The sequence below is a fragment of the Tyto alba genome, unplaced genomic scaffold (assembly GCF_018691265.1).
Source record: "Tyto alba isolate M040663 unplaced genomic scaffold, T.alba_DEE_v4.0 Super-Scaffold_45, whole genome shotgun sequence".
Classification (NCBI taxonomy): Eukaryota; Metazoa; Chordata; class Aves; order Strigiformes; family Tytonidae; genus Tyto; species Tyto alba.
In genome coordinates, this window is record NW_024881321.1 from 4,543,310 (window position 1) to 4,687,488 (window position 144,179).

The 144,179-nt window shown below is 42.2% G+C and overlaps 1 protein-coding gene and 1 long non-coding RNA gene across 7 annotated transcripts; both read left to right on the forward strand.

Moving 5' to 3' along the window:
- The first annotated feature begins 15,502 nt into the window (after nt 1-15,502).
- On the forward strand, nt 15,503-113,936 carry TSC22D1 (TSC22 domain family member 1). Of its 6 annotated transcripts, XM_042805853.1 has the most exons (4): nt 15,503-16,033; nt 16,757-19,620; nt 111,156-111,207; nt 112,459-113,936. In XM_042805853.1, exons 2-4 carry the CDS (start codon nt 16,790-16,792, stop codon nt 112,714-112,716), a joined length of 3,141 nt encoding a protein of 1,046 aa, XP_042661787.1. In that variant the 5' UTR covers nt 15,503-16,033; nt 16,757-16,789; the 3' UTR covers nt 112,717-113,936. The 6 variants fall into 6 exon arrangements, with proteins under 6 accessions (XP_042661787.1, XP_042661786.1, XP_032862528.2 ...); XM_042805852.1 differs by lacking the exon at nt 15,503-16,033 and having other exon boundaries at nt 16,748-19,620; XM_033006637.2 differs by lacking the exons at nt 15,503-16,033; nt 16,757-19,620 and adding an exon at nt 96,648-97,158.
- On the forward strand, nt 48,720-59,646 carry LOC122154720. Its single transcript, XR_006166765.1, has 3 exons — nt 48,720-48,820; nt 56,323-56,514; nt 57,491-59,646. It is a non-coding gene; the product is annotated as an uncharacterized LOC122154720 (long non-coding RNA).
- Nucleotides 113,937-144,179: the final 30,243 nt, after the last annotated feature.

The window sequence follows — 144,179 nt, forward strand, 5'->3', positions numbered from 1 at the left end:
GTGGGGCTTGGCGTGTCTCCTCCCCACCTGCCTTACGTCAGCATGATAAAGTCATCATCACATATGCTGTTGTATTAGGAATGGATATACCACCCCCCCTCCACAGCTGCCGCAGCGCAGGGTCGCAAGCTGGCCCGCGGCAGGAGTAGGAGAGCCTGGTTCCCTGAGGCTGTGTGCCTGTGAAATTTGGGAGAGCTATGACTATAGGGGTTTTATGCAACACCCTGTCGTGGTTTAGGCCTGGTTGGCAGCCAACCACAAGGCAGCAGCTCTCTCTCCCTTCCCCTCCGGCAATGAGAAGGGACAGAGAGCCAGGCTTGGGGTTCAAGATAGGACTGGGATGGGGGAAAATCCCCCTTTTATGATCACGAGCAAAAGGCAGACTCGTTAGGGGAAGGAAAAAAGAACATACATTTATTACAGACACTAACAACACATAACAGAGTAGGACAGTGAGAAGCACTGTCACATCTTGAGAACACCTTCCCCCCACCCCTCCCTCCTTCCCGGGCTCAGCTCTGCTCCCGATATCTCTACCTCCTCCCCCAGTGGCGCAGGGGCAGGGAATGGGGGGTGCAGTCAGTGCTGCCACTTCCTTCATCTTCGGTGAGGGGAGTGTCCAAAACTTGTTACCCCCTGCTCCATCGTGGTCCCCCTCTCACAGGAGACAGTCCTCCACAAACTTTCTCCGACATGAGTCCCTCCCACGGGCCGCAGCATTCCCCACACTGCTCCGTCATGGGTCACCAACTTCCTCCGACTGGATTCCCTCCCACGGCTGCAGCCCTTCCCGAGCTGCTCCGGCGTGGGACTCCCCCGCATGCTGCAATCCTCCCAGCACTGAATTACAGCAGCGGGGCTGCCTTTTCCCATGAGACCCCGGCCTTCTTCGGGCACAGAACCTTGATCAGCTGAGCAGGAACAACAGGCCACAAATCAATGTCTGCTCCACCGTAGCTTCTCTTTCTCTTACACTCTTCTCTCCATCCTCATGTCATAACAGGAGTGAAAGTTGCACTGTAACCTTTCTCCTCTGCTTGCACTGGGCTTGTACTAACTAAACGCGTTTGGGACCTCTCTCTTTTTGTCAAATATGCTAAAAAACACATATTGTTCAGAAATATATGTAATTGCTGGGGTTCATGAGAAAACAATGGGAAAAATACTCACCCACAGAAGTTTCAAATCTTTTGGAAACTAGGTTAAAAATGTAATACATTAGATGTAGGGCTTTCACTTTCTACCATGCTGCTGAACAAAAGGAGTAAAATGGTCATGGCACTTTATTTATAGACACAGTGCTAAGAGAGTGCTGCTGGGCACCTTGCTGGCAGGGGCACTTCTGCTCGGTAGAAAAAGCCTTTTATCAGTAGGAAGCTGATCTTCATCGCTTCCCTACAGTAACATTTCCAGTTACTGGGCACACTGGAAACAAGAGGCATGGGATTAAATGCTGTCTGTGGTACGTTGCCACCAAAATTTGGGTAGAGTCATAGCCACCTTATTAAATCCCTGAAGGAATTCAGGTGTCTTTCTGAAAGATGGGGTTTTGCGCAAGACAGAACGGAGTTCTGCTGGGACGTGGTTTCTTTAGATCAGCTGAGGAAGAGGCTCTAAGGTGTCTGGTATTCGCACAAAACTGAAAATCCTGGGATTTGTTGCCCACACCCTTTGTTTATGCTGTCTTTTCTACTAACTTCTCAGGTGAGAGCAGGTAGTCTGCATAGAGTCTGCTGCCTTTGAACAAGCAGAATCCCTCTCACAGCACAGGACAGGGACTGTCGTTGGTTGGGTTTTTTTGCTAAATATGCACTTATTCTGCCCACCAGCAATTTAACAACTGATTATGTGGCTTTCTAACAAATCGCTGGCTTAGAGAATATAGAAAGAAATCACAACACAGGAGAGAGACTGTAAGTCCTGTAAGACTCTTGTGGAGATCTCTGCCAAAGTAGGTCAATGCGTTTGCACATCAGTTTTAGCAGAACTGCTGGAAGATCCTGAGAGAGGTAAAAATCTGAAATTGCTTTATGTGTTGCTGCCTTTGCAATCTTCTTGGACTTATTTAAAGAAGTGGTTAAAAATATACTGAAGCAATTATTATGGCAACTGAGACAATAGCAGTCATGTTGAGAAGAGAAGCAACATGTTCGTATCATTATGCAAGGCTCTAAATGATTCCTTCACTAGGCTGCAAATGTTTCTGATTTAATCCCAGACGTTTCTCATACTTATTATAATTTTTAGCCTTAAGAATTAACAAATTATGAGAACTTTCAGAAGCCCACAGCAACATTCATCATCTTAGAAAAAGTTAGTTTACCTGATATTTCCTTAAACAGCAGGAGAACAAATAGAAAATTTCTGGGAAGTTTAGTGAAAGATGTGCCAATCCAAATCCTGGTCTGTAGCTAGGAGCCATAGCATTTTCTGCATCCTAAATATGCATATGACTGGATGTACAGGTTTTGATAAAAAATTATTATATGTATACTAACACACCATGCAAATTCTTTGGTGCCCTAGTCTCTTTCCCTCAAACCAATATGTTTTCTGCAAAGATTCCCAAATTTACTTCTCCTTTCCCAGTCTCCTGTAGCTAAATTTAATTCCTGTTTTTTCAGCTTTGCTGAACAGCTACAACTGATAGCCAATTATAATTTTTGAGCTGCGTTTTCAGCCAAAGAGCTGGATTTAGGGCTCTGGAATGTAAAAACTCAACCAGGCCATTTGTATCACATGCAATTGCAAGCCCTTCCTATAAATAGCTGGGGCAGGAGAGCACCTGTGCTTTTTCCTCCCAGCATTTTGATGGATAGCTTTGTTGGCATCTGCAATAGACACTACACTAAATTCAAAAAAGAGGCTGAGTCAGTCCTAAGTAATGGAAAGCATCCAATTTCTCCTTGGCTTTGATTCTAACAGAGAAAGACATCATTTTCTTGTCTCCTTCCAGATTAAACTCCATTCCATTTTCTGCTGCCCTCGATGCGCACTCCTGAAAATCCCACAGATGCATTAACATTCAGTCAATGAGATATTTCTAGCAGCTAGACTACTATAATGTTTAGGTTCTTCTGTAGTTGCAAGGCCTTGATTTTAGGCTGCCCTTACAATGCATAAATTGTCTTTAATTTTGACAGCCCCGAACAATACCATCTTGACAGCCTGTAATGTCTTGTACCCTTGCTAGCTGCACCATCCTATCTTTAAGGCTGCTACTTTAATCTTCTGTTGTTTCCTGATAGAGAGAAAAAAATCATAATCACCATTCAAATCATGAAGAACCTGGATTTTCATAAGCCTTTGTGGAAATTCATACGGAATTTTTTCCTCTTCAGCTCAGATTATTTGGAAATTGCTCAGAATGCAGGTGAAAAACCAATGTTCATGTGTTCTTTCTTCTCCTTGTGCAGGATAAAAAAACCACCCCCAGCTGGTAGCGTATCAACAATTCCATGTTCGGGCATTGGGGGAGCAGGATGAAGGGAGGGATAGTATATCAAGGGAAGCATGAGAAATAGATTCGGGCTGTGAACATAAACTATACCTACTGAAGAGACCAGATGTGAACCAGCTAACATCGTCGACCTTTTAAACCTTCCCCTTGAAGATTTCATGCTACGGAAAGTACTAGCTATTTTCTTGCCACTTGCAACCATTGGTTCAGTTGCCTGCAGACTCAGGAAGATTTGCTGCCCAAGATTACAGCGGACCATACTTTCAAGATTTTCTTTGCAACTTCAAAGGGCAGGAGCGTACTTCAGGCTGGAGATGGACAGCAATCACAGCACAAGCTTCAGGCTGTGCAGAGTGCTGGGACTGTTCAGGTGCAGGCATATTGCAATATCCTTGACCTAGCCTTGTATGAGCCACCTTGCATATGCTAACGTATGCATTAGCTCAGAACAATCTCACCAACCAGGAATTTACCCCTTCATTCAAATGGCTTCTACTATCTCTGTCAAGCTTCAGATTACTACACTGCTGAAAGTCCCCAGGCTGGTTTAATGGTAGCTCATGTACATCTGGGCACACCTACAGTCGTAGATTGCTTGCTACACAATGTAGTCAAAATGTGTTCAAAAAGCATGTGTTAAGTCTCAGTGGCCTTTTTTCTGCTTAAAATTCAGTTCAACTGAAGTAATTCAAGGGGCCTGAGCAAATGTAGAGCTCCAAAGGGCTCAAGTTCCCTGAGAAATTACAACTCACCTGACTTAAACCCCGTCAAAACAGTCAAGATGATTGGTTACAGAGCATGCTCCACCTGATTTGACCAGTTTGTGTTTGTCCACCACATTTCTAGCCTGATTTCCTTAGGAAAGGTTTGTGATTGCAGCCGTTATGCAAGCACACGTACATGCACAAATGCATGTGTACATTTGTGCATGAATTCACCTTCCCATCACTGCCCATCGCCTACTAACTTTGAAGCTCTCAGCCACTTCCAGCCAAATCCGACAGCAAAGCAGAGATTTCTGAGATGCTTATTTCCTATGGGTCTATATAAATAGGCAGTTAGTTAATGGATAAAAGCTCTATCAATGTACCAGTAGTCCTGAGGAAAATGTCTAAATCCTATTAGATAGCAGAGACTATGTCTACACTACCACATTAAATTTTCCAGGACTGTTTTCTGCCATTAAGGGCAGCAGGCAGTGAACAGCCCATGCCGTGTACTACTAAATGCTCTTGCCCTCCAAAACAGGGTGGCCAAACACAAGCTATCTGCTGAAAAGGGCCTTAGCCAAAGCTCACCCCCAAACTGTGCTCAGGAGCCATTTGAGAGACTGCTATGGGCACAGGCCAGCACCGTGCCAAGCACCATTTGGTCAATTTGACAGTACAGAGGATTGAATTCAGGTGGCCAGAAATGTTCCATGGGACAGTTTGATTTAGTACAGCCACTGGCAGAGAAACTTCCCAGGAGATGGGTTAGGAGTGCCCCATCCACAAGTAAAGCCTGGATCAAGGTCCCTACCATATCAGACAACGGAGAATCCAAGTACGAAGTGCAAACCCCCAGGAAATAGGCCTCATTAAATCTGTTGCTGACAGAATGACTTGTTTAGCTGATGGCACCTTATTTAGAATTCACTCCCACCAGCAACTCATTTCAGATATGATATAGCAGCTCTCAGTCCTGGATGCCAGATGCACGAGTTGGTTTTTTTAGCATTCATTTAGCTGCTCATATTTTGTTCTGTAGTTTGTTTGTATTAGCTGCCGCTGTGATTGTTTTTTTGAGACACTCTAATTATGTGCACATTTACCTCTTAACAGGTGAATCAGATTATTTACCTTATTTGTTATTAGTGGTCATGACTGAGAAGTCAGACCATGGTCTCCAGATCTAAAACATGAAGATGTTAAAATCTCAGAGCATGAAGTCTGTTAACCAGCAGCTGCGAAGTCTCATCTTCCACAGCACAAAGAGTGATAGAGGACAAATATTGAGTATCTGGATACCGGATATCTGGAGACCAGCTTCCTGCAAGAATAAACAGCTGACAATTGTAGCAATGCTGAGAAGATTAAGACTCTGAGGAGCTGGAAACTTGAATGCTCAGGACTCTGAAAATTGCAAGCTGTAGGATCCATCTCTTGGGTACCAAAGAACAAAGTCTAACATTCCTGCTGCAATATTATTAACATCTCCTGTTTATATTTCAGTGGCACCTAGTGACCCAAATCCAGGAATGAGCCACCCAGCTGAAAAATTAATACATGCGAACTGTGAGTCTATGATGTGCATCCATTCTTTCCATGAAGAGAAAGATTCCTGTGAAGGAAACTCTTTTTGCACGCTTTCTTCTTTGTCACAAAATACACTTGTTCCACAAACAACAGCAATAACGAAACTCGGTTGCCTACAGACTTCTGTCCCCCATACAGAGCAAGCCTCCTTCCTTCCTTTATCCAGGCTTTTCTCCTCACCAGAACATCCCCCCGATTCAAGCTCTTTGCCCCCCGGGAGGGATGCATGGGGGCAGGCTGGACTCCGATGCCACCCCAAATGGCCATGGGGATGCCTGCTGTCCCCCGGGATCGGTGCGTTAGGGCTTTGTCCTCTCCCAAGCTGTAGAAACGCGTGAACTTCAGGGCCAGCATACCTTTGGCATCTCTATCCCAGGCCTGAAATTAACCAACAGGTTCAAAGTTATTAAAGGGAGGCTGACAGACAAGCAGACGGACGGACGGACAGACAGGCAGAATAGTTGTGAAAGCTTTGTTTCCTTAGGAAAGCAGGCTAAAAAAAGAAACCAAATGCAGTATTCACTCATCATTGTCTACAAAAACACTGAAATCAGCTATTTAACACTTTGTAACGAGCGTAATGGCTCAGCGGAGTTATTTATTCTGCTTGAAAAACCTGTTTCTAGGCCTCAGAGGATTAACTAAGAAGCAGCATAACCTCTCTGTGACCCTACTCGAGTAGAAGCTGGTCTAACTGGAAGTCTGAAAGCAGTATTTTGAAAGTGGTGGCAGCTATGCATAGATGTGCTAGAACTGATTTAAGCTAAGGGGAAGTTTTACGAGAAAGAAAATAATCTAAGCATCAGAAAGGAGAAAGAGTTAAAGAAAAGGAGAAGTGAAAAGTAGGATAGAAGACAAATGAAGAAAAAACTCCAGAATCAGCACAGCAGCAAACGCATTTCAGTGTGCTGAAGGAACATGGTATAAAATTTAAACTGCAGGCTAAAGGTATGTTAGGGCAGTCAACAGAAGCTGAACAATGAACAAATTTGAAGAATACAGACTTGGTCATCTTAAACACTTTTTAAATCAGCATGAAGCACCACTGCCTCCAAATGCAGCATATGCCAGAGCAAAGAAGAGCGGGCAACGTCTGCAACATGAAGCCAGGGCTGAACTGACAAATCTGTTTTCATCTACCTGCCAGCCTTTGTTTTGGGCAGTCATGTTTATGTGGACTGTAGCGAGATGTCCAGTTTTGTGAGAATGAAGACAAGAATCATGGGAAGGGGCTCTCGGCTGCCCAGGCTACCCAGCTCAGAGCACCCTCAGCTAATGGTGTCTGACAGCAGGGGGATGCAGAAGTGTCAATTAGCAGACACTGAAAGCATCACCAAGCTTCCGTTAGGAAAAAAAAAAAAAAAAAAATTATTTATATAAGTAAGACAATATATATAGTCACATATAAAACCACACATATAAATATTTTTATATAAATGTATATGTTTACATACATATATTTATGTGTGCATATGTCCCCAGCATAATGTTGAGGAAAAAAAATCACATTTTTCCTGCATTGGATAATCACTTGTCACTTTAATCCTGATATCAGGTAAGAGCCTTAAATTATAGATTATTGTCCTTTGCCAGATAGATAAGAGTATTGTATATATTAATGGTAGGAATAATTTTACAGAATATATGAGCCCTCTTTTGATCAGCACAGGACTACTCCATACAGGCAATTCCTTGGTATTTTATCCTGGCTAAATTTCAGTATCCCTGTAATTGATTTTCTATCACTTTCTCACAGGCTGCATTTCACTGTTAGTGTTCAATGTATCTTCAAAACTGCTTGTTCTGATGTTCGGTCCAAATATTCTTCATTTTATGCCGTTGGCTCACATACCTCCCACTTTACGCTAGGTCCCTACTGAGATACACACATTAGACACCTAATTATGTGCACTCTCTTATCAGTCAACGGAGAAAAATGAGCAGCTCCTGAGGATGCAGATGAAGGTTCCTGTTCTCCATGAGAAATTTCTGGTACCTCACTGGGGGGTGAGCTGAATCTGGGTCTGAAATATCACCACTCTCCTCTGAATAGTCAGAAGTTATCTTGTGATTTAATGCCTCAACCTGCAGACACTTGCAAAACAAACACACATTATGACTGAAACTACAGCTTTTTCCGACGTTGCTTTTGTTGCATTTCTCTGGACTATTTCCAGTTCTCCAATATACTTCCAATACCCCAGTGTCCTTAAATCATTACAATTCCTAGGGTGTATCAGAAACAGCATCTTTACAAATGTCACCAAACACTAAAAATGTTATTTTGCATCCATTTTATACTTCAAAATCATATCTAATTTTGTCTTTACTAAGTGTGTGAACCAAGCAAATGTACTTTTTCTGGAAATATTAAGTCCGCACGCTATTTCCTGGACCTGTCCGCTTTCCACACCACCTCTCAATTTTGTGTCTGTGAATTTAATTTGTATCCTATTAACTTCTTCCTCTACGCACGAAGTAAAAAAGTACCATCTCCTGCAGCCCACACCAACAGGGAGTTGCTAGAAGTCCTCTCACCAAGGATTCCCTTTTGACCACCCTCGTTAGCGGCTGAGAAGACACTTGCCAGTTCAAGAGCAAGTGCTCTGGATGTTTCTGAGCTAGATTTTGAAGGCGTGTTGACCGTCATTTGTCCCTTGCTTCCTACAGATGATTTAAAAGAGGCAACTGAGTCACCGGGGAGACACCGGGCAGGGGCTGTTAGCTGCAGGAAGCAATTCCTTCGCTTACGGCGTCACTGAATTTTGTCTCACGGGACAGGCACGCTGACATACTGCCCTTTATTCAAGTACGACGGGCTACTTGATCAGCACAGTCTGAGGCGTGTTTTGACCCTATTTTTGCCTTTCCTCGTTTATTATCTAAGAGTTCACTCAGCAGTGAGATGCGGCAAGTAAGCCCGATGGGTTTTCAACTCTCATTAGTGCTTCCATGCCGAACTACTAATAAAGGTATTAAGACTGAACAGAAATAGGGCACTTTCTAATCAATAGAAACATGCTTTTTTGTTTGGTGCTCTATTTAAAATAGGTGATTTTCAAGTCTCTTACAAACAACAGTTAAAATGTCTTAATGAGTGGTAAAACTGGAAATGAGGTAATGTAGCTTGATCCAAAAGCAGTAAAATGTTGCAGGGTTGGATTTTAACTTAAGACACAAAGCTCCTGTCAGACAAAAAGTTAGCATCTTTCAAAAAATATTGGAGAATACCTGGTCTGGCTGCATATAAAGTAGCTTCCTTCTTGATAAGGACTCAGCACTGTTACCAACTAAAGGTCAACATAATCCTAAAACCCCATGAGACCACACCTTAGCACATACCTCATTTTTTTGTCTCCTGAGCCCACAAATATTTACACATTTAATGTTAAGTTTTTAGGGGTTTAGTGACCAAAAGTTAATAGTCAAAAGGACTATTCACATGACTGAAGTTAAGCCTCTGACCACGTGTTTGAACTGTCAGGACTTTGCACATCTTTTGTTCTACTGAAATTGATAAAGGTCATTTTTTTTTCTGGTGCTTGCGTTGGAAATCCTAAACCTGTCTCCCATTGAATTTTGTCACAAGGACATATAATTTGACTTCAGGGCTTGTCAGTGTATGTGTGCAGAAGCAAAAGTGTCACATACAGTAATTTAAAATGCAGAGATTATCAAAGAGAAGATGCCTGAAAAATTATGAATTAGGGAAACAAACCAAAGACCTCACAGAAGTGGAGGAATTACATTTACAGTTACTGTGAATAAGTTTGTATGTCCTTTAGCAGAGAAATAATACAGCATAGATGATTTTTATTACAGGAGTTATGGAAAAACATACCAAGTGACTACTCATAAAAATTATGTTTACTTCTGCTGTGCTTATGACCGGTCTGTGCTTGCTTTCAATAAGCAGTTCAGTTACACTACGACTAATGCATATAAAAAACAAAGTTTAAGTTTGCTCTAGAAATTGGGTGGCTCCAATACAAAATTCTGGATTTGTACAAACAAATTCTTGCTTCCACAGAATGTTTTAGATAGGATGAAATACTGTTGACAAAGCTGAAAGGGAGATGAAAATTAGATACACATGGTTCAGACAATTAAATGAGTTGAAGAAGGTTTTCTCTGTACCCTTCACAACTAGGACGGTCTATCTGCCTCCAGTTACTCTATGATAATATAATGACAAAAAACTGTGTGGCTTTGCTAAATACTAACTAGCTACATATTCTGCTTTTCCAAATAATTCTGCATTGAACAAGTTTGTTGCTTCAGGGGAAAAAAGTATCCAAAAATCTCTTTATTTATTCCTTGCCTGAGATTTTAAAGATTTGTACCTCATCACGACATATCCACGCCTGATCATTCAAGAAAATTACACATACATTGCAGAACTTTTAGACATCACAGAAATCCCAGTGTAGTCAAGGGACACAAAACATGTTCTTAAACAAAGCATTTTCCTAAGTGCTTTCCTTTATCAGTGCTAGGATCACTCAAAAGAAAACAATTCCAAAAAATCTTTGTGACTGAGAACTACAAACAAAGAGATCACATTTCCAACACTATTAAACAGTCCTGTGCAAATATTTATGATCATTCCTAAAAACTAAAACTAATCTAAAAAACTGGTTGACTTGCAACTTTACTCATAGATTTTCCAGAGATAAAAAAGGGAGGGTGTATTTAACAACTGGACCATTTTTCAATGATTTGATCATCTATTTTATTTGATCTTCAGCTTAATTATATATACCACTTGGCTGACTAATCAAAGATCAAACAGTTAACAATCTAAGACCTGTACTCTACAAACACTTAATTAAATAAATGATCTCAGACTACAATGGAACTGCATCCATTACAGCTGTAGGTTGAGATATCCAAGAAATTCCTTCCAGAACTTGGCGCTTCTATAAGACACAATTTCATCAGTTGACTACAAATGCAAGTGGAAATGGAGAAGTAAAGGAGAGCAAGATGGTAACAGGGATAAAATCACGGTGGTCTTTTGCCTGGTAGTACACCAGTCACAGGCTGGTGGAGGATTTTGTTGTAACCCTTGCTCCTGCAATACAGTGCACATACGTCTATACACCTACAGTCTGTACAGTTTAAAAGTGATGATAAAGCTTCTAGAAGTGTTTCATAAAATCTGAATTTGGATGAAATCCCCATTAAAAAAAAAAAAAAAAAAAAAAAAAAAAGAAAAGACTACCTACTTGACCACATTCCCCAAGTGCAGGTATAATGAATATTTTAAAACAACTTTTCCAGATGATCTAGAAAGATATGATTTTGAGTATATTGGCATTGGAGTAGATCTGACTAGTTTAAAGGAAGCTGATTTTTTCAAAGATTTCTAGAATTGTCAATTTCTGCAAGCATTTATTTTATAAAAACTTGTGAGAAAACTTCCCTTTCCAAAAAGTTCAACATTATTTCATAAGAATTAAAATAAGGACTAAAAAATGTCTCAGTAGGCGTTTTGGAATCAGTCAGTAAACCCAATCAACCAACTAACCAGCCAACTGAAAACAAAACAAGAAAGGAAGATCAAGACTTGACTTGAACTTTCTAAGAAAATGCTGAAGCAGAACTACAACTTTTTCAGAGCTGGAAGGTGAGAATTCTCTTATGAGTACCTCTCTAAGAAGGAAGAAAAAAACTGCATACGCCTTTTCAACACAACTTAGAGACTACAGTCAGCAATATTAATGAATGCAGAAAAACCTTCTGTCTAAACTAACAATGGCAGCTTCATATCATAAAAAATTCTTTCCGTTAAATTTAAAAAAAATTATTTATGAAGCAGTCACAGAGGATTTAAAACACACATCAGACTGATTTGTCATGATTCTGACTGTCTTGAGTAAAAAAATCATAGTATTCCTGTTTGTTGGCTTTATAATTACTCTGTACAAAGAGATAAACTACTGCATATACTAAGATGAATGCATACAACTGTGTTACACAGTAAAGGAGCCAAAGAAAGAATATTAAAATACTGCTTCTTCTGGAGAAGCTCCTTGGAGAATCTGTGGTAGCAACAAGGCTTGTTGTTTCCTGTCTGAAAAAAAATATTACATGTATGGGAGACAGATCTTTAAATATTTACACTGTGAAGATCTTGTTCTCTTGCACTAACCTGAATGATAAGATTTTAAGGTTGAAATAAGAGTGCTTCCAGACACTGGCTCTCCCTGCCTGGCAGCAAGGGCTGCATCAAGCCCATCTGTGCATGCTCATTTGGGAAGCATGTACGTAGGAGATGCCACCCAAGGGGATTCCTCTATACTGGCAACCCTCCAGCAGTCTTCAGTCCCCAGATGAGGTAATGACAAGATTGCAGGACTGTCTGCCCTGTAGTCGTGAGCTGTGGCCACGGTGAACAAGGTGCTGGATCCATCCAGTGATGGCACAAGCACCTGTGGTTCCAGCTTGATTGATATAGTTCATTAGAAAAGCAGCAGGTGGACTTGTTTGGAATAACTATTGGGTAATTTCACTTACTGTCCATACATGAAAGTGTTCAATTGTGTTGGGGCTGAATTTTGAAATATTTGGTGTTTTGTAAATTAGGTATACAGTGAAATTTCTTTTCCCACTTTGAACATCTCAGTAACATAATTCATAACAATTAAATCATCAATTTCAATGGCCTAATTTAAATTTCATAAACCTTAGTGGATGTGAAAAGGAATTAAAATCTTTGAGAATCTCCTTTTCATGCTTAGACTAAGGCTTGCAAAAAATGAAAGTGTAAGCATATACCTGATGAAAATGGTTAAGCAAAGAAAAAAAGGTGTAACATGAAAATGTTCATATTTATGAACAGTGTTAAAAAATTAATTTCAACCATGCTACTTCAGATGTGCTTTGTCTAGTCTAGACCACTATTTGGATTGTTAACTGACGAGTGCCCACATTATACACGTAAGTTAACACCATTATCTAACTTTAATTTTTTCTTCAGTTTCTCTTGTATAAGAAGAGAACTATAGGGACCCAATTTAAGGTACTGTTTCACATGCTGTAGTAAGAAGTTTCTAGCCCGAAAGACTACCAACTATTCAAAATGAATGTAAGTTAGTGTGGGCAAAAGCAAACATTTAACCAATGACAATACTGCTTTTTTTAATTATTTTTCAGGCTTATTGATGTGTATCGGGTGCATACAAACTTTAGAGCTCAATCCTCTTCCAGCTACTTTTGCACATATTTTTAAGGTTAGAAACAGATTCATCCGTATTCATAGCCCATGTGCTTTAAAAGTGGTTGGACTTTGTTCAAACATTCAAAAAATCATCTTTGTGCTGTGACTAATCATAGAAGACTTAATTCCTCAAGGAAATTGTTCTGGGAAAGTTATAAGCAGACAGAAGAAGAATTTATAGTGGCAGTTGGCTTGCAACCTCGGGCTCTCATCTCAAAAACGTTTACACATGTGAGTATCTCATTAAAGACAAATAGAAGGCCTCAGTGTTGCATCAAGAGGTAGACAGATTGTGGGCACCTTTGTGATGCTTTCCTGAAATCTATGAGGGTTACACTAAGGATCCTTCCTGTTGGGAGCTCACATCCAGGTAGTATGGTCTTCAAGCTGTTCTACCTGATTATCAGTTTTTAAAAATACTGTCTTTCTCTCAGAAAAGGCAGAAGCTTATTTAATTATATGTCAATCGTTTCACAGTGTCTGTATACAGGTGGTGTCCTAGAGCCACGGAAGGAGCAAGGGCTGCATCTACCTTTCAGGTATCTGGAGACCTGAGCTGAATGGCTGCATTCCAGACATAAAAGGATTTACACTGCAAAAGGCAGGATTTTCTTAAAGCCACCCCTGTCCCCACACCGAGTGAGAGCTAGATAAGCTAGGTTAACAGGGAGACGCAAGATGGAAGGGTGAAATTCAGGAACAGGCAGCAAAGGCTCCCACTGTGTGTGTGACCTTGAATCCTCACCCTTTTCACAAAATGGAGCTTTTTTAGTACCTCGGTGATTAAACGCCACACACTGAACATGGGAGACTCAAATCTCCTCTCTGCCTGAAGGAGCTAACATTTACATCTCCCACAAGAACTCTCTAATGACTCAGCTATATGATATAATACCTTGGACTCTCACAACTTTACTGCTGTTAAAGCTCTACTACTCTTCATGATGTGCTTAAATATTCACTGCAGCAAACACCAAGCCCTGTTTCCCCACCCCCCCGTGCCCTGTTGACTGTCCTAACCAGCGGGCTTCATAGTCAGATTACAGAATTAGCCTGAGCCAGCCAAGTCCTATGAACATTTTATTATTCAATGCAAACTGGACCAATTTCAAAGCAGCGATTTGGGACACCTCCACCAGGTCATGGATGCCTGTGTTTGGAGACAGGGACGTGCTGCCAGGAGGCGTGAACGTGAGCAGCGTTCCGGGCGCTGGTGTACACCCTACTGCCATGCTGCTGGAAAAATGGGGGAGAGGGTGTGAATCCATTCCCCCTCTCCACAGGAAAGCCGAATGCCCAATTTATCACACTCCGAAAGCGCTCCTCGAGAGGGTCCTGCTGATGGGAGAGGTGGAGCAACGCTGATGGCGCCAATCCCTTGGGCTTGTGTGGCTGTGAGGTACCTTGCTACCTGCTGGGCAGCTCTGTGCGTGCTGACAGCGGCAAGGGTGTGAAGGAAAACGTCCTGGGGGACACAAATCCATCGAGAGTCTTCAGAGATTGTTCCTCCACAATGAGGAGAAGCTCACTTCGGGATGGCGGAGAGCCGGAGCAGCCCTGCCATGACGGGTGCGTCGCGCTTTGCCGCCTGGCTCTGAGGACGGCCACGCGGTCTTTCTTACCCTGAGGGCTGCTGGCGCCCAAACAGCGAGAGGGGGTCGGTGGATTTCACCTCAATCCCGTTCAGTAACTTAAAAATACCATTGAACAGCATCTTTATTTTTTTTTTTTGTTGTTGGAGGGGATCCGTTTCACCTCACCCGGCCGCCCCCGGGAGGTCGTTCCTCCTCGCCACCTCCCGCCTTGACAACGGCGGGTGCGGCGGTGGCAGCACCCGGTGCCACCGTCCACCCGCCCGAGGGGCCCTTCCCGCCGAGCGGGGAAGAACGCCTGGATGAGGTGTGTGTGTGTGGGGGTGTGTGTGTATCCACGCGCGGCCATTTCGGGGCGTGAGGGGAGTCACCCGCGGCGACCCCCCCCCGCTGGGTGGGTGTGTGTGGGGAAGGGCAGGGGGCACAAAAGGGGAAGGCGGCCGCCGAGCGACGCGCCTCCGCCTCCCCCGTGCGCGGGGGTGGTGGGGAAGGAACGGGCAGGAACATTCTGGACCGAGGGAGGTGGGGAAAGGAGAAGGTGATGAATAACTTGAATAAATCTGCAACGGAGCCGAGGAGAGGGGGAGGGAGGCGGCGGGTCATGTGAGGCGCAGTCATGCTGCGGGCCCGACGGAGAAGCAGAGAGGGGCACCGCGGGGTGGTGCTGAGGGAGGGAGGGAGGGAAGGGACGGGGCACGATGCGGCGGGGAAGGGGCGGCTGCCCGCCCCGGCGCGGCGCCCCCTCCCCACGCAGGAGCGCCGCCACGCGGGGACACCCCCCGCCCCCGCTCCTCCCCTCGCCCGGGCTCGGGCGCCGCTCGGCAATTTCCGCCGCGCGAGCCGAGCCGATTTCCGCCGGCCGCGGCCAGACGGGCTTTATGCCTGCCGGCGGGGCCGCGCATGCGCGGCGGCCGCCATCTTGCGTTGTCTCTCGCCTGCCCGCCCGCCCTCCCTCCCCTTTGGCGAGCTTTACCCCTCCCCCCTGCAGCCCGGCGCTGCGCCCTCCTCCAGCGCCCCGGGAGGAGACGGGGCCGGGCGGCGGGGAGACCCGGGCGGCGGCGGGGAAGCCGGGAGAGAGACCCGGAGGGAAGAAAGGACGGGGCGACGGCGCACGCGGGAGGAGGACGGGTCCCGGGCGCGGTGCTGCGGCGGAGGAAGAGCGGGTGCCGCCTGTTATAAAGGGGGGAGGAGGCGGAGGGGGGAAGGAAGAGCGTGCGGAGCGGAGCCTCCTCCAGAGACAGCCAGACAGAGGGAGGAGAGAGAGAGAGAGAGAGGCTGCCTGGCTGGCTCCCCCCTCCCTCCCTCCCTCCTTTTCATGGACTCTCGTGTCGGGCTGCTGCTTTTCTTCCCCCCTCATTCCGTCTCTTTAATACCCAAAATGATTCAGCTCCATGGCTGCCACTGACGGGGATGTGCCTGCCCGGCTCAGCCTGCCGCTGCCGCCCTGCTGTGCGCCAGTCCTGTACGTATCTGCCCTCTCCTCCTCCTCCTCACTACAGCGGTGATGGCGAGGGGCGGCCGGCCGCCTCGCCGGGGTGTGTGTGTGTGTGGGGGGGGGGGCCCCCACCGGCTGCCCTCGCCCCGCCGAGGAGGCGGCGGCGGCCCTCGGCGGCGCCCGCCGCGGGGAGGGCGGTTCTGCCGGCGAGCCGCGGCGCCCCGGGGGGGGGGAGCCGCGGGAAGGAAGAGGGGCTCGCCCCCGGGGCCGGCCGGCTACCGCGGGCATTGCCTCCGCCTGCTGCCCACCCCCCTGGGAGAGGCGCAGTCGGGGTGGGGGGGGGTAGGGGGAAAAGGGGGGGGGCGGCCGAGGAAGGCGGGGGGGTGTGGAAATCAAAAAGGGTTTGGGGGGGGGGGGGGGGAGAAAGAAAGTGAATGGCGGAGGATTGAAAGTGTCACATTTAGAGGCGGCGGAGGACCGGTGCTCGCCCCCTCCCTGTCTCGGAGGGGAGGGGGAGGAGGAGGAGGAGGAGGAGGAGGAGGGGAGGGGGGGGTGGGTAGCGGCGGTGCCGAGTCGCCTCAGCCCGGGCTCTGCGGGAGCCGTGGGGTTGGGGGGGGGGGGGGGGGGCTGGTTGTGCGTGGTGTCTCTCTGCCCCTGCCGTGAGCGCAAAGCTAACTGTGTGCGTGTGTGTCTGTCTCTCTCCATACCGGGGGATTGCACTCTTAAAATACACCCGATACAATGCACCAGCCTGACTCAGCCGCAGACATTAGTGCTAGGAAGATGGCGCACCCGGCAATGTTTCCTAGAAGGGGCAGCAGCAGTAGCAGCGGCAGCAGCTGCGTTACTGCTCCCACTGCACCAGGTACCGGCGTCGGGAGCGCTGCCCTCTCTGCCGAGGATTATCAGCCGCCTTTGCTGGTCCAGCCGCCGCCTCCGTCTCCTGCAGCATCTTCATCAGCGGGTCCACAGCCGACACCCCCTCCTCCACAAAGCCTGAACCTCCTCTCGCAGTCTCAGCTCCAGCCACAGCCTCTCGCGCAGACTGGAGCTCAAATGAAAAAGAAAAGTGGCTTCCAAATTACCAGTGTGACCCCTGCTCAAATATCGGCTAGTATGAGCTCTAACAACAGCATAGCTGAGGATACAGAAAGCTACGATGACCTGGATGAGTCTCACACTGAAGACCTGTCATCTTCAGAAATCTTGGATGTTTCTTTATCCAGGGCCACTGACTTGGGAGAACCTGAGAGGAGCTCCTCCGAAGAGACTTTAAATAACTTCCAAGAGGCAGAGACTCCTGGGGCTGTTTCTCCAAACCAGCCTCATCTTCCTCAGCAGCATGCCCCTCTGCCTCATCACCCACAGCAGAGCGTTGTGATCAATGGAAGTGTTCACCCCCATCATGTTCACCACCACCACCATCTTCACCACCACCATCATGGACACCATCATCCATCGCATCCTGGGGTGGGCAGTGCCCCAATTTCGGGAGGACCACCGCCCAGTCCGTCATTTAGAAAACTGTCAACAACTGGAAGCTCTGACAATGTTATATCAACTGCACCAGTTTCTGCTGCATCATCCACTGGTTCCCCGGCATCTGTTGTGTCTAATATCCGCACTACAAGTACTCCTGGCAATTTAGGTGTAAGTCCTGCTACTGGAACAAGTACCTTAAATAATATGGGTGGTGGTAGTTCTAGCGTGGCAAGCAACGTGCTTGGTACTATAAATTTAAGCAACATCACGAGTACTGGTAATGTAAATGCTTTGTCTGGAACTAGCAGCAATGTTAATGTGAATATCTTGAGTGGTGTTGGCAATGGTACGAGTGCTTCCTCTAGTGTCATTAACAATGTTACTAATCCAACTGCAGGAATGGCAGTGGGATCAAGCCAGCAGCAGCCTGCATCTGGCACCTCAAGGTTTAGGGTTGTAAAACTAGATTCTAGTTCTGAACCTTTCAAAAAAGGTAGATGGACATGCACTGAGTTCTATGATAAAGAAAACACTGTTGCAGTTTCAGAAGGAGTAGCAGTAAACAAAGCAGTAGAGACGATAAAACAAAACCCACTTGAAGTGACTTCTGAAAGGGAGAGCACCAGTGGGAGTTCTGTTAGCAGCAATGTAAGCACACTGAGTCACTATACAGAAAGTGTGGGAAGTGGAGAAATGGGAGCACCTACTGTGGTACAGCAGCAAGCGTTTCAAGGTGTGGGTCCGCAGCAGATGGATTTTAGCAGCGCTGCTCCTCCGGCAATTCCAGCATCTAGTATACCACAGAGTGTTTCTCAATCACAGCTTGCACAAGTCCAGCTGCATTCTCAAGAAGTAAACTATCCGCAGCAGAAGCCAGGGGTCCAACCTCCTGCACAGGCCAGTCTAACCACTGTTACTGGGGTTCAGCCAGCCCCAGTTAATATACTAGGTGTATCCCCATCTCTGGGCCACCAGCAACCTGCCATTCAAAGTATGGCTCAACAGCAGCTGCCGTATTCTCAGCCGGCGCAGCCTGTGCAGACTTTGCCAGTTGTACAGCAGCAGCAGTTGCAGTATGGACAGCAGCAACAACAGCAGCAACAGCCAGTTCCTACGCAGATGGCTGCGGGTCACGTTAAGCCGGTGAACCAAAACTCCGTTACAGGGGCTATGCCAGACTACATTCAGCATCAGCAGATCCTTCAGACTCCAAGCCCGGCCATGCAGCCTAGTTCTGCAGGAGTAGGAGCAGGGCAACCGGTTCCCGTTGCCCAGGCCCAGGGCATGCAGCCTTCAGTACAAGCACACCCAGCCGCTGCCCCAGCTCAGCCTGTTGCACATGCTCCAGCAGCGATACCAGGTGTGGGTACCGGTGGTCAAATGCTGAACGTTGGGCAGCAGGGAAGCGTAGCCGCTGTGGTGCAACCACCATCTGCCGCAAACCAAATTCCACCTCCAGTTATGCCGTCAACGGCTGCTCCTCCATCTTCACAAGTAGTGCAGCCTGTGCAGACAGGAATAATGCAGCAGGGATTACAGGCTAGCGCTTCGGGCCTTCCTCAGCAAATGGTCATTGCTCAGCAAAACACCTTGTTACCTGTACAGCCGCAGGCACAAGGAGTGGAATCTGTAGTCCAAGGGATGACTGGCCAGCAGCTGCCCGCGGTTAGCCCCATACCTTCTGCTAGTACTGTTCCTGCACCAAGTCAAGCTGGTTCAGCTGTGCCTCCTGGCATACCTTCTGCTTCTATAGGTTTGGGACAGCCACAGAATATAGCACAAGCTTCGGCTGTGCAAAACGGGAATCTGGCTCAAAGCGTTAGTCAGCCTCCCTTGATAGCAACAAGTATAGGTATGCCAGTGGCACAGAGTGTGCCACAGCAGATACCGCTAAGCTCTACCCAGTTCCCCGCACAATCACTAGCTCAGTCAATTGTAAGCCAAATTGAAGATGGCAGACGCCCTACAGAACCTCCCTTAGTGGGTTTACCTCAAGCTGCCAGTGGCGAGAGCGGTGTTGGAGCACCGGGCGTTTCAGATGGCGGTAGCAGCAGCGTGCCATCCTCCGCTTCCCTCTTTCCGCTGAAGGTGCTGCCGTTGACAACGCCTCTCGTAGATGGTGAGGATGAGAGGTAAGGCTGCCCGTAACCTTATTAAAAGATAGATTGTCTGATAGCTTGATTTGCGCTAACTTGCAGGTCTCGTTTACAGCTGCTCTGTGAAATGAAATGGTGTGATGCTTTTGTCTAATTAGAAATACTGTTTCTCAGGTCCCAGCACATGTAGGTATTATATTAAAATACTTGCTATTTTTTTCTTGAGGGGGTGGGTTGTATTGATTATGCTCTGAAACTGCTGCGTGGGTAAATTGTGTTTAACAATCTGTGACAGTGTGTATATTCCCATTGTATAGAGGAAGACAAAAGAATACTGTGGAATGTGGGTATGCTAGTGGTGATTGTAGTTTAGATTATTTATTATATTGAAATAATTAATATTTATTCTTAGGTAGATTTTTTTTTTTTTTTTCCACAAGCCTAGACTTCATCCTGCCTCAGCTTCTCTTTTTCAAGTATTGACTTTACTCAGGTTGAACCAGTTGTGAGCCTGTGGTGTATGTTGAAGCCTTCTCTTTGACAGCCAAGAGACGCTTTAGGCAAATGAGTATGGTGGGAAAAGGGAGGTTCAGCAACACCGTTGTGGCTCTTTAAATTGAAATTGGGGCATTTTTGGTCTTGGTGGTTTTGCTTCAAAGCATTAGTCCATTGTGAGAGCCGCTCAGGCCTGCAGAGGGGTGGTGAGCCTTTGAATCTGGCGCACTGGTTCTGTGCGGAGTAAGAAACTGCACATGTTCTCCCACCTTCACCTTTTCAAATAAATGACCGCTGGCTGGTCTTAGTAGTGTGTGCGTGTGAATAGTCTAATATCTTTGACAGTGTGTGCAGAGAAGCTGTATCAGTTGTGGAGGGCCCTTGCGTGAGCAGGCTGAAGTGATCTGAGCAACAGTTTTAAAGTGCAATTGTTTGATATTAATTATGGGTGGAAATTCCTCACTGTATTGAGGACCTCTTGCGATACGAATTTACAAATGGACAGGAAGACTGTGGTGATTCTCCCAAAGAACTTCTTGTCTAAGAAGTAGCTACATTAATGGAAAGAGTAACTAAGATAGATAACCTGCCTTGAGAATGTGGGAGAGGACAGAAAAGAACACTAGAAAAGAAGAACTGAGACTCAGGTGAGGAGATAAAATCAAGCACTCAAGTACAAGGCAGGGAAAATGCCATGGCAATGGGAGGTGAAGTATTTCTTGAATATCTACTTGATGCCATAACTTAAATCAGGAGTAGTATCAGTGGCCAAACTTTATTAAAAAACAAAACAAAAAAAATTAATAAAATGGGTTCCTGGGAGAGGCTGGATCCTTTTCTTAATATTGAAGATACTAACTCTATCAGCAGTCCCTGATTATGTTGATCATGAGGTGTTGACTGCCTTAGTGGCTTTCATCACATCTTTCTAAGATGCCAGAGAGGTATAATGAGTAGCAGCTTGTCTTCCAGGAGTGCTAGAAGACAAGTTCCAACACCGTTTCATTCTGATTGTGTTTTTTAGTCAATAAGTATGTGAAGGTGGTAGAAGACAGATAGAGGTGTTAAAGCCCGCAGTTCTACCATTATGCCACATAGCAGTCAGTTTTCTCAGAAATGCTTTTTGTTTTTCCTTCCATTGATCTTGCTAAACCAGGACACTAATACACTAATCCTTCTCTTAATGGGTCCCACTTGTGTTTGGTGGTGTGTATTTCTTTTTTTTTTTTTTTTTTTTTTTTTTTTTTTTTTTGGTTAACCAACCAAAAAAGCCCCCTAAGCTCTCAGGGGATCCTGGCTGAGTAAGAGAATCATAAACTCATCGATACTCAGTGTTTTGGAAAATGACATCTAGCAAGTGACTGTACCCTGATTTTAAGAGCATATGTTAGCTATTTGTCTTGATGGGTAGTTTTTCCAGAATGTTTAAATCCCTCAGGGTAACAATAGCCAGAAATACCTTCTTCCTCTGTTACTTGGCTAGCCAAAGATCATATCCTTTCTTCTCTCATGCACGTTGCGTCTTTGTTCAATCTCTCATCTCCAGGTAGACTACACTTTTGTTCAGCTGCAGTTGGAAAATCATTTAGATTCTTTACACAGAGCAGGATATGACTGTTAAATGGAGACCAAAAATAATTGTTTTGCATGACAGTAGTGGTCAGGTCACTTTTATTTAGAATTAGATAATTTGCAGCAGCACTCCTCCCCGTATATCTGTCTGTAACATTCAAAACTTAGTGAGATTGCTGTTGTTTCTGCTTTCAGGGGATCTCAGGGCAAGGTATTATTTGTCATCTTGACTGGAATTTCTTTTGGTCTGGAGTTTAGACCTCATCACAGGTAGTGCAAAGATACGCTGTTACTTCGGTTGGCTTCTCACTTCTCTGTCCATCAGATGCCTAAGAGTTCTTTTGAGAGGTTTTTGTATGTTGGATTATTCCCTCTTCTACAAGAGGTAAAGGATAGTATATTCTATAAGTACATAAACATTTAAGAAGCACGTATACTGTAAATACGTGTGTATAAAATCCTCATTTCTCTCTCTGTTTCATGTGCACACATATATCACTGAAGATTGATATCAATACATTCCGAGTGATTCTAAACCTGGCAAAGGAAAAGGTAGGAGAAAGAAGTGGTGACATAATTGGGCCAGTGAAGAAACTGTAAAACTCCATTTAGTGTGCCTTTGAAAAAACATCTGACCCATGTAATACCTTGTTTAGATTAACACGCAGCTTTCCTTAAACCTGTGTATAATTGCGTTTAAAGACGTGCCAGTATCTTTAAGTCTTTAGCCCTGTTCAGTTTTTAGAACACCATTTGCAGCTCTTTCTATGCCTCTTATCAGGGCATGGCCTTTTAAATATAGAGTGGAATGTATCCGCTTTGAAAACTGTAACCTTGATTTCACCAGTATATATATATATATTTTTTTTTTTAAATCTTCACTATGACTGGAAAGAAGAGGTATTAAAAATGAACTGCTTGGCAGAATGCTATATGGAAAATTAATTTGCAAACTTTATTAAAGAGAGGATACAAATAATACCGTTACAGTTTCTGTATTTAAACAGAAAACACCAACAAAAACCCCTAAAACTCACCCCCTACCCCTAGTTCTTCTGACTAGTCTTTCTTCAGCCTGTTGGGTATGCCATAGATGTTTGTGTGTTGGTAGGTTCATCATCTCTTCTAATATTTAAATCATATAAATGCAGGCCAGTTTTTTGGATGTTAAGTATCATTTTTTCTTACCTTGAATTATGGTATGGACTCGTTTTAGTGTGTGATCCTCATAGTTTCTTGGATTCGGAGTAGTTACCTCAATTTATTCAGTTCATCTAAATCCTGTCAATTTTAGACATAATCTTTTGGCTCAGTATTTCATTTCTAGAACTGTAGAAGATGATTTCTTTTTGTGCTTTTGAAACTTAAGTATGGAAAAATACATGTGTATATTGCAGTGAAGTCTTTTGTATATTTATACTTAGTGTTGCAAAATCAGTTTTACGTCTTTCTAGACAATGCTTTTATTATGTTATATAAGCTTGCAGTAAGATTTTTGTGTACAGTCTTGTATAATTTTTAAATTCTCTGTAAAGTGAAAACTTGAAAAAATCAGTGTATTTTACAACCTTTATAAAGGCTGCTGTGAGTGAATTTAAAAACAGCTTAGTCTGAAACATTGTTTACCATTACTCAAAAGCAGTTTTTGTGAATGAAGGATAAGGGAACTAATAACTGTCTCCCTGTCCTTGACAGCATTTCCTGTGGAGTTGCTTTCATTCTTTAGCCTGATGCAAGTTGTTTTCACCTGCTTGTGCATTTCATCGAACAGTGAAGCAAAAGAGAAAGGAGGAAAAGATGATGAACACATAAAAGTGACATAGAGATTTGAAGTATTATTTGACAATCTCTCATAATTTTCTTGTTGAAGATAAATGTTTATTAAAAGATCCCTTTATAGCTGTACAGAGGAAAAAAAAAAAAAACTGGAGGAAATGTTTTCTGCATAGGATGTATGTTTTGGCTTCTCATTAAGTCTGTGGAGAGGCTGGAAGATTGGATTGAAGCTGTAAGTGAGAACTGAAAGACTTGTGAACAGCCTTTTGAAAATCTCCAGTAGCCGTAACCAGTGCTATCAACTAGTGCTAGCTTGTAAAGCAAGAGTAGTCAGGAAATTGGATGAATTTTCATCAAGTATGCAGGTGTGTAGTGGGAAGGTTGGTTAGGTACAAATGAGATTTTTACAAATGTAAATGTTGGAGATGTTAGCAGTAGTGAGTGAACATATTAAAGTATAACTGAAAGTTTTAGTTAAATGTTATTTTTGATGTGGTAATTGTTTTGCATACTTATTTTTATTTTGTAAGCTATTTTAGAGTGTATATGGGCTTTTTTATTTGCTGTAAGTTTTGCTTCTGTGTATTAGATGAAAAAGGGAGAAGATACTTTTAGAAGATACTTCACAACAGAGGATTTATTGTGGCTTAGCATAGATATATGGTAGTTTGTTTTTTTTTTTTTTGGGTTGCATCCTAGGGGCAGTGTTATTTTCCATTTTTCAGATTTTAAACTTGCTTCAGAGTCTTGCCACCAATTTGGAAATTGCATAACTTGAGTTCTAGGAGATTGACTTTTAAAAAATTCTCTTCATCTTTTCAATTTGGCTATTTATGGAAAATGAAAAAAATAGTTACCCTCAGTAATGGCAAGTCACATGAGGAAAAAGAGAGCACTTTGGTGAAGAAAAAGTGGCTGCTGTTGTGTCATGCTGACCAGTCCAGCTTCTCATTTCATCTGATGAAATAAAATACCTGCTGTTGGCCGAACTGACTTTGTTAGCTCACTGCTCTAAGTAAACAACAGTGAGGAATTTAGGGTCTGCACCTTGTATGTCTGCTGGCCAGCTGTAGGTGGCAATACCTGTTTGGATGGACCCTTTTCTGGTGTCTTTTATAGGTGCATTTTCCGCATGCCATGTTATGCTTTGAACTAAGGATTGCTGCAGTGCTTGGTATTTCATTGCCTTTAAAGACAGGAAGAACTAACAGATTTCAGGGGTTGTAAAAGCAGTAATTTAGCACTTAAGATAAGGCTGATTGTTGGAGATGCTGAGAAATGCATCTCTTCAACTGATAACCCAGTTTCCAGAAAACATTCCATAGCACTAGAGTTTTGGCTGCTCTTTGGAAATAGTGTATTAGCAGACTAAATTGTCCATGTATACGTATGTAAAAACAATCAAACAGAAGTTTTAAAAATATTTAATGTTGAAAAGCAATCTTTGTTGCTGTCTCAGGATTTGCATTCTTTACGTTACAGGCTAATCTGGAAATTATAATTATCTGTTTGTCAGTCTGTGTATTGGTAGGGAAGGGTTTCAGCCTTTACAAGCTACTGTGATCTAGGTAATGCCTCAACAGAGTAATGACTGTAACAGTCAGTGGTAAGCTAGCACTACTATGATGGGAAGGGAAAATAATGACACCCGCTAGCCCCTGCCCCCCACCCCCCCCCCCCAAAAAAAAAAAAAACCCAAAAAATCAAAAACCCAAGCAACCTCAAACCAGCCAGCCAACAAAAAACCCCACAAAACAAAACACCCAAATGTTAATGTGTTTTGTTTAAGCATAAGTAAAAAGGCATATGGATAGCACACCTATGCTACCAAAAAAACCCTATAATAATGCTGTTCACTTTACAGAGGGTAGTAAAGTAAATAAGCCTTTTCAGACCTGTCTCTAACAGCTTAGGAGGTAGATCAAGTTGTAAACAGTAGTGTTGCTAGTATAGTTTTTTAGAAGAAACCATGCACACTTGAGTATCAGTGTAATAATAGGTAGTATAGTCTTGCAGTGGCCTTTCTGAGGATAATTTGTGATCTGGGTTTGCAGTTTGGTGTAGGTAAAATGTAAAAAAAAAAATAAATAGAAAAGAATAGAGTGTCTTTGTTCTCATTGATTCAATGCACTGGTTCTTTTCTATTCTTGATTAATTTATGAGACTAAAATGTGCTGTGTGTGTTATATGTATTTAACAAATGACTGAAAACTTACTTTAAAAGTGGGCCTCTGCCTTTCATTTACTGCACTTTGGCCACCAAAGGCAATGCTATTAAGCAAAAGCATGCTTTAACAGCATACTAAGCAGGGACTAAGGGTAAGATTATTCAGTAAATTATTTCATGGTAATGATCACCGTAAATAAGGAACTAGTTTATTCTCAGTGTGATTGTACAAGAAACCATAGCCTAAAGCTACGATGGAAGGAGCTCTTGAGTGACTGGAGGTACCACTTTATTTTAGCCTATTCTAAAGCATTCGGAGTCACAAATTGTATGATGGAAGTGCAGCATAATTATGGTATCAAATTGGAGCACCTGATCATCTTTCTGGCTTTAAGGTATTTCAACACTTTAACTCTTGGTCTGCCTTTGGACTTTACTAACAAAGATAGTAGTTGTGTTACAGTCAGTTGTGTAGAAACCCTTATCAGCTCATTTTGTGCAAGTCTCCAAACACCTATTACCATTATCAGTGTTGGAAGCAGGATTTGGTTTGTGGTTGCAGTTATATGCAAAAGGCTTCATCTTCCACTGAAGCTGGATGGATTCTCCCGAGAGGGAGATTTGGAGGTTATAAACGTTTGGCAGTCAGGGACTGTAATGGTCCCATATGTGCAAATGCTGAAGTACTGCCTGTGGTAGTTCAGGTGTTTTATTGTTGTTAGTTACCTTACAGACTAAATGACTTGCTAGTACCTCCTAAATGAGGACTTCTCTCATTGGTGCTGTGCAGAGATTAAGGATACTCATCATAGTTCAGATACCACATTATACTTTAATAACTGAACTTGTTCAATTTTCAGAATGTTTTTTACAACTGCAAAGTAAAATCTTGGACACTTGTTTTGGTAGAGCAGAAAAGTCTTAGTAAACTTGCTCACCATTTTTCTTTGAGCAAGCAGTTAATTTGTTATTACCTTTTCTTTAGATTATTTTGTCATTGTGTTTTGTACATCAGAAATGATTCCTGATTTATTTTTTTCTACTCCACAGTCTTTTAACTTACACTTGTGGGTCTTAACCTTTTTTAAAATCAGTTAGCAATTTTCCAGAATTTCACTTATCTTTTTATCATAATATATAAAATTAGAGAAAGTGTACATTGAGCTTAACATTACTACTGTAAGTTTAAAATAATAATATATGAATTAGTCAGAAACATTTAAACTGGGCTATATAAACATAGGAGTATGTTTCAGTTTATGTATTGCTCCGTGTGCTTCATATATTAAGTCAAGCTTTCACCACTGTGGAGAGTGAAAAATTCCCATGTAGGTATGTCCGTATTTGCACGCTTAGGCCAATGTGCATTATCATGTGTTTTTAAAATGTTTTTTATTCACATTTAAGTGTTTATTATACTGCATTCTAGGTGCTTAGTGTTGGTGGAGCTTCATATATTGAGTACCTTTGACAATCAGGAGTTATATTTAGGTATTGTAGGCATTCAGGCTTGAAGTTCTTGTCCCAGTTTACATTTCTCCTTGCAGTGCAGGGTTAGTGACGATCCAGAACAAAGTCACTTTTCTTTGTTCAGTGCAAAATGGTTAGTTACCTAAACAAACTACCCTTTATAATTAGCCTTCCTTGATGGAGGTTGTAGGTATTGCACAAACTGAAATGGGTGCAGAATTTTGGAGATATTTTAGAAGAACAGAGTAGGAAGTAAAGCAGATTGAGGTTTTGCTTATCGTCAAGGATTAGAAATTGAACACGTTTTGAAGCTGACTGTAATCCTTGAAGAGCAACAAATGCAGGTACCACTGATGTTTGTTTTCTCAAGGAAACTTTCAGAAAACTGTGCTTCATATTTATTTTAATAAAACTTAAGGAGTATCTTCATCTGTTTATATACTTTCGAATAACCCATTCTTCTGAGTATAGTGGAGGAGTATGGTTTTAAAAGTTGCTAGAACAGGCAGCAGAAGGTCTTTGTAAGTTTAGTCTTAACAGAAAGATATGGATGGGCCTGCAGTCTGTTAAAAAAATTGTAGACAGTATTTCTAGTAAGGTATAGATTTGATAGCAACTGGAAGGTGGTTGTAGAGTGTTTTATAACCTGCTGCTTGTGTGCTAAACTGCTTGGCCAAGCAAATTGTTTGAGCTTGTGTGTGACTTGAGTGCTTGTCCAACCTTCTCTTTGTATGTCCGGTTTTGTTGTGTGGGGTTGGTTTTTGGCCTTTTTTTTTTTTGGTCATTGTTTTAACTTGCATGGATACCCAGCAGAAACTTTTCAGGGCTCTGATTTCTTCATGTGTAATCAAGAGTTGAACTTCTCCAGCAATTGCTTAAGCGACAGCATTAGTGTTGTGTGAAGTACTAGGGAAAGTACTGAAAGCTGCTGAAAATGTGGATACACATTCAGCAATAGTCTTAGTGTCTTAATGCATTTAATTATAGCTTTTTTTACTGCTATACTACAGTGTAGCTCTTGAAGATGAGTTAGGCAGATAAAGTCATTTCAGTACACAGTGCTATTAGTGTATGCTTATTTCTCTATCAGTGTTACAGTTGGTTCAGGTGTAAGATCAGAAGGTGCAAATCAAATGTAAACTACAGCATTTTTTTTGCAGACACTGTTGATCTTTTATTTGTAATCCATTGTCTCATGGGTCAGTAACAGTCCTAGATATTGGTGACAGAGTGTTAATCTTCCTCGGTGCTTACATATCTAGTCAGCAGTCCTTTTAATTGCCTAAAGTGTTAAGTTTCTGAATTTAGTATTTTCTGCCAGTTGTTTGTGCTTGATTTAGAAGTGATATTTTCCTTGAAATTGTTGCAAGCAAATGTATGGTATAGAAATAACTTACAGTATTTTTCTAGGAACTGAACTCCCTGTGCAATGTAGAGGGATGAAATCCCTGTCAAGATGAAACTCAAATGCCTTTTAAACTTCCTTTGACCTTCATTCCACCCAACTCTCACAGTTGTGTATAGATGAAAGAGAGAAATGATGACTGGCAGTCATAACTTACATGTAAGAAACTGAAGAAATCAAAGAATTCAGAATGTGACCATACTAAAGCTGTGTTTCTATTTAGTGCTGTTATAGATAGTAAGGAAGATTGTGATTAAAAATTAACCCAGTAACTCATGTATGATAACTCTGACTTCTATTTTGACTGCAGTTTTGAAATATTTCCCTTTTTAAAGAAGAGCAAGCAAAAACTACTCAGGCAGAATCTGAACAGTGAGTGACTTGTTTGGCATATATTGCCACTGAGTTGGGATAAGCATAGTCAAAAAAATAACTTCGGTAGATTTCCTGGAAGATTATTTTCAGTTTGGTAATTTTATTGGATATATGTGTCAAAGTATCATAATGTGCTTTTGTACCATGTGAAAAGATCCTGTATTTCTCTGAGGAAGTCTGTCTGTAGACTGTAAACAGCATATTAATTCTTTCTTCCAGGTTGAGCCTGACAGAAGGGGAATGCTTTCGTTTCCTCTAGGATTTTGTGAGGGTACATGCAGCAGTGCCTGCCCTATAGAAAGGCATGTGAGGTGAAGCAGAACAACTCAGGATGTTTCATTATTGTCCTGTGTGCGTGTGAACTTATGCACGATATTAATTGTCTTTGTCTCTTGGTGTCACTTGCAGTACAGGATTCTCAAACTCTAAGCATCTTTGAAATCTGGCAAGGAAGGATTTTGTAATAATAATTAGTTCATATTCAACTTTATAGTTTCTTTACATTATAAGCTGTTTAATGAAAATCTTGACCTGGCCGTAGCTTGAAATGCCTACTGAACATGTTGATTAAGTTTGTTTTTTTTGAAAATTTTTTGGTCTGAAATTCTGAATGCTGCGTATCTGTGTACATGTATCTGAGAATATAGAAAGCTTCATTTGTTCTTTTTTTTTTTTTTTTTTTTTTTAAAAAATAAACAACCCTAAACAAACCTGTGGGTGAGAGAAGGAGCAATTGCTGCTCTTAGAGTTTCATTTCTTGCATTCTTACAAAATAAGACCAAGTGAAAATAAAATAAAAGGAACCATGAGGTAATGACTACATATTTTAAGTACTTGTTAAATAATTTACTGTAGTACTCAAATGAATTCAAGGTATAAATGTACCTCTTTAATCTACTGAATGAGGTTATGTTAAGAATGGATCAGCGTATTGCATTGCCAAGTGTTTCTTTAGTAGGCCTAATATCCTAAATTGGGTGAAATGGCAAGTTACTTATAAATGCTCAGGGATTGGTGCAGGATGTGCATGTGCCTCCATGTTCTGTTCTTTCTTTCCAAGTTTGTGAGACTCTTTCCAATTCCATAATTGCTTGTGAGAGGCGTTCCCGAGCATGTGTTTGATTGGAGAGAGAGGAGGGAGGAAAGACGGCATGAAATGTTTACGATGGTGGTTTTAGTTTTCTTCCTTCTTTTTCTGGTGGGGAAAGGGATTTTGATTTTTGAAATGGTATTGGGCATGCGTGTGCTAGAGCCAAGTATATGCAGTTGTTGGCAATACAGCCTCTTCTTATTTATGGGATAGTAGCTAAAAGGCCTAGTTGTGAATTGGGGTGCTGCTTTGCTGGCAGCTTTGTAACAAAAAGCAGAAAAGGTGATCCTAAAGGACTTGCTGTCTGATGTCTGTATAATATCTGAATTGATTATAAGATGGGATGCTTTAAAGCAGGTAAATCTTAAATGTTTTTAGTGGTTTATGAAAAAACAGAGCAAGAAAGCAGGATAGTAATCTCTATATTCCTGTAGAGATGTATCCTGTTAATAACAAAGTACACCATCACTGAAATACTACTGCACAGAAAATATTTGAGTCACCATCTTTTCATGAAATCATGGGTTAGCCTCTTTTTTAAGGTTTCCCTGACTCTGCTTTTGGGATGTGTAAATTCTTAGTGCTGTTTTGCTTATGCAAGGGTATGGAGAAATAGTTGAGCAGTCGTTATTTTATTGGAAATTAACATGTAAATGGAAGACAGTGATTTGCACGAAGATATTTTCAGCTTCTAGAGAGGGCTGTGATCTGTGGAAGGGGAAAAATAAATGTTAACATGTTATAGCAGACAGTTGTGGCTAGCAGTAGGTATCTTCAATTTTTGCATTTGCCTGACCATCAGAATACAATCTCTAGGAATTTTTAATGTGTATATTTACTGTCAGATATTTAGAACATGCTTTTTTGAGGCCTGTGAAGTTATTGGATAAAAGTGTTTTCTCCTGAAAGTATCACAAACAGTCCTACAAAGAATTCTGTAAAGGGTGCTGAAATTGTGTGGAGTGTTCATAGGTATTTTCAATAGAGGATTGTCTTGATATTTACTGACCTAAAAAGTGTTTAAGAAAGCCATACAACCCCTCCCTCTTACTACTTTTGAATTGGTGAGATGTTTAAGGAAGCTTGCTGGTTTTGAAGTTTTATTTTTAAAAATAGTTACTTCCTACTTCCACCTCTGAATACGATAACTAAACCATTCTTAATGTTTCAAGAACATGTACATTTTATATCTAAAATGTTTTATTCATTTTTATGTTGCAAGAACAAAAAAACAAACCCACCAAAACCCAAAAGATTGAGATGTCTTTTTGTTAAATAGTGGAGTTTGTATATTATGTTAGATGGAAGATCAGGCCAGATCAATGTAAGATCAGTGTAGTTATCTAAAATCCCAAACACCCTTTCTTTTTTTCTTTTTTCTACTTTGGCTTTTAAAAATCCTGTAATTCACTGAGTTTACAGATAGTCTTTAGAATGACTTTATCAAAGTTGCTGTCAGATCTGGAACAGAAGTACTTTATGATGGGCACTAGACCTGCTGTCTGTGTTTTAAGAAGAAAGTTGGCATCATCTGGATTAAGTCTATAGTGTTTGTGTATGCAGACAAATCTTCCCATCCTTTTGTGATGCTGTGTGATCACTAGAACTGTCACACTAACTGCATTCATCAAATAATGCTGCCCTGTATCTTTTACAATTTGATATAGTCAGCTTGGCCCTGTGAGGTCTGTATTCAGAAATGCTCAATGGTAAGCTTTAGTTTTGTACAGTAAGGTGTAATATGTATATGTTGAGCTTCTGTAAATTACATGCTAGAACTTCTTAAAACAATGTCTTTTCCACTAAAAACTTGAACTTTCTTGGACGCCACTCTTAAAAATGTAACTATAATATGAAAAAAATCATATAATAAGAAACTTTTATATTCTGTAGCATTTCATATAGTAAATATATACTCTATCATAAAAGTAAACATTTCTAATGAAGTTATTAAAATTATCAGTCCCTGTGCAAAATACTTCGAGCATGATGGGTGAACAGTGGCCATTTTAATTTTTGCATGTCAGTTGCATGCTTTCAGCCACTGATTTATGTTGTCTGCTTCTAGGGAAGAGGTAAGATTTAGAAACAGAGACCTTTCAGAAATCATGAGGTAGCTGGAAAGATCTACATTTTGCTTTGGAAATAAGAGTTAAAAGAAGTGACTACCACTGGTAGTCTAATCAGCCTAAAGTGACCACAAAAGAAATGTACCGAACATAATTGCTGGGGAAAGTAGTCTATTTTTTTCTTTATGAAAGAAGATCCATTCATGTCTGAATACTATTTAATTATAGTGTCTGTCAGTGAATATGACTAGTTCTTGTGAGATTGTCTTTAGGTGGTAAACAACAGTTGTTTGTAATCTCAAATTGGTAAGAAATGGTTTGAAATGCAGTATCTGAAATGAGATTTTCAGTTTTTTCTGGTGAAGTAAGCAGCTTTTCTCACTAAGTTTATTGATGTTAGTGGGTTGAATTAAGATTACAGAGACACAGAACATGAAAAATTAAGACTATGTCTTCAGTTCCAGTTTATCTGAAAACTAAAGCTAAATAAAATGGTGTTTAAACCATGCCAGTGAACACCTAAAATTCCAGAATGGCTGCTGTTGACTTGACAGCTTGATCTTCTTGAAGGTCATACTTGTGTGAATTCATCTAATCAATAACAATAACATTGATAACAATAATAGAAGAGCTGCTGAAGAAGGAAGCTGAATAGAGCCCTGTGGAGAACTTGCAAATCTTGAATTGAGGTTTGCATTTTGGAACAGTGTGCAATGAAGATTGTGAACCTTTAGCCTTCTACAAGAAAGGTGTATAGAAACATATGTGCTTCTCTTACCTTCAGTATCATTTATTGGGAAGGAGGTGGAAATGTTCCTCTCAATTCCCTCTTGATGGCAGATGGCCAGAGGCCTACTGCCATAAGAAAGAGTGACTAGTGGAAAAGCTTTTGGCCAGCTGGAGTGGGTTTTGTAGAGTCTGACTAGTATGACTGAGAGTTGTGGGCATGCCATATACCCTTGGAAGTGACTGTTTTAATTGATGCTTAACTGTTGATCCCAGGGCCTTCCAGAGCTATAAGCAATATAAGCAATTGGTTGATGTTAATTATAGGTTTACCAGTTTACGTGCATGCAAATTGCATTTTAAGATTTCCTAGTGTATTTGTTTTTCTTGATGTGAATTGTTTGTATTGTAGCTTTGCTGTATTGCTCCACTTACATACCTAAGTACAGGCTTCAAATCTTTGTTCTTCTTTCCCAATAATATTGGCAAAATACAACACTTGCAGAGCTAGGTTATGCTGCTTGGATTAAGGCATCCTGTTTCTAATCCTGGAATGGTGTTTTACAGTTCTTCTGCTTCAGCGCTGGGTCCTGTGCTCTTTCCATTTATCCAGAGTGGTTCAGCATCTGCTGTTCTTTGCTTGAGATCTCTTGATGAATGGTAAATACTTTGGTTCAGGAAAACGCAGCTGGATGTCTGTGAGTCTTAACAGCAGAAGCAAAGAAAGGGGCTAAGGAAGAGGATGATATGAGCAGTTAACTAAATGATTAGTTTGTGTGCTGCTAATTCCTTTTGTCAGACTTTGGGAAGACCTCTGTTTGTATTATCTTCCCTTCTTTGTTTTCGTAGAGTCACTCTTACTTAACCAGAAGCCCTTTGTATTGTTCTTCTAGGCTAGGTTTGCTTGCTCCTAAAGTTTGTTGCCAGCAGGAGGTGGAGCCTGTGTTAGGGCCAGTGGCTTTCCTTTTCATACATTTTCCAAGTACAATGGAGTGTCTTATCTGGTCACTTTTGCCTTCCTAAGGATTTTCCACTCTTACCCACTATTACTGTGGTGAATTAATAGTTTAAGAGTTCCAAATCTGTTGCCAAATGTGCCAGAATGGTAATTTGATATTTGGTGTGGAGAAATACATTTTAGAAATTGAGTACTTTAACTTGAGCCTTTGAAAACAAAAAGCTAATGAGTTAAGGCCTGCTGTGTCACTGGAGCCTGTCCTACAACATCTCTGAATTCAATTGTGGTGGTGTATGTTTTTTTAAATGACTAAATATGATCTATGGGGATTAGAAGGAAATCAAAACAAAATTACAAAGTAATACCTAAACCAATAAATAAATCTGCAAAGCTGAATAGTAAACCTACATCAGACTTCTGATTGTGACAATGACTCACAAGGAGCCTAAAGCTACGAGAACGTATCTACTTTTCTGTACTTCAAATTATAAATGAGAACTGGTTTAAGAACAAGATCTGGACCTTATGTGCCTTCAAATAATTTAGGAACAAAATGACATGGGTAAATTTGCTTTGGCTAATATTAAGAAAGGTTTTGTCTGTGGAGGAAGTCATTGCCACACGATTCTGTGGAGGACTAGAAATCAGCAGCTCTTAAAGGAAAAAAAAAATGTGTATGTATGTATGCTTATGTAGGAAACGATACAGAATTATAACAGTACACGGAAAATGAAATGACTTGGCTTTAGCTTCTAGGAATACTTCTAGCTAATTCAGGGCAAGCAAAAGTTTATCTGAGAGATCTGCTATAGCTGCTACTTTCACCTTTTTCAGTGACTTCTGGGGTACCTGATGCTAGTAACTACTGAAAACTACTTCATACCTTCTTACTCCAAACTGGAAATAAATTAAAACTTAAAATTCTTAAACTTTATTGAAAATGGTATTGAAGTATTGAGGAAATTGTGTCAAATGAAAAACAGAGGTACAGAAGGTGGCCATACATACCCTTGTCTGTTGTTTATAGAAATGTGAACAATTACAATTGATCCTGTGGCTGCTAAAAGCTAGCTGGAATGCAATGATGTGTTCTTGACTTTATGGAGTAGCAAAAGTTTAGAGGTGGTTGCACCTTTTAAAGTAGGGAAAGGTGTAACAACTGCCCTACTTTTATCAAAGCATATGTCAGAAATTAAGATGTCCTATAAGCAGAAGCAAGATTTTGATGGTTTTGTTAACAACATAAGCATTTATTCACAATCATTATTTTTCAGGAAGCCGTTCTCGTGCTTGAAAAATGTAATGGTCAGCACAGCAATGGCTTAAAATAGCACGTTGGATGCTATAGCACTGGCATTAGAGCCCTGTTGGCAAACATCCAGGAGGCCTGTAAAAGAAGAAGAATGCTTTAAATGTTAAACAGAGCTTCAGAAGGCAGCTTCTGATGTTTAAATTTTCTAAAATTGTAAAATTATATGCCTGTTTACCAAAACTTTTAAGAGTGAGCTTAAAATCCTGTAAAGACACACCAGATAGCAACAATTCTTATTGCCAACACAAAATAATTAAATCTGTTATAGAAGTGTATGTAGGGCAGCTAGCTGTGAAGAATTACCAAAGTTGTACAGAGTAAAGTGGTAGCTGCACCAGTGAGGCAAAAAGAAATAAATTTCAGCAGTTGGATTTTTCTTTCTCCCCACTCGCACGCTTTTCAGATGCTTGGTTGTGTGTCAGGATGCACTGTAGGCCTTTCTAGGCTAGTTCTTTATAAACATACAACTATGCTTAGTGGTTATGTGATGGAATTGAAGTATGTGGTTTGTCCTTTTGTAGGATGCTGCAGGTACCAGGAGGAGGAATGGCCTTCAGCAGCCTCCTTCCCTGTTCTTCCCAGAGTCATTCTTGGTAGTTACATCCTGTCTCAGGGGAGGAAAGATGCCTTCTGTTGTGATAACCCCTCTTAGAGTGTCTGTGGATAACTCCGTTAGCTGTTACTGATGAATAAATAGGCAGTTTAAAATTACCAGGTTCTCAATTTTACTGCTGCCTGCAAGGACTCCGAATAAAAGATGTGAAATACTTCCAGTGCTTTTCCCGTCCAATTGTGTCAGGTAAATGTTGTTACCAAGGTTGCTCTGAACTCTCCTTACAATAAAAGTGGAGAACAGGGCAGTTCAGCTTGATTTATGCCTGTGTGGTCGCATTTGCAACCAGGGCACTAATAGTCATTTTAAAGAGTGTTACAAGGACTCAGCTCTGGCATAACATCTTCAAAACACTTCTTCCTCACAATGCTGCTTTTTCAAATGCTTGAAGTAACATGGAGAAATTTGTCTTGATGCTACCAATAAGTTCTGGAGCACGTTTTTCAGGATTTCAGGTTTTCTGGAGTTGCTGACATATTGGATGCTCTGCAGATCAGCAAGCATGTCAGAGGCCACTAAACCCTAGAGGAGACAAGTAATCCGCTTAGGTTTGTTTTCTGACTTTATTTAGAACTTTTAGTTTTTAATATCTTGAAAACAGCTTTCTTCTCATTGTGTTGTATTTCTGTTTTAATCCAACAGTAGAGTTGGAACAATAGTCCAACACAGAGCAGGATGTGTAGATCTTGTCTGGTCTGTGGAAGTGTATGTTTTGTTTGAATTTGTGCTTGGATAAGACCTGAATGTGATCCCCAGAAGAAGTACCATTGTGGGAGAGATTTAAGTCAAGACCTGGGCTAAGACAAGCCCCAGATACTGCAACTGCATCTGCTAGTTTCTCTCCTTATCATGTGGCTACCAGTTCAGTATTAGTATGCTGGAGGAGTCAGCAGACTTTTTGGTGGTGGTACTTGGTGTTAGAGAGGATGTTTGATTAGATTTTTAAAGTGGAGTGTGATGTGGTTTATACACAAATAATGCAATTATGTTGCAAGTTAGCAGTAAAATGATTAATAAATGTAGAAATTTGGGAAGCCTCTTGATCTTGTTTTAAATATAAACAGTTTGGGAAAACCTTTTTTTTTTAAATTAATCACAGTTACTAAAGCCATTAAATTACATCAACGTTTTCTAGATATCAGATACAAGCTATCTCAAATGTTCCTTATTTACTGCAACATCAGGTACTACTGGAGGGAATTGCTATATTTCGCTTAAAATACAAAGCTCAAAAAACAAGGTTACATACTCCCAAGTCATTGCATGACACACAACTAATGTTTAAGACTAGTTAGCAAATGTGGTTTTGCTTAGTGTTAGTGTCTTGGCATGAATTTCTATACTTAATGCATTTTTTTTTGTCTATAACCTGTTTTATCATAGAATCAATATTGAGTGGTTTGGGTTGGAAGGGACGTTAAAGATCATCTAGTTCCAACCTCCCTGCCATGGGCAGGGACACCTTCCGCTCGAGCAGGTTGCTCAAAGCCCCATCCAATGTAATAAGTTCATCTAGACTATCTTTCTATTGCTGTAATGATGCATCTTGAATATGAGATTAGAAGGAGTTGTATAACACTAAAATAGGATTAGCCAAGTGTTCTATTTACACTTTGACTACTGTTCAGGAAATGTATTTCCCCATCATGCTGGATAGTCCCTGTTTGAAATGTACATCACATTATTGCCTGGGTGATACTGTAAAATGCTGTTTTTATGGGAACACTAATGTGTTGAATTAATTGTTCAGTTAGTTTTGAATATCTTAAGCTTCTCAGGAAATGGATACAGAGTTGTTGGAAGTGGAATAAAATACCCATAAAGAAATAACCACCATAATTCTTACTATGTTAGTGCTTAGCATGTGCCACATCTTGCTCACGTCTACTGGAAGAGGGAAAAACATGAGCATCTTACGTTTTTGGAAGATTAACTGTGTGCTAAAGATTGGGAAGGGGGATGCAACCACGTGTATAAACTACTTGTATAGCTTTACTCTTAAGAAAATGTACTTGACCCTCTCTAATGTAACTGATAGCTCTGTAAAGCATCCTAGGAGAAAGGGGTCTGAAGAAGTTGGTCACTTTATTGATCTGTGTTTTTTGGATTTGATCTGTATCATGAAAAAGACGGCAATGCAGGACAATGTGGCCTTTGAAGATGAGGAGTAGAAGCCTGACTGCAGGGGAAATCCATTCTCATGAAGGTGGTTATGTAGCCAAAATACTTGACAAAGAAGGTGTCCTGATAATCAAGACTAAAAGTATGTTCTTATGAAAGAAGTCTTCTGGTAGAGAACGTTTATAAACACTTGTGGGTGAGGAGGGGCAGGTAGGAAGGTAAAGCCAAGTCCATTGACTGTAAATGTATCCTCTTCCTCCAGATACTACTCTGTAATAGTGTGTTGTTTTAAACCTTTATTTTAAGCTGCTGTACTTAGTATGTTTAGGTATATCTAATTAGACTGGCCAGCTCCATTTTCAGAAGCATTTTCCACACTGTTGTTGACTAGAGCTTTTTTGCTGATCTTACAAGCATTAATCTTGTATTTTTATTTTCCATAGTTATGGTACTGTGGAAACATTTTTTTTTTAAGATGTGCATGTAAGAATTCTGTGTGTATGTGCTGCTTCCCACATACAACAGGATATGCCTGTGATGAACACTTCCAACAGTTTAAGGGCTAAACTGCTCTGAACTAACCAGGTAATTCTGTAGGACACTGACTGTTGGGTTGAATAAGTTTGAGTCTAATTAGTCTAATAACTTAGTGCCAGTAATTTTAAAAGGTGTTTTTTGGAAAAACTATTATGCAATCAGTTACGATTTCAGCAGAAGTGTTTGAAGTATGCAATATTGGTTAATAGGCTGTGGGGATGGATGGAATGTTATTTCTGCTGGATGAGAACTTAAAGTAAGGTGCTGCTGATACACTTCTTAGTTCTAAGTAACTGAGAAGAGTAAGTGTTGACTCTTGTTTTGCCTTTGGAGAGAATAGTCACCACTGTTCGTGTTTTGGAAATGATTATGCTTTGGTAATTAGGGGTTTGAGACTAACGGAAGAAAATGATGAAAGGGATTGCTGAGTTTCTAATATTGCTGAGTATTTAAATACTTTGGTTTGGTTAATTGATGTGACTTAAATAATTTTCTAAACTCTATACCAAAATAGTACTGAAGTTCTTTTAAGTTAAAAGTAAAAAATAAAAAATAAAATAAATTTTGTAAGTAGTGTGATGAGGAAGACAAAGCCCAGAGGAAAAAATAAGGGAGCCAGAACAGCTCAGTGTATAATTCGTACTGTGTAAATTGCTTTGAAATTAGTGACTCCTGATGTCAGTGCCCTTAAAAGCAAAAGAGAATAGAAACACTTGCATGTTATGTAGATCTCTGCTGAAAAACTTGTTACTCATGTTAGTATGTGACTTACTTTAAAAGTTAAACTGCTAAAATCCAGAAGCTTTAGGAGATACCAGATGGAAAAATAGTAGAATTTCAGTGATTGTATTTACTAACAAATGTATTAGTCATTGGAATGAGACTGAAATGCAAATATTTTTGCATTGTTTGAAATTCATATGAAGAAATATGAACTCTTCTAAGGACTGTGGAACCCGATTCAGATATGTCTGTGTTGCTGTTTTTCTATTTTGGTTTGGATGATCTGATCCACGTTATTTAAGATTTTAATTTGCCGCACAAAAGAACCTTACATGCATTCCAGTACCAAAACAAGCTGTTAAATTATTTTGTTTGTACTAATAGTTTTTAGCCTCTAAAGGTTAATATAATCAGTTCAAATAATTAACTGTGTAATAGAAAGCCTACTTAAATTAAAAAATCCCAACACCCGGGCTTTAATGCATGGTGGTCCCAGCTGTGAAGAGAGATGGGCAAACAAATCGTTTCCTTAACTTTTTAATTGATACTTGATCATTCTTGCAATCCTGCATAGATCTAGGAAAAAGATTCTTAAGATACTGAGCATTTATGATGCCATAGTTATTTCTGTGCATTATCTAGGCAGGATTAATTTCAAAGCCTTTGACAAATGCTTATTATTTCTAGATTTTTGGAACGCGTTTTTCCCTGGGGGAAAAAGTGATGTAGCCAGAGGAGAATTTTCTGTTGGAATTTACACATAGCTGTCTAAAAATTCACTGAGATTTTGTACTGCAACTGGTTATTTATGTGTTTTTTTTTTTTTTTTTTTTTTTTTTTTCCCTCTGGTCTGAATGGCTGTCTAAGGGAACATTAGCCAGAGGGGGGAAATGTGAATTGCCATGGTTTGACACAGAGTTGATTGTATTAGTTCTTTGAACCTCTCATCTATCTCTTGCACTAATGAACCCCAAAACCAAGAATCTGGATACCTTTCCATTGAGGACTTTGATTTTTCACAACTTTGACTTTTGAGTAGTTTCCGAAACATTTTATATCCTTAAGGTTTTTAATAATGCAGCCTTAGCTGAAAACATATATGTACTTAGAGTTTTTATTGAAGCCAGTGTGCTTACTCATGAGTCATGTTACACCTCTTCTACTGTGTTTGCAGTATAGAGTTTTAATCATTTAAAAACTGGAACAGATGTCATAGCTTTAAAAATCTCCAAATCTTTGATGTTTAAAATCTTATTTTATGATACATAATATAGAAATATAAGAAATGCCCATGATAATTTTGAAGTCAAATGCCCAGTTTAAATAAATGACTGTCTTCAAAGGGTTCCAAGTGACTGTGGAACAATTTAGTCTCCTTATTTCTGCTTATGGAATTAATACAACTCAACACTTACAAAAAACTCAACCCCCCCCCCCCCCCCCCCCCAGGAAAACATAAAACAAAAAAACACAACTCAGCAAAAAAAACCCCAACACCCCAACAAGAAACAACAACAACAAAAAAAAACAAACCCCCAAAAAACCCCAAAGAAGAAGCAACAACGAAAAATCCCCATGCTAATATTCATGCTTCAAGAGGGGTTACATTATTTGCTTTCTTGCTCTTTTGGTTTATTTCATAGTCTTGGCACGTACTCTTTTCAAACACAGTGCGTCCCAAAGCATCCTGATGAAAATCTCTTCAAGTCAATAAAAAATAGTGTCCCTGAATATTACTTGCTATCTTTGCTCTTTTTGGAACTGGCTCTTTGAAGCTTCTGTTTTTGTTCACACTTTTTTTCATGTCTTTTGGTGTTTCCTGGGTTAAGTAATACAGACAGATAAAATAAAATTCACACATTTTCTGTAGCGGTCTCTTGGCTCTTCAAGTAGTTATAAATTAGAAAATAGAGTTATTGCACAGATTCCAGACCATATCAGTTGGAGAAGAATTTACTGTCTTTGCTAAGAGTTTTACCCTTGAAACTAAAACTTGAAGATGTTAGCTTTTTATGTGATGCCCTAGTTTTGCTGTATATACATTTTTGGTTACGTATCAATAATAGACTGTTCCTGTCAGTGAAAATTTACCGATTTGATAATGAGGTGTCAGAATGATATGTTAAATGTAGTTATTTAATGGCTTTGTGGCGCATTGTGCGTCACTGAATGTGGGATAGTTCCTGTAAAGAAAAAGCCTGCTTTTGCAAAAATTAGTATACAGGTCTCTTAAACACTGCTTGTTTCCCACAATGAAGTACAAGTACCATTGCTGCCCACCTGTTAAAAAATGGGCAGGAAGAGGGGAAGGTGGGCTGTTAGTTGTTAGCCTGGCTTGCTTCTGAGTCTCAGAAGTTGGTACACCGGAACATCTCACAGCTAGCTTACTGCTTTTTGTAGCTTTTTACTCCTTTCTGCTAGGTGATCCTGACTTGAATAGTGGGGTTGGACGTAGGTGGTCTCCAGAGATCCCTTCCCACTTCAACTAGGTGATGATCCTGTGAGAAATTCAAAACACTTTTATAAATTGTCCTTTTAAATTACTTACAGAGCAAGAAAGCATGATTACTTGTTTGGTGATTATATATATATATATATATATATATATATATATTTTATTTAAAGAAAGGAGCGTAAAAATTGGGACCTATGATGGTGAAACAGAAACTGAAGGTCGTGCTTCGCTATAGTAGAGATAAAGTTCTTCCTCCATCACAGAACTGAAACAGAAAACCTTATATCTTAGGTTGATGTGTAGACTGTAAGCCTGACTTGTATTAGTCCTTTTAAGCTTGTAGTTAACTCTTGTTTCTCTAGAACATCTTTAACTTGTTCCTAACACGTACCTACATTATATTTAGATTTTTTTTTTCCCTGCTTAGAAACATTTCTCAAGAAACTTGGTGCAGATACTGCTATAAATTCCAGTGACTGACTTGTTTCAAAGAGCTTGCTTCCTTCCTAAAGTCCCTTTACCTTTCTCTGTTTGCTATCTATCTTTGCCTTCTTCCCCGACCTGTTAATTTGCTTTATTTGAAGGCTTCAGATGGGGTATTTTGGAAAGGAGAAAGGAAAGGAGGTGTGGTGAATTCACTGTAGTGTTTTATCTCTGTTAAGTCTGCAGTTCTGGCACTGTTTATTGTCTGTATTTAGTTTATTCTAATATGGTCAGTTTGACTTGAAAGTAGCAAGTTTTAGCAAGCTATGAAATTTGTGTACAGTTTTATATCTTAAGTGTTGCTATGTTGAATATTTATTTTTCATGAATTTAATTTGCTACACTGTATTTTGGGAGAGAGAGAGAGAGGACACCTAGCTTTCCTTAAAGTAAAATGACTAGAAGGAAACTTACTGTTTCTTCTGCAATCTATAACTAATGCTTGCCCGTTTCTCTCTTGCCTGATAGCTGTATGTCCCCTTTCCTGGCTACTTAAGTCTTAGAATCCACAGTGCAATCAGCAATTTGCCTTGAGATCAACCCTTTGGGATTGACCGCTTTTTAATTTTATTATGCATTCTTTTTTTTGGGGAGACCTCTAAGGAAAGAAAGTCTTGGTTTTGTCCTTGTGTTCTGAATTCCTTTTCACTGGTGCTTGTAGCGGGGAACAGAAGCTCGAAGTGAAGGACTCTGAAGTCTGACAGGGTATCTCAAGAGAAGCTGCTGACCTGCCATTGTCTGTTTGCAAACTCTTCCACTTCTCGTGGTACGCTGTCACCCTGTTGCTTTGGGCAGCAGCCTGTAGACTTCTGGACAGCCTGTGCAGGCTCTGAAAGTCCTTCCAGAGGAAGCAGCAGCTAGGTGGGCATAGATCGTCACGCAAGTGGAGAGGCATATCCACTGGAGTTGCTGTATGCATCTCCGGTAAGTCTCAAGGGATCACTAGGCCCAACAAAGCACTTTAGACCTATTGTTTCCAGATATTCTAGCACTGGAAAGTTTCTGTTCATCACTTTCCTATTTTGTCTCCTGAACCAGTAGAGATTGTGGCATAAGTGCATGATGGAGTGAAAATGACATGCTCAGACTTTCGTTATACTAGTAATTCAGAACTTGTTAGGGTTTTTTTTTGTGGTTTTACTTTGGCTGGTGAGCAGACCAGAGTGGGTGTATTGGAGCCAAGAAAATGGAATATTCTTTTGAATCCTTGTTCAGATTTACTCAAACTATTTTTTTTTTTTTTCACGTTTGTTTAATTGCTAAATGGATGCGGTAGATAACTCAAGGCAAAGCGAAGGTGGAGGAATTGGCAACTGCATGTCCCTCTTCAAACACCCTGGCTTGAGCCTGATGATTACCTTTTCATGAACTTCTATGAAACTTTTTGACAAAGCTAGGATGTTAAGTATTAAATCAGAGGAGAGCAGCTATTTTAAATCTGTCTTCCCCTTGCCAGGTCCTGTATTTTTGGGTCTGATAACATCAGCATAACAACAGGGGTTTCACAAATGATAAGCTTAGTTTCCCATGATGTATTTTTTAAGACGCACTAGTGTTGTGGCTGAAAAATTGCCAGTATGTTAAATGTCATCCTGAATGTACCTTGATGAAAGTGAAAGCGAGTCTAAGGAGAAAGTCAGCATGAGAAACAAACCAGTGATTGTAGCCTCCTAACTGAGCTAAATTACCTGACACATTAGTTTCTAATTTTTTTTTCTCCTGAGGTTGCAAACTATCTGAAAACTGTAGGAAGGCGCTTTTTTAGATACACAGCGCAGGAACTGGGGAAAGTTCAGCAAAACTGCCTAAAAAATTGTATTGCATTTCTGCTGCAGTCTTAGGTTGAGAACTCCCAAATTCTTCTTTTCAACTAGCCTTTTAACTAATATTTTTTTATATTGAATTCTTTGTGGGAGAGTATGCACTACTTTCTGTGAATGTTTCATAAATGTGTTTTTGCTTATATGGAGGCATTTTGAGTTTTCATTTGTGTTAGGTAAACCAAAAATAAGGTAATACATAATGAGGGGCCTTTGTTCCTCCCCAACCCGAGAGGATTGGGAAGAAACTTTTTTTTTCCAGTGTAGTTCACTTGTACTTTTGACTCATCTGTTGCATTCCGTTTTATTGCAGCTTCATGTTCTAATAAAATCTCTTTGGTTTTAGTTGATTCTTTATTTCATGCTGTCTCTTGGATGGTATTTATTCTAGCACAGGCTAGTTTCACTTGATATTCTAAAATGTGCTCGTATTGGTGGTCTCAAAGGAAGAATGCTCCTGAAACTGAGCCAAGGATACTTCAAACTGGGCACTCAAAACCATTTGCTGTTGGAGAACACTTTCAAAACATTCATCTGCACTTCGGTTGGTTAAAGGGGAAGGGATTTCTGAAATGCTGGGTACTTAAAAACTGGGAACCTAATGTTCTTTTCCATAATACAGGCAATTAAAAGAAGTGTGGAGAAGAACAATTATATCTATTGCAAAATATTCTTGACAGGGCCTAATTTCTTCTAAATGCTTGATTGCCAGCTCTAGTAAGTGCTAATGTGTGCATTGATCATTCAAGAAAAGTGCTTGTACAAATCTGAGGTTAAAATTGCATTAGAATTTCAAGCTGTAAATTCAGCTGATAAAGCTCTTTGAAATACAGCGCAAATAATAATGTGTATTAGTTATAAGTTTTGAAGACTTCAAGTTGTGTTTCTCAGCATCCCCCTACTTCAATTATTTAAACCTTGATACTCTGATTTTTCAAAATTTCCACTGTAGATGCGAAGAGATTGCTTTTTGTTTGTTTTAGTGTGTGCCTCTCTGTTAGAAAAGCTTTGGTTTCAGGGTGTAGTACCTGCGATGCATTTTAACTTCTTTGCAGTGATGCCAAACATTTTGATACTGTCTTTCATACAGTCTAAAGTAGTAAAATTGAAATAATAACCAAAAAAATGTTGTGCCAGCTTTGCATATTATTTAGAAGGATGAATCTTAATATTAGAAGTTTTCTTGTCTAGCACTGCTTTTAATAAATGTTCTTATGTGTAGACATTGTTGTATGATTCCAGAATGGCTCTTAAATATTTGGCAAATAAGGTGATGTTGAACAAACTGCATTTGAGCAGTGTTTAAAAATAAAACAAAACCCATACAGGCTTGCATCAGATTGTGAAAGAAAAGCTGAATTATACTTAAAAATAGGATGGCTGATGCAAGAGTCAGGTTAATGTTGAAGCCTAAGTGTTATACCCATAACACTGGCTCCAGTCCTGCCAGTAGCTTCATATATGAAGAAAGTCAGTGGAGTTCACTCCAGTCAGTGGCCCTGCTACAGGGGGAGTGTAGGATGTAGGAACCAACTGTAAAAGATTTGACTTTCAACTCTCTATGTTCCTGTTCCACCCACCTGGGTATTTTTGTTTATTATTTGAGGAACAAAAGGCTTTGAGTATTGGAGTGATTATTATTTTTTTTTTTTTAATGTATGTGGGGGGGGTTGTGTGTAGAGCTCCTAGGCATTTCTGTCAGAAGTCTCCTTGACTGTGGCATTGCAGTTATCTGCTTCCTATTGCCATGCTGCTTTTTCCTTTCCACCCAATAATTTAAGTTCTTTTATTTCCTTGGCCTTCCCCACTGTAGTTTCCCTTTTGCTTTGTGTCGTTTGGCTTGCTGACTGCTTGGGCTGCTGCCCTCAGCTTGGGTTGTGCTACCTGGATAGCTGGTCATTGTCCCTCCCAATGAGTGATGTTGGGGGTCCCTCTTGCCAGCCCTTGCCTGGGGCTTGTGGATGCAGAAATAGGTCTGTGCTCATCTACTCCACTGCTTTCACGAGACTCTCCTATTCTTTGAGGGGTCAAACTGGATTTCAATTGAACAGCGGCTTCAAAAATTGTTTTGTAGGGAACACGTAGCAGAAGGACTTGGTTTGTCATGTTGTTCTGGTTTTTGGTGTGGGTTTTCTTTTTTGAAGACCCAATCAAAATTGAGATAGAACTATGTGTAGTCAGCTGTAATCTTGTGGAGTCCAAGTGATTTATCATTGCAAGCCATTTAAGTGTAATAACTAGAAATTTGCAACTTTATGAAGTTTTAAACTGTGTAGTATGTAAACTACATAAATTTCTAGTAACTTTCAGTCATTTACTGAATGAAATAATTCTAATAAAAGATAAAGATGAGTTTATTGTTCGGAGAGCTATGAGTCCTCTTTTCCTCTAACTTGCAGGTTTTTGTGTTTAATGTTAGCTGTGATTCTGAAATGGATTGTGAAGCTTGTGTGATTTTGGCTTCCTCATAGTAACTCTGATTCCTTCTACTGAATTACGTATTTTATGACTAGACCATGTGGAAATGGATTACTGAAGTCTTTGTCCATAGTGTCATGTTTTTACCTCAGATTAACTTTGCTTATACTATATGTTCATGCTCCAAATTAATGCATAGTAGTAGTTTAAATTTGCCTTATGATAGATGAAGAACAGGGTAGTCATATGATACTTCTCGCTTGCTAGCTGCTAAATAGACCTAGTTCTTTTACATTAATATTTAGGACACTCAGCAGAATAGCCATTTGCTCTGAAGTGATAACGAAGAGAGGGAAGGAATATGTATTGTGTTAATCCATGCTGGGGAATGGGTGGAGAAAGAAGACATGAAGTGGTTGTCTATAGTGAGAAGAATGTTAAGATTTACATTTTGTCTCTTCGCTTTCCTTTTAAAATACTTACACTTTCTCAATAGTGTATTTTACCACTGTTCATTAAGCTGCAGTTAAGACTCGTCATATGTTTGCATACTTTTTTTAGTCTACCTTCAGTATTATTTTGCTGCAGTTAAAGAGCTCTAGATACTGTTGAGCTCAAAAATCTGTACAGTCCAGTTAATGATACATTTCTTTAGAGATCACATTTGTGACAGTTAAATTATTGGCTCTTTGAGAATGGCGTGCCAATGTACGTGCTGCTAACAGGAGTTCAGGTGATTCCACTGGAGTTGTGGAGTATAGCCTTCCCCATGCCCTCTTCCCCCTGCAGTGTTCTCTGCCCCCACTTTCGAGGTGGGAGGGATCTTCCATCTCCATTTGTTAAATGCAGAATATATGCTTCATTACACATTCTTGTAATGAACTGCAGGAGGTATAAAAACGAATTATTACTTGATTGCGTTAATGACAGGCTACTGATATTTTGTTAATGCTTTTGTTTTTTCTATTGCATCCCTTTTTTTCTGTCTATGTATTTTAAATGTACAAGAGAAGAAAGAATCTAATTAATGGATGAAAATATTAAATCATGATATCAAGATACATTGCTGGAAAGGCAATCTTTGATTAGAATAGGCTTGAATGTGTCATGTTTCTGAAACCTGCATTCAATTAATGTGAGAAAAAAAAGTTTTAATGCTGTATTGCAGTGTGCCATTTAGTGCTCGCCCAAATGCTTCCTATAGCTTCTCCAACAAAGTTGTTCAGTTACCTATACAGGTACTATTAGCATTTTATTGGGTACCATATATGATTCTTATGTCATTCAGGCTGCTTAAATATATATGTATGTTTTATAAAATAAAACAGAATGCAAGAACTTGACTGGTAAATGGCAGTTCCCTTATGACTTGAAAAAGGACATTAAAAGATTGCCTGGGCTAGGAATAGCAGACTTTTACATTAAGTTGCATCTTGAAGTATGAAGTTGGCAGTTCTGTTTGAAGAATTTTTCTTTTGGGCTCAAGTCTACAATAAAAATAGTTAAGATATAAAAGAATAGAAAATTACTTGATGTTCACTTGTAAAATTATATACATGAAGTAATATAATGCTTGTCCAGCAAAAAGAGGAGGAGGAAAAAAAAGCAGTTACGCAATATTAAACTTTGGTCTAGTTTGCAAAATGCTTATGGGGATTTCAGTTATGCAGATATTAAACTATGAATTAAGAATAATTTAAAACTTGGGGAAATAACTATCTGGAAGAGTAACTACATGTTAAAAATACAGACTCATTCTCAGCTGAATTCTATATAATGTAATGCTTAACTCTGCAGCCTGTAGAGAATGGATTTTGAGGACATGCCAAAAATGAAGGACTTTTAGGCATCTGCGTTGCAGTTTTCTTTACATTGGCTATGTCAAGCTCTGTTACATGCACTGTTCTTTCCTTTTTTGTACATTTTGATAAGTTAGAACATGAAGCTTGACTCAATTTAAGAGTGTAAGATAGTTTTCTAATACAGACTTTTTGCACGTAGAAGTAATGGCAGTGTGGAATACTTGTGAGATTTTTTTTTTTTTAACTTTTTTTTGGTAGCTAGAAAGCCATTAAATAGAAAATACAATAGTTTACATATAGTCAACAGCTAAAACCTGAGAACTTTAATGCAGATCTCTCTCAGTCCTGCTGCAAACTAATTTTAGAATCTTGCCTTAAAAAGAAAGTGTGGTGGAAGGAAAGGAGCCTTAATGGTCTTTTATAGGAGAGCTGATCTTTGGAACTCACAGGCAGAAGGATTTTATTAAATAGAACAACTGTTTTGAGGAAAGACTGGCCTTTACATTTTGGCACAGAAATCAGAGATCACGCAACTGATTTCATGCTAAAAGAGTGTCGTGGCAAAAATATCTCTGGTGTATGGTTTTATCAAACTTGCTTCAAAATAAACTATTCATGTTGTAGATATTAATCATATACAGAAGTGTTCAGTAATGATTCAAATGATGTTTTTTTTCAAGAGGGTTCATAGTGTCTTGACTGTTTGCCTGAGCGCGTGGGAAGCTCTATTTTATCTGCCCTGGATTGTGTTTATTTTTGTCAATGAAGTCCTGACTCAAATGAAGGAAAGAGGGTCCTGTGAGATTCAGTCTATGGTTAAGCACTCTCCAACCCAGATCAGTCAGTGGGGTAAGTTTCCTGTTTTGGTACGGATATTTGATGTCTGTCTCTTTCCCTCTTCTGAATAATTTTGTGAAAGCGGTACACCTAGGCTAGAAATCTTTGTGTGTGTTCCTGTTTTTTTATGTATGATTTGTTACTGTTTTTTTTTCTTCTTGCATACAACCTAAACCAAGTGCTAATATTTCAACAGATACAGAATGACAATCAAACACTGCACACTGGTATGCCTGTGAAGAGGCACTGCCAAAGTTAATTGTCTAGTGCAAAAGCTGGGAGTTCTGGCTGATCAAAGCAGGTAGGTGTGAAGGTGCTTGCATGGAGAGAAGATATAGGGACAACTCAATGTGAACAATTTCTTAAGCAGAGCCAAATTACACATTTCAAATGGCCTTTACCTCAGCTGACTTATGAACATTTTAATTATAAAACTTGTGGTGGTCTTATTCCAAGTTGTGTTTGAGGGAATGACACAATTTTGATACTAAAATACGGGTGAATTTGAGGCAGTGGGCCAATAAGGAAAGTTAAGTCAGCAAATCTTTAGAAAACATTTTATTGGCTAATTAAAGACAGCATATTTTGTGTGGTAGATAATCCAGAATGCATTTTTCATGTACTGTTAACACCTAGGTAAAAATAAAAAATATAGTTCTAGTCTAATATATAACTGCCTGCACATGAGACTTCTTAAACTTGAATCTTGAACCTAGGAGTCACTATGTTTCAGAGGTATCATAGTGCGCTTGCACATCATTTGCGAGTTATGGCTCTAAATTGGTTTGTCTCCACTGTCACCAGCTCGTGTTAGACAAAAATAAGCCTTAGTTACATCACACACTTGTTAGTGCTGGAGAACTAACAGAGTTTACAATAGCGTTTAACATCAGTTTGTATCTCAGCAGTAACAGTTACTAGAAAACTCAGTCCAGTTTTGGCTGTGGAGTTCTTATTGATTCTGAAAATGAGGAGAGGATGAAGTCTGCAGGACAGATTGCATGCCATAGTTGTAAACTCTAGAGTCAGGAAGCTTTTTTTTAACATAAAAGATGTAGAAATTAGTTTTTCATATGGAAAGTAAATGCTCAGTTCTGAAATGCATGTTTTGAGTACTTTCCAGAGTAGAACTTCTTAAAACTGGTGACTTCAGAAAAGCAACTTACATGTTCAGTTTTTATTTTCCGTGTTGCCCTTCACTAACATTTATTAAATATATATATGTATTTGAGTAAATATTGCACGGAAGGGTTATTTTTGCTGTATTTGAGTTTTCCAGAGATCCCAGACACCAGAGGAAAGTCAGGAAGGAGATGATCAGAGGTCAAAACCTACAGAGAAAAGACTTGAGCTATTCTCACCTGAAAATTCAGTTTGGACCTCATCCCCTCCCGCCCCCCCCAAAAAAACAGAATCACAGGCATCCAGTCCGGTGTAGCTGTTAAATGGTACTGGAATCACTCCTCTTAACATTGTTTGTGTAGTATTTCAGCTTCCAGGTTCTGCAGATAGACTGGCTGAAAGACCCTGTCCAGAAAGTGTAAGAATTATGTGAAGATTAAGAACTCAGTGAGAAATACGATGCTTTTTTAAAGGGAAAAAAAAAAAGTTTAAGAAATTTATGGAAACTAATTGCATGTAATTAGAATCAAATTAAATCAAGCAAGCCATGTATTAAGAGCTAAAAAGGAAAGTACAAAGACACTGTTAATATTAAGAAACTATGGGCTTTATGTAATTTCAAGTAAGTTCAAGGTATATATAATCACTGTAACTTCTATTGCTATATCTGCCTTTCTTAATGAGGAAAAAACCCAAACAACCTGGCATTGTATGATATCTTAAAAAGATTGATTTTTTTTTTGTTTGTTTGTTTTAATATCAGCTCATGCACTCTCCCCAGAAGCACAGAATTTCCCTAAGGCTGAATGAAGGTCTGTCTCTGTGACAAAAATGTATATTAGTGCCAGTAAAGTCTGTTAATCTGATTTGAAATGTGGTTTAATTAGGTCAAAAAAAAGGTTTGCTCTTAACTGTTCTTGGCGTACAAAGTTGACAAGTAACAAAAAGCATGCTAGTACAGACATTTTAAAATAAACAATTTTGAAAATGAAAAAATAATTATAAAATTCTTTAACAAATACTAATTAATTTTATTGATTTGATGCATCTATTAATTGGAATTATTTTTACAAGGTAGTATTTTCTATAATCAACAAATCATTCAATTTTATGCCCCTAGTGTTTTCCTGCTGTTATAAATGCTCCAAGAAGTGCTGGCTGTGTTTCTCAAATGTGTGTTGCTGTGACAGCTGTCTACAATTCTATAACTCTGTCATGCTGAGTTCAGAAAAGCCATAGCTTATTACCACTCCTAAACTGGCAATAAAAAAGGTCTTTCAGGGGTTGGTACCTATGCCAGGATTGAGTAGGTATTGTCTGATACCTTGTCTGATAATCTAGACGACACTGTGGCCCTCTCTGGTTTTTCGTAGGCCTTTAAAGAAGTTGAGCACAAAACATTTTTGGAGAGAGGCCAAATGCTTTAAAACCTATTCTGAAATTTGGAAAGTATATTCCTACCATTCTGTTCGTCTGCAAGTTTAGCACTTAATGATCACAGGATCATAGAATGGTTTGGGTTGGAAGGGACCTTAAAAATCATCTAGTTCCAACCCCCCTGCCCCGGGCAGGGGCACCTTCCACTAGAGCAGGTTGCTCCCAGCCCAGTCCAGCCTGGCCTTGAACCCTTCCAGGGAGGGGGCAGCCACAAGTTTTCTGGGCAACCTCTTCCAGTGTCTCACCACACCCACAGTAAAGAATTTCTTCCTTATATCTAATTTAAATCTACCCTCTTTCAGTTTAAAACCATTACCCCTTGTCCTATCACCCCACCCCCCTGATAAAGAGTCCCTCCCCATCTTTCCTGTAGGCCCCCTTTAAGTACTGGAAGGCTGCTAGAAGGTCTCCCTGGAGCCTTCTCCAGGCTGAACAATGCCAAGTCTCTCAGTTCATCTTCATAGGAGAGGTGCTCCCTGATCATCTTCGTGGCCCTCGGCTAGACTTGATAATATCATCTGATAACGTTATCTTGATAACGTATGATAACATAATGATGAGTTGCATGACACTTAATCTTTCCAACAATTTGACCAATGGTTTTGCTGCCTTTCTCCATCTTGAGACTTGATAATATTTGGTATAGCTGTTGTAATGCTCAGTGACTTCTTCCATTCTCTCCTGTCAAGTACCCTCCTTCCTTTCCCCCCAAAATAACCAAAACCAAGAAGTTTTGGGGAACTAGTATTGTTTTCATAGTGTTAGTAGCTTGGAATTTAAAGTCAGCCTTATATTACTCCTGTTGATGCTTTAATATGCATGTCATGTTGGTGCTAGTTTCCAGGAGAAAGATGCTTTACTAAAATTTGTTATTCTTGTAATGTTTGTTTTGAATAACAGTTCATCTGGATGCTGGTACATAGATCCTGCAGTGGGTTTGCAGCCTGCACATATTTCTAGAGGTATGACTAATGGCAGCAGGGCAGCAACTACTTAACATAGGACAAGTTTCATTTTAGGAACTGCAAATAATCCATATGGCTAGTTGAACTTTAAAATAATTGTGTGATGCATTAAAATTTCAGTTTGAGGGTTGAGGAATAGTTGATCTAACTGCAGGTAACTTGAATCAGGTGTGGCAGTTAGCGTTTTGTTTCCATGGATCCTGCAGTTGTTGGAGCAGAAGTACTAGAAATAAAAAAAAGTATTGCTGCTTATATTCTATACTACTTATCAAATACATAGATTTAGTTTTTTGCTTATTTTGCAGATGGTATTCTGTAGAACTTACAATTGTTTAAGCTTTTCTTACTGGCTACTGAGCTTCTCATCAACTGATGCAAAAAAAAAGGGGGATCACTCTTCACTGACTCTTGAATTAGTGAGTGGTAGTGAAACCTGCCATGTAGAGAAGGAAGGTGGAAGAAAGCACTAAAGGATTTTTCCTCCCTGAATATCTATCAACAGTTGGGTCACTATGGAAAGACATTTCAGAGATTCCTTTCTTTGCCCAAAGGAGACGAGAACATTGATTATAGGATTCCTTACTCTCTTCTGTACACTCACAAATGGACCTACCAGTGCCTTTCCTGACTTTATCTGTATCTGAAGATCATCAACACGTTGTTTTTATGTCATCATAGCCATGATTTCTTTCTGCTCCAACTAGAAGGATCCCATCAGAGCCTGCACTTGAGGTAAATCAGGAAACTCTATAGTACAGTGACTGAGAAGAGTTGTTTTATATTCAGCTCCTTAAATTGGTGTAACATCCCATCTTGGTAGTATGAATCACTTCTGATGATTGATGTGAGGCAACAAAAAAACCTCTCCCAGAATTCCCATAAGAGGGATTCAGGTACTTTGAATGGTCTGTTGTAGACTTCTTCCATTCTTTTAAATATTTAGAAGAGCAAAAGAGTAGCGGTTAGCATTTCTCATCTCAAAATGCAGAAACTGTAGTTATTTCAGCCTGAAATATATATCTGTATATAGGAATTAATCAGGCTAGTATTTTTTGATAGCAAGAACACAAAAATTACCAACCTCATTTATTCTTTAGAGTTCAAGATAATTCTGTTCAAGGGAAGAAAGATGTATGAAAGGATAAAAACTAGAAGTAAAGGGTTATTCCTTTCTTGGAAAAGGAGATGTACTATGACCTTGATGTAGGGAAAGGAATTTAAAAACAAGTTATTCCTAACAGCATGTTTTAGATTGATCTTCCAGAAACTGTTTTGTTGTTCACCTATTTCCATGAGGAAAACACCGATGGACAAAGTGCACATAAATGCCTTTTTTTTTTTTTTTTTCCCCTTAAATTTTACATTGGATCTTTGTCTCCTACTGAACTACTACATGAATAGAGTAAGACCAAGTAAGCCGTTCTTCTACACCCCCGGAACTTCAGTAGGTGATTTCATACTATGGAGTGTATTGAAGGTGATCTGGAGTCTTTTTTCCAGTGAATAGGATCTTTTCCTGGTGAAATAGGATTTCTCAAAGGCAGCTTTATCTTGGTATTATAAAGGCCCTAGGCAGATTCCTGTTTGAAAGGAACCTGTGATAAGCTGGATTTTGCTGCTTCATCTGGGTTGATTCGCTTTGATACCTTCTGTTGCTCTGAGCTGGGAAAGAATATTGACATCAGAAGTGTTAATAGTGTTTGTAGGCTTCAACACATCACCTGAGGTTAAGCTTATAATGCTGTATATGGCGTTGTAGTTATGAATTGTAAGTAACAAGTATTAGCAATGTGGGAAGTTCCTGAGATTCGAAGTATTGCAAGTTATCTGGTAAAAAAGGAACCTTCTTTTCACAAGGGAGTCTTAAGAAGAAATGTGCTTTTAAGTATACTGTCTTTTTGTAGTAGTTTTTTAGACAGCATGTACAGACCAGCAGCGATTTGCATTGAACATTTTCTCCTACATTTTCTCTTCTTTCATGTTTATCTTTTATCTTCTACCTTACTGGAAGAGGAGAGTATAAATGTCATCCTGGAGACATCTGTTGGCCAAGTACATTTGTGTGGTGGTCAGTTGTTCTTTCCAAACAGAAAGACCTTCTTTCACAAAAATGTGCCTGTGGGATGAAAAGACAACCTGACTCCCTAACTCTTGACATCTGATCTGAAATAATAAAAGAGGCAATCTTCTGTCAAATTGGAAGGTATAGGACCCCATATTGGTCTCATGTTGTTGAAAAGTCATGAAATTCCACTGAAAGACAATTAATCCTATTATTTCTGTGAAGTAGTCTTGCTATTTAGAGCAAAATGTGTTACCTTAGATTGAGATACCATCACATATTCGATGTCCTCAGAGGAACCAAGAAGCAGAGTGTCTTTCTGCATGCCCAAGCAGTTTCTCTGAAAGAACTTGCTGATTTTTCTGTTTTAATTACTATAGCATATCTGGTTCTGTCCTTGATGGCTTTATCTGTCACTTACTTAAAAAAAAAAAAAACCCAAAACAAAACAAAAAAAAAACTAAAAAGGACATTTTCCTGTCTACTACTCTAACTGCAGAAATTAAAGATGCCCTTTTAAAACTCTGTATTACTGCTGTGGTTTTAATGGTAAAACCTAGGGTTTTTTTCCCGACTTCTCCTTGTATTATTTGGAGCACAATGAAGGAAAGTTTCTTTGAGGATGGGAAAGCTTATAAGTGAAGGACACATGAGATACCTAACCATATAAAGCTATTTTGTTTAGGTGTGTGCTCTAAAGGAGAGGATGAAGAAATGCCACCAAAATTGCCCCTCAATGAATTAAGTGCAATTGCATCAAACATAACGAGTAGCCAACTTTCCTGGTTAACTATTGGATCATACTCTGCTTGGTGTCCTGAGAGCAATGAAGAGCACTGCAGGTAAAATGATGGTGCCTCACCTAAGGCACACAGTTCAATGGCTACCCTACATACAAATACCAGACACTGTTGCTGTTGTGTAAAAGGTATTGCAATGGATAATAACCAGTAAACGCATATGTGAGCGGCATGCGTATAGTTGTGTTTTAAGTCCAGTAACTTCTGGTTCTGTGTTGTTGCATGTTGGCTCCATGCTACTGATAAAACTTCACAGGAGTCTTATCAGCTTTCAGGAATTGTGAAGAAGAAAATTTCAACTCTCGTGCATTGTATTTTCGTTGTTTGAGTGATGACAATTAACTCCTAGGACATCTAGGTTTTCTGGGGAAAAAAAGAGGAATATTCTAGAAGTACAGAAACCTGATCCAGGAGCTTGGGTAGGTTCTAAACTTCCACAGCAACCATAATGTGCCAAGGTTGAATCAGAGGTGGTCACAAGAGCATTAAACTGCTACCAGTGTTTGATCAATCTGATTTTGTGAATAGAATAGAAGACTTGAGATTGGAGTAAGGCCTTTACAGAGAAGTTGGGGTGGGGTTAGGAAGTCATTTGCGAGGGAAGCATTCAGGTAAGTATGTTCGTTTCTTCTTAAAAGAGATTATGGGGAGACGTTCACTGCATTGCAATAGATGCCATTTTTATTTCACTTGAGAGAAAGTGAACAAAGAAGAGATTTGGATGGAAATTTTTCCAAGAAATGAGCGAGTTCCCCCCCCCTCCCCCCCATCTACTTGTAACAAACTGAGAGAACTTTCTGGACAAAGCATCTTATGATTGAGCTCGTCTATTGGTAGATGTCTTAAAAGTCTTGAAAGTTCACAGCTCAACACTTTGGTGTTTTGGTTTTTTTTTTTTTTTTTTGGCATCAGAGCATGAAAAAACTGCATGTCTAGTACTCATCTCTTGTCATCCTCCCCTATTGCAGTGACTATGTGTATGTCTCTGTGTGGCAGAAAATGAGGGAATGCAGATCATTATTCAAGAAGTTACCAACTAGCACTTTTCCTTCCCCTCCAGTCTTTCTGCCTCCCTATCCTGGAAGTATGGAGTCCCTGCCTCAGCCTACGGCTTCATTCTTTTTCCAGCTGCCCACAAAAGTAAAGAACCAGTGTGAGAGTTTGAAGAAAGAATCCGCTCAGAGGACTGAGTCTCAAGCAAAAGCTCCAGGTTGCAGACTCAGAAAGAAACTTCCTTTGGGGAAGGATCTGCTTCCAGGATTTGCTCGTCTCTTTTTCCTTGGGCAAACAAAGTTCTTGAAGCAAACAACAGGGTTGCAGGTAGGTAGGGCCCCTTTGAACTGCCATCCACTCAGCTGTGAAGGATGGACTTTATGCTGTTTCTCTATGCTTTTTTTTTGTTGATGTTGTCTTCCACTTCTCTAGGCTGAGAGAGAGAAAGAGTGTGCGCAGTTTAAAGAAAAAATGTGGGGGAGAGAGAGAGAGGAGAAAAAAATATCCTGGGCACTTGGAAAGAATGTTTTTTATGCCTCTGCATAAGCTTCCTGTCAGTGGGTCATATTTGTACTTCAGTTCTTTGAAGCACTGATGACATTCTTCGTCTGACCCTTTTCTAAACAGGAAACTAAGTCAAGAGCAGAAACTGGTGGCTAGGGCCAAGGTAAGGCCAGTGATTGTATATGGCCCGTAGCCACACCATTTGCATCTCCTCCCTGTCTCTTTGCACCAGTTGTAGGTTTGAATGTGCAGTAAGGTGGAGGCCACCAATCCGACTGGATTCCCAGCACTGATAAAGTTCCCCCTGTTCTAAACTTGTAAATACGTTCTTCCTTCAGAGGAGCCTGTGGCTGCTGGGTTTGTTAAGTCCCTTTTCTTTGTCCGTGTGAAGGAAATAGAGTGGAACAGCCTGATGAGGGGGATGTGCTGCTAACCCACATGATGGGCAATCCCTCAGGCCCAGAGAAGGGGAATCGGTAGAATCGGCTCAGGTAAATTCTGCCTTTCTCACTTCACACTGTGCAGAGCCACAGCCTCTTCCTCGCAAACATCGGTAGCCCACAGTCAGACCTTTCTTTCTCCAGCTATGTCATTGCTGGCACAGGAAGTTTATTCTAAATTTCCTTTTGATTTTTAGCAAAAGGAATCACTTGAAAACTGTCAATGAAATTCTAAGGAGATTTTACCAGTTCCTCTTTCGTGCTGAGTTGAAGTCATTTGGAACTATGTTACATGCATTATTACTTTGGTGCATCTTGTGACTCTTCTCTCCCTCTTCATTCCCTCCAAATTGCTTCAGGACACCTTCTAACCTTTATACTGCATCACAAGCCTTCAGCAGAAGATCTTGAGAGCCATTTATGTTGCTGGAAGATGACTGGGTTTGGATCTTGGCCTTCCTTAAGCAGGATCTTCTGACAAAAGTGGGATTGGGAAAGAAATGACTCCTTTTTCCATCACACAGAGCCACCCTAGAAATGGAGGCCTAGGCAGAACACTACTTCTAATGCATCATTCTTTAGGAAATTCGTTTGGCCTTCCACAGTCCTTTTGTTACTATGTCATAAAGATGTCTTTTATAAAACCTAAACCTGGCATCTTCCTATCTGAAGATCAAGTCAATAAATACAAGTTTAAGAATTTAAAGGTCTAATAATGTGATCGGATCTTGCTGTCCCCTTCATAGGAGATGCCATGTGAATCTGTGAAACAGGGTTCTGCTGTGGTTCAGACTGTTATTTTTGTAAAGCCTTTTCTACTTATAGTCCATTTAAATGATTAGAAATAATTTTAATAAAGGTTCTTGTGAAAATGGTATTTAATTAGGCTTCTACCTCTCCAAGTTTACTTAAAAAATAAATTTGAGTACCAAAAATGTCACAATGGCAATATGGGAAGTACTACATCTTTTGAGGTTTCCTGTGGTTTTGTGTCGTGAGAAGGTACGTTGGAAGTGTTGAGAGCTATGAAAGTGGAAAAGCTTAGATAATTTTTTTTTTTCTTTAAGAGTGAAAAGCTATTTGTTAGAAAACGGAAAGCTTTTAATTGTTTTCCCCCTAAGGGATTCTATAGTCAAACTTAATTAAATATCTTGTGAGATCTCAAATAAAAACCTTATGTTTGGCAGCAGCGAACAACACACACACATGCAAGTGTACTTTTGTTCTTTTCGCTATAGGAAATTAGTTTTGAAGAATAGGAATTACTTGTAATGTTCAGTTTAGGAAAGAGGAAAGCTTTATTCTGAAGCTGAGTGTGAGAAGGGGTGGCAGGAGCGTGAACCAGACCCTCTGGCAGTAGGTAAAGAGCACTTTTATTTTCCTGTTTTCTGCTTCTATCAGTTGGAGTAAACTAGTCAGATGCTTGTGCTTGAATCCAATTAATTTCTTAAATCAGTTACCACAAACATTGGTTTTTAACTAATGCCTAGATCTTTCATTAAATTTGCCAGCGTATTTAAATTGTTGAACAGTCTTAATGTAGCCCTGAGGCTACTGCTTCATGGCAGTTGTGACTTCTTACTATGCTGGAATGCATTTCAGTCTTAGTACATTCTAAAAATAATTGTTCAGATGGTGGTATTTAAGGACATACTTATGTAGTGAGCCATTTTCACTGGACTTTCTGAAATTTGGCATTCTGTTGGATGGCTTTTTAATACCCTTTTTTTTGCTGTGAATTTCAAACTTCTTTGTCTTGCTACTTCTGTGGTTATGGAGTAAAACGCTAAATTTATAACCAGGTATTTTTAGAAAACTGATAGTCAGATGTGTGTGTTAAACTATGCAACTACAGTAACACTTGTGAACTTTGAAGTTTAAAGATAAATCAGTTTAATGTATCAAATTCAATACTTTCTAATATGTGGAAATACATATGTGATGACCTTAAAATTGAGTAGCTGTTACAGGTATAGACATGAATTGTGTGCCAAACGGGAGTAATCTAGAAGTTATAAAATGAAGAGCTGTGAGTCTCAGAAATAAATACTAACATCAGTGGCTAGAGATTTGTGCCAGCAGTGCTTTTTGTTGAAAATACCTGTTTTTCTAACTTCTAGTCTGTGTAGGGTTTGATATCTTCTGTGGCTTCCTTAATAGGTGTACTTGTCTCAGCCACAGTTTTTGGTCATTTTGTTCTGTACTATAAGGTAAATTCAAGACCATCAAATACTTATGCACACTGAATACTTATAGTAGAATAACAGGGGCACTGAGAACTGTTTCTAATGTTATCATCTCAGTTGCTAAAATTGCTCCCTCCCATAGTTACAATTGGGGAAAAAACCCCAAAAAACCTGTGGTTGTTCTACAGTCAGTATTTTGATACTTTTGTCTCTCAGCATTGTGTTAGCCTACTACTATCATGCTCTGAGTTTTCCAGCTGAAATCCTGGGTTCTTTAGCGCAATAACTCCTGCCTTTGTGTTATTAAATAATAAAGATGTCTAAAACCATTTTCTTCTTGTTTATATTGTACTTAACATAATTGTATGAGTATCGAGTGACTCTCCTGACTGACTGCAGAATGCCAGGAAACATGGAAAAACACTGTACGCTTTCAGAGGTTTTTAATCCCCAGTACTAACAGAATTTCACAAAATAGACTCGTAGTATTCCTATTTTTCCTCTTTCTATTCCCTTTAAGATTCCTTGAGCTTTTGAGCTACCTAACTTCATGTAATCCTTTACATCTTCTTGACCAGATGCCAGCAGCTCCTAATTGTTTCATAGCCAGTCAATAAAATCCTGGCTGTTGACACATCCTTTTTTCCTGTCCCAGAAGAGCTATCTTGTTTAACCTGAAAGATTTGCTTTCTTCTTTTCACCTTCTATCCACCCTCCATGGCTTATGTTGCAACTCTTTCTCTGTTACGGGATGCTTTGAGAGTCAGGAAGTATTCTGTAAAGATCAGGAAATGTGGGGGAAGATCTTAATGCTGCTACTTCAGCCAGAGCTAAACCTGTGTGAGAGATGTTTTGTCAGTTTAGAGTAGTTCAAGGAATGGAGATTAATCAAAAAAATGTGTTCCTTCTGTAAACAAGAAAATGATGTTAATTCTATAAATAAGAAAATGAGAGTAAAGAGTATGGGTTCTGGGGTGTTTATATTCCCTTGTGTTATAGTGAGGGAGATGGGTAAGAAAGCACCAACAGTTTTTTTGTGAACTTCTGAAAGCTGAACTAGCTCCATCAGCAGTGGTGTGCTGTAAGTTGGATTTCATTTCTCCAGTCCTTTTTGCAGGGCACTGGGATTTGTGCAGGTAGCAGTGACAAAAAATCCTTTTCTCAGCTCTTCTTTGATTGAGGAAAGTAGGTTGGTATCTTGGTTTTCCAGACCTCTGTTACTGATCCCTGAAAGAATGTGATGTAGGGGGCTAGTTTAGAAAAGTGTTTTTAATTGAAAACTGGAAAAAGTCATTCTCTGAAAGCAATGGTAACAAACAGTTGAACCCTTCGTTTTTTCTTGCATGGACTTTATGAAGAACTGGCGGCTACACAGCTCCTAAGTCAGGTCTGTAAGTTGATCTCAGCAACATGAGGTGAGTTGGTGGGTTGTTTCAGGAATAACTGTTGGGTTTTGCTACTTAAGCTGGATTGCCAGATTGCATGGAAAGCATGATGAATTAACTATTTAAAATGGTTTGGAAGACCATATTGGGTTCATGTTTCTTTTACTGATGACAGTGACGCTTCCCTGATCACTTGCTAATTTTTTTGAAGAATATAAAGCTATTGTTCTAATAAACTGTCCTATATTGTTTCATTTCCTTGATCCACTCTCACATATGGGTGGCTTTCCTTTTTTTTATCTCCCTGGTAGAAATTGTTTCTTGCTTTTTCTATGTGCTGTTCAAGTCGGGGTCAGGAAAATGTCTGGGTTTCAGATTTCTTCACTTACTGTTCTGTAGCAGAAGTCTATCTTGCGCAAATGGGTATCACTTTTATGGGGGCAAAATTTTTTTCTGATGGATGGTTGTAAGAGATTGCACAGAGAGGCATATGGCTTGAGGTGGTTTTCTTCGTAGTAACTACTTCACTAATTTCAATCTTACTGGTATCTGACCCCCTCTTGCCAAATTCAGTTAAACATATCTGTAATTCTCAAGTAAATAGTATTTGAACAAATAATGGAGCTTTTATGATCATAAATGCATTTAATGTGAACGTAATTGTCTTTTGAAGGATGAAATGTGATTTAGATAGATTTTTGCAAAACTTAGCTTTGTGGTGACTTGAACTGAGGTTTATTCATCAGATGGAATTACCTCATTTAGAGTCCACATTAAAATTGAGGTAGTATTAGTTATCTCAGAGAAAGATTGCCACCAAATGTAAAGTGCTATTCAGGAAAGGCACTCTTTAGAAATTAAATCACTTTAAGTAATCTTTAGAATTACTGGCATGGCATATAGGGAAATTAACTGTTTCTCTCTTTGGCTTTAGCTACCTTGGTGAAAAATGAAAAGACTTGTCAGACAACACTATGGAGATGTTGTAGGTTAAATGGTCGATCAGTATATTTTCGTAGTTTTAATACTAGTAAAAATATGATGGAATTTTCTGCAGCTTATGCACTTCTTTCTATATGTTACCTTGATTAAAATTGATTTAACTGTCTAAGCAGCATGAGCTTGCAAACTATTTGCTTCTTGATGGTAGGAAACCTTTGTTAAAAACACAGGGTAAAATACACTGTTCTGTATCCTTGGCATCGGGTTACAGGAAGAACAGAAAGACAGTTTGGACATGTTATTTTGCTGAAATTACTGACAAATAGCAGATTTTTACCTATTTTTCCAAAGCTTGGTTCCCTATGGCTAGGGGAAGGCTTAAGGCATCTATCAGGAAATCTCAGCTCCTTAAGGTAGAAGTTTAATTCTGTTATCATTTGTTATATTGTCTCATAGTTGTATATCCTGGCATTTACCAGTAAGGGAAGATATTGTGGAAGACTAGGAAATACTGCCTAATATGGAGTGTAAGTGAAGTAGCATGTGAATATGAAACATGAAACTCTTAGAAATGATGGAAATTACCTTGAACACACGTAAGCTGTGATTTAGGAAAGCATCCTTATCCGTTCAGGCGTTTCAGGGGAATTTTCACACATCTGCTGCTGGCATGTGTTTAGAACTTTTCAGAGTAATAGAATTTGAAATTCTTTAAAAAAATGTCTTCCTGATCTGTGGTAGTACTTAGCATTAGATGAGAAAGCATGAAAAATTAATTTGCAAAATCTTTTGAGTATGTGATGGAGAGATGAAATCAGGCTGAAGCACATAGGAGTAAATGAAGAACAGCTGACTTCAGCACAGTTGCTGAGTACAGATGGGATGTTCCTGGTTGCCTTCAGGACTACAGAGAAATTGAGACAGATACTGGAATTGGAATAACAAGCAGCCAGCTAATGTAGAAACTCTCCCTTAGCAGGCGGTAGACTTGACAGAAAATCACTTGCAGCAGCTAAGCTTTTTTTCTCCCCTATAAGCAATGATACTAGTAAAGTCTGGACTCCTACAGATTTGTAGCTTGTGTGGTTAGATTCTCTTGTGTCTAATAAAGTGTAAGCACTGATTTGTAGCTATATTATGCTTTTGGCACTGCTTACATTTATCACCTCATGGTGTCTAAAACAAATGAGTTAATGCTGCAGCTTTTGTTAAGGGGAAAGTAGAGACAAGTTAGAAGGACTCCTGGACTTGTCCATTTATTTTTATGTAACTTTTTAAGAGCTTGTATATCTTTGGAAGCTGTAACCTTCTGTTGGATCTGGCTGATATGAGAAATAGCTTAAAAAACCTGGTAGGGACATGAGAATAGGGACATTCACAGGAAAAGCTTACATTAGTTCCTTTCCTAATAAATTAAGGGTAGTTGTAAAAATGAGAATGTGCTATAACAAACTTTTTAGCTTTTCATGTGTTAAATCTCTTCTGTTTTACTTCTGGTATGCTAGAACACAAGTAATAGTTTTCATACATAACTTAATTGATCTCCGAACTTTTTAGTACAGTATTTACAAAGCAACTGGTGAAATTATTTTCTTTGAGTATTTTAGGGAACAATATGCTTTCTTCTAATACGTATTGTGCTGAGGAGTATTCCAAGAAGTGGTTTCTGTATTGACATTTTTGTTCCCTTTATACTTGTATGGGTAATTATCTTTTAAGTATCCGTTCCTGTGAATTAATGCTAAATTTTATAGTTTTTTTTTTTTTTTTTTTTTAGTTATTCTTTCCTCTACTTGCATCCACTTTGGAGACTTTACCCATCTATCCCTGTTGAAAGAGTATACCAGTCAGGTTTCTGTAATACTTCTTTTGACTTGCTCAGAACTGTTTTTTTAATAAAGCAGTTTTGCAGATGAGAAAGATGAACAGTAATAATCTGTTTATTCAGAGAATGTTTAAGAAAAACCAAGGAAGGTTTTGTCCCTGTATCAGTCCTCACATTGTTATCCAAAAATACATATTACTTGGAAAACTCTAATCTATCTCCGTGGCTAGCAGTCAAACCAGTGCTCCCAGTATGGCAGTACTTAAGCTGCAGGGCATTTTTCTGGTCTCTCAAGGTAATCTTAACACCCAAATTTCTGCTTGTATTTCAATTTAAGCTATTTTTTTCAGATTAGTTCTCTGCCTCCTTCAAAGATTTTTAAATTGTAATCTTGATGGCAATATAATAGCGATACAAAGCGCTACGATCCTTGCCCATTCCGTACGACTTTGCAAGTTAAACCTTTTTCTAAAGGCTTTAACGCCATGTATGAATGAATGAGAAATCTAGGATCTTCACTTGCCTTTACACTTAAGCAGTGGATATTTTATAATTGTCCCATTTTGTCACCCTGAACTACCATCTGTTTTGTGGCCCTCTTGGAGTGCTTGCTGTTTCAAAATCCAGTTTGCTCTGTGATTCAGCGTACTTTATAAAGAAACTCTCTGCCTTTATGTAAATACTGAAGTATATGCAAGATGTTATAACTTGGCTAGCTGTTCATATTTGTTTCTTTGCACAGAATGCAGAATTATAGATTGGAGATATTTGAGAACCACCTTGTGTAAGGCCTTGGTTCAGTGAATAGTCTCACCAGTTTAATTGCCGTGCAATATTCAGTTATTCTCCGGACACTCCTTGGAACACTTATGATGTGGACTGCACTGGAGTAAATCACGTAGTGACTGGCTTTCTGCAAGGCAGATATTGTTGCCTGAAGGAACTTTTTTTCTACTCTAGCTAAGGGAAAATACAATATAACTGCCAGAGTCCTGTATTTCTTTTCTCCCCTCTTTGCGTCTGTGTTTCCTCTTTAATTTGTTGCAATGAAGAGATTTTATTTATTTAGCAAACTTCCACCACCCATTGGAGAATCCTTGCAGGTTAGATAAACCTAGAAGATTCATTGCTTTCAATATGACCCATAACCTGATTTATGAAATCTTGATACTTTGGGGGGAAAAAAAAAAGTGCCTTGTCATGTATCAAAATACAGGAATTTACCTTTTAACCTAGAATTCTAGTGACTGTAATGTACAATGAATGTTGTTTCCACCACCTCCCTCAAATCTAAACTTCGGTTTAGTCTGTAAAATAATTCAGCACGTCATTTTTTTTCCCCTCTTTTTTTACAATGAGACCCATGGATGGTATTTCAGTGAAAACATTAATTAAATTGGTTTATAAGGCAAGGGTTTTTATCTACACCCCAAATTAACTTTAATTTCCTCATTTGCACCCAAAGTTGAAAGTTGTTCCCTCAAAGTTCTGACTTAAGCATGGGCTGTCATACAAGGGTTTCATTAAGACAGAACTCCCACTGCTGTGGAGTTTTGAGACCTATAGTATAAATTACAATATAACATATGATGCAGTGTTTCTTTTTCGTTTTAACAAGACACAAAAATAATTATCTTCAACGATGGAGTTCTAGGCTGGTTTTTTTCCCTCCACAGCTTCAGGTTTTTTGAAAATAATTCTTGCTGGAGTGGTGTGAGGGCTTTGCTAGTGAAGATCTCATACTTTTAATAAGCCCTCTAGCCTTATTGCCTAATACCTGTTTTATTTAACGCACTGACCTTATTTTTCTGACTGGGTTTGTAGTAGTGTCTTCCCCCTGTAAAGGTGGTAGAAAGTTGTGGTTGGTTGTTTTTTTAGTTAAACATATGAAAATTTATATTTTTTTTTCCCCTCTATTGTGCTGTTAATGACAACTTCAGCTGTGAGTTTGTGTTAGCCTTCTGCTAAATTAAAGCTTTCTTACAGGTAGGGGAACTAAATACATATATTTAGTGTTTTATGTAAAAATGATCTACTCTTGTATATAGAAGAAATCGAAATAGTATCTTTATAATCCCTGAGTATCTGTGTGGGGGTGTGCTTATATACACAAATATATATATATCAGGTTAGAGTGATCTGTAGTTGAACAACACTACACTGGATATCTTTTTTTATACTGAAGAAGAGTTCTGGAGATGGTACTGTATATTGTGTGACATTTATATTGAAGGGTGAAAGAAAAGTGGTAAATGAAGTTCTGATGTCTTAAGCTTATTTAAAAAGCTGCCTCAGAACACTCGACGCTCATACTGACCTTTAAAATGAAAGCTAAACCCAAAATAAGCTCAAACTAAAACAACTAATGTGGTGCCTGCAGAAAGCAGACTAAGAGAACAAGTTCTGCAAGAATTTCAGGGGGAAACTACTCCTCTGGTTATAAGGAGATAGGGTTAAGGATGCAGATGACTATTTTTAAATTGAGGACATGCAGTGAGAGAGGATATTATTTTCTACATCTTCAAAATCATTACTATTGGTAACTTTTTTTTAAGTGCTCAGTAAGTTAAAAGCATTAATTTATTATATTGACCCCGATCTCCTGTAGCCTGTAGGAGCATGTTGGAATATCGTGTATTTTTATGCGCAAGTGAGATTATATGTATCTGTCTACATAAATAGTTATATAGATATGTCTATGTATTTCTATAAATAGATAGTGTGTTGGTGCAGAATTATCACTTTTGTAAACAGCTTTGTCAGTAGACTCAGAACTTTAAATTCTTCCTTTTGGCTTTAAAGTCCATCAAACCCAGCATCTAATCATTAAATAGATAGGGGGCTTTAAATTTTCCTCAGCCTTTCAAAACAATATTATTATACTACATTTATGTAGTTATTAAGGATTCTGCACTAATGTGTATTTGAATGGTTTTGTCCCCAGTAGGAGCAGTGATCAGACACTTCAGTGACAGTGCTCCTCTGTCTCTGTCACTAGATAGGGCTGTAGGAAGCCTTTTTTTTTTTTTTTTTTTAGCCATCTGTTACTCCTCCTTGCTGCTTTTTTGACTTGACCTGAATGCTCTTGCCCTGTAAGGGCAGTGAGGTTTAAATGCTGAGCGCAGACTGATTAACAAGGCATTAAGTCAGTTAATTCTTTTCATTTTTAAATAAAGTATTAACACGGTTTTGGTGGTCACTGATTTGCATTTTAAGTAAAAGAGATGGCTTATGTAAGCGGTATGGATTTTCAAACCATTTGTGGTGTTTGGTTTTAGGTCTTGATCTTAAATTGTGAAGTTTAAAGTAGTAAGTCGCTGAATCTGCTCATGGTAGCTACTGCAGTGATAAACAGGTATGTTACGAAGTTGTTTAAAGACGAAGGTTGTAAATGAATACGCAGAGTGTGCAAGCCTGGTTCAGAACAAGTGTTTGTGAAAGTGTTTTTTTTTAGAAGGGATTTCCTTGCGTTACAAAACAACGCCAGATTTACTTACCAAGCGGTGGCTTTGCCACTCCAATGGCTTAGTACCTGTGTGCTAGCTCAGTGAAACTTGGAATACAATGGGCTAGGGCTTGAGGAAGGTGGGAGTCATGTCCTCTAGAAATTGTAAAGAAATAACATGACCGGCAACTTAATTTTTCAGTACTTTCTAAACTTCAAATATGATGGACGTGAGTATTTCTCAGTCACAGCCATAACAGTATATAAGACCAAAGGTCCCACTGGAGGGGAAAAAAGTTACTGAAATCCTTTTGGTTTAGAAGTAGATTTGTATGCTGAAGTGGCTCTCCTACTTTTGTGTTGTATTTACAAGAGCATCAACTCAAGATTTCTATTTTGGGGGGATGCTTTTGAGTCCCGAGGCAGTATATAAAATGATTTTTCATAAAAAGAGCTTTCATTCATCTAAGAAGTCAAGAGCCATTAATACCACTTTAGTTTCTTGTTTGTGGGGAAGGTGTAAGGACTCTGTATGGCATTAACAGAGGACCTGTTACTGCAGTGCAGCCTCCCTGAGAGGTGGCTAATGCATTTTCAGAGACGTGGTCCTTATGGATGGACAGGTGCTATCTAACACTGCTACCAACTCGTGGTATCTTACCTTTTAGGAATCTTTGTCTCAATTTATCCTCTGTGAGCTGATGTGCCCTTGAAGGGCATGTCATTATTTCTGGTAGACTTAGTTGCCTGTTGTATTTGTCTCGAAGATTATGGGGTACCTTCTGACTCTAAGCACATGCTTATCTGACATCACCGTTGCTTGGAAGGATGACAGTGCCTAGGGCAGTGCTTTTTCCCCAAATGCTGCGTTAAAGAGTTCTGCTAGTGCTGTTAGGAGGAGGGTCTGTTCTGACATCTCACCTGGAGATCTGGGGACTCGCCACTCTTCCTGGGGCGTATTTAACAGCTTTTGGGCTACACTAAACCTATTTGTTACGCCATGTCAGAATAAGTGATGTAGTTTGGGGCACATATAGGAAGCAGCAAGACAGGCTTCCAGGAGAGGCTGTGCCTGGGAACTCTTAACGACTGTGTAGGACTTGGTACAGTAAATACAAGTACTCCAGGTTTATCTTGGCACCCCCTCCAGCTGTGTATCTTTAGCGTGAAAGGCCATTATTCATGTTCTAGAGGCCAGAATAAGATAGTTTGTTGCCTGCAGATGGTGCTTCACATGCAGAAATACAAGCTTTCTACTTGTACAGATACATGGCTTAAAGAACACTTTACACAGCTTGGTTGTAACTTTAATTGTGCTAACACCAATCTGAGGCTGGAGTTCTTGCTTCCTTCTAATCCTTTTTTCTAGAGTTTACTTTGATGTTATGTAGACCAAATAAAAGCTGCTCTTAGCAGATTAGTTGTTACGATAAAGGAACCGCAATTTACTGAAGTAATTTGCTGAAGTCTTGTTGTCTGCCTTTTAAAATAGGACTGAAAGAGTCATTGAGAATAGGAAATGGTCTTTGCTGAGCCATAAGGACTTAATTTTCCTTCTGTCATACATATACTTTGAAATAAATACTGCACTCATGATTTTACATGGAAGAAGAATCTCTACAAAGAAAAGTTAAAATAATGTTTATTGAAGAGTAACAGATACTTGTTGATATCAAGTTAGTTGTTTCCTCTGTAACCTGAGTGGTGAAACCATAACAGTTTGACTAGGGATTTTTAAATTCACGTTTCCCTGACCAACAACATGGAAACTGATGAAGTAATCCTCTTCTTTCTTTCTGCAGTATTTCCTTCTGAGAATTTTAGGCCATGTGTAACTGTTACATGCATCTAAAGATACCTTCTTGAAAGGCCTCTGTCCATGTTTTCATGTTGTTATCACTGTGATATCTAAGTTCTAGCATAATTGGACGTACCAGAACTTAGTGTTAAATTTGGTCAAACTTATTTTGGTAATGGAATTAAACCAGTACAAATTTGACACTGTTGCATTCTAATACTAAAATTATCCCAGCATATCAGTACGTGAGTAGTACTCCATTGATACTGATGGTGTGTGATTAGTTTCCCTTCTCTTTTATTGTTATGTTGAAAAATAATGTGGGTTTATGATATAATCTAAAGACCTATGACTGATCTGTGTAAGTATATGTAATGTATTTAAAAGGATCTGTCTGTCTTGTACCACTTCCTCCTGTATTCCCCGACTCTACCTGGAGAAATTCAGTGATGTAGTCCACAGAGACTTCAGGCCTGTATGATGCCAGGTACTGTGGTACTCATTATGAAACAATACGCGTTTAATGTTTATGTAAAACATTTTAAACTGAGGAAGAGATTATTTCAATTCTTCTGTTGGCAACCATGTTTTTTACTAATGCAGTACGTGTTATGTGAACATTGTAGGGCTTGAGCGGTAGGGAATTGTGTCTTTTCAGTCTTACTCTGTCTACTTCTAATTCTTGCTGTTAACCATATGCTTTAAAATTTTAAGAGCACAGCCTTGGAATCTTTTTTTTCTTTTTTTAAAAGGGTAGCAATATTGTTCTGTTCTGGCTGTCCACTTCCACTTGGTGAGTATGACATTCTTCTTGCCACTTCTTCCTCTCTACCCCAGATGTTGTAGTGTTGACTTCACCCGCAAACTGAAGCTTCCTCTCTCATGTTCAATACAGAAAAGATATTCTCTGCCCTAGAAAATTCACAGACTATGCTAACAGGTCAGTGCTTGTGCAAAAGCAGCTTAAATCTGTTGTATATCCTCTTGTGCATGGATTCTTTGCACTTACATCTTAGAACTGTAGACTGTGAACAGTGATGCCACAGCTTCCCTGATAATAGTACAGGTGAGAAATCTATAATGATTTCCAAAAAACAAGGCGTTTTATGTTGGGAATGTCTGGTATAACCTAAGCATATGGCTGTGTGGGTGGCCATAGACTTTCTGAAGCTCCATGCTTGGAAAACCTGCCTAACTAATATTTAGGTTAATCTCTAGCTAGTAGAGCATTCAATTCCAGACACTTGGTAATCAGAATTTTTGTAGTCTCACCCACCACTCCAAATTCCTATCATTCATCTGTCTATTTTAAACGTGTCTTTTGTGGAGTAGTTCTAAAATTACCCACTGTTTTGACCTGACAGTAAGAGGAATATGTGAGCTTTTTCTGCTGCTGTTCAGCTGGTGTATGGCTGCTTACACCATTCAACTGAGATGATGCTTCTGCATGAAAGAATGGGGTCTTTCAAATGATATGCTGGCTCTTACTGTATGTTTGACCTTTCCATAGCCGTGACCAACTGGGTTTCAGTTCATCACTGCAGTGCTGAGAGCACAACTTTTTTGTTACATCATATTTTCAGAGCCTCTCACTGAAATTCAGCTGTTAAAATCTTGTTCCCTGTACAAACCCTTCAAGAGCATGCTTTGCGTGGGGTTTCCCAGCCATGAGCCCTCACTCAGCTTGTCTGGCCAAGCTCATTGCTCTCTCAGAATATGGATTTTGAAACTCGGGGAGGGGGTGTTAGAGTATAATTCAGTAATAGTAGCTGTTTTGCGAGGTTGTAAATTATGTCATTGGCATCAAATAATGTGGAAACACTGAGGTTTTAATTCGAATAAAAATAAACCTCTGCTTTTCAGTGAAAATGGAAATGAAGAAGGATCCGAAAGAGCTATCACACCACGTATTGGTAGAGAAAGACACAATTAATGTTACTAGAGAAGGTAATATGTGGGAGGCAGTGGAAGAGGGCAGCTTTTCAATTGTAACATAAGAAACACAGCCCTGGTTCCTCTTTGTCTGTTCCTCTTCCATTTTCTGACTGACTCATTCTTCTGTGCGTGAACAGATTTGCATCTCTGCAGCTGCTGTAACATCTAGTAAGGTACTCCACAGACTCCGGATCATGTCTTTAGTTTTGCTTCCTCTACCTTGCAGAGCTGCTGTATAATTAAGACTTCAGCTTTCCCATCTTCTCCCATACAACCCAAACCTCCCATATTTTTTAATCTCTTTACAGTTCCAATCTTTGAAATGCTATTGGTGAACGAGTTTTTTGTCATCTGATGATTTGGATAATTTATCAGAATTTTAAAAACTGTTCAGTGTTAGGTGTGTAATTTATGATTTGTGAACTGAAAGAGTTCAAAATCACTTGTTTGCTGATAGACAGTGCTATGCAAATACTGTATGGTAGATAGTCCAGTTGCTTAGCAATAACATTAACAGTCATGAGTGTTTATAAAGCAAATATAATATGATATGGTCAACAAGGTATGTGGTGCTTTTTGTATTACTTAAGTGTCTTGATAACTGTTGGAAAACATTTATTAGGATTACACATGAGCAAGCACCTGACACTTAAGAGCAACAACTTGAGTAAGTAATTCTGATAAATAAAGTGCTTGTGTTTTTTAATCTAAAACCCTACAACTTTAAAACAAGTGTTGAACATGATGATTTCCCAGACACGTTAGCTTTGAACTTTGAAATGTTATTTTCATGGCTTTGATAAATACTTTTGGAGTGGCTTTGGAAGTTCAGTCTGGAAATATTGAGGGCGCTAGGTGATGTGATCAGAAGGCTTGTCTCCATGCGCGCAGCGAAGGCCCTGAGGCACAGCGGCAGGCGGGGGAACCCCGGTAACCTTGTCAGAGAAACGAGCCCCCTCACCGGGCTCCTGCCGGGGCTGTTCCTGGAGATCCTCAGTCCCCGGGGCCCTGGGTGACAAACACTTGATGTGTAAATGGAGGGGCTCTGGGGGGGGTCAGCTTGCAGATTGGGAAGGGAGGGGGTAGAGTCACCGTGGGACTTCCTGGGGGACGCAGGGAAGAACGTTTCGAGATTTGTACGCAGCTCAGCATGGGATGCTTAGGGAAGGGACCGGGATTGGGGAAAGGAAGCATCGGGGTGATTTTGGGGGAATGAAAACTGTGGGGAAGATAGAGGGGCAAAGGGATAAAGTAGGCTGGTTTGTGTGTAAGCACGTAGCCGGACAGTATGTTTGGCCATGCCCTGTCCTCATCAGCACAGTCTGGCCCATCTCCTCATTAAACTCTATTTCTAATTGTTTTCTTGGGTAAGGGACTGCCTACTGTATGTGCCCGTGGGGGTGTCTCAGTGCCAGCAGCTCGGGTCGGACCGTGGGTGACAAGGGCCCCTGTGGCTGGGTCAGATGAGAGTACCTGTGTCGTCGTGTGATCGCCAGGGACTGTGAAGCAGGACTAGCCAGGGGATGGGAAAAGAGACTGGGGAGTGGCCGTGAAATCTGGGCAAAACGTGTGCATCTGCAGGAAACAGCTGGAGGAGTTGGCTACTGGAGGAACTGGGAGCCCAGGCCAAAGGCTGGGGAGACTCTGGGGTCTGGTGGAGAGTTCTGTGTGTGTATCTGTGCGTGAAGTAGCTGGAGGCAAGAGGCTCTGGGGACCAGCTGCCGTGTAGACCAAGAGTCCAAAACCGGATCCTGGAGTGATTTGTAGCGAGTGTGTCTACATGTTTGCAAAGGGGTCCGAGTATCAGCAACTGGAGTGGGGCCACTGGGGCTCGTGTGCTGGCAGCCTGGGGAGACCAAGGGCCTGGGGACGGCTGCTGGGGGGACCGAGGCAGACTGGGGGGGTGTGTGTGTCTGTGCATAGGTACATACTCTCCCGATGGACTTTCACCCCGACCATAGAGGAGCAGGAAGAGGCTGCTGGTGTTTACCAAAGTGCTGAGTTTGCACTGCCCTGTGTGCCCAGCCGTGGATGTATGTGCTGTGCGCGTGTTTTTGCGGGCGCGCCTGTGGGGAACACGTCCTCAGCCTCCCGGCTGGAGCTGTGAGTTGGAGGGGTGTGGGTCTGAAAAGATGCTGAGGCTTTTTGGAAAAAATCTCTCCTTATTTTAAAGCTCAGACGGAGCATCTGATATCATTTACTTCAGGAGGTACTGACTCCGGTTTTCAAATGTACTGCGCTGATGAAAAGCATAAGAAACTTTGTAATATAATGGAATAATGAAGAATTATTTTAAAGATTTACAGATGCTGTGGATTACTGAAAGGCAGAAGTCTGAGATTACACCATTTTATAGCTACCTTTGAACATACCTAATTTGGAAGATAAGATTTGGTTTAAAATACAACTTTAAGTGGGCACACAGTGGTTGACAGCATTGTTCTCCTGTCAGACCTCTACTAAGTAGATTTTTTTCAGACCGTTGATGAAATCTTTGTGGTAGCATATTCTCATTTATTATTGTTAGACTTCATTTTTAGACTACTTAGGCAGAATTCAGGGTCCTAAAAAGACCTTGAAGTCCTCTCCCTTCATGCATTCCATGAAAAAAACCAGACAAGCAGCATGTAATTAAGTGTCTCCAGTTCCAGGATAGTTCTCTATTTTCATTTAGTGGAGATTGCAAATCATATTAAACCTGTAATAAGTTTCTCCATAATGATGTAAAAAACTTCATCTGAACAAAAACCATCATTCATAAAAACCTTCTAGATACTTTAATAATATTGTCTTATCTTATGTAAGTTGACAGTTTTTAAAAAATACTTTCATTTGGTGAATTTTCAGCCACCTGTTTGGGTGAAGGAAATAACCACCAGACCAAAAAAAAAAAAAAAAAAAAAGGAAAAAACCCCAAACAAAACCCCACCTGAAATAAACAAACAACAACAAAAAAACCCACACCAAACAACCCCCCCAAAAACCTCAGGAAAAGTAGAAAGCTACTTGCAAGTAAGCACGTGAATAAATCTTTGATGCTCTTGTGCTCTATAGAGCCTTCTGGGTTATTTTACTGCAAGGTTATTTCCGAATGTCACAGGCACTGTGTTAATAGGTTGCTATTGTGTTCAGCCATATTCTTGTATCCAGTACAGATACCCTTGTTGCCTTTTTTAAAATTTATTTTCAAAACCTGGTCAGACCTCTGGAGAAGCTCACATTAGACACTCATCATCATTCTAAGGCCTCATCTATTTTAATCATCTATTTTAAAATAACTGATGTAGGAGAAAAATGAGGAATGGTTTGCTTCATGTGTATGTACTGCTAAAAAATCTGAATGGCTTGTGCTATTTGAGGAATGGTATGCAGCCTAGTAGCTGAAGACTGATGTAACACACTAGAAAAGAGAGTTAAAGGTCTCTGATACCTTAATGTGCTGTGTGGAATAAATAAATCAATGCAGTATATAAAAGCCGAGGAGGGTTACTGAATCTGGAAAGAATTTATTTTGGTTAAAATCTGTAGGGTGGATTGCTTGCCTCATGAAGATGGAAGGGAAGGGTCCTCTGCTGAATTTAAGATTAAAAAATTTAGATTGAGTTTTTGAAACTGTCTCATCTTTAATAAAAGAAAAAAACAGATACTAATTTCAGCAGAGGAGTCTTGGAAAGAATGTGTTATGAAAACCAAGTTTCCAAGGAGTCTGTAGACAAAACAGACTTTAAGACTCGATATGCAAAATGACTCGTGTTTCAGTGCAATTATTGGGGTGTGTATGTATTATCAACAAACTAGTGTAAAGGACTGTATGAATCTTTGAAAAAATCTTTTTGTGAGTGTTTAGGAAGATTGACGGTCAGCCTTGTGTGACACAGGTATTGGAAACAAGATTTTGCAGTTAGATAACCTCTAAAGTTCTGAATCTGGCCTCTGAATACGGGTCAGATCTTTGAGAGCTGTGGGAAGGTCTCAATTCTGGACAATAATGTACTGATGAAATAATGGTGGTACCTGATTTTGGTTTTTATTTGTTTGCTGAGGACCTTAGTGGGTGTGTGTCCTTTTAGTCTTCATACATTCTTCCACTATGGATACATGGCACACTATTGTATTGTTTTCTGGCTTGTTTAGCAGGTGACTTGCTGAGATGACTCCTGCTCCTTGTTGGCAGTTGAACTCTGTGGCTCCGTTATAGGATTAAATCTTTGATTCAGAAGTCATTAGCTTCATCCTCTTTGACCACTAAATACTGAAATAAATTTTTCCATTTTATATTGTTAACTTCTACAAGATACAACTTGACTTCTAAAGCATGTTAGTATTTAATTATATATAAAAAAAAAAGGGTAGGTTGCTTACCTGAAGACATAGATAAGGACTTCTTTTGTCTATGTAGTGTCTGCTTACTGATTACTCACTTCAAAATGCAAAACACTGGAGTATGGGAACAATTGTCTGCAATGATTCTGGATTCAGTTTCATGATAATATTTTCCCTTTTACTTGTTAATATACTTGCATGCCTATTCCTGCCTTCACTGATCTTATAAAAGCTATCGGTTCTTTCCTATTCTTGCTTGCCAAAAAGTCTTAAGCTAAATTAGTTGATGAAAATGTCTCTATTCTGCTGATGCTGAGTCAGAAGTGTTTATTTAAAGATGATGAATTTAGTAATCATCAAACCATGCTTAAATCATCAGGAATGCTAATTATAGATAGGCTAACCTATATTTCTGAAATACTTAATGACCTGAAGCCCAAATCCTTCTTGCTTAAGTTAATAAATGCATTCATTGGTTTCAGTTGGAAATGGGTGACACTATAATTCACAAAAGACAAAAGTAGTAATTAGATGAAAACATGAAACTTGTATCCCATGAGATGGGGGAGAGAAGCTGAATGAGATTCTCATTCTTTTCTATGCTCTTTAGGGTAAGAAAGGAATAAAAATCTTTGAGATTCATTATGCTGTATATATAATTTTGACTGTTTTGTGTTGATGATGCTTTCCTCTGTTTTGGCATATGTTGAATATTTATATCTCTGCCTTTCCAACTCTGCTATCTTTTTCTTAATTCTCATGTTTTTTGTTGGCATTTTATTAGCTAATATTTGAGGTTCGTACTGTTGATTATGTTTACTGTGTTTCAGAGTCAATCTGAGGAAGAAAACAAGTCTCCCATTTAGCTTAACAATTTATTCAACACTTTACTTCCAGTAAGTATTTATAGTGGTAGTGTCCATTACTAGCTACAGTAACTTTCCATTGAAAGCTAATTCTGAGATGCAGCTATTTTAGAGAGGAATGAAAAATCATCTTCTGTGTGCAGACAGGGAGGCAGTTATTGAGGTAAAACTTGAGTCTAAATTGTGATCATTTAATTTTTGTCCATTACATGTGATGAGGAAATATCCAGATTGTTGTGTCTGCCCTTTGTTAATCTGGAAGTTTGGTTTTCTTAATGATTGTGAAATGTAATGACAGTGTAATGGTCTTGCATACTGATGTGAAACAGTGCTATTTTACTGAAAATAGGACCCTCTTGTATTTTCAGAGGCCAAAATGCCGTTGTTTCTGGTTTTACTTTTAAAACGAATGGAAACCTGGGTACTTCCTAGTAAGAACCTATGAAAAAAGGGAAGATGAGGGACTTCTAATGTCTGACTGATTGAGGTGAAGAATCTGTCCTGTAGTGCTTGAACTGCTCTCAGAAACTGATCACCAGTTCTGGGGAAAAGTCCTGTTTAATTAGTTGAAAAAGGATTCAGTGCAGCTTTCTAATATGGAAGCATTTGAATTTAGTGGACCCTTACATGTTATGCTAACTGGTGATAAATTAATGCAGAGTAGGTGGGTACAATTATTCTTACTGAAGTTACTGTTGTTATGACTGTATTCAGGGTGCTTACGGACATTCTTACATCAAATTTTAAATAGGAATAATGAGTCTGATAGGATCTACTGGTACAAACAAGGACTTAAATGTACTTTATTTTTGAAAGTGTAATGTAAAATAAAAGAACGTGTTTCACTTTAGACAGAAATGGATGTGTTTTATGGGCTGAGGGAATTCTTTTATTGCTGCTATAACTTTATTTTTCCAGTAACTATAGGATTACAGTGGCTTCAGGAGAAGTGGCATAGATGGATGGCATGTGAGATCAAATAATGCCAAATTTTCAAAATTGGTATTTCCCACAAATGCTATGGGGAATTCTGTGCTGTTAATGAATATAAATTCAATATGGCATTCTCACTGATGAAAGGTAGAGTTACTCAGCTGCCATGGACGATGTTATATATATTGCTATACCTTTCCTTTGCCTGCTAATCTACCCCTCCAAGTTTAGTTTCAGTATCGATCCACCTAAAGGTAAGATTGCCTTAAGGTGTTTTGAGCTTCTGAGAACTTTAGGGAAAAAAATTATTGTGAATGGTGACTCCCCTGAAAAGAATGGGTTTATCAGAGATTTTCTTTAAACCCTCCCCAAGATTCAAGCATCAAATGTACACTTGTTTTCTGATACTGTGAGCCTTCTCTATTTAACGTTGGGGGAAAAAAAAAAATACGATTTTTGTCTTGATAATGGGAAAAACCCAGCTCCCAGCATCTATTATCTAATTCTCTTCAGTGAGTTCCTGCTGTGTCAAATTACCTTTTTTTTTTTTTTTTTTCCTGTGACCTGAATCACTCAGAACTTTGTGACAGCAGGGGATTGTCACCTCATTAAACTTTTGTATGGCTTTGGAGCCAGGACAGTCAGTGTTTGAGAACAAATGAGTCTGAGCATCAGAAGAATGTTTTGTGCCCATGTAGAGTCCCAGTTCATAACTGCCAAGTTTAGGCAACTGCTTATCTTTGGGCTATTCTTAACCTCAGCAAACATGTATTACAAACATTTCTAGCATGTCTCTAACCTTTCTGTTAGAACTCAGTCTGGAGTACAACTTCTAGCATTAAAAAAAAAAAAGGAAAATTCTGTCATAACTTTGTGACCATCAAATTATTGAAACAGTAGAAATGTTGACCTTTAACTTGTTGAAGCTATAGAAGGACATTTGGTTAAGTGTGTGGTTACTGTTTGTAGTCAGTGCAAGCAAGAGTGCTTGGGATTCAAAACAGAACTGGCTCTTAATAGACTTCAGAAATACTTAAAATTGTAGTTGTGTAACACAGACATTTTAAGAATAATGCTAAATGGGGTGATACGAGGTTAAGACATGTTTCCAGTTCATTTATATAGTCTTAACACTTTCATGTACCCTGCCTCCTTCTGTGTTTTTCTTTGAACTAGAGACATCAGCAACATTAATTTCTACATCTCTTAATGTTTTTGTTCTCCTTTTCTGATTTATTTTGGTTTTGAATTCCAGAAGTGACAGTAGAGAGCAGTCAGTACCCACCAAGTTATTAGTCAAATAGGTATCTTTGCACTTTGACAAACTGTTAATGGTGATTTAATTCAGGCAGCATTCATCTAAATGTTTGAACTAAACAGTGGTTCAGAGTGATACATTAAGGAAATAGTCCCAAGATACGCGGGTGTTGAACTTTGTAGAAGTGGTCATTTGAGTGTTACAGAACAACACCAAAGTGCATAAAACTCATGCAGATTCATAGTCAGGTTTTGAACATGAAGTTAAGACCAAAGTATTCTAATTTTTTGCCTGCCTTTTTTTTTTTTTTTTTTTATATATATATTATCTGTAGCTGCCTGTTAAACAGGCTTAGCCTTTTTAAAATGGATTCTACTTAGACTTAAGTCTGTAGTCTTCAGAGCATTAACATTTTGGATCAGTCTCCTGGGATTGTTTTTTAGATAGGATCTCTCTTGCTAGTTGGATGTAGCCTTCTTTCAGTGCTGTCTGCACCCTGGATCATACTGTGACATCATACCTAATTACAACATAATTGTTTGTGACCGTTGTTTTTAAATACATAATTGGATTTTATTAGCATGATCTGGTATTATAGTTACACTGCCGTGAATTCTTGAGGCTTCTGGGTGCTTTGGAGCTTAGAACCTCGTTGTATCTGCATTTTCAAGCCAAGCGAACAGGGTTTCATTTGGGACAGTACTGCAAAACCAGTTGCCTTCTGTGTGACTGCTGTATTTAGGTCCTCCTTTCACTGTCACTTTTCATTTTGATATTCCACTCCCTGCAGTTCAAATCTAATTTGGGCATTTCTGAAAAGGTTTCATATACTGAGTTTCTTGTTCTCTTTTGCTGCGGCCTTATCAGCGGAAGACTGAGGGAATGTGACTTTCCTCCTTAAAAACATCCAGGAGGGAGAAGTGTCATTTATACTTTTTATTTTTCAGGGTAGTTTGATCTCTTAGCTTCAACTGTTACAAGAAAATGTGTATGACATACTAAAGGCTACTGCTGTTGGAGAGCTGAGATTCTGGTTTGGCCTCTAACCAGGAGTGCAGAAGCCAAATAGCTGAAGTAATTTTAAAAATACAGCTTAATATAAGGTATGTTCCGAGGAGTTGCCTGCTGTACTTTTGTAACTGTACTTTTGATGAGCCATACAGTTTTTCCTGGTTCTCATATCTTAGAGCTGTAATATTTTGAGAACGGATTGCTAGTTCTTCTAATTCTCTGTTCTTTTCCTTTCTGCTGTTTCAGAAAATAAGTCGTGCTGTTTTAGTTGAAGGTGGGGGGATCACAAACATGTAGTCTTTGCTGATCTGAATTGCAAAGTCTGTGTGAGGTCTGCACCATTTTTGTTTACTGCTCTTCAGCATTCATAAGGCTGAGTCTTTCAGATGGCACCTTCCTGTTTGTGGTGGCCTGTCAAGGTAGTAGTGCCCATGAACTTTGAGCTCTGTCTATTCTTGTTCAGTTGCTTCAGAAGGCAACCTGATGTACTTTTGAAGATAGCCCTCATTTGAGCAGGAGGTTGGTCTAGATGAAAGCCAAAGAACCCTTTCAATCTGTGTTTTGGGTTTTTTTTTTTTTTTTTTTTCCTGTTGTGTGGTTGGTAGCACCTGTATTATACTTCACTAAGTGGTTTTGAAGGCTTTCCATTTTAGCTACTTCTCTTGAAGTTTTTTTTCTTTTTGTTTGACCTGCCATGTTATTACATGCTTCCATACAGTGAAGGTATAAACTTCAACTTGCTAATTTGTAGAACCAATAGCAGAAGACATTTGGTCAAATAAGAATACTTGTCCTTTGGTGGTATTCATCCTGTGCATCCCAGTCAAGGTCCATTTTCAGAGTTTTCTTGTAATGTCATGTGAAGTAGACAGTAGAAAGAGCTCAGCTCTTAAGAATGAAGCCAGGAAAACTAAGGCAATTCACTGAAATAATTGAATAAAACTTTGCTTTGATAACTGAAAGTATAAATACAGTTTTGATCAGATAACTCATGGAGTCTACGTGCAGTATTGAAACTGCAGTAGTAGACAAAACTCTAGCTTGGCACAGTAACAAAAGATTCAAACTCTTGTGTCAAATCCTGTTATGACAGTTGATTCATTACTAAATTTGGAAGGGTAGACTGCATAAAATGCTTGTTTTTCATTGGGTTCACAATCTTGCAGGCACATCTTTTTCTGCAAAGTACTGTATTCCAGTGCACGTGTAAGTTAAGTCAGCAAGGGGAAGGTGAGGTGGAGGAGCACAAAACCGTCAAAGCTTAATCCCTTTTTTGTGATTACCTCTGCCATGTCTTCAGTCGCCTGGATTTCGGAGCATAGGGATCTTCAGAAGTGAGTTGGAGTGGTTGTTTGAGGTGATCCAAGTTCCTTTTTTATGTTGTCTTGTCTTACGAGCTTTCACGCTGCTGGGCTAAGTAAACTAACAATAGTTTCCATTAATGCTTGACCTGGCAATGTGTATGTTCTGCCTCTTCAGAGGAATAGCCAATGTTACTAACAAAACAGTGCTGACATCACTTTTATACTAGTGATGCTTTTGGCAGTTGAAGAACAAGTCTTTGCCATGTTGGCTGATGCTCTGTTAAAACAAACAAACAGAAAAAACAAGGAAGAAAAAAAAAAAAACAAAAAAACAAAAAACAATACCTTCAAGTGTTTGGGTTTTCATAAAAAGGAAAAACACTGTATTACATCTTCACCAGCACTGAAAATGATTGCATGGTGGAGTACTCTATATTTTTTTTCTAAGCTTTCAATTTTTTGTAAAGAAACATTTTTTTAAAAGAAAATAATAAACTCTGATTTTAAAAGTATATTCTAGGAGTAAAAAGTCTTGGAAATTAAGACTCTAAAATCCTTGTGTTCTAACATATCAACCTCACTTGTGTTCCTGTGTGTACACACACGCACACACACAGAGTTGTGTGTATTTTCTTAAGATGGGTTTAGCAAGGACTTGTTTCTTCCTCATAGTATTCCTGGGAATAGTGGCAGGATTTGAGTGCACAGCTTTTTCCTGCTTAAGTATTTGCTCAAAGGTAAACTGCCAGTGAGCAAAGTTGGACTGCGCTGGGGGGGGAGAGTGCAACGACCCTTTGGCATTTTCATCAAAAACAACTCTTTGGATTATTTTTTTTCCTGTCATGTGCTGCAAGGCTGGCACAAGGGATACGGGTAATTTCTCAATAAAGCTGCAATGCTGTGGGCATGTTTGTTGTGGGTAAGCTAATGACCTCTTAGCAATGGAAAGTAGTAAATTTAGGGGAGTTTTCAGGAAGACACCGGAGGGAATCTAATAATCCAATTAATGTAAGGATTATTTTAATCTAAGAAGTGACATTGGCTTTACAGTGGGGAAAGGAGAAGGATTTTAAAAATATATTGTCAATCCAGTGTTTTGAGAGGAAAAAAAGGAAGTCTGTCTTATGCATTATGCTTCCATAAATTGAAATGCTCTTTTTTTTGTTTGTTGGTTTTTGGTTTTGGTTTTTTTTTTTTTTTTGTTTGTTTGTTTTGTTTTGTTTTTTTTTTTTTTACTTTTTCGAGAAATGTGGATGTTCTGGTGTGACACCAGTAATTTCCTACCCTCGCCCGTGGCTTTGTTGCTGATAAGAGGACTGAGGGGAGGGAGGGCATCGTTTTTAGCTTGACTTGGGTCGGCAGGCCGGGCGTACTGCAGGGTATCTGCCACTGCATTTTGGAGCCTAACTCTCCCAAGAAAAACCGTGGTGTGCCCCGAGACCGATTCACATCGCTGTCTCCTCCTGCCCCCCATTCCCAAGCAGGCTCCAGCAATCAAAGCTGCGCTTCTCCTGCGGGCACATAGCCTGAATTATTTCCTGAGGGGGGGGCAAACCAACACAGGTTTTGGCCCTGAGCTCTTTTTAGGCCCAGAAGTGTAATGAGAGATGGATGCCACGGGGAAAGTACTCTGTCCTGGAGGCACCCCGTTTTTCAGGGCAGTGAGTGCGAGGAGATGCTGATGGGAACGTGCCCAGGGCAAAGATTTACTTTTCTTGGATTTTCTCTAGGGCTCCGTGCCTGTGAGCTTCTCCTCGGCACGTTTTTAATGCATTGATTCTGTAGTAAAAAGAGGGGGGGAAAAAAAAAAAAAAAAAAAATTACTAGGGGAGGTTACAAAAGCAGGTAGGAGGTGGGTGGCCCAGGCCTGGGGGGGGATGCACAGGGGTGGGGACAGATGTGCCCAGAGGGTCCCAGTTCCCCATCTCTGCCCTCTGCTCCGCCGTCACCCCAGAACCCGCTTTTCCCTCAGAGCCGCCGGGTTTGGTCTGCAGAGCGTGTCACTGGGGTCGAAGGCTCTTCCTGATATACCCAGCCCCCGTGTAGAAATGAGATATTTCTGTATCCGTGGTCTTAAAGTCATTATCTGTGCCAGCACAGGCAGAATTGGCCTGTTGCGTCTCGGTTTTCAGGCAGTTTTGAGGGAAGATAAAACAGTTTTCTGGAGGAACGAAGGAGAGCTCGAACCGCCGCGTCCCGCTTTTAATAATCCCACGATCATTATTATTTTTATTTTATTTTTTTTGGTTGGTATTTTTGTTTGTTTTTATTTAAGTTTTCCGTGGCGGTGAGAGCGGTTCCCGCCCCGGAGGTCCCGGCGGGGGGGGGGGGGGGGGACGGGACGCCCCGCCGCGGCGCCCGGGCCCGCAGCGCCCCCTAGCGGCCGCGTCGGGCCCGCAGGCCGAGCCGCCCCTTCCCCGCGGCCCGGCGGGCGCTGCCGGCAGCCCAGCGCCCCCGGGAGGGTTGTTCCCCTCCCTTCTCTTCCCTCCCCGACCAAAAAAAATATATATATATATATATTAAAATGAATAAATTGCGTAGCTGTGCGTTAAGTGGGGCGGGGGCGACCACCCCCGGACGGGCGAGGCGGCGGCCGCCAGGTGGCGGCGTTGAGTCACGGCTGCCGCTCGGCAGCTGCTGGCGGTTCATGGGCTTTTAACGGTATTTTTTTTTTTTTAAAGCGGTGAAAGGCACGATTTTTTTTTTTTTTATTTTTATTTTTTTTTGGCCTTAGGCTTCGTTTCTCAAAGCTTTGTCGAGTTAACGTGGAGGGGATAACGAGCCCTGCTGAACCGAAGCGGTGCTGATGTGGAAGTAGCGTCCTCCGGAATCGTGGGGAATTGGCCGTAACTTGAGGTTTTTTTTTGTAGCGGAAGCTTAATCTCGGGGAGGGCAGCTGCAACCCAGTGTGCTATCAGAGGAAAGGCCTTGCAAAGGGGGAGAAGGTCAAGTCCTCGTTTCCTTGAAAAAACGGCGATGGAGTTCAGTATTGACAGCGCACAAAGTGGGCGGAATGTGAGGAATTTGCTCCATTTGGGGGGGGGGTCTTAATTTTCCCCATGAGATGTTAATGTGCTGAACTATCAGTTTGGGTTTTTCCTTGTTTCACCAGAAGCAAGATTCAGCCCGGACACCATTTGATAGCCATTTTAAACCAGAACAGTTTCGGTCAAGAATAAGTGGTGTGTGCATGTAGTGGTAGTCAGAAACACAGCTGTATCTGCATCTGGCCAAACTAACAGCAGTTGGGTTGAGTGGGCAGCGGGTTGGGGGAAGGAGTGGTGACACTCAGCTATGATCTACAAGGATGCAGTCTCTGCTGGCATATGACAGTTGTGAAATAGTACTAAATTAGGCAGAACTTTCCACTGTCCTTAGATACGGGCTTCTGTGAGGGCATTGATGGAAGTAGCTAATAGTGTTACAGTTGCTTTTTCCAACACCATATCTGGCTAGTTTATGTTTAAAGTATGATGGCGATTGTTTCACCTTTTTATAGATTGATTCTGCAGAGGTTGGGGTCGCTTATTCAAATTTCATTTTTATTCAGCTTTTAACTTAGACGGTGCTTAGAGCTAGACTGCTGGGGAGGAGTTGTCATTAGGGGCTTGTGGGACCTCTGCAAGCCAGCTGTGTGTCTCCGAGGAGCAGCTGCCTCTCCAAGCCCACAGACCCCAACAGGAGGGAAGCATCAAAGGAAGGCAAAGCAGAAAAAGCTTCAAAGCCACCAGGACTGGGTTACTTTCAGCTGAGGCTGTGGCATCAGTCATATAGTGTATTGGAACAGAGTTTGCTCAGGTACGGTCCTCTCAAGGCATCCTTCATTAATTTTATGGTTGGATAACTCTCAAATTCTATGTTTACGTAATCCCATGATGCTTGGGAGAAAAATAGTGAGTGGTCTATACCTGTACTTACACTTTGTATCTTTCTTGTTTAAGTTCCCAGTGGTAAACAGGGAGGATTTTCTGTCTTGGTGTGACTGTAAAAGTTAATTTCACGTATAAAGAGCCTTCTGGGGGCAGGATTGGTGTGGATGATGTTGAGCCTTCCTGCAGCAAGGCTGAGGACTTTGTGGTTACACAAGCATTGTGCAGTTCTGATGCCTATTTTTGTGTGCAGTGTGCTGTATGGGAAGTTTAAAAATATGCATGACTGCTGGTTTTCCTCAAACATTATGTACATGGCCAAAGGATAGTTTTGTTGTTCTGTTTTGGTTTTTTTTTTTTTTTTTTTTTTTTGTAGGAAGGTTACATTGCTATTTTAGGTGCCTATTTCCAGTGCTGGTATCAGTGGCAGCTTCATTTTGCTGTAACTTTAAGCTGGTGCGGAAGTAAAGAATAGGAAAAACAATTGGTTTTGTGCATTTAGAGGAGCGTATATAGCAAAAATCGATAATTTATTTTTCATGGTGGTTGTATGGAGATGTATGAGTGTTTTATAGGCAGCTGAGCTATTATACAAATAGGGGCCTTGAAGAAAAAACCCAGCCATCTGACTGGTGAACAAAGGGAGTCTCAAGTCAGCATGAGTAACCACTCGCTTTAAAAAACAAAATGTGCTGTGTGGAATACCTTTTAATTCTAGTAAAAACTTTCTTTTATGCATGAGCATAATCAGCAGTTTGAGACTGAAAACTATCTACTTTTAATTTAGGTTGGCAAGAAAATAATTGAGACAAATGTTAAAACAGAATCAAGTCTAATGTTCCAATTTCTTCAGATACCTTTTGTTGTGCAGCTGAACAAAGGTTCAGGTTTTTAAAAATCACAGTCCAGCTATTCTTGAGAGCAATGGGAGTTGCTAGATTTTGAGCACTCTTTTGGAGCTGTTGAGCTGAATGTAAAAATATCTGAACCTAAAATGGCTCTAGGGTTAGGTTAGGCTTTGCAAATAATATATAATGATTTTTTTTTTTTTTTTCCCCTATTACCTTTGGCTTTGCTAAAGGTGCCAGATTGATCACCTTTTCTGTGCTGTGGGTCTCTGCTTTCCTTATTTTGTTGTGCTAGAAGAAGCAATTTTTCTCCATTCTCCACAGAGACAGCTGTAGCTCAGATGAATTAACCATGGCCTTCACCCTCTACACATCTTCTTACATTTCCCTCATGCTTGGAACTTGATTACCAACTGTGTCTTCAGGGTGGGGAGGAGAACATCTGGAAGGTTTACCATGTGTGAACTTACTAAACCAAAGGGAAAAGTACCAGAAGGGACAATGAAAAGAATGTGGGGGAGGTTGGGAAGAGGTGGACGGGCTCAGAAGCCAGGAGGATGAAGCCACAGGAACAGAAAAAGTGCTACTAAGCTCCCTCCACAGTAAGGGTTTCAGCTTGAGTAACCTTGTGAAGTCAGTGTTGTTACGTGCTGTGCCTAATGACTTTTAGCTACCAGAATTCTCAGTCCACTGAATTGATTGTGCGTGTGTATGTGTGGTTTATTCTTTGAACTTCCCTTTTTGAGATTGGCTTGTGCTGACCACTGGAAAAACTGCTGTATAAGAGGGGAGAATATATTTGTAAAGGCCAACCTTAGTGAAGGAGATTAATTGTGTTGGGCTGCTTCTGTGATTAGTGGAGAGAAAGGTAGAGGGCAGAGGGCCTCAGACTGGGTACTACCCTCTAGATGTCTAACCTTGCCTATGCTAAAGTGAGCTTTAGGAAACACCTCTTGATAAGCACTGTGTGAATTGCTTTCAGTAAGATTACAAACAGACTTTCTGCTTTTTAACCATGTGCTTATCTTGAAGGGTTCCTTTGAATGGAACAGACAGTGTCACGGGTGACAAATCCATGATTTAACCATGCTTTTTTGAATAAAATAGTTGGATAATGCTGCATTTGTGTCAATACCTCTTTGCTCCAAGGCACAAATGATTTAGTTGCTTTTCAAGTAACCTTGGAGTAACACGTTTAATGTTAATGGTACTTGGTCTTGTGTATCTCTTAATATAATAGCTTTGACTATAATTTAGGTTTTTTCTTTTTCCTTCTGTCCTTTCTGCCCACCTGCTTATCTTTGGAATGTGGTTCTTCAACTGTTCTGATAAACTTCTGACACAGGTAAATATCAGTCTGTTTGTATCTGTATTTACTGAGCATGCCCTCTGCTTGGCAGTTTGCAGTGAATCTTTAATCAGACACGTCACACATTTACCTTCAGACTGGGAAAAGGAAATCCTACTGCCATGATGGGTATCATTAGAAAAGATGATTAGCCGGGAAAATGGTTGAATATTTGCTTCCTTATTCGATTTTCTTATTCCCTCGTCCCCTTTAACAGCAACAACAAAACATCTAGATAGACAGTAATAACAACAAAATTTCATGTTTGCTTATGGGTGGTAGCACTTCGTCTGCTGTTCACTGGAAGACCTTATGCTGATAGTGGAGTTGGGGGGTGTGCGTGTGTGTGTGTGTAAGGGGAAAGCAGCCTAGAGTGAAAAACGTTTCTTACTCTTCCCCCTCTGCCAGTCACTCATTTCTGCCTTCACTTTTATATTGTTCACATGGTGTAGCAGGTAATAATTTTTGGTTTTCCATCAGATCCAATGCAAAAGAGAAGGCAAGAACATGTGGGCAGGAGGAAGTAGGAGAACCTTTCATGGCAATTAGTTGGAGCCCATTGTGAAATACAATAGTGGAATATGTGTAATGGAGTGAGAGGAAAAGAATGTTATTTAACCTGTCTTGTTAGCTGCATTCATGCCGTTTATTAAAACATGGAAAGTTCAGCCTTTGTCAATGGAAAGCCTGTTGCCATGAATGCCTGAGCAGATTACTTGCATCTTTGGACTTAGATCAGTATGTATGTACCAGTAGGGATCACTGCAAATTTTTAATGGGATACCGAGCTGTTCAGTGAAGGAGAAAGTAATAAACTTTTTTTTTTAACAGCCACCTTAGAAACAAGAATTCTCAGTTCTTTTAACTTGTCAAATTGATATTCAGAAGCACAGAGGTTTTTTTGGAATACGCTTAGAAGCAGTTATCCTTACTGCTTCTGGTGCATTTTACAGGGAACGATATGAAGTGTTAGCCATTAACTACTGCTGAATTGCAGATAGGTAAATAAATTAGCTTTGTGTCTGTCTGTCTGCCCCATTCAAATGCCTGCACTCTCTCTCTTCCACCCTGTGCTCTGAAGAGAAGTGAAAGTAGTGCTGTATTGTTTGGAGCTCACAGAGTGCTACTGTCTTTAAAAACAAACAAACAACAACAAAAAAAAAAAAAAAAAAAAAAAACAAAAAAAACCACACACAAAAAAACCCAAACAAAAAAACCCAACCAACCAACCAACCAAACAAACAAAACAACAAAAAACCCCCTCATGCTTGTGGTGACCAAATCAGTTGTGACTGTGGAAAGGTGAGTGTAGGCTGGCTTTTTGCTTTTAAATGCTACACTTAACTGAACCCCTTCTGAAAGGCAGCTGCCGTAGTGGTGAAACCAAGGGCTGCTGGTGCTGTACGGAGCTGCAGCACTCCTGGCAGGAGGATTTGTGTGGTGGAGAGCCTTTCGTGCATGGCTACAAAATCCAGGGCAGATCAGTTGAGACCTGTACGAGTCATTTTGGACTGAGCTACCCTAGCATTGCCACCTTAGCCCTTTCCAGCGAGGTGAGCAGAGCCTTGTAAAGATCTTGGCTAACATAACTGTTCTACTTCTGGTGTCTTAGGTTAAGATATTTCTCTAGTCCATTGTGTTTGGAGCATGAACTAAGGAGAAGAGTCGTCATAGGCTGGATGTTTTTTCTCACATATGCAGGGAAGAGATTGGAAGTCTGAAACTTCTGATTTCCACGCACCTCCCACCCCCTTTTCCAAAAGCTGTCATCATAAGGCAGTGATGCCATGGCATTGGGTTATGAATCAAAGTGCTGGTCTGCCAAGGGAAATTGCGGGGCTTTGGCAGCTGCTCATTGTAGATTTAGTTTCTTAATAATTCCCTTCCTATATTTCTCTTTTTCCAGAAAAATCTGGCATTTCCACAAGTGCTCTTTTTGTTTTTCAGATGTTGTATTAAACGTACCAAAAAAAATAACATCTGCTGTTATCTTTCCTTTGGGTATTATTATCTCATAATTCCTTTATCCTCTTCATACCCTCATGCCGTTCCTGACCCTTCTCTCTTTAATGCCTTGTTCTCTTTTCTATTTTCTCTGACTACTTTTTATTCCTGTTCCCTTCCCTGCTTCCACTTGCCTTTTTACTTCTATTCTTTTCTTCTCATTGTTATATCTTTCTTTAGCTCACTGCTGTTTTTTCTAGTTTCCAAATCTGTAGATGGTTTCCCTATGATTGTTATTTAATATTTAATTTAATGATAAATACATTTTTCAGTCTCATTAATAATAGCATGTATAAAAATAATCTCTCTTCCTCTGTGAGATGCAGTAATACTCTTCCAAACCTCTATTTTGGTCTCCCAGATAACCTCCAAAGCTTTTACTTACCTGATTAGAACAATTAATTTCAAGAAAATGACTGATAATTACAGGTTATGGAACTGAAGTCCCAATTTCTGGTTTAAGAGGAGCATTTCAGCACATCTGCAATGTTGTCACATTCTGTGCGCCTTACTGATAAGGGAAGAAATGAAAATATAGTCAGAAGGTCTCTGAAGAAAATGCTTTGTCAGAAGCAGCTAATTTCAGAATTGCTTGCTGTTGTTACATAGCCAGATAAGAAAATTGAAAGTTGTGACTTTCAGTCTTTTCCGAAATAAACATTGCCAAACACAATCAATTTACCAGAATAGATACAGGGTAAGAGCTGTATCAGAATTAATTGTTCACAGTAAAAATAATCAAGTATAGGATTAGTGCTGTCTTCCAACGCCTGCTAAATGAACTAACGCGAACGGTAGGGTATTTATTGTTGACACCTGAACTAATGTGGCTTAATCATTCTTGGTGGGACACTGATGGACTTAATACAGGACAAAATCCCTTGTAGGATCACTGGTTCAAAATGTCAAGGTATTTAGTTTGCTACCCGTGGTGTTATTTTGTTGCTGCTGTTTTTCCTGTCAAAGTTCTTCGAGCACTTGTCCGTGTTCGCAGAAATCAGCGTATCTGAGCAGGTTTCACAGCACCGTGGAAGTTATTTGTATGAGAACAGATTATGCAGAGAATACTCAGCAGACCCTGAAGTTTTCTGTTTAAGCAGCAAGTTAACACCCGTCTTTCTGTGTGTGCTGCTGGTGAGGAGACCTGCTGCAGCACCTCCAGCCCTGGTGGTCCAGGAGCCGAGCACTGGGGCCCGCTGGGGTGGCCCGTCCATTGGTAGCAACGGGCTCCTGGGGGGCTTTATTCTTATTTAAACATCGGAGAATCGCTGCTTAGCTAGATCTTGCCTTGCAGAGCGTCTGGCCTAACTGAAGAGGAGAAGTGGGGTGGCAAAATGCTGCTCCCTCCATAGGAAAATGTAGGGTGCAGCAGAGAAACCCAGTCCCTCTGGTCCCTGCGGCTTGGTCGAGAGCACCGGAGGTCATGTTACATCTGCTGCGCTCCTGATGCCAAAAGGGCTTGGTTACTCCCGTATGAATTTGTGCTGGTGTAGTGTCTCAGAGGTGATGCTGCATCGTTCTACTGCTTGCCTCCTTTTTCAAACAGGTTGACTTCTTGAAAATAAGACACTAGCCTCACAGAGCCCAGAGGTTTTGGGGCCTGAACTACTGCTTGAGTGCGGACTGCTCTCTGGAATCTGAAAGAAAGGAAGAATTTAGGGGGGAGAGAGCTGTAGAGTTAAAAACTGTTCCTATCCTGATAACGGTTAGAACTACATTGTTGTAATTTAACTTACTCCTTTAATATGGATGTCACCAAATGCCCAAGGGTTATCAGCTGTAGTTTAGTCTCATAAAGTTCCTGTATTACTGGGAGCTTCTGGTATCTAGGAATAGCTGTAACTGGTTCCTGATAGCCCACACCTAGTGATGAGTCTCATTTTGGAGGTTTGGGCAGGGTTCAGATTTGCTTTGGAATTGTCCTGTGAAAGTTTTCTCAATAAGAAAGCCTTATCAGTAGGAGGGCTTGAGAGTCCTGCTTTGTGCTGCATTTGTCTGTTGAAATGAATTTACCCTTAACTGTGAGGCTCCATTTCCTGGATTGTATGAGTAACAACTTCATAGTTCGAAGTTTTCTCTTGCATGCATGTTAAAAAACCAAATGCATGTGTGTGGGTGTTGGGGGTTCCTTCCCGTCCAGTCTAGCTGAAAGTCCATAAATCCTTCATTATTAATTCTGTACTCAGCTGATGTAACATGCAAAATAAATTGACAATCCCTTGCAGCAAAAAAATGCTGAGCTGCTCTTACTGTGCTGTGTCAGCCCATGTTAATCAGGCTTCTGGTTAATCAGAGATTCTGCTGGTTTGGATTTCACAGGTGCTACAGTGAAGGAGAGGAGCACTTCCTTTAAGATAGGATAACATAGCATAGCCAGGGTAAGGAGATGTCTTACCTGTAGAAGCAGAGGCACTAGGCTTGTCTCCTGTAGCCTTAATCTGATTTTACTGATTTCCACAATACAAAAAGCAGGAACCAGTAAATATTCTAATTGACAATACATATTCTGTACCGATGCTCATAATTACTTCTTCCTCCAAGATACGTGACTCAAATTTTTTAACATTTTTCTTTATCCTGTTACCAACATAGTTCCATAGCTTGGATACACTTGGAAGACGTCTGTTCTTCTGTATGATTAAATGCTAGAAGTCCAGTGACTTCCAGTTAGTGGAATGTAAAGCACTCTCTTGCAGATGGCTCGGTGTGGTTCTTGGAGAAGACTGACTCCCTGTAGCTGCTCCTTGGTGGCTTCCAGGTGCTTGTGGTGGCTTCCAGGTGTTCCTAACATGTTCTTAAATCAGGTCTGCTCTAGAGATCCAAGTTCATTTCTGTAGCAGCCAGGGTGGGTGATGCTTCATATTGGTTGGTTTGAAAACCGTCTCTTCCCTGAACTCAGAATTAACTAACTAGAGATGCACAAAGTCTCAGAACTACATGATGTGAGTAGTTTCTCTAAAAGAAAACAACTGGACCAGTTCTTGGAAGAAAATTCCCATGAGTTATTAAACACTCAGTTATTCCTTCTTGTGCAGGAACTCCTCAGGCTGCTGGTTGCTGACAGGTTGGAGGATACTGTAGGAAAGTTGCATTTATCTGCCTGCCTTTTTGGGTTCTCCCCCAGGCCTCTGCCTCTGGCCATGCCTAGGGGTAGCTCCTGGGCTAGATGGGTGTTTCAGACCCAGTAAGGTCTTCCCTGCATGTGTGTTTTGATCTTTCACACAAGGAGGACTTGCTTTTTGACATTATATGTGGTGGTACCAAGACGAAATTAAAAATTAAGCATAAAATAACAAGCTAATTTTGTGCAATTGTAATGCTTATCTTTGTGTAACTGAAAGCCCTACCTTATGTATCACTTGGTGATGACTATGAAGGATGTATAAGAATATTGCTCAGATAATAATAAATTAGGATGTTAATAGCTAAAGACACTTTTTTTTTAGTTACTAAATGATGGACTGAAATAAAGCTATCTTCTCTAATCGCACTTCATTACATCTGTTCAAAATATGAGGCTAGCAAAGGTACAGCAGTGATTTCTGATGCTAGCATTTGGGAATGAGATACTTCCCAACTTTGCATCCATACACTTGTCTTTCACTTCAGTGCTTTTGTTTTCATTATGGTGCAGATGTCTTTACAGCGCTTTGTGCTTTTTACCTTTTCTTGTCAACAGTTTTATTTCCTTTGATAATCCAACATGCGTTGCTTCACTGATGAGTTCTAATTAATATTTTCTGGTCAGATTTGGGTTTTGTGTGCTGCTGTCGCTGACTAGCAGCCTTGCAAAACACTTTGTGTCAAAGTACTCCATAAAGATTGATTTAAGATGGGAGAGTGGGAGGAACAAAGCACTAAAAAAAAAAAGTGTTGTGATGCAAATGGTATCTGGGGCACCTCCTGTAACAGTAAGCACTACAACTTCACATAAAAGTTTGTTTGCTCTTTTTGAACCCCTAAAGTAGTAGTCTTGGGAACTGTGATGTAATCACAAAAGAAACTTTGGAAATCTTGAGTACTGGTGGCTTATATCAATCTCGGATCGCTATTTTAGCATTTTTTTAACCCTTAAATATCCTAAGTATTGCATGTTTGTAACTTAAAGCTTCCAGGAGAGCTTGAATGTTTGTCCGATATATTTTCTCCTTTGTCAAGCACTTGTATGCACGTTGGAATTTTAAATTTATTCTTAGTTTGTTGCATCACATCAAAATTGACATTGTTACCATAGGGCTTTTTATGTCTGTAGTCTGAAGGTTGGCTTGTGCTTTATTTTCTGCTTTTTCCTATGGTAAAGTCTGGATTATTCAAGCTGTCTCCAAAGTCCTCTATACTATGCAGAAAATGAACCTGCTAAATGTTTACTCCGTGAAGGTATGGCAGCTAACTCAGTGATGTGTGACATGCTTAGGAATTTGTGCTCAAGTGCTGCACTTCATTCAGACTGACATAAACAGTAAATGCTGTTGGCTGAGTGCCAGATTTATTCACTTACCAGGTTAAATCTAAACTTGGGCTGATGTATTTTTTTTTTTTTTTTTAAAGTAAAACTGTCAAGGAGTACTGCAAGCTAAATATCTTGAAATACGCTCCCTCCTCTCCTTTGGACATAAGAGCTATGGGCAGGGGAGAGAACCTGGGTACCCTTATGCTATCATGCATGAAATCCTGTTGTTTTTTTTTTGTTTCATTAAATGCTAAAACTTACCCCTATCTGACATCCTAGTGTACCCGCAGTGATAATTCATCTGTGTGCAATCTGTCACTTTATATAACAGACAGAGTGGTTCAGGACAAAGGAAGGAAAGCATAGCTTGGTGCTGAATTCTTGAATGTGACAGGAGAAGAAAGCTCCTTGTACTTCAGGCATTTTTCAGTTGCAGCTAGAGGCTATTATTCAAAGCAGTAAAAATGTTCCATCGCTTAGTTAATCCAGTTGACTTACAATTGCTTTGTGGTTTCTATTACCTGTAAGTTGTTGACCTACACATAACTGAGCAATACTTCTAATTATGTGAATGCACTGTAACCAGAATTGTCAAATTTATGGGAATGGTTATGAGAGAAATCACGTAGTTACTGGAATACCTGCCTCTGAAGGGGTTATGCTTTAACATTTAATTTGGTTTCAGGCTGGTAACTGACAAAGCAAATCCTCTGCTGTTTTTCATGAAGGTGATAAATAGAACTGATCAGGCTCTTCTGGGGCACAAAACCCCCAAATAAAATGGTGGTGAGTTGGAATTAGGTGCTTTTAGATCAGTGGTATAGGAACCATTTTACTTGACATAACTGGAAAATCAGCATCCAGTGAAGCCTGTGAGTGTTGTCTTACTGTAAAGCCATCACTAGAATTGGGGCTGAAGCAAGAGGAAAGGCAGTTGGTTTTACTAGAGATGCAGCTACGTACGGCTTCTCTTCGTGGGCCTGGCAGCATATTTGCTTCTCTGCAGAATGAAGCAGCTGAATATATTCAGTAGTCCTGCATCATACATGCGCACGTATATATATATATATATATATATATATATATATATATATATATATATATATATATATATATATATATATATATATATGCGCCTTTCATTTTCAAACTGACTCTGTCACAACTTCTTTTGATAAGCAGAGCAAATTACAAGGATTTTAGTGTAAGCTCATGGGGAGGATGCTGGAAGGATAACTTTTTCCAGTATCTTTTTATTTGTGTGTAGGCATGAATTGATAGTACAGTTGGTTACTTATCTTCAATAATTATATTCAGCGCTCTCTTAAACTGATTTTTTTTTTTTTTCTTCCCATGTAGTCGTAACATTTAATGATCCTTCTGGCTATAAAGGAAACCCATGTTTGAGTCAGAGCAGCGTTGGAGCTGAGCGATGTATTGGTCAGATGTGCAGAACTTACTGGACCTTGGTTTTAACTGTCTTGGCATGTCCTAGTGTGATGGAGCTTCTGTTCAGAGGGCACCTTGGAATAGGAAGGGAGAAAGTAAAGACTGTCCATGGGAAAGGTGAATGCTACTGCCTTCATCCCTTTCCCACTCCAGCATCCTTCAACGTGTATTCATTGTTTTAGGCAACCTGGCAAACACCTGCGACCGGTACATGTACCGTATGCACAAGAGGTATGGAGAAAGAGTGTCCTGGTGTCAACTGTGCAGCTTTACAGAGGGGAACACAGGCAATAGACATGGCAAGAAGGATGTTAAAGAGGGTTGGGAGAAGAACAGCTTTAAAATGTGAAGCCATCAGCTCTGTTGATGAAGTTCTGTGGGATATAGACTCAGCTGAGCCTGACTGCAACGGGTCAGCCGTGTAGTTTATAGAATGGCCAGGGGAGGTTGTAGGATATGTGATATATAAGATAATGTAACCAGCAGGATTCATTAAGGACTATTATTGTACTAAGTCTCTGACTGTGAGAGGATATGTAAGGATGCCACTCAAACTACAGTTTCTGTCTTGGTTTCTGGAATTCGTTTCAAGCATTTCTCTAGTCAGCTTGATGCTTTGGCTCTTTAAGCAAGACACCTTGCTGTAAGTATTTCATCTTGAATATTGAAGTTATTCAATAATACCAAGTCAGACTTTCTCCTCTTAATAGTTGTGGATTGCTAAAATTGTTGGTACCTTTGTTCCTAGATTATTTTTCCTTGAAAGCCTATTGAAAGTCCACTTTCTTCTATAAATCATCCCCCCCTCTTATATGTGGTTGTACCATATTAGTCTCCACTTGAAGCTTTCAAGAGGAGCTCTGCTTTTAGAGCAAGCATCCCTCTGATAGGGCCGTTATACCTGTCTGCCCCTTCTCCAAGGAGCAAGATCCTGGAGTACAACTGCTCCACCATGAGTGGTCCCACCTCCACAGCTTTTCTGTAGGAGTGAGAGGAGAGCGCTCAAATGAGCCGTGACTGTTACCCATTTCCATACTGTGGAACCGGGGGAGGTGGACTTGGTGTAAGGAGAGAAACATTTATTGTGAAGTGTAACTTGTCTGCTTCAATCTCCCTGGTGTACTTTAAAAGGAGTATGATGCTCTGTCCTTACATGCCAGGTGTACCAGGCTACGAGAAGACCATTTAGAAATATTCTTCGCTATTTTACAGTTAGTAGCTCTGCTTGGTTTAAAGGATCTGAATTCCCTCCTGGCTCTGGGAATGGGGAACTAATTCCTCTGCACCCCTCCCACCCCACACACCCCCCCACCCCCCAAAAAAAGTGTAATTTCTTTTTGTTTCCTTCCTTTCTATCTCCTAACCAAAATTCTGCTGTTGTGTGATGTTAGACTTGTTTGTTTTAATAAGTAGGGTTGTTTTTACCCCTCTCTCTCCCAAGCCAGACTTTTCTTTCTATCACGTAATACTGCTTCTCTTCCTGCCAGTCCCCTCTTCAGTGCCTTAGCAAGGTACAACAGAAATAGAGCATAGCCATCTACTATTTAGCTGTGAGCCAACTTGTTTGGCCCTTCTGTTTTGTTTTTTCCCTATATAATCTTAGAGTGCAAATCTGCTTGAGGAAGCACATCTGACATCACTTCAGCAGTAAGCCCAAGTACCGTTTGCTAGGTTTGATTTCGGGTTTTGTGTCTGTGTTTTTGTGGTCTCAGTCTAATGGAAAAGCGTAATATCAATGTCTGTGCTCTCTTGTGTGGTGGGGGTTCCTGCACACGTGCTGCAAGCAGCCAGCGGTTTCTGTGGTGAGGGGTTACCTCTGGCTCTCCAGCTCGTGTGTAGGCTAGGAAGGTGGATCTTGTTCACTTCTCCACAATGTACTGTAGGCAGTCAACTTTTGTTTGCGCTGAAAAGCGTTCATCACGGTAGAGTATGGAATATGTTTACATTGAAGCAATATTGGATAATGGTACCTAAGGCAGTAGGCTCGTAGTTACGTGGTGCAGGTGTACTATGATGCACCAAAAATTCATATGGTGATCTCTGTTTCTGTGAGGAAGAATATGCAATATTTGATTGAATTTTGGACTGGTATGTGATGAGTTTTTATCTTTATTTGGTCTGCAGAGGACTAACCATATGCATGTCTGTAACTCTTGTCACGGGTTCTAGTTATGATAGCAGTCAGGGGTGGGATTTGCCTGTCTAAAATACTTTTTAGCAAACCAGGTACTGTTGGTTCTGTATCATGATTACAGTTGCCATTAAGCAGTGGAACTTTGGTTTGAGAAACAGTACAACTCAGCTGTCTTTCTCTAAGCAGAATTAGCTACCTGTAGTGATTAACATGTGCTTTACAAAAAGTGGGAGCAGGTCACTTGAGAGTTGGGAGAATTTGGCATTGCTGAAAGAAGACACATTTGTTTGAGTTTTGAAAACCTAACAGTGAAGATTTTAATCTCTCTTGATGCTTTATGTAACAGAATACCATGTGATCTCAGGATCTGTAGTGTCGTCATTGTTCGCCCTTCTTGTTTTCGTTGATCATGACCAACCACTATTAAACTCTGCAAACTTTGAATAGAAGCGAGTGGATAATCTTTAACGGGCGAGGCTTTGTGATTCTTGAAAGTGCTGCAGAGTTCAGGACCCGTGGTTAATAGTGGAATGCTAATGCTAATCTTACGGCTGCCAAGGACCGAGAGGTATTTCTTCTGACCCTCTGTCTGGGGGAACTAACCAGCAGGTACTAAACAGATATATCAATGAAAGTGACACTTCTCCAGAAACAAGGCTCTGACGAAATAACCATGAAAGTGTTATTCTTGGAACTGGAACAGCATCTGAAGAGGTATTTGTAAAGTTTTTGCTTTTAGGTGCTTGATTTTTCTCGTCTTCCTCTCTTTAGTGGTTTCTTAAACTATTTTGTTTGAGCAAGTACTTAAAAATGCTTTTCCTAAATGAGGGTGCTTGGCACTTGTTAAAACTATTTCAAGTTAGGAGTATTCTACTGGTTGAAAGTACTGTGTCACACAGTGGTTTGCTTATTCACTGAAAATCTACCTGTCTTTAAAAATCTTTACTGCAGTATTTAAAAGAATCCATATTATAAAATGTTTGCCATTACAGTACTTTTTATATTTTCAAAAAAATATTATTCCAGTTATTCCAAATATTAAGTGATGTAATGCTAAACAAAAACGAGAATTTTTACATGATTTGAAACCTCTTCTCAAACAAGTACATATTAATTCAGATATTTTCCGTACATAATATATATACTATATTCTGTCTTGTCACATGTTCAAAGAAAAATTTAGGCAATCAGTCTTGTTAAATGGTTGGAGAGGCATTGAAATACAGTTTAGTCTTCTGCAAGTTACATTGATTAATCTCCTTTTCCATATAAACAGTGAAATATGAAATGCAGAGTTTTGATCTGGTTCTTTTCTAGTGTTTAGAAGGAATCCCAAGCAACTTGGTGAATGGGAAGAATTACTGACTTAAATATATGACAGTGGGGGGAAAAATGTCCTGACTCTTCATATTGCAGAGTTATTGTTTTGTGTGCAGAAGGCAAGTACTCTTCTGTGGGAGGGAGCACAGAATGTGTTCTTCATAACTTCTGATCTCTGAACTGGTGCTTTTGTTATGCCACACCCTTAAAATCCAGAAACCTTGCTCTTATATAAGTTTGGTCAAACACTGATTAATACATTGTCCCTTGATATTCTTGTTATGTTACATTTGTGGTAATGCCTGTGGAGAATAGCTTTCCTCTGTGAATGGTGCCTCTAAAAAGGATAAAAATTTGGAAGACTTTTTAAAAAACTTTATTTTTAGTTTCTTCGGTGATTGACAGTTTCTGAACACATGCTTGAACTTTCAAATGAATGTTAAAAATGATACTAAATTAATTCATCTGAACACTTAAGGAACCAGTGTAATAGAAAGCTTTTATAATAGTAATTGAAGTATAATGACAACAGGTATGTTATGCTTGTGCAGTGTGTATATAGAACAGTTACCTGTGTTGTCATATATTACTGAACAAGAAAGGTAGTATTAAGATTGTTTCCTACCACGAACCAATCTATTCCACAAAAATGTATAATGAAAAAAGTGTGGAGTAGATGTGCGATTTTTGTCTTTAACCTTTCTTCATTATTAAGAGGTTTTGCTATAACTGATTTTTAGTGATAGATATAGCAGCATGATGTAGCACCTCTGTTCATAAACCAAAACCTACATCTGTTAAGGTTATACCGAAAATGTGGACGACTTCTCCTGTATTCTTATTCAGCAAACTACTTCTTGTTTACTTCTCATTTGCTTTTGTTTCCTTTAGTTTCTCTTGCAGACATGCTGGTTTTGCTCTAGTTGTTTTTCTGTGAATTAAGGCTGGCTGTCATATCACCATAAATTGCAAATGAAGGAGAAACTTTAACCTCTCTTGCAGCTGTTCTTGGCTAGTGTTGCATATGGCTATATTTTCTTTCCAAAGCTCATCCTACTGAATGCGTGGGCCAAATTCAGAGAAGCATTTGGCTTTCTCCAAATGAAGGCACAGACTCTCTTTTCAGAGAAAGTGAAGTTGCGTGTGACTGGAGGAAAGAGGAGCAGTTCTCGTGCCGGGCATCTCGTTTAAGACTTTCAGGATACTGACACAGTCCTTGGTCCCACTTGCAGTCCTTGGTCAAGGACAGTTTTGCAGCATGCCGAGAATGGCTTTTAATAAAATTAAGTACCTTCTACTTCTTCATTTTAAATTTGGCTGCCAGAATGAAGTCCAAGTTCTAGAAATCAGGCACTGGAACTCCACCAAGGTGCTTTGGAAAAGTGATCCCTGATGTCTCTGTGCTGCTTGGGAGCTGTCTAGCAGTAGGCAGCTGCAGATGGCGATTCTATGGGTGTGCAGGAGCTCCTACTGCTCTTGTAGTGCAGACTGCAGGCAGGTGGCTGTGTCTGCTTGAGATCCAGTGTTTATCAGCACCTCTCCATACCCATACTGAGCAAGTGGTGTGGTGGCATCCTCTGCATTTCTTTTTGAAACTTGGTTGGAAACGCAGAAGATGTGAGCCTGAGGGGGGGAAAAAAAAAAAACAAAACAACCCCCAAACAAGCCAGAAGATGCTTCAGCCTCTGGTTATGGCATCAGCTGGGAGAAGGGAGTGCTGGGTGCACGTGCTAACTCTTGGCATGGTTAAGGTAGGCTGTAGTTGGTTAAAATACATGAACGATACTGAAGGCAGGGACAAAAACTTCTGTGTCTTGCACTATTATATTTAGGTCCTCTATCTAAACCTCAGTAACTTCAGTTTGTTTAAAACATACATTAGTGAAGGGCTTCTAGTCTCTATCTGATAGCAAGGGATAGAAAACCCACTATAGTTATGAGCTAGTCCTTCTTACTGTTTTTAAAAAGCAGGCTTTAATTCATCATTACATAAATACTAAATAGATGCACTCTGATATGAAAAATTAAAACAAAAGTCTGACAGCCCCTGAAATCTAGTCTGTTCTCTATTTAAAGGTAATTGTTGACTCTAGTTAAATCAGATCTTGGTCCTTCCAAGGATTTCAAGGATCCTTTCAAGTACCTTGACATCTTTCAGTCTATCAGTATAAGTAAATTCCCCTAACCCCGATCTCTGAATTGGTTCAATGGTTCTTTTCTACCCATTTCAGTTTATCAACAGCTTGTTTTAAAATGCTGAGTTCTTCAGAAATGGGGCTGAAAAACAGGTTTGGGCAAACTAATTCAAGGCAGGAGCCTGTCTCCCTTGCGCCAGTGCTACCCTGTGACTCAAACATTCACTTACAAATATTTTTGTTTATAGCTGTCACAATTGCTTGTACTGGAACCGCTGATTGATGTTACCATCTGCCTGCCCAGAGCCTCTAGCAATTAGTAGTGGCTGGGAAGAGTCAGAGAGGAATTCCCCTGTTCTGTACCTTGTGTGGGAGCAGGTAATGCCTCTCCCTGGATGGGAGACCGCCTAGGGAGGTTTTTGGAAGAGGTGACTTGTCCTCTGGGCTTGGTGGGACACTGCAGCAGTAGTTCCCTGGCTCCACAGCTGAAGCTGGAAGAGGGGCTTTAAATCCTGTGTTGCAGCCAGGGTCTTCTCTCCTCCTTGTAACTTGACAGCAGCGTGGCAGCTCACCGTGTTGATGCTGCAGAAGCGTGGCCGCTGGGCACCTGCACGAACACCCTGTGTGAGAATGAGCAAACGTACCTGGGAGCTGTTTGGACTCCCAGGTGTTACTAAGTGGGTTACTCATCTCAGACTTCTGATACTGGAATTAGTTGGGTTTTGTTTTTGTAGGGGCTTTGTTTTGAATTTTTTTTTTTTTTTTTTTAAGCTGCAGAGGTTCAAGGTGACATCTTAACGACGGCGTTTTCCGGAGTGTGAGGTGATTGTTTTCAAGGTGTGTTGGGTGCCTCACACAGCATATATGTGAACTCAGACCTTGTTTTGTACAGAAGACTGTTGGAACAGCTAATGAAACTTATTTTAGGTGGATATCCACTAGGAAACAGGCATCAGCAGTATTGGGGAGTGGACAGGACTGCTTCATAAACAGGGTGCCAACTCTGCATAAAGACAGTTACCCAGATATTGAATAATTATGAAATAATATGATGTAATCTTTCCTTTGCAACTTGTGTATTAAAAGATTAAGAGTGTATCTTCAGCTATTTGCAGAATGTCTGGCTCAAGGATGGCTAAATGTCAGTGGGGTCTGCCCCACACGGACACCGCAGATCTGACAGTCTCGAGGTACTTCTTGTTTATAAGCCAGAAGATGCAGTCCTGTGGAAAATGAGAGCTTTCTACTGCCTGGGGTTCTTTTAGAGGAGCAATGGGGTACTGAGGAAGGCTGAATCCCACTTGAAGAAGAACCAGGACTTCAGAATATATGGGCCTTCTGTAGATGATGCAGACCTGTGCCAGCCGTTGGCAGTCTCTGCCCTAGAAGATGCTCTTGGGACCTGTTCAGAGTACCCTGACAGGCTGGGGAGGGGGGTCCGTGCGAACCTCATGGAGTTCTACAAGGCCCAGTGGAAGGGCCTGCCCGTGGGTCAGGGCAATCCCAAGCACAAATACCGGCTGGGCAAAGAGTGGATTGAGAGCAGCCCTGCGGAGAAGGACTTGGGGGTGTTGGTGGGTGGAAAACTGAGAGAGGCAGCAGTGCGCGCTCACAGCCCAGAAAGCCAACCGTGTCCTGGGCTGCATCACGAGAAGTGTGGCCAGCAGGCTGAGGGAGGGGATTATCTCCCTCTGCTCTTGTAAGACCCCACCTGCAGTGCTGGGTCCAGCTCTGGGACCCTCAACATAAGGACATGGACCTGCTCGAGCGGGTCCCAAGGAGGCCACGAAGATGATGAGGGGGCTGGAGCAGCTCCCCTGGGAGGACAGGGTGAGAGAGTTGGGGGGGGGTCAGCCTGGAGAAGAGAAGGCTCCGGGGAGACTTTATAGTGGCCTTCCAGTGCTTAAAGGGGGGCTACAGGGAAGATGGGGAGGGACTCTTTGTCAGAGTGTGCAGTGATGGGATGGGGGGCAATGGTTTTAAACTGAAAGAGGGTAGATTTAGATCAGATGTAAGGCAGAAATTCTTCCCTGTGCGGGGGGTGAGGCGCTGGCCCAGGGTGCCCAGAGCAGCTGTGGGTGCCCCCTCCCTGGAAGGGTTCAAGGCCAGGTTGGACGGGGCTGGGAGCCCCCTGGGCTGGGGGAAGGGGACCCTGCCATGGCAGGGGGGTTGGAACTTAGATGGTTTTTAAGGTCCCTTCCAACTCAAACCATTCTCTAATTCTGTGAAAATATGCTGAGCCAAAACATCTGTGTTCTGACTGTTCTCTTTGGTTTGCAGTGTGGCAGGATTACAGGAACGAAGTAGTGTGCTAAAGTGAGTAATACATCTCTAAAGCCATAAGGCAGAATCAGGTCAGATTAAAATATTTATTTATCTGACTTTGGGTAATTTTAAAGTCATTTTTAAGCACACCTCACTTCATAGTTTTAATTTCATAGTTCTATGTACTTTCCCAGGTATCTTGCATTCTATTTCAAACCAGTATTGCTTTACAATTTCTTCCCTCAGTGAGGAAAGCTTAAATGTTTTTTATGTGGAGATACTCTGTTGGGATTTCTGTGATTGTGAGTCAGCAGGATTTGTGTCTGTTAAATCGCTGAAGCTATGCTTGGATTAAGAAGCCTGGGAGTATTTTCCCACTCCAGGGTCTAGCTATTCTTGTTTCTCAACGCTGTATGGAGTGGAAGTACAGGCGTACATCAAATTCCTCTCATATTGTCCTTTCCACAGGAAAGGGGTGGGGTGGGGGATGGAGGGCATGGAAAGCCCAGGCTGGGAAGGAAATTGTCCAGCAAATGCCCAATTTGGTGGTTGATAAAGGGGAGCAAAACTGTGATACACTGCACTGTGGAATAAATCTGGTAAATCAGGTTACATTCTTAGATGTTTCTGGAAATTCCCCTCACGCTTCCTGCATAGGTAGAGATACATGGCGTTTGATTTCTGTAAGTGGAAGTTGCCATTCAGGTATAGAAATACCTTAATTACATTAGAGGGAATTCAACCTGCTAGAAGTGTGTTTCTTCATGGCTGGAACAAGAGGTCTTGAATTTTCTCTAATTTTTTTAGGAAGTCGCCAAAAGAGGATAAACTCAGAGTTCGGGCACAAGTGAAGTAGAGTGTTCTGACCATTCAGAAATTAGGAAATATGGTATTACAAATTTGTGTAATATACATGCATTAGAGCCAGGGGAGTTCATCTGAAAGCCATTTACCTACTTGTTCGTTGATATTGCTGATATGTTTGAAGCCATTTGCCAGTGACTGCAGAGACTGAAATTGGGGAGTGTAAGTGGACAACTGGACAGAGGTATGTTGTCTTAGCATATTTGCTGATGAAGAAAAGTGGCACTGAACTCTCACCTTACTGTCTTTATTCTAGTACATGTGTAACCGAGTTGCGGTGTTGGGGGTTTATTATTATTTAACAGAATGGCATTAAAAATGCTTCTGCACAACAGGGTGGTAGTGAGTGATCTGCCACGCCAAGAGCCAAGCAGTGGTGGACCTTTCATCCTTGTTCATGGCAGCTTGGGTTCCCCATCCTGGGTGCTTCATTCCCACACTGCTGTTTTACCTTACATCTTGTTTCGATACTTTTCTCCTTTGATCATCACTTGACTGTTTTTAATAATTTCCATAGAAGCTGGAGTAGGGAACTTCGTTCCGCAGTTCCTGAAAAACACAGGACAATGCTAGTTAATTGCAGGGGTTTTGGCTTTGATCCTACAACTTGGAGTCAGCTTCTAGTGTGATACACTTCTGTGGGAAATACAGGCTTAATTTTTAAGTGTTGAATCAACAAGTGGAAGGGGAAAAAAATATTCACTGAGAAATGTAGGCCAGCTATTATGCCATATAAACAATTTCTTAATAAGTGTGAGTAAATAATTAGCTGATCCAAGATTTTCACCATAATGTCAAGGGGAACAATTAGAAAAAGGGGAGGAGGTGGGAAAGGAGGAAGGAGGGGATTAAGTGGTTAAACTCCTACAAAAACCATAATGGGCATAAGCTTTACAGTGGGCAGGGGACAGGGAAAACGGAGAGAGTTAAGGTCCTCCATTCCCCCCTCCCACAATTCGCACCAGCCAGTAAGTACTCTTACTTCATGTGACTCGGTGTGACTTTTCTGTAGCCGTAAGGAAAGGGAAGATAGTAATAGTTTAAAAAAATAATAAAAGATGACCCTTCTCAGTTACAGGTTAAATTCGTTGGTTTTTAGTTTGATGACTGTTCCCACTGTGTCCTACCCAGGTAGGGTGAGGTGGGTGGATGTCAGCCGCTGTCCTGGAGTCCCTCCTGGGCTGTTGGCCCCCCTGGGTCAGAGATGCTGTGTAATATAGAGAACTTCAGCTTTACAAATGCTCCTTGTGTCACTGTGTCAAACCACTTCGTGTATTTGCTGTGTTTCTTTTGCTATGTTAGGTGTAACTTGAAATGCTGCAGTGACTCTCTTTCCTCCCATCTTCATTTAATTTTGGAGTACCTGGTTGAAAAATCTGTTGTTATACAGTTAGAACAAGTGGGATTAAATGCTAGTGTAAGTAGTTTTTACTCCAGTGTGTTCTCCTTGGCTTTGAGAAGAGCATTGCATACGACGAAACTGATGCATACGACCAGGGAATTGAACGCTCTTTTTATGAGTTAAATCTAAAATGATTTAAACCAGATTTCACAGAAAGGAAAAATTAATTTCAGCTCCATGCTTTGGGTAGTGAAACTTAGATTGTAACATTTTATCACTTTACTACATATGCTGCTTTATGACACTAGAGGGTTTTTCTCTGCTTCCACCCTGGGGACAGTGACAGCATGCAGAGTGATGTTGTGTGCAGATTTCTGGAGGAAGGAAAATCAATTGCTGGCTCAGATGTCTCCCTTAAAACTTTCAGGATGCTAACACGGTTGGTGGATCTTTTCCCACTCGCAGTCCTTGGTCAAGGGCAGTTTATTGGGATGCTGAGGAGGGCTTTCACTTGCAATGAAGTTAAATATTTTACACTTACTCATTTTAAGCTTGGGTATGAAATTAGGGGAGTCTGTGATTCTCAAACTAGATGTTACTGCAAACGTGTAACTCTTTAAATTTAGGCGGTGTAGCATCTGGATGCAATTTCAGGTTTTGAGTTACAACAGACCTCGCTTGACGCTGTGAGGACACTTTGAAACTCAGTGGATGTGCCCAGGACCAGGGTCCTTCATCCCAACTGCATTGCTAGATGGTCATCGATGGATGATCTCAGGAAAAAGGATGCCACACATCCCTCTCCAAGCACCAAAATTGCTTTAAGATGGCTCATACTGCCTTACAGAATGCTCTCTGACCAGTAAAGAGTGGATTATCTCGGTGTTTGTCTATGTCCAGGTACATGACACAGACCTTATGTTTTGTTTTGTCAGCATTAGAATTGGTAGAATCATTATAATTCTCACTAAAAACAACTGGGGTTGATTTAGCAATTAGGTGCCTGTAAAAGAGAAAGAGGATATGCTCAGAGGAGCCTGTGAGAACAGCTCCTTGTTTGTCTTTTGATCTTACATGGTTATCTTCTTGCTTTTAAATGCAGCCTTCTGTCTCCTGTGCAGAGCGCACAGCATGATACTTCTGTGTATGCATTGCGATTAGAGATACTGTCAGGTTATTTCCAGAACCCCAGTAGGGTGTATGTATTCTTTCTGCTGAATATTTATTTAGTTATGCTTGCACATCTGGCAAAAAAAAAAATTATATATATTTACGAATATAGCACTTCATTTCACTAGCATCTTGCATAGCTTTCCCTTCTATCTGTTTTTCATGGAACTAAAACCCAGTTCCTACTAAACCACATTATAGATGCAAATAACTTCACTATGGGGGAGGAAAAGCACACATTTAGGAAAACTGATAGAGTAATATCTAGTAGCAAGAGGTTCTTCAGTTTAGCAGAAGTATATGTATTGAAATCTGCAGAGTTCAAACTAGAAATAAAATACGTGTTAGCCTTTGGAGCTGAGCATTAAGTTCTCAATGTTTCTTTAAATCAAGATCCTAGCTACAAGTTTGGGGCTAGAAAAGGAAGTTGGCTGAGATTCTGTGATCTTTATTTAGACTGTCTGAACGTGATGATTTTTTTTTTTTTTTCCCTCCCCCTTTTCCCCCTTTGGTCCTTTGTCTGTTGAAAAAAATAATTACGACTTACTGTGGTGAAAAAAAAATAATTGGCCAGGTTCTCCAGCCTATCTTCTACCTTTACTGAGATGAAGAAAAAAATCATTATCTATTGAAATAAATAATCCTTTAATCCTTGCTGTCAACTGCAGCCAGAGCTTCCCTCTTCAGGTTATCAGTTTAGAACAATTTTGTGTAAGTTTTGATACTGGGGGAGGGGGGGGGGGGGTTGCTGTCACTACACAAGTAGTTTTGAGTTTATGAATTTTAAGGCAGAATAGCACTTTGCCATTTATTGACCATTTTTAGATGACAAGTGAAATGTAAAGTCACATGTCATGTAGAATCTAATTACTGTAGTCTTTTCTCTTCAGTATTTAACAGATTATTTTTTTAACCTCTTCAGTACTTTTAGTTGAAAACTGTAGTTGAAGCCTACAGGATCTGAGCATGTCTGTAGTGTAAGATGAAAGGATGCTGTGACAGAAATCGCTGTTTTCTAATACGGTTTCTGGTGTGGTCTCTTTGCAACAGTCAAAAGATGAGAATTATTTTAAGTTCAGGAGATGCTTGTCTGGTTAGGGCTTTTAATGTTGGCATGTAAAGGGGAGCATACGTTGACAAGGTACTTGAAAGATAAATGTTTTAAGTGAAAGAATTTTTCTGACACACATGGAGAAATATGCCAAACCAGACTTTTGTAGAGACAAAATGATTCTGTGCTGCAGCTTACCTCATTATGTGCTTAAGATGAAAAGCACTTTTTTCAAGTGCATGAGTAAATTGAGACAAGAGGAAATTATTTAGTGGTGAAACAGTGCCTAAGAGCTGAAACACTACAAAAGGTGAAGCATGCTGAAATGTCTTTGACTACCTATATGTTTCAACTTAAGCAGTTCATTTATTTGGGGATCCCAGATGCTGATGCGCTACTTGTTTAGCAGCGTCTTGTATTCTGCCCTTCTTATTTCTCAGTAATCCATCTCGAATCTTTTTCAGTTATGAGGTTTATGAACCCCTGGGGTATTCCACAGACACGTAGGCTTCCAAAGCCTGGTGTTTGGTGTGAGGGGACTCTCAACTGATGCCCCTTGTCCCTTCTCCAGGGCTATCGGGGGTATGAATTAGTCCAACCCGGTGCAGACCCAGAGTGGCTTTACAGAAATGGGGAATTCTTGCAGCCTTTCTCACCTCTGCTCCCAGGAATGTAAATTTGTAAGCTTTTGCAGGAGTCTAATACCGTGCAGTGTCTGTTAATAAGGTGTTAAAAGAGAAAATAGACGGTTAAGAGATTTTGAGTAACACAGGAGTCATCTTGACTCCCTTCTGCTGTAAGGGAGGGCGAGTGAGTCAAAATAACATAATCTGAGTGAAGTGCATGTTGAATGTCATGGTGAGGAGGCAGGAGGGGACACAAAGCAATGAGCAAGCGACGGGAAAGGGCGTTTGGAGGATTATTTTCCTTAAATCTTCCGTAGATTGTTTTATTTCATAAGTGATATATTTTTAAAAAGCAACAGCAAAGCCACAGCCTTTAAATATGGAGCTCAGTCTCAGTCCTTGTCGGGCAGATGACGGGTTGTTGAGGCAAGAACATCAGGGATTACTGGTGCTCTCTCCCTTCTCCCTGCCTCAGTTTTGGGGATGGAAGTAGTACATGTCATGTTTTTTATTTCCTAGATGGATCTGAGAGCTCAGAGCTTTTTCAGCCATAAAGGGACACTTCTGGTTTGCTTTTTTACAGAGTGGGCAAAAGCAGAACATGCATATTAATATGCAGTCCTACTTAGGCAGCTGACAGCTTTCTGTTGAATCACAACTCAGCTTGTAAGGCGTCTAAAAATAAATGAAGGAATTTGCTAAAAGCCCACTGAAGTTAATGGAAGATGGTTAATGAGTTTAGTGGGAATTGGGTTTAGGATCATACCTGTATCATGAAGACATATTATTATACATTAAAGAGGGCAATGTTATTTATTGTTAATTTAGTCGGAGAATCTGTCATAAGTGGAATGATGGCATTTAATGATTACCAATCATTATGGCAGCAGCAACAATCATCTTGGAATGTATCCATGACTTTATTTTCACATGTACGAATGAAAATACATACAAATGTCTGCTGTCTATCCTGCAACAGCAAAGCAGACTTTTCAAGGGTATGTCTGTTCAGGCATGTGAGTTTGCTATCTTCGAACGTGTTATTTTCTAAAGAGCGAATTAGCAGAGATAGGAGTTTTTACACCTGCTCTGCCCTTTTCTGGTTAAGAGCTTCAGGGGACAGATTGCCCCTGAGCTTGTGTCCAGCTGCAGTTTTGTTAAGTCTAACATCCTGAGTAACTGCCACAGCAAGGAGTCATTTGAGACATTACTGATTTTCAAGCCCAACCCTTCATAAAACATTAATTTAGATGAAGTCTAGGACAGGAATTGTTACAGATTCCGGTACAGTTGATGTGCTTTTGGAGCAGTTTATTAAATGGCTCACTTGATCGCTGAATACGATGGGTACCAATCTTGTGTAGTAAGTAACCTCTGCAAAGAAAGTGGTTGGTTGAGGTGTAAGTACAGTGTACGGTTGGTTACTGGTGTTTGTCCATCAGGAGCTGGGAAGCTGGAGCCTGATGCATATGTTTTAATGTGTTGCTTCTAATTTACTTGCTATTAAATTTGCAAGTCAATACAGGCAAAGGTTGGTTTGTTGGTGGTTTTGTTTTTTGGTTTTTTTTTTTTTTTTTTTTTTCCCTTTGGTTTATTTTTTTTTTTTTAAAAAAAAAAAAACAAAACAAACCCTCCCATTTAATTTTCAGCCTTTTAGGCACCATCCTGTGCAACTTCCCCAGATACCCAGAGGGCGAGATGAGAGCTGTGCCCTTGTGGGGTGTGTATCTGATGTGGTCCTGGGAAAGGGGCTATGAGCAACTCTTAAATGTGACCTCTCTCGTGAATAGGATTAGTTTGTACTACTCTGCTGGTGTTACTGAATGAAAGAATAGTGGACTAGGACAACACAAATAATCTAAGAAGGATGATGCAGATACGCAAGTGCTAGATTTAGCTTTAAGGTGATTATTCTGTGCACCCTGGCTTTCCTGCTTCTCTGGGAGCAACACCTGTGACATGTTTGTGACTCCTAGTTCTTGGAGGAGTTTGCTGTAGATGTTTTTGACTTTATTTGTGTGCCTTTAAGTCATGTAATACCTGATGAATGTGCAGGTGTAGAAAACAGTGGGTATAGAGGTCGGCTGTTTCTTGCGGCAGTGTTTTGTAGTGGTCTGTTCAGCCTGGGGTCTCCTAAACTGTTACTGGTAGAGAGGATCACTTGGACTGGCCGTGACTGACACGGGAGAGGGCAACATTTGCTCGGGAATATACCGCAGTTAAGTGGGAGAAGAATTCTTCCTAGGTTCTTAATGCATGTGCTGCAACTTTTAGGACTGTAAGTGCTGTACGGTACAATCTGAAAACGAGCGAATAGGCATTTTCCCCCTTACTGTAGAAGGATATCAGCTGGCTTGCTAGAAATCCGCAGGTTTGCACTGCGTGCGCTTTTTGCGGATGATCTGATGGCTGAATATTTTTTTTATTTTTTTTTTTTTCCCCCCCCCCTTCATAAATGGTTTTACGAGCCAGTAAGGCCCGCGTCAGGGATGAAGAGGGGTCATCGCCGCTCTAGCCGATCTGTCGTTCCCTCTGCAGCGCCCGCCCTGCCCTCGCACAGGCGAAGCGGGCAGAGCTGCGGGTACGGCTTTAGTTCCCCGGGGCTAAAATCGGGCCGGGGCCGTGGCCGTGGCCGTGGCCGGGGCGGGTCTCGCCCCGTGGGCGGGTGGGCAGCCGTGGGAGCCGGCGCTGCCGCCTGCCCGTAGGTGGCGGTGTCGGCGCGGCCACGGGCGGCCGGCAGCCCGCCGGGCTTCCCCGCCGCTCCCCACCTCCTCCAATTATTATTATTAATAATATATTTTTTTTTTTAATTCTTAAATTCTCCTTCTATTCTAGCGGGTGGGAATCGGGCACGGTGAGCCGCGCTCCGGCAACCACGCTTTAGTTTCGCTGGTGTTTGTGGGCAGACTGTACACACTCCCCCCCCCCCCCCCCCCCACGCGTGCGGGGCCGTCCCGCGTGGGCAGGCAGGGCGCTGTCGCCCCGGGGGTTTGGGGGGGGGGGGGCTGCGCGGCGGCGGGGGGGGGGGGGGTGGTTTGTGGGGAAGGAGAGCGCTCCCTAATGAGATGCGGGGAGGGGGCGTGGCCCGGGCGTCGGCGCAGCCAATGGGCGTCGGCGCCGCCGCATAAATTATTGGGGGGGCCGGGATGGCCAGGTTTTGTGCGGCGCGGCGGAGCGCTGACCTCGGAGCTGGCCGAGCGCAGCCCCGCGCCCCGCAGGGTCCCGCCGCCGCCCGGCGGAGCTGCACACCCCCCCCCCCCCAACCCACCCACCCCAACCCTCCTCCCCACACCGCCCACCCACCCCCCCCCCCACACCCCCCCACCCCCAGACCCGCGTCCGGAGAGAGGGAGAACCGATTTCTCCGGGGAACGTTTCTGGCCGCGATTGCATGAATGCCCAATGTTGTAGACCGGTGGCAATGGATCTAGGAGTTTATCAACTCAGACACTTCTCAATTTCTTTCTTATCGTCCTTGCTGGGCACCGACAACTCATCCCTGAGGCTCGACAGTAGGTAAATAAGTGTTGTGTCCGACCGGCGGGGCAGGTGAACGCCGGGCTGGCTCCTTTGTCCGGGGGAACCGCAGCGGCGGCGCCGGCCGCCTCCCCGGCGGGGCTGCGCTCCCCGGCGCCCGGCAATTCAGCTCCGGCTTTGTGGTCTGATTTTTTTTTTTTTTTTTTTTTTTTTTTGGGGGGGGGAGTGCTCAAAAATGTCGGGATATTTGATCCGGCTGCGGGCGGGGGGGGGCTTCGGCTGGCTTCACAGGTTGCTTTGCTGCATTGAAGCATCCCGGTGAGGCGGCGGCAGGGCAGCGTGAGGATGACTTTCGCAGCCAACTGGCTACCAATGCCCGCGTCTCGTAAATAATTCAGCCGCTGTGCTAATGTTGTGTGTCTTTTTTTTTTTTTTTTTCTCTCTTTCTTTCTCTCTTGCAGCTCCTCTGGTGCGAGCGTGGTAGCTATCGACAACAAAATCGAGCAAGCGATGGTACGTACCCATTGGGGCATAAAACCTTGGTCATGTTTAAAAGCAGTAAACAATATGGGGATGCGGCGGGCGATGGTTAACCCGTGCGCGGACGCGTTTTTATAGCGGGGGGGGGGGGGGGGGGGAGCACGGCTTTGGTTTTGGAGGCTTTTTTTTTTTTTTTTTTTTTTGCGCGGTGGTAGTTGTTTTATTGATCACAGGCTTCCTGCGGGGGGGGGGGGGGGAAGAAATAAGAAATATGCACGTTTCTCTATCGATGCCGGGGAGGGAGTGACGGCATCGCTTTGGGCTCCCGCCTCCCCAAACGATTGATCCCGGCTTCGTGCGGCGGGGGAGGGGCGCCGCTGGGGCAGAAAGCGGCATTTGTTTGGGGCGACGGGGGGGTTGTAATAATTTTTGCGGGAGTGTTTTGAACTGCGTTTCTTTTTTTTTTTTAAAAAAAAATTTTTTTTTTTTTTTTTTTTTTTTTTTAAACTCCCGTCGCGCATCCCGCGCCGGGCCACCCCTGCCAAACGGGGGCGCATCCCCCCCCCCCCCCCAGCCCCCGCCCCACTCCGCGCACTGCAGCCGAAGGCAATCGGCCTCCTCCCCGTGGCGGCCGCTCACGCTGCCCGGGGCCGCCGGTCCGTGTGTCCGTCCGTCCGTCCGTCCCCCCCCCGCCCTGCCCCCGGCGCGGTCCCGCCGCGCTGCGCCTGGGGCCCGGCCGCCCTTTGTTACTGGAGCGGTGCCGGGCGCCGTTCTCACGGGAGCCTCTGCCGACTGTTGCTAGGCAAACTCCGAGCCTTTAACTCCCGGCTATAAATAACTCGGCCTCTCATTGGCCGCGGCGCGCTCTGACGTCACCCGCGGCCGGCGGGAGGGAGGGAAATGCGGCAACCTGCGCTGAGAACTGGCTGCAGCCGGTGCGCGGGGGGGGGGGGGGGGGGGGCGGGGCTTGGCTGCCCCCCCCCTCCATCACCCCCAGCCCCATCTCCGGGCCACGCGTGTGCGGCGTGGGGGCCGGAGGCAGCGGGGTTGTGACCCCCGACCCCCGGCACGCCTTGGGGTGGCTGCAAAAGCAGAGGCCGTGGGGCTGGCCCCAGGAGCAGGGAGGGGAGTTGGTGGTCCCGGGTGGGGATGCTCTCCAGCACCCCAGCAGATCGAGCCGGGATCACACCGGATCCCGCCGCATCTCCAGCTGAGCTGGGTGGGAGCCCGGGCCCTGCGCCGGGCTCTGCTTTCCTAACGCGCACCCCTTCTTCTGCGTTTCAGGATCTGGTAAAGAGTCACTTGATGTACGCGGTGAGGGAGGAAGTGGAGGTCCTCAAAGAGCAAATCAAAGAGCTGATAGAGAAGAACTCCCAGCTGGAGCAAGAAAACACCCTGCTAAAAACACTTGCCAGCCCGGAGCAGCTTGCCCAGTTCCAAGCACAGCTGCAGACTGGTTCCCCGCCTTCCTCTTCCCAGTCACAAGGAACGACACAGCAGCCGGCTCAGCCGGCGTCACAGGGGTCAGGGCCATCAGCGTAGTTGGAGATGTCATTGCCATCGTGATCGCTGGCTGCTGGACTGCCCAGAGCGAGGAGGACTGGGGGGAATCCGCCGCAGCCGCCTCCCATCCATTTCAGTGCACGCTGCAGCCCAGACCGAGGACTCCATGCCCTGCACACGTCAGGAGAGGCTTCTCCCCCCCCCCACCCCGTATTACGCACTCATTTGTCTCTCTCTTCCCTCCCTCTTCCCCCCCCTTTGGCTTGAAGGAGTCTTTGTCCTTAGGTTGATTGAGTAAAATAAACTTCTTCCAGAGAATTAGCACAAGTACACTGGGGACTTGAGCAGCTTCTGCAAATGCCTGAGAAACGAAGCTGCGTGCCTGATTTTTTTTTTTTTTTTTTTGTTTGTCTGTTTGTTTTTAAATCTTCCATTCATCCAGTGGTATAACTGATACAAGTGCTTTTCAAGCTTGGAAATATGAAGAAATAGACTGGAGTAAAAAGCGATGGCTCAAACCCCCCCATAGTGCACCGGGGTTCCAAAGTGAGGACTGGTGCATAGGATCTAAGGAAGAGGGAGAAAGGTAAATTCAGTGTTTAACACTTAATTGTCACCTGAAACCTTAAGTGCAAATATTTGCACCGTTTTCTGAAGCAGTGGACAGGTGCATAAAGCTGTATTATATATAGAAAGCAGGTAGGTGACATACAGTTGGGTCATAGGATAATTACAATGAAGGTTATTTGCCTACTGTATATTTGTGTATTTAGTGTAATTACTTTGTAAAATAGAAAACTGTAACTATTTAGGTTGTACAGATTGAAGTTTAGTTGTTTCATTGGCTGATCTGAAGTTTGGAAAGTTTTTTTGTTTGGGTTTTTTTTTTTTTGTTTGTTTGTTTTTTTTTTAATGCTACATAAATAAGAATGCACCTACGCAACTGTTCAGAATTTGGCAGATTTATGCTGTTTGTGTAACTTCTGAAGTTCCCTGGCTGCTGATTATCTTGAAGTAAATCTTTGTTCATTGTAGTTTGGTTCAAGACAGGAAAAACCACTCCAAAAATTATCAAACCCTGCTAGCAAAGAATTTAAAAAAAAAAAAAAAAATTGGATTTCCCAGTATGGATTTTTTGCATATGATCTGTATAGTAGTATGCATATGTTTTTGTGCATGTTCTCTAAACAGTTGTAACACGTCAATGTATTTAACTGTTGCACTTGTCAACTTTCAATAAAGCATACAATGTTGATAAATCACTGTTTGTATATTGTGCTAATGTTAACTGCAATCACTTTCAACATGTTGCACTGCAGTTGTACATGAGCAGGGGAGGTCAGGAAGCATAGGTCTGGGTGCAAGATCCTGGATGTCAGCTTCAGAGCTTTAGTTTCAGCAAAAAAAAATGCAGCTCCTGCTTCCCACAGTTTCTTAAAAACGCAGCGTCAAGTCGAAGGAAGGAGTGGGGGGGGGAAGGAAGTAGGGGGCCTGACTAAGCAAAGCTCCTTGTTTTGGTCCAGTTTTGCACAGTCAGGACTGCTGGGTGCCTTCTATACGTTGAGTAGTAGATAAGCAGGAGCACAGACATCTGCCACGGACGTATAAATCTCACGCAGCTGCTGTTCCCCAGCAGCAAACTGTACCCTGGCCGGCGCAGGGGTCATCCCTGGCTGGCAGCAGCTCCCACACCCTTAATTCCAGGTGGCAAAGGCAAGGAGCTACTACAGCTTCCCCAGCAGGTCAGCCGTAACGCCGCCTTCTCTCAGACTTCCCGCGACGAGACCAGGCTCAAATCATCACGTCCAAGAACGTCTCGCTTTTACGCCCACAGCCCTTGCCTCGATTATTTCGTGTTTTATCTCGTGAGTTGAAATTGTGCGAACTTGGCACGTGGTGTTAGTTCTGCCTTCTGAAATTGTTGAGAAGAATTTCCACTTCTCTCTGAATATAAAAACTTGCCCTTCAGTTTGAGAAATAGTATCTTTCCTCTAGTAACGATGATTAAAATACAACTGAATCTAAACCTACAAATCCGTAGGTGAATGACTAGATAGCCTGCAGCCGGGGGAGTGAAGGAATCTGCAATTTTACAGTGCTGGTGGTGAGGATGTGACTCCTGGATACTTTAGAGTATTCACAATTAATGAGATAAAATGGTCAGTACTTCGAGTAGTAGGACTGTAGGAGTTTGACCTTGAAAGCGGTCGCCTAAAATTGCAATGCAAGGAATTAATTTGACTTAAAATGTAAGTGTTAATTATTTTTTTGTTTGTTTTTTAATAGGGTCTTATATGCCTGCTCACTCCATATAATGAAAATCAGGAGATGCCATTCTTACAGAACTTCATGTTGTTCAGAGTGGTCAGGCGTAGCAGAGGAAAAGAGAAGGCTGAGGGTTCGAAGGCAGGACAGATCACCTTTTTGTGTGGTTTATTATATAAATTCTTGCTTTTGGGTACTCGCCGTGCAGCAGTTCAGGCACTGCTTAGCTGTAGCCCAGCACAAGTAGTCGCATTACCTTCCCTGGGATTAGTGTAGCAGAGTGCATGCATGAGTGTGTCTCTGTGGGGGTGTGAACTTTAATTCGTAGTTTGTGTTCTTGAGATTTCAGTATATAATTTAAGAGTGTTCTTAATGAGGAAACGCCAGAGAGAAATGCGAGATGTTTTTTTTTCATGGATTAAGCTAAAATTAGAAATTGATGATAGCCTTTGTGGCAGAACAGCACTTGAATTATTTCGATCTGACAAAAGGAATGCTAATTTTGGTTCTTTTTAAATGGCTTAATTGTCTCCAGTTGCCTTTATATTCTGAATGTCTCTTTAGCACTTCCAGGCCATAACACTGACTATATAAAAAAGTCAATCTTAACATGCAGATCGGCTTTTTCACCCGCTTCGCTTACCAAAATTTGCAAAGAACTGTTTTTTTTTTTTGTTTAAAAAAGAAAATGACCTCTGGGTTTATTTCTTTTACTTTGTTTGAAGAACAGCACAGGCATATTCTAAATCCCAAGATGATTTTTTTTTTTTTTTTTTTTTTTTAACTCTTCTCTAATACAGTATGTGGAAGTCTGAAGGTTTTTGGTTAGATAACACATTAGTAACCTTAGGGCATTGTGCTTCAATGTTGGCAAATCTGATCATTTAGACCTGGGTACTGAATAATTTTAAAACTATGGAGCCAGTTTTTGGAGCTGTTTACTAATTGCTAAAGTTAGGCAGAGCAGCATTTTGTTGCTGAGACGATTTTAGCAATAGCTCTGTCAAAACTGCAGCCTCTCTCCATGAAATGGATTCAAATTGACTAAAATCGCACTTGAGACCCAAACGAAGAGTAGATGCTTCAGTCGGTTGTGTTGTAATACTTCTGGAATGAATTGTTTTGATTTTTGCTTTTGTTCTAGAACAAATCATTTTTCAGAGCGCTTTAAATCAAATGTTATCAATAGGCAAGAGTGTCGTCTTTTTCCACCAGAATTTTTTTTTTTTTTTTGTACAAACTCCGAGATGCTCAAGTTTTCATCCACAGTGAGAATCAAATTAAGTGCAATCTGTCTTTTATACATCAGGCTTTTTATTCTCTGCATATCTCCAGTAACTCTTCAGGCTATATTCAAGCTGTTTGTCATTTAACTTCTTGTTGACAATTAGCTGCACACTTGCTTTATTTTTAACAGCAATATGATGAACTGATCTAAACGAATTATCACAGAGACCAAGTTGTTACTTTTTTCCTCTCATAGTTTTTTTTTTTTTTTAAAAAAAAAAAAAAATAATAATTTTAGGCAAATAATTCTAAAGCAAGTCCAGATTGTCGAAATTCTGGGGGCTCTGTAAATACTCGGAGAAGAGGAATATGCTTCAATGACATACCTGAAAACTGTCCCGAGAGCACCCAGACAAAACCTCCCAGCAGCAGTAGAGTAAATGCAGCGCCCTAGAGATGCCTCTCCTTCGTTCTTACAGAATAAATCAACGCCTGGGAGGCAGCTTCCCCTCTCTCAGCTGGAGAAAGAACCCAGTGCGGCTATTTGGGAATTACCACCCTTGATTTCTGTAGCTGCAGTGAATGTATTTATCTCAATACAAAGGATTTTAATTATTATTTATTCCTTGTAGGGTGAAATAGTGGTACTCCAGCTCGCTGGCTGAAGGCATACTTGTTCAGCTTAATAGATGCCGCTTGCAAAACCTCTCGTTAAGCATCTTGAGTACTTTAGGAACAGTTCACATCTTAAAGACGTTGCATTATTTCTTGCTTTTTTTTTTTTTTCCCCTCTCTCTTTGGAATTCTGCATTTTAACTTCCTGGATGAAGCAAGTTACAAACCCAAGGCTTTGCCTGAGCTGGAAGTTAGCCCAATCCCAACAGTTGCTGGTCAGTGTAACTTCAGAGGTATGAGACTAAATGGAGGGTGGCTGCTGTGGAGGGAGCCCCTGGGAAGTCTGGAATGAGCTTAGGCATTTGAAATGCTTGTTTGAGGATCCTCTGAAAAACACCTGCCGCTGGCCCGATCCTTTTCCTGCGATGAGTAAGCAGACTCTTACGACTGCATTTAGTATGTGATGAGTGTGCTGAGCTAGGCTGGCAAACGGCATCTTCGAAAATCCCGTGGCAAGGAGTTTCCAGCAGACACTGGCAACTGCCCCCCCCCCCCCCCCCCCCCCCCCCGAATCGGGGTCCAATTTCCAACAGGAGCAAAGCCAAGCTCAACAATGAAGTTAAAAGCCAAGCCATGAATAAACTGACTTCCTTACATTGTAAATACATTGGAAAAGGGCAGCAGTTCAAGAGGGAAAATGAGCAAAGCTGTGTCAACTTGCCTTGAAACTACGTCCCTTGTGGTGGTTGTTCCCTGAGGTGCCGCCAGGAGAGTTGTGCGGTGCCAAGCAGCAAGAGAGTTTGGGTAGGACGTGGCCAAGAGGCCCCCAAAATGTAGCACAGTGGGAATTTGGGTAAAGTGTAATGGCCAGCTGAGGACAGGGGAAACCGTTCTCAAAAACGTTGTTCCTGAGCTAAGCCAGGTTCTGAGGTCATCTTGAAACTTAACTTTGGTTCTTCAGCTGCTTTGGGTGGGGGTGGTTTTTCAGTGATGTGTATGTGGTAATACATATTGGATGCAGTTCAAGTCGTCATGAGAAAGTGGCTATGGGCAACAAAAAAAAAAAAAAAAAAAGGATGAAAAGGTCATAATGCTTCAATTTACAGCCTTCTAGTTCGGGTGGACTGAAAGCTCTGTTAAAGTTCTCCCTCTTTGGAGCTCTAAAGGCACTGTGAAATGGTGAGATGTTGAGACCTGGCAAGTGCAAGCTCAGGTCAAATCCACCTGAACCTTGGAAGTAACGGAAGGGCAGTGAGTAAAATTTGTCAGCCTTGAAAAGACAAAGTCAAGAAGAACAAATCTTTGTGGCCTTCAGAAAGGAAAGCAGGTCTGTTGTTCATCAGGGAGTATGGGACAGGAGGGAGATGAGCTTATTTGCGGATTATCTGAATTACTGTCAGCTGTTTTCCAGTCCAACATACATTTAGGACCTCTAGGAGTTGTAAGCTTGGTATCTGTGCTGTGCTTTCAGATCTCCCCCCAAAATCTTTATTTAAAGTATCTGCCTGCATTATGCTCCCTGTGGAGGCTGCAGTAAACGGTCATTCTTCCTTCCATTAGTTTTATTACTGAGAACCAGCCTGTTCTGCCTCTCCGCTGCTGCTTTAATCAAAGCTTTGCTACCAGATAGCCATCAGAAAAGACATCTGCAATTCAATTAGGTATGTGCTTAAACTCACGATCTCTGTGGAACCGGCCGTGGCCAGAACAGAGTGCCCTCCGCGCCGTGGGCTCGCCGGGGCTGCAGCTCCAGCACTTCAGCCTCCTGCCACCAGCTCATCCACCCCTCCTGCCCCGCTGGCCTTGCTCACAGATGCTTGAAAGGAGGACCCGTTCCTCACAGGAGGCTGGTGTAGGAGTTTATTTCTTCTTCCTTGCAAAGCAGGAGAGAAGCTAAGAAACGTGGCACCACTCAGGAGCCACGAAATCTGCTTTTGGAACAGATCGAAAGGGGTCGCAGCAGAGGAGGGTCCTTCTGCCTCGGGAGGTAGGATGAAGAAGCTCTGAAGGTGCTCTAGGGGTAAATTACCGCACCTTCGGCATAAAAGCACTACAAATTGATAAGAACGTTCATGCCAAAAGAATTTGGACTTCTTTATTTTCACCAATTTGCTTCAGTCTCCAGAGCTGTGCGTGCGTATCCCCCGGTGCCGGCTGCTCCAGGGCCACTCTTCTTGCTGCAGTAACCCTGTGAGGTGACCGAGGCGAGGTCCAACCGCCTGGGCAGGCCAGAACCACCGAGCCTCTGGGAATGGAAATACTTCCACGACCCTAGAAGCAAAGGTGACCTCCAACTGATGCCAGGCTGGTCCTTGCCACGTACCACACCCTTGTTTAAGAATGCTCCAGGAGGATGTTATGAAGTGGTTTAGTGGTCTTGCTTAAAGTGTTTCTAAGGTCTGGTTATTAAAGGCTCACAAAATCACAAGTGAAAGCAGTCAGGAGGGAGGCTTCTTTGGGCTTTTTCTGTAGAAAAGACAAAACCCCAAACCTGAAGAGAAGCGAAGGCGAGCACGAGGAGTGGATGTGGCTGGCAGCTCACCGCGAGCCTTCAGGGAGCAGTGGCCTCCGGTCGATAGAGAAACAGGTTTAACGCTTACCTGGGATGGGAGAAAAGCAAATGGGAATCAGGACAGGGCAGCTGAGTACATCTCTGACGAGTTGGGGTGCTGTACCTGTCCGTACCCCCGAGTGTAGGATTTAGCAAAGCCTCGGTAAGCACCCTGCAGCCATGGGCTTTCTCCGTCTGTTGTTCACAAGGGATTCACCCCAGTGGTGACAATGGAAGTGTTTCAGGTCTGTCGGGGGGAGGTGAGAAGGGGATGGAAGTGTCAGTACTCCTAGGAGGCACAGGAAAAAAACCCCTAGCCCATCTCCCCGTCTCCATCAGCTGTAACTAAATCAAGTGAGCAGTGGTGGTGGATCAAGTTCAGTCATGCTCTTAATGAGCAACAGCTCCCCGTTTAATGGGTTTCTGTAGAGGATCTGAACCAGGACAGCCTGTTTGCTCAGAAGGCAATTAGTCCTATTTACTGCTTAAGTGCCATAAATGCACTCGAGCTTTCTAAGGAATGTCAGCAGCTGTATTGCCAGGGCACGTGGAGGAAACAAGCACCTTCAAACAACGATAGGACACCGGTCAGGGCTGGGGTTGCTTAGGAATATCTAGATGGAGGGAGATGATGGGAGAGGCCGTATTCTGGCGTGACCTGTTGGATGCAGATACCCACGCTGGAAATGCCGGTGCTAGGCAGTGATTTTTCCCCAGCCCTGGGCTGTTTGGTGGCCGTGGTAGCCAGCGGGGTCTGGGTGCAGGTAGCAGGGCCGAGCTGCTGCGATGAACCACAGGCGGAGCACAGGAGTTTTGAAAAGGCTTGAAGAGGGAGCCCCTTTTTTTTTCCCCCCTCTCACAATATTGACGCCCTCAGTATATCTTTAATAAAGGAAACGAAATCTTACAGGGGAAGGGAAGTCTAGCATGGGCCTCTGTTTTAAAGGGTTGACAGCGAGGAGGCTTGGGGCTGTTCTTCTGCTGGAGCATCCTCAGCATCTGCAGTGCTTAAACTTGCTCCTGGGCACTCTGGGTTTTGGCAGAATGGATGTATGTGCCCGGCCACCCCAGGCCATCCATGCTGAGCCCGTTGGATCGGGCGATGGAGGGCCTGTAAGGCCAGGTGGCGTTGGATGGGGGCTTTCAGGTGGCCGTTGCCCACCCACCTTCCCTCGAGCAGCTGCGGTGCTCCCCGTGAGGGTTAATCCTCCCAGCGACTGCTGAGGCACGCAGGGCAAGGAGAGGGCTGCGCCTCTGTAGCCCAGGGGAAAACACTCCGGTTTTCCGCTGCCGCACTCTTATTTCATCTCAGCGTGCCTGCTCCCAGCCAGCCCGGAGGGAAAATCAACCCGCACCACCACTCTCTTTGCATTTCACCATGCTGCTTCAGTAGCAAACGCCCCTTTCACGAAAAAGGTTTCCTTTTGGGGATGTGAAAATACAGGTATCAGTTATTGGGAATTTAGAGAGGGAAAAACTCTCATATCTCCAGTCTGTTGTTTACAGGAGGGTTAGATCCCTTGCCCTTTTTGCAAGATAAATTTAAAGGGGGCATTTGAATTACTCAAGAAGAATGAGCAATGCCAAAAAAAAACCCAACACAGCTCAAACTAATGTAAACAAAAAGCACTCTGCAGAAGGCAAGGGCAATTCTGCACAGTGTTTTTTTGGTGGTTCTGGTCATGAAAATCTTATTCTAGTCCATCCTAGGGGGAAGAAAAAGTCCTTCCAGCACAGCCTGGCAGTTCACCTCTGTTCCAGCTCCTGCCCAACCAAGTGTGTGCTGGACATGAGTGGAAAACACACTGCTTAGTGAAGTGCCTGGCATAGAAATACTGCACCCCGGTACTGGAACACTGCCTGCTGACTCATCCCCTAAAAGCCATTGCCAAAGTACTGCCCCAAACCCATGGCTATATTCTTAAAGGTAGGGGTTTCTGTCAGAGATCAAGCCTGTTGCTGGGGTCATGGGACCTCCTCGTGTGAGCGTGGCTGTATTTTAGCAGTGGCTATTCCTACTAATCTACGCGGTGTAAGTGCTGTGATACTGATGTTGCTGCACTTAAAGTGGTGCTTTCTGCTCAGTATAAACTGAGCAGCTGGGTGCATTATCCATCCCTAACGGCCTTGCCTGGGGTACCGGTGAGGACTGGCCAGCCCAGCCCCTCCGGCTGGCCACGGCCAGCAGCAGACACACGAGGGAAGGCGTGGAGCCCCCCGTGTCCCCATGCATCTTCTCACCTTCCCCCAGCCAACAACTCGGAGACTTCCCAAACCAGAGGCTGCAGCTGGACCCCCACGTTTTAGAGTTGCCTTGGGACGCGCCCTCCAGGCACGTGTGGAAATCCATCTCCATCCTTTTGCTCACTCTGCAAGAGCAGTTGCTCCCCTGTTGTCCTTTTCCAGCCTGTCTCGCCAGACTCCCCAGTGCTTGTGCTTACACCCCAGCGTAGCGGCACGCCTGGAGCTCAGCACCGGCCCTGATGGGTGCTGTTAGCCCACAGGCATCACTTCAGACATGGAGTTTTCTGCTCTGGGTGTGTTGCCTGGCACTGGGTGTCATGAGCTCCTCTGTGAGACCTCACCCTTGAAATTTCAGATGGGCTCGCACGGCTAACGTAGTGTCCTCTGCAAACCTTGTCTCCTCACCTTTACCACCCTCGCCTGCCTACTTGGATACTTAAAAGAAGTAATTGTCCACTTTCAGAAAAGGAGAGGACTTTGGGCATTGGTATTCTTTATTAGCATTGATTTTATTTGCTTTTCATTAGACATGACATCGTTAAATGGTGCACTTTCATTTCTGTGCAGTGTTTTGCTTTCTCTTTCTCTGATGGGGATGTCATCCTGGCAGGGCTGAGGCCAGCCCAGCTGAGGAAAGGTTTAAATGAAAACGTGTCCACCCTTTTGAGGTGTTACATATGAATACTTAGAGATATCAGTTTCCTTTTTCAAAAGAGGGAAAAGAAGAACAACTTTACTTTTGGTCTAAAGTTTCACAAAACTTCTTTTCTAGCTATACTTAACTCCAAAGTTTGCCAATAAAGCTACTTGTCAATGTCAGTACAGATAGATACATATATATAAATATATACACATATATATATCAGCTATGATCCATGTTAGAAGCAAACCCAGGATGCACCTTCAGTATTGCTAATTTCTGATGACCTTATCATAATGCCGGATAGATTTGATGTTCCCATTAAAATCTGAGCTCCTGCAGTCACGCTGCTCCTATGAGACTCGTACCTTCTATTAAGAATGCATCAGCTTCTAACCTTTAGTTTCTGAGGAAAAGATCTGAAAATACCATCAAACTGCAATATGCAGAGCTAGAAATCAGGAAAGAAATAAGAGAAAAAAAATTCCCAAGTTATTTTTTAAGATTAAAGGACACATATGGGCCTGACTTAAGGTTTTGGATGCTCTGACAGCTCTGAAATTGTGTTGGAGCAAACTTGTTTTTGTGCTCTGACACTAGCACAAGCTGCTTTTGGTGTTACAGTGCCCTGATCCTGCAACAAATTAAATAAGGGTTTGGGATTAAACAGAAACACAGGATCAATCTTCCTGCTTCACCAAGTGGGGCTGAATTTTTTTTTTCTTGATGTGTGACAGTTTCATGATCGTTAAGCATCTTTTGGATCTTTACTCTTAAATACCTTATATCGATTTCTCTATCAAGGAGCATTTTTGTACCTGTAGTAGTTTATCTGGCGATCATATTATATACAAATAATCAATGGGAAATACTAATTGCTTTTGGAGATGGCATTGCTCTGGATCATCAAAAGCAATTCAATCTGTTCCTAAAGGCAGGTATAAAGGTTGCAACCTCGTTTACAAAAACGGAGAAGGCGAACGGCCACTTGTTTTTAGCTGTGCAAACAGGTGAGGAGAAGCAGCGCTCGAATGGGGGTTGCACAATCCTGCAGCTCTCCTGAGCCTCTCAAAACCAGGGCTCGCTCCAGAGGCAGTGGCGTTTGTTCGTTCATTCACCCTAAAAGACTCCCTGGGGTGCTTTTATTATAGCACCTACAACCTGGGCACTGCGTGGCACCAGCTGCTCTGCAGTAGAGAGATTCCTTGGAGAAGGGGCTCTCGCAGACCGTGCCCAGGCAGCCAGGGCTAGTGAGTGCCCTTCAGTGCCTGGTGGGACGGCCACCCTACAGCCCTCGGCATTTTCTCCCAGTGGCCCCAATGCCAAGGGCAGGTCCCAGGGATGGGAACCCTCTGAGTTTCCTAAAGCTCAGGTTGCGTTTTGCAACGTAGGGTCAAGAGAAAGCACTGACATTTTTGTTCTCTAGAACAAAATCTCTAGGCTAAATCAACCAGACTGAAAAATAGCGAGGGGCCATTTCCAACAGAAATAACCAGCCTCGGTAACGATCCCATCTCCGGTCCCCTTTGTGCGCTGTCATCTTTGCAGAACTGCAGCAAGAGCGTGGAAAAGGAGGAGAGACATAATCTCTTAAAAAAAAAAACAGAAGCTGGACCCTTTTCTTCCCCCAGCCCTCACGAAACTGGTTGTGTCTGTCACGAGCCTGTTAGGAGATACAGTTTATCTCGCCTGTCCTCAAATGTGTGGACAGGGAGGTTTCCAAGGGGGCGATTTCTTCGACAGCTGTATTCTACTGTCAGCCAAGCGATTAAGCGAAGCACCGCGGCCCTATAATTACACGTAAGGCGTTTCGCACATGCCGCGTAAGTCTGGCAACTGCTGACAAAGGTCTGGGTGCGTATGGGACGGCTCCATCTGGAAGGCGGTTGTGTAGGCAGCCTGCTTCCTTGACCCATGCAAATAGAGAGCCAGAACGTTACGGTACGTTGCTGCTCCGGCAGATGCATCCTGACAAGGTTAAACCAAAGGGGTTTTGCTGGAGCGGGTAAATATGAAGGGTTTCCTGCACTGCTTACTTAACGGGGGGCAAGGAGCTTCAAAAGGAGGGGCAGCAGGATAATAGATCAGTCCTTCTGGAAATGTCTTTAGTGCTGGGAGGGGCTTGAACATCTTATGAAAACAGGTTTAAATGGACACTTTTGGGACCTGGGCTATTAGTGTCCGGTGCACCTCAGCACGGGACCCCGGCAATCTTCCAATTCTTCCTGCTGGAGGAAGGTGGGGTATTTGCTGCCCGCTGTCCAGGCAGTACCGGGCACGGCGGTGGCTGCCAAGCACAGGCAAGCGAGCTGGCAGATCCTGTGATTGAAGACTACGCGGCGCTTCTCCAAGGGTCTCTGCTCTGGCCCAAGAACTCTGTTTATCCGGGTGTGCGTCACTCCTACCCGCCTTTTCTAGCCCAAATCAAAGCCCTTCCTCACTGAGATGAGCGGACCTGGCTGGTGGAGCCTCCTGCAACGGGACAGGTTCGCGGTGCCCCGTGGTGCTCATCTGCTCCTGGGCACCAGGTGGTCCTTGTGCTGGGTCAGGGGGGAGATTTTCGTAGGTGTTTCTGGCTTCTTGGCAAACAGCTGTTGTATTTAGGCCACAGCTCCGTAATATTTTCGTTTGGGAAGAGATGGGCTCTGTGGGAGCTTTGGTTGTCACTTGCCGGTGGTTTGCCTCTCTTGGCGAGGAGGGAAGCCCTCGGGCGTGCTGGGCCCTGTGGTTGGCCGGGTCATCCAGCGTGGAGGAACAGCACAGGCTAATTGCTAACTCCATCAGGTACTAAAGCATCACAGGTGGTAGGAAAGGCTTTGATATTTGCCTGGAAAGGGTGAGAAAGGGGAAGAGGTGCTAACAGAAAACCAGTAATAATAAACAAACAACCTGTGGAAAGCAGGTCCTCTTCTCGTAGGAGAGAAAAAATACCAAATTCTCGGCTTTCCAGGATGAACTGACTTTGCCTTGTGCTAATGCACACTGAATACAGGACTGTATTCAGTGCAGAAAGTCTGCAAGTCGAGTCCAGACATGAAAGCTGTGAATTTCAGGGGAGCCCTAGGGAATGAAACACCTGAATTTTATTCCTGTGAGTTGGTTTGCAATGCCTCCCAGGCTCTGGATTTCTGACCTTTTCTGTCAATAATGATTGATTGCACATTCAGATACTTACTGCTGGGTCGAAACGACAAATGCACACGATCCTGTGGCTTTTGTTTCTAAACAACCTGCGTTTAAAAGGGGAGAAGATGAGGTGAGGCTCGGTTGTTTCTTGAGCAGCATTTTTTCCACCGAAGCTGGAAAGTCACTCTCGGGACAGTGACACTCGCCGACCTGGAGCATCAGGGGAGGAAAGCAGACCTAAACGTGAAGTGTCCCCCGCCTTGGTGTCTGTTTGTACTGTTCATCCTGACACAAAACCCCAGTGTGCAGTGGCCTGGGCTGCGCTCGGACGTGCTCCACGTGTTGATGCTGCACCAGCATGTGGTTCTGTTGCTAAAAACAACTCCCCGTGCTAAAACGCCCGCAGACCGGCGCTGCCTGGGGTCTCCTCCTGACCTTGATGTGATACAAGTCCTTCAACCCCAGGCTGGCTCAAATGCACGTTTTGAAATGAAGTTATCTGGGAAGCCAAGGACTTTCTCTTGGAAGGGTTGAGCGCTGTGCCTCCGATGGCACACGTCCAGCGTGGGAGACGATGATCTGCACCACCACCAACACAGCAAATGTTATTGCTGCTGCGGGTAGGGGTGCAAAGGCCAGATTCGGGAAAACCTTAGGCTTGTTATCTCCTCAGCTGGGATTCATCCCACAAAACTGTTGGGATGTCGTAACTTTGATGCAGAATGACCGAACCTTTAAGGGACCTGTGGACGTCACCCGATCCAACTCCTCACTCAAAGCAGGGCTGAATTTGGCATTAGAGCAGGTCACTCAGGGCTGTGTCCAGCTGAGTTTTGGCAACCTCCAAAGACGAAAATCCCACAGCCCCTCTGGGCAACCTCTTCCAGGTTTTGTGATGTTTTCTCCCTAATACCCAATCAGACTTTTCTTTGATGCAACTTTAGTCTGGTTTCTACAACAGAGTCATCCTTGATGCCTTTATAATCATCCTAGAGAACCAAATTTCGAGCCCCAGAAGTTTCTCGCCTCTGTTAGGGTGGGATAAATTGCAAATTTCAAATGAAGAATGCCCATCTTTCCCCTGTGGTGAGACAGGCTCCCCTTGTGCATGCTGCTACCCTTCTGCTACCAGTTACCCGGGCTGTGGACACCCCCTCCAGCTGCTGTGGCCCTTGGAGGCAACTAACCGTTTCTTGGCTGTGGCTGTCCACATGGGAAGCTAGAATAGCTTTTCTCAACAAAGCAGTAGGCCACTTTTAAAGCAGGGCTGGTTGCCTTCACCTCCTTCGTCTGCAGCTCCTGTATTCAGGGGTTGCACACGAATGCCCAGCCCCTCCTGGGTGCCCGGGCGCTTGGTGTAGATGACTACGGAAGAGCCCTTCTCCTCTTCAGCATGCAAATGAAGACAGAAATGACAATGCGCGTGTTGTCTTTCTTTTTTTTTTTTTTTTTTCCCCCAGCATGTAGCTGCAGTATTTGTGTTATTGGAAAGTGGGGGCTCTCTGTGGAGGCATCCTGCATCCCAGGGTAAAAGGCAAATGTGTACGGGGTGCTGGTGGGAGCGGTGGGGAGCGGCGCGTTTGAGAAACAGGGATGAAATAATCCTCAAGCAATTAATTTATTTAGGAATGACAAAAAAGCCAGCAGGTGATTCTTTTGTCCTCTGACAGGGACAATAATCTTCTGTATATAAAAAAGGCTTTCAAGAAAAGCTTTTTAAGTCGACTCCATCAAAATTTTTTCAATGGAGTCTTTTTGACAGAAGGTACCGATCCATTGAAATGAAAAGGATTACAAAGAATAGTCAAAAAATGCTACGAAAAGGTCACAGTTCTGTAGAGGAAAAATAGAAAAGGAATGCTTTCAATTCATAAATTGTTCATTTTTTTTTTTAAAATCTGGAATTTCACACTGATATTTTTAATGTTATAAGTTCTGTAGGGTTTTTTTTAACATTATGGCTGACATGTCGTGAAATCATCACGGCTCATAATAACATCTTATCATTTCTAGCTCAGAGTGTTGCCTGTTTGTTGTAGTGAAACAGTTTGGCACCTGATCAAAGTGTCTCCTGCCTGTCTTGTAAAAAAAATAATGTCAAACTTCCATTACAACACAGACAGGAGACACTTTGATCTAGAAAAGAAAATATGTTAGTGTTTACTAAGTGGCAGATGGTTTTAATAGTTTTAAAATGAAACAGAATAAAAAAAATAGCAAGATATTCTTATACACTATGCAGCACTAATGAAATGCCATGAAATGATAAGAAATAAAAAACAACACAGAGAAAAGGTGAAACAGAAGTAGGAAAGAGCATTTCTGGAGAGTGACTGGCTTTTTTTTGGTCGGGGTCTTTCCTTTGCCATCCGTTTTTGACCAGGCTGGGTTTGCCAGGTGCTGAGCCTCTCCTGCATCCCCCGCAGCGGGATGGGGGTGCGGAGTTGACAGGGCTGGGAGCTGGGAATGCCTGGCTTCTTTAAAACAAGAGATGAGGTTGACCAGTCCAACAAGGATGACTCTCGCGTTGTTGCCGTTGGCTTGTTTAATGTCCAAAAAAAATTCCAGATGGGCAAGAGCGTATTTTTGGTGAATACATTTCTTAAACAAAAATGAAACCCTAAAGAGCTGCCCGGTCTGGAGCATAAACTTAAGATGATTAACTCTGGTACCTGGGGATCTGTTCCAGGAATTGACACGCTGAGCACCACGTCTGACTCAAACCATCAGGCACCGGCTATTTGGGAAGTGGGTGCCAACGTCACACTGTTGTGCGTAAGCATTCATTTGTAGTAATAATAATAATAATAATGATATTTTCAAAAGTTCCAGCATCAAACAGAATCGTATGATGATATACGCACAGCGCATGGTGTCCAGAAACAAACACACACGTGTAGTCATCACAGAAATAATACACCTCAACGAGAGCGGAGGGAAATCAGCAGACCAGCTCCAGGCCAGCTTACCAATATGGTTAAGATCAGTATAAAAGCAAAAAAATGTCCTTTAATGTTGTTGTTAGGTAGGTTGGCAAAAGCCCAGTGTGGGTTTCCATTCCTCCCAGATAACTCATTGTGTCTTAACTGTTATCCGACAAAGTGAAACCATCATTGCTGATCCAGTGACAGCCGAGGTGGTGGGTACCCGTGTCCCGGCAGCGCTGGAGGTGCACGGGCAGCCGGGACATCATACCGGGGTCCCAGCACGGGCTCTCAGCTGCACAGACGTCTGCCAAACGGGAGAGCAGCTGACTGCTGCCCTTCCCGGACGAGTCCCCAGGAGACACGAGATGGCCAGAAACACGTTTGCATTTTGTGCCATCAAAACTGGGGGTGTCCAAGCCCGAGGCACAGCTGCTCTAACAGGAGCGGCTGCGCTCCCCGACTGTCCCTAAGGGCCTGATCCTGCAGTCCTCCTGCATGCCAGGGTGCTGGGTGCCCACCCGCCTTACCCGTCTGCGGGATGGAGCCAGCACAGCCTGCAGCGTGCCCTGAAAACTTTTTGCCGTGGGATCCCTTAGATGTGTCTTTGTTGGGTGTTGCCTGTAATATTAGGAAAAACCTAAAGAGAGAAAAGAGAGGGATGGCGGAGCACTGAAAGGGAACAACGTTCATCCAGGGCATCAGGGTTGTTTCTCCACTGGTGCCTTCAGAGATTTACTGTCACTCAGAGCAGGTGCTGGTAACTTCATGACAAATCCTAAAAAACCACAAGGAGGGCTGGGGAGGGGCAGGCAGACCTCATGTCCCAGCGGCTCTGATGCAGGGATCGCAATGATTTTTTTCCTGGAAGAGCCCACGGGAGGGTGAGGAGCTGCACAGCTGCTGTAGGCATGGCACCCTGGTGTTCTTCCCTTGTGTGTCTGCATCTGTGGGGTGACACAGCTGATGCCCACACCACCTTTGGGAGACTAAGGGGGTAATTTGGGAGTGGCAGGAACCCTCCTGCTGAAAAGGCAGCAGCTTTCCACTGTGCTCTTCATAGCACGCTCTCACGTGCTTGCAGAAAGCAAGTCCATGGCACATCAAGGGTTCTTGCAGGAGGAAGCACCAGGGAAGAGGAAAGACAGATTTCAAGCCCCGTGTCAGCCAAAATGCTGAAACTGTGGGAAGCTGCACTGAAAAGAAGAAAAAAAAAAAAAAAAAAAAAAGAAAAAGAAAGGAAGATTTGAATAGATCCAAGCCTGCTGAGGGGCATAAAGAAGGACAAAACCACTGCAGGCGTGAAACCCTTCCAGCTGCTTTCCACAGACCCGGCACAGCAAATTTGTCACAGGAAATAAAGCGGAGGAAGGGAGTGAGACGGGCCAAGGCAAGGAGGGCACACGGAGGGATGCTTTTACCCTCCAGCAAGGCTGGAGGGCTGAGCTCACCTCCACATGCAGGCCCGTGGCCAGCGCCGGATTTCGGGTGCCCTCAGAGATTCATGGCGAGGATGTGGATGCGGTTGGATGGAGAAATGTTCCATGAGGACCAGCAAAAGCAATTGCATCAGCAGCTCTGTCCCTGACCTGCTGAGGGTGAAGTGGGGAGAAGCTGCGAGAGGGGTGGGCACCGGCTGCTTGGTCTGCCTCCCGCAGCGCCCAGATGTGCTGCACCTTCTGCGAGCACCTGGGGGAAAGGAGGCTCTCAACCCGTGATTCGGAACATGCTGCAAGACCTGTTAATCCTTCCCTTCATGCAACAGATGAATTAGCAAAAAAAAAAAAAAAAAAAAAAATTATGGAAAGAGAGAAGTCACTGGGTTCCTCCACCAGCTCCAGTTCTTCGGTCTCCCACCACTGTGCAGGCAGATGAGGACACCTTCAGCAGCGGTGACACTGCGCATCCACAGGACGCCTTTTACACCCACTGCAAATCTTAATTTAACCCCGAGTGGGATTATACAGGTTTTAGTTGCAGATATTTAACAATTAGCTAGGGCTGAGCGGGTCACCCCACTTCCTCGATAGCCGGTGGGAAGGAGGAGACGCCTCCCTGCAGACCTGGGTAATGTTGCCTCTGGCTGGGACGCGTTGCCCTCGCGCTGACCCACGGCAGTGCCTGGGCTGGCGCTCGGGCAGGGATGCTGCACGTCGGGATGCCTGGGAGGAGGAACACCTCCGGTCCGCTCACGAGGTGCCCTTCGGTCTCACATCCCCTCTGCAGCTCCAGCCACCACGTAGCCCCAGCCGAGGAATGGGTGGGTGCCAGGGGCTTCTGCCGGCTCTAGAAGCAAATTCATGAAGAAGGAGGGGAACAATGACACTGCATCCTCACGTCCAAAAGATATCAGGCTTTGCTCTGTCTAGGAGATGATGTAGCTATCGGGAAGATGCGCTTTCCAATGTGACAAAGCATGTCAGGAGTCTCCATCTGGGAAGGTTGCCAGTCATGCGTGGTGGGAAGGCAATGCCATTGCATCCTGCAATCACCCCCTTCCGTGAGACCCTGAAGTCGTGAACCCAAACCCCTGCCAAGCCCCTGGAGGTGGGACAGGGAGCAGTTACCACCAAGGCAAATGTTAGGTTAAATGCCATGGCATTGCGGAGAAAAACATCAGGAAGTGAAATGATGGCTGGTCCCATAGGAAAGGGGGGTCTATGGGTAAAAGCTTTGAAATTAATGAAGCTGTAGAGGCCAGTTTGAGATGCAGTTTGTGGCTCTGACTTTTGGTATTTAGGAAAGGCATACAAAAACTACCTCAATTCCACAGAAGACAGACACGGACCTGTGCATGTAACTCCTGGGGTGGCTAAGGGTTCTCCCTGGTGAGAAGTGAGCGGAGGGAGGATGGGAACAGATTTAGAGATGGGTACCAACAGAATCAAAAGCAGGGAGTTACTTCGAGGCCGGAAGCAATGGCCTGAAGCTGAAAGAGGAGCAGGGTTCAGGTTAGACTTTGAGACAAGGGCCGAGCGGTGGAGAGAAGTCACCCGCCCGCTGAGGTGAAGCCGTTTCAGTTTGCACAGAGCTGAAAAAGCAATTCAGAAACAGCTTCTGCCAGCAGGAAGTGTTTGCTTAAACACAGCCCCCCTGGCCGTCTTATTCAAGAACAAAGTCAGAGTTTCTGAGAGCCAGCACTAAACCCAGGCCATTATCAGCACTGTGTTTTCAACATGGGGCTCCAGATAACGAAACAAATTCTGTTTCTCAGTCAAAATTTCCTTGTAATTTGCTGATGGCTGGGCACAAATAATGAATGCTGCTTAGGGCTCGATACTACAAATGTTTTCACTCAGAAATCAATCCATCAATCGAGGAAATCGTTTACTGCTAGAAAAAATTGTGCTGTCTCCCGAATCCAGCCATGAGCTTTAGAAGATGAGACTACCTGGTCAGCGGTGTGCCATTGACTTGCTCTCGGTCACAACTCCTGTGCTTACTGCCTCTTCTTCCTCCTCCTCCTCTTCTTCCTCTTCCTTCTCCTCTTCTTCCTCCTCCTTCTCCTCTTCTTCCTCCTCCTTCTCCTCTTCTTCCTCCTCCTTCTCTTCCTCCTCTTCCTCCTCTTTCTCCTCTTTCTCCTCCTCCTCCTCTTTCTCTTCCTGCTCCTTGGCCTCCTGGTGTTCTGGGTGCTCTGGGGTAGATTTTGTGACATTTGTTCGCTGGTTCAATGTGATGAACATGCCAGGAGGGGTAACAGGAGGCAGCATTTGTGCTGTCTGCCTGAGGATGCTTGAAACAATTGGGTACCTTGTCACAGCAGGGAGATACTGATAACATATCAGATATGTTTAAGAAGCTGTTTATCTTTTTTTTTTTTTTTTTAATATTTTCCCACTTAGTCAAAGATCACAGAGTCAAAAAGCCACAGAAGCTGAAGTACGGCTGTAGTTAAAGATCAGGACTAAGGACCAAACCCAGTTTAGCCAGACTTTGTTGAACCCGTGCAACTCTGGGAGGCTGCAAGAAAATGATAGCCTTACAAAATGATTTGTACCAGCACTCTTGTCCTGGTACAAAAACATCATTTTGGGATGTATCGAGCATGACCACCGGAGCATGTGAAAAACAAATGCCTTCAGAATGAACTTCAAGGCTTGCAAAAGCTTGAGAGGGTTTGAAAGGCCTCTAGGTCCCAACAGGGCGTGGGGCAGTGCAGGGGCCGGACACTCACAGCCCCCCAGGAGCCCCATCCCTGCCTGGGAAAATGCCCCAGTTCATCCCAGTTAGAAGTCTCTGATACGCTTGTAACCTAACAGCAAACCACGAGAGCAGATTTTGTCACCTGGGTCTTCTCTTGAGGGTGACTAAAGCTATTTTTGAGCAGCAGCAGTGGCAGTCACTACCCTTCCACACCAGATGCCACCCTGCAGCCCATGAAAAAAGACCCCAACCAGCACTTCCACACTGCCCAGTGCACCAGACACTGAGCAAGGTTCCCACCAGTTTTAGCATCCAGACACATTTGTTAGCAGGACTCGGCAGCAGTTAAATAATGCCTGCTGAATGTTTGTGGAGGAAAGGTAGCAAAATGACCTTTTTTGCATTTTTCCAGAGCTTTTCCCTAAGCCACAAAGACAGGTCTCAGGGGGAACCATGCCAGGCTGGTGACTGCTTTCCACCTTCCAGCTCAGCTCCATGCCTCCCCTCGCTGCCCACCCTCCAGAACCATGTTCATACCTGGTCCGTGGGCAACAAAAGCAAAGAGAGACAGCAGCTGGGTCCTACAGGGGACTTCTCCTGTGGCCTCAAAAATATGGGTGGGGAGAGGGGAAAAATAAGATTTCGGTCGTTAGCACTTTGCTCTTTTGCCCTGCTAGCTCATGTAAAAACAGTCAGAGAAAGACAAGATAAGGAACTCTGTGGTTTCAACTTCTAACCTCAAACAGCAAACACTCCTCAAAAACAGTTTACTATGTGGTCGTGTTGCTTCGAAGAAAGGATAAGGAGCCCAACTGACAAAAAACACAATATAGTAATTAGAAAATAGTATTTAGTCACAGAGGAGCTGTAAATAAAACAGAGGATGCTCCGAGATCTGAAAGCTTCAACAGCCCCACAGCGTTTCTCCCAGGAGGTTTTGTCTTCCTTTTCTCTCGTTGAGATGCCTCAGTCACTATTGATACAGGCACCTCCTCCCAACAACCAGCTAAATTGTTGTCCCCAGTCCCTGAAATCCCATTAAACTAGATGCTTTTCAGCCTGTGCCAGCGATATCGTTATGTGAAATGTGCTAAAATATTGCAACTTCTATTCAGTTTATTTCAAGTCAGTACAATGAAGCAGGGTGAGGCAGGGGCTGGGGAAGAATGTGGAAAGGAGAAGCTCATTAATTTATAGTAATTTTGGACCGCTGAGTTTTATTTTTATATGTACTGCTAGCACGGTATGCACAGAACAGGTTGAAGATTTTTTTTTTTTTTTTAAAAAAAAAAAAAGAATAATTAAGTACCGATATGTTAATTATAGCGCTTACAGCTTCACAGAAAAAAACAGATGTTCTCTAAATGCAGATGTTGCCAGGACTGAAATAATAGCTGACATATACTGATAATTACTCATTAGGCTTGTTCAATGGGTAGAGTTTAGCAGCGGTGGAGTAAAGGCTGTGTAACATCCTGATTCTTTCCCTGCGGCTCTGAAGAGTAACTGAATTTCTACTTTGGCTTCCCTTTTTTCTTCCTTTTCCTTTCCATTTTTAATTTCAGCGCCGCTAGTGTCTTCCGACAGCCCTCCCTCCCCCCCTCCCCCCGGGTACCCACCCCACGGAGGCAGGTCCTGGGGCAGGTCCCCGCTGGCACAGGGAGGGAGGTTTCGGCACCCCCATCCCGGAGGCAGCCGCTGAGCAGAGAGAGAATTTCAGAACAATCAACTCGAAGGGTCTCACCCACATCAGTCCTCCTCCCACCCGGGGCAATGCTTGTAATAGTTGACTTTAAGTTGCGTGGGTTTTTTTTTTTTTTTGTTTTTTTTTTTTGTTTTTTTGTTTTTTTTTTTTTGTTTGTTTGTTTTGTTTTTTTTTTTTGTTTTGTTTTGTTTTTTTGTTTTTTTTTTGTTTTTTTTTTTTTTTAAGAAAAGCAAATCTACCATTTTTCCCTAAGGACTGGAAAGCATCAAGAGCCATAACCTATTTTCTTTTTAAAGTTCATCTTCAGAGACATGAGGGTGATTCAACAGTACAGCTGGGTTGTGGCCAAACGTCGCTGAAAAGGAGTCCCGCTTCCGAGGCAGAGTCGGTCGCTCCGCTCCCAGCCACCCAAAAATCCCAGCTATGGGTCTCCCTCCTCCCCCTTGGGACACCAGGAAATCACCCCCTTCCTCCCCGGGGAAGCTGCACCTCTCGGATGGAGGGAAGGGAAAGCAGTGCATCCGCACTTTACTTTCCACCTATCTCCTTTCGCTGGTGCATTTAGACCGAGCAAGAGCTATAAATGAGTTTTAAACGAAGGCAGCCTCATCTGAAATGAAAAGCCTTCCTTCGAAAGGGAAAGGAGCAGTTTTTGGCTGCTGTTGGCTCCGGCAGCCCCTGCGCTGGTGGGTGGGGTGGGTGCCTGGGTGAAGGGGTGCTGGATTCGGAGCCCGGGCACAGCCGCCACGGCCGCGAAGGGGAGATGTCAGCACCCTGTGGCCACAAAGCCACCGCTCCCCTGAGACATCCGTACATACACACATATGTACACACTCACACATGGATTTTTTTATTTTATTTTCTTTTTTTTTTTTTTTTTTTTTGGCAGGGCGGGGTCTGACACTTCCTCTCTTGGTTTCACGGAGGCAGATGCATGCTTTGCAATGAACAGGCAGGTGTTTTTCCTCCATTTTTCCAGGGAAAAGGAAACCCTGCCTGCTCTGGGACCCTGGGGAGCGTACCCGAGGTGTCCCCCAACAGCCCCACTAATGGTCCTACCACCCCACCCCACCTCAGCACCACGTTACCCAGGGCTGGGCTACCTTTCCTCTCTGGTGGGCATGCTTTTTGCTTGCCATTCAGATCCGCTCTTTGAACATCATTGCTTTTTTATTTCACAGACTTATTAATTAATTGTAAGTATATATACACACATCATTATATATATATTTATTATATATGTGTTATTGTGTATAATTCTATCACACATTGTTCTTTTTATGAGGTGGTGCAGCTGGGGCTGGCGGTGCCCACTCCTCTGGCCCCCAAAGTGTGTGCACCCCCCCGAGTCCTGTTGCCCACCACAGGCTGTGGCACTGGGATACATGCGGGACCCCACGGGAGGTGGGCACACCTGTCCAGAAAAGCCTCGCATGTCCCCCCACCGTCCCCAGTATCCCCCCACTGTGAGACCCCCATGCACTCCACCACCTCTGCCACAGCAGCTCCCACCATGCCTGGCCTCCGCACCCCTACATCTCCCCCACACTCCCACGTGTTCCCCCCGTGCCCCCACGTGTCCCACCATGCCCCCACATCTCACTGCCTCCCCACGTGTGTCCTGCTGTCCTCCCGCACCTCTCCCTCCGTGCTTTCCTACGTGTACTGCCATGTTCCCACGTGTCCCGCACGTCCCTCTGCCCCTTCATGAGTGCCCCTGTGCGCCGTGCACGCCCCCACACCCTCCACACATCCCACCAACCCCCCTGCATGTCCCACTATGCCTCCACGCCTGTCCCCTGCACCCTCCCTGCGTGTCCCACACCGGCTGCCCCATCCCTTGCTGTCCCTGGAGCAGCGGAGGCTGACGACGCCTCGGTACAAAATGCTGCCAAACCCTGAGGTGGCACTATGTGATTTTGGGAGGAGCGGCTCCCACAGCAGCAAGGATGCCATCCGAGGTGAAAGCAAAGACCCCTTTTCCTCTTGTGATGCCCGTTATCACCCTCCGATCAGCGCCGCTCGTTTCAAGCCCATGTGAGTATAGTCTTTCCTTTGGGGCAGAAATCTGGGACTTACAACATGAGTGTTTTGGGGTAACTTGCCTGCTTGTGGCACACTGACCGGCTTCTGAAATGAGAGTGCAGGCGGCTCTCCGGCTCCTGTGGTCCGGGGCTGTCTCAGCTTTCAGGATATAACACATCCCTAGGAATTATTTCAAGCTGTAGCAAGGAAAACACATGGCAAACTGTCCAGCTGCCCTGCAACAAGACCTGTATCGTAAAAGTATGACTACCTATGGCAGAAGGGAGAGGGTGCCCCACAGCATAGCTGCACGGCCAGGTGACTCCTGCCATAACCAACGTAGGTTGTTATTGACAACCAGAAAGCAATAAACCTATTGCTATGCGCTTTTTAAGCCAACTTTCAGCTAACAAACAAAGTGTCATGGACCTTCCCAAGGTTGGTATTCTGGTGTTTGCTTTGGGTATTGACATTTCATACCCCATTGTTAAGGGCTGGGAAGAATTTCAGTCACTGATTGGGAGTATGCTATCTTTGTAGAAAGAACGTAGGGGCTTCATTTTCATATTATTTGTGTATCTTCTAATTTTACTGGGCATGGAGAGAGAGGAAGGCTGTGTCCATGACGCAGCGTGTTGCAGAAACCTCCTGCCCCAGATGCCTACTGAAGTGACAGCATGGCTGATGGACAAACCTTGGCTGTGTGGGTTAGACTGGTTTTGCATCCAGCCCAGTATCCGTCTCCAGCTGTGGCCAGATGTTTTGGGAAGAGGGAGGACAGGGTTTGTGATGCTTCCCCTGCCAGCCCCTGAGATCTCTGTTCCCTTCCTCTAGGTTTCCTAGTCCTCGACTTTCTTTCTTGACAGCTGCTGAGGGCCGAGCTCATGCTTTGGTGAACACTAAACACAGGACCTGGCTCTTGACCAGCAGTGGACTGTGCAGAGCCCTCATGAATCCAGGACTCTCTTTTCCCTCTTGAAATATCTAGTTTTGCAGTTTTATGTCTTGAATTTCATCTGCCCTTTGACCACTCACCCTGTCTGCAGTTTTCACAGCATGTCCTTGTCCTCAGCTAACTTCTTATCAGTGGCAAACTCTCACCTCACTCCTCACCCCTTTTCCAGGCCATTTATGAAGATACTGATTAGCCGAGGTCTCTGCGCGGACCCCTGTGGAAGGTCACTGCTACCATGCTGCCGTTGTGACAACCGGCTGTCTACTCCTGACCTCCATTTCCTCTTTTTTCAACCCGTTATCTGTAGATAGCAGGACCCACTCTCTTACGCCCGAACGGCTGCGTTTCCTGAGGAGCTCTCTCTGCAGCATCGCTTCGTCCTGCGCGGCTCCCAGGGCTAACGGAGCCGTTGTACCCACAGGAACGGGTGCGCTGACCTGAGCCTTGGCACGGCTGTATATGTGCCTGCAGGTCCAGACCCACCCCACCCGGCTCTGGACACCTCACTCCAGTCACTTTGGCGTGCTTTGGGTCCCCTCTGTGGCCAAAGGGAGAGAGGGTCCCTCTCCAAGGGGCCAACCTCTGCCTATCATCTAGGGCAGTTGCCCATTACCTAGGGATCCTGCAGCCACCAAGCTGAACGGCTCTCAGGGCTGAACAGCAAATAGCAAAATTCCCCGCTCAGCAGAAGTCCATAAGCACGTGTGGCCTATGTGGTATACCCAACACTCCCGTTTCTGAACAAGCCCAGGTGATTTTGCAGCTGGGACGGGGCTCAGAGCACGTGCTTTTAGCACTACTGGTTTTCTCGTGTGGTGGTGAGTCAAGGCCAAGACCTTTACTGACTCTGCTTTTATGGTGGTGGGTTCCTCCTTAAATACCGTTAAATACTCAAGGCACGTAACCAGCAGCTGCCTCGAGTTGCCCCTCACTTGAGAAGCCTATACAGCACCTATAACATCATCGTGGCAGCACATACTGGACGGACACGACTCATTTCTCTTCACTCAGCTCCGGACAACAAAAATAAGATGAAATGGCAACAATTCTCTTATTGTTTTATTTAATGATAATTTTCTTCTCCCTCCTCTCTCCACCCCACTGAGGGACGTTTTGGCAGTTTGCAAACATCCCCCTGTTCACATTCACTGAGTGTTACTGCAGGCATTTCTTTCATGTGACAGCTTGAAAAAGGGATGTGAAAGCTTTCCTTCTTGTCTTCCTGGCCTTTCCCTCCATCATCTGACCCTCATGAATGCTCTCCAGCAAACAGTTTGCCTTTCTTGCATGGTAAGATCTGGAAATAATTGCCTGCCACAGCACTTAGTTCCATCAGTGAATAAGCTTGTGTAATCATGCTGTGGTCTTTGCTCCACAGTTCATTTTCTTAACTCAGAAATGTGCTTTTATTTCTATTGCACCATTGCATATATTCTATTTATCCCCACGATTCATTGTTGCCAATAAAGTAGGAAAATAAGGGATAATCACCACTTAAATACTTTCAAACCAATGCCATATGTGGGGGGAAAAAAATCCCAAACCAAGGAAAAAGTCCTAGAGTCCTCTAAAGAATGTGCATCGAATGTGCCCTAGCCAAAATATGTGCTTTTTCTGATGGAGCATATAAAAACTCAAGGTCCTGACAATCTGACAAGCCACCTTTTGATTCCTCAAATCCCGAACCACAGATCAAAGGTTGGCTCAGGTGAGCAGCTCGGCTGTTACGGTTCTTGCTGATCATTTGTTTGTGTTTGGTATAGCAAGCTCTGGGAGCAGAAAAATGTCATAATCTTGTGTCATTGTATAGCTCCAAGGAGATTACTGATAAATAGGAATAATATGCACACACACATAATGACTAGAGGCAGCAGCCAAACAGGAGAATAATTGCTGTCTTGGTGGAGCTTAATAACTTAAATTAGGCAGAAACAGTTTTGGGGGGTGGATGCCACCTTTTTAATTTCCTGAAAAAAACAAAAGCCGATGTACAACTTTCAAAATATGTGCCCTGAGAAATGTACTTCATGTGACAGGGAAGGAGCTGTGGGTATGTGTGTGATTTTTTGGGGAGGGAATTGTGTCTAGTATTTGCCCCGGAACCGGCAACAGAGAACTAAACTGGCCACGTTCAATCTGGACATCACTGTGACCTGGCCCCCATCAGAGCATCCAATTCCTGACCGAGCATCACTCCTGTGTGCTTACCTCCATGAAGTGACCCAAAATCAGGAGATCTGAATGTCCTTCCTAGTGATATTTCAGTGTCTTACACAGTCCCAACATGCACCATGGAGAGTTTGTTCCTGCCTCCCCCCATTTTCAAAGCCATCTCTCTGCCCTGGGGGCCCTGGTACAGCCACCCCACTTCCACACCTCTAAGCATTGCTACTCCAGGTTTTGCTAAAAGCAAAGGAGCTCCAAAATACAGCCAAATGCCCAAACCATTTCTCTAGCTCCAGTGTTATCCAAAAGCCAACCTGTAATGGCTGCTTGGTTGTCCATCCACGGTCTTTCCATAAAGGAAATGATTCCAACAGAAAAACTCTGGGCAAGCTTTGCCCAGATTCAATTACACGTGAGCTGCTTTTTGCCATTCCCCTTATGCAAAGCAGCGGTAAACCCAGACTAAGTAGCTATTTGTTTAACAGATTTAACTCTGTTTTATAGCTTGGAGGTGATCTAAAGCAGTAAGATAGCAAATCTATCCTGAATACATACATGCTTTAGAGATAAAGGTGAAATCTTGGTTGCACTGAAATTTGCAATGAGACTTTCCCCAGGATTTCTTGTGCACTGCCTTGGAAGTCCTGTCTGGGATTCATCATCAAGCTACCACCTTCAGGTTCATCTCTGCAGGTGCTAGGGTTCAGTTAATCACAACTGAAGTTCATCCAGTTGACAACGGCCAAGGAGGCACTGCAAGGCAGGTTTTCATCTCTGCTGGCTGGCATTAATGTGAAGTCAGAGGAGTTATTCTCGTTACAGACTTGTTTAATTAAAATTAGTCAGCTCCTCAGTTAGTGGAAATTAGCAAAGAGGGAAAAGTTAGGGAATTCCTTGCTGCTGAACTGTGGAGAAATGCATGCAGCAATAGGATTCCCATGCCCCTCGCTCAGCTAATGGGGTACGCTGCATGGGCTGGGTCCCCACAGTGCAAATGTGGGATAATCAGCACAGTCTGGAATTGTACTCCCAGGAAAACCCGTCCGTCATGCTCCCGCACAGCGGCTCAAGTCTTCTCCCATTCCGAGTTAATAATAAACACAACCCAGCTAAGTGATATACGTGACATGTTTATTACCATGTCCTTTAGAAGCAATTTCCTTTCTGCTCTGTTTTCTCACAGACGGTGTAATTACCAAGTTAAAGAGAACAGGGAAAAAAAAAAAAAAAAAAAAGGAAAAAAGTTTCCAGATTTGATCTTTCCCAGATGAAATGGCAAAATTAATGAACCAGTGTATACTCTTCAGGGATGTAAAGAGATATACCTTAGGGTTAACAGCAGCATTTCAGCAAGTGTTCAAGTGAGGAGACACAGTGAAATCAACTCCATATAGGTACAAGCTTAGCAACAGGAGATTTTTAAATAATTATACCCGAGCCATGGTTCTGTGCCTATATGGAAGGCAGGCATCATGACATACCCAGCTATGCTTTGCAGAACAAACCCAGCCACTGTTCCTCACATCACAGATTGCTTAGTTCCATACAGAAAGAACAAAAAAAAAAAAAAAAAAAAGATTGAGGCAAAATCCCAATGTTATTGGAACAGATAACCATTGACTTTATCAGAACTAAGATTTCCCTAGCATGCTTGCCTTGGGCTGTGCAGGGGGGAACACCATCTGTTTTGTGCTGCATGTTCTTCCTGTCCACTCTGTACACCCATCACCAGGGAACCTGTTTAACTGGGGACCAGAAAAAAAAAACCTTCTATTGCAAATTTCTCACCAGCAGGTGCCCTAAACTGTCCTAATAGTTGTGTAAACCAGAAGGCTGAGAGGAGTGTGAGCGAGGGTGTGCAGGCTGAGAAGCACAGGGGAAAAAGGCTGTTGGATTTCTCTGCGCCAATCTGCCCAGTGAGAAATAGTTTCCATGCATGCTTTCAACCTCTTCTGCTTGGAAAGAAAGGACACAGCCCTAAGGCATGATAACTACAATGGGCTCTATGTAAGATGCTGCTCATAAGCATTTGTCAAACTGCAGTGAGCGCAGGACAGTGTGACAGTGTGTCCTCATGCAGCAGCGTTTCCCATGGGCGATGGATCACGCTGGGAACTGGGCGGGCCACTGCTTGTTTCTGGCACAGGGAGGCAATCTAAAGTCCCAAATGATTTGGCTTTAACCTCTAAAGTCCCAAATGATTTGGCTTCTGACATCCTCAGAGAGCCTGTATTGAGTGAGCCATCACGAGCAGGAGCACTGTCCAGGTGTCAGGACCTGAGTGTTAAACCGTTCCCTGGAAAGCGCCCTCTGCTTCCCTCTTGGTCCAAGATTTGGGAACTCTCAGGGCATACTGCGAAACCTGCAGTTGTGAATGAGTCTGCCTGCTCCATTTTAGCTTTCAAGAAGGCTGGTTTAGTGGTAGCAAAACAAGGGGGCAGAGACAGCCAGCGGGAGGGTGTCGTGGATGGAGAGGCGGTAGACGAAACACGCGTGCAAGGCCCCTGCACTCCCCCTTCTCCAGCATCGTCAGACCAAGGGCACCCCAAGGACATCTCCAGATTGAGCACGAGGGAGACCCCTTGGAAGGGTCAAAACTGTCTTCCCTGTGGGGGGAGGTGTCAGGAGCCAGTTTTCGGGGGCTGCTGTCCAGTGGGGCTGGTCTTGAAAGCCGCCCCTGCCAAAGTGGGGGTTGGGAGCCCTGTGGAGCCCCCCACGGCTCCCAAAATCCTGGTGTGTGACCCCCTCATGGCCAAACCAACCGGTCAATGGGTCTGGTGCCACAGCACAATTTCTGCTTCTTGCCAGGTGGCTGTGGTGAGACTGGCTTGAATGGGGATGTTTACTACAGCCAAGGGGAGAGATGGGTACCCTTGGGTTTGTGACGCTGGGATATCCCCGCGCTGTGGGTCAAACATAAAGAAGTAATTAAGTTTAATCCTTCCCAGGAAGAAATTACGGGTCAGATTTCAGCTGGCGTAAATCAGCATGGCTCTGCTGGGGTCAGTGGAACAAACCTAGCTTGTGCCAGCACAGGCTCTGGACTGGTGCCTGTCATTGTGCGCAGTCACAAACACTGCTGAGTGCCATGAAATTAGAATGAAAGATTAATAAAATCATATTCTGCATTGTCCTCAGCACAGACAGGCCATTTGGAATAGCACAGCAGCCACGTACTGCTGGTGGCTCTGACCCATGTTGTTTTCAAAACTCACTGGCGTGTATGGAAATTAATATGGCTACATGGTGAAAAGTATTATTCTCTGCATTATTTGGTAATTTAGCTGTATGGCTAAACAATTCACTTCATTTAGCCTTATAGTTTTTATTTTAATTCACACACAGCACTTTCAACTGCTTCGTAAACTGAGCTGTTCCCTAGAGAATATTCCTGGGAATTTAGGAGCTGGTGCCCCTCAGGGGCTTGCTCATACGCTGCCCCCAATACCAGTGGGAGCCAGGTGTGTCAGAGGAAACATCTCTTCAGTTCTTCGTCTCCTCCTGCAGTTCCTCCAGAGTTCCTCTTTCCTGACAATCACTCCGAGATAATGATTCACTACAATTTACGCTAACCATGGTCATTTGGCAAACTGAAGTCTGCTCCTTTTCTTTTACAGTCTGTACGACACTGATCCAGTGAAAGACTTAATATGCAGATTTTTTTATTTTGAAACAGCCTCTCAGGACCACGTACTAGCCTGACATTCTTCCCCTTTTTCCCTAAATAAGAATTTTTTTTTTTTTTTTTCTAAAATCCAGCTGTTTGCTACCTATGGTTTAGATTCCCTCCCCAAAATTGTAATTGAATTTTGCAGGTCCTATCTCAAACTCACTTGATGTGATGTTGCTCAGGATATTAAAAGGTATTATTGCCTTAAAACCAGTAATAGTAGATTTGCTATTTAATCATATCACACTTCTGATCTGCAACAGAAGCAACTTTGTGGTCTAGCTGAACACCGGTACTGAAAAAAAAAGCATATTAAATTTTATTTCTTGGAAGTCTAATAGCTTTTATTCTTGCAATTACTCACCTATGTCTTCTCAGATTAGAGTTAATTACTGAAAAAGATAAGCTGCTCTTGCTTTCATTGTTACAGCTAGGGTGATACTGGATCAGTATGACATGGCTCATGTTCATTGCACTTTGAGAGACATATTCTCGAGTGAAAATTGACAGAACAATTTCAGCGGACATAAAACCTGCTCTGGAATTTGCACAAGGCCCACAGATGCTGCTGCCGCAGAGTAAGTTTTTGCGATATTTTCTGTAAAGAGAGATCAGTGGAATTGAGACGGCGATGTTGTTTTAGAGATTACGAACGCATCAATCCTCAATTGCACTAGTGCTTCAGTTTTATGTCCCTGGCTCGCTGTGCATTTCCTCATAGAGAAGGAGCCTTGCTAGGCCAGCTGGATGACAACAGAAACCTTAATAGGCACACTTTAGATCTGTGAAAGGGTTGTCAAGAGCCTGCAGATCCCTGTTTGATTTCTTCTAAGCTGGAAAAGACTTCTTAAACTCAGGGGTTTCCAAACAGCTGTGGCTGGAACAGCTTTGGTTCCTGGCCCTGGCTGGGCTCAGGTTTTGTCCGCTGCATTGCAGAGAGCGTCTTCATAGCTCAGACTGGCAGGACTTGGGATCCTGTGGAGCAATCTCATCCGTGTCACCTGTATCAGACACATCTCAAAGGCAGCTCGGACTTCTACTGGAACTCCTGTTCCATGTCTTGCTAGTTAAGATGCATGCTTATTGTTTGGGCCACCAGGTTTGTATTGCATGCAGCACCACGGCAGATGTGTGAAGTTGAAATATTAATTCCTTTGGTAGGATTAATGCCTGGACTACAAGGGCGGTATGCCCTTGATCTTAAGGATCCCAGTGTCTCTCTGTCGATCCAAGGACAGTGGAAGGA

What these genes read in the sequence shown, in the direction of transcription:
- TSC22D1 (XM_042805852.1), top strand. Translation starts at nt 16,748, where the DNA reads ATGCACCAGCCTGACTCAGCCGCAGACATTAGTGCTAGGAAGATGGCG. An exon ending in GTAGATGGTGAGGATGAGAG is followed by an intron (nt 19,621 to 111,155) that starts GTAAGGCTGCCC and finishes TCTCTCTTGCAG; the next exon opens with CTCCTCTGGTGCGAGCGTGG. An exon ending in ACAAAATCGAGCAAGCGATG is followed by an intron (nt 111,208 to 112,458) that starts GTACGTACCCAT and finishes TCTGCGTTTCAG; the next exon opens with GATCTGGTAAAGAGTCACTT.